This window comes from Tenebrio molitor, chromosome 4 (assembly GCF_963966145.1).
Source record: "Tenebrio molitor chromosome 4, icTenMoli1.1, whole genome shotgun sequence".
NCBI lineage: Eukaryota > Metazoa > Arthropoda > Insecta > Coleoptera > Tenebrionidae > Tenebrio > Tenebrio molitor.
In genome coordinates, this window is record NC_091049.1 from 17,185,491 (window position 1) to 17,329,669 (window position 144,179).

Consider the following 144,179-nt stretch of genomic DNA (forward strand, 5'->3'; position numbering starts at 1 on the left):
CCATATCATAAAGAACAGAATTAGGAGTACCTCTTGGAGGAAATTCCGCAATTAACTTTAACAGAAGATACTTGGCAAACTTCCTCTGAACCGAGTCCAAAGCATCAACACCTCTTCGATAGATCGGCGACCATACAATTGAACAGTACTCCAATTTAGATCTGACCAAGGTAAAATAAAGTGCCCTTAAGCAACTCTCAGACCTGAATCGTTTGCACGATCGAAAGATGAAACCTAAAGTTTTGACTGATGATACCACAATAATATCAATATGTTCATTGAAGGTGAATTGAGCATCAAATGTAACGCCTAAATCCTTGAAAGTGAAACACCTAGTCAATAAAGCATTCCCAATTCTATAATCGAACATAAGCGGCTTGGTCTTACGAGAGAACGAGAGAATGTAGCATTTGTCACGATTCAAGGGGAGACCATTACTGCGACACCAACCATAAAGCACATCAACATTTGATTGCAAACGCATACAGTCAGAAATATCTCTAATAGTAGAATACAGCTTAACATCATCAGCAAACAAAAGCACATTTAAACTAAATATTTCAACGATATCGTTAATAAACAAAAGGAAAAGCAAGGGACCTAAATTAGACCCTTGGGGAACACCTGAATTTACAACTAGCCGAGCAGAATAGAAACCTAAAACATTTACGTAACAAAAACGATCCGATAAATAAGACTCGAATAGATTTAAAAGAGAGTCACTGAATCCGAAGTGTCTGAGTTTATTTAATAAGATGTTATGATCGATGCGATCAAATGCTTTTGAAAAGTCGGTGTAGATGACATCAACCTGAGTATTTTTATCCAACGCAGCTGAAATGAAATGCGAGATGCAAGATAAATTGGTGGACGTAGACCTACCCCTAAAAAATCCATGCTGATGTTCAGAGATAACATTTTGTGCATTAGTATATATATAAGAGTAAATAATAGACTCAAATACCTTGGAAATATGCGGTAGAATGGTGACAGGTCTATAATTTGAGATAATATTTTTCTTACCCGACTTGAATATAGGACATATCTTACCAACCTTCCATAAGCAAGGATAAACTGAGGTTGTTAAAATTAAATTGTATAAAAAATGCAAAGGCGTAACCAGTATTTGAGCACAATCCTTAAGGATAAAACCAGGAAGGGCATCATCACCGCTGGCAGAAGACGGCTTCAGTTTTAAAAGATGCCTTAGGATATCATCAGTAGAAATACTTCGCAAATGAATATAATTGTTGTTACAAGGATTATTAAACTGAAAATCCGTCATTGATGGTGACGAAAAATTCTTTTCGAAGTAGGATAGAAAGGCGTTAGCGATAGTATGCGGGGTGGAGTACTCGACCTCATCTAATTGCATAACTGAAGGAATAGTACTAGATTTTCTTTTATGGTTCACAAATGACCAAAAACAACGAGGGTCGTGAGTTAGTTGCTGTTCAACCGTAGAAATATACTCATGGTATGCCGCATTAATGCTGATGTTAAGATCACGTCTCAAGGTCCTAAATTCAATTAATGTAGAGCGTGACTTAGTTTTTTTGTATCTTTTAAAAACCTTAAACTTGTGTTTTAATTTCCTGATAATGTCGGTTGTATACCAGACCGGATAATGTGAAGAATTCGCTCTGTTCAGCGGTACAAACTGCCGAAACATGTCATATAACTTTTCATAAAATAAACCGACTGCCACATTCACATCGTTCACAGCATGCAGAAAACTCCAGTCACAATTCGCAATACAATCGTAGAGACCCAACAGGTTAGCTTTACGGAAATTAAATCGTTCTTCCCCGCGGCAACTTTTGGAACTTTTGAAAAACTTGCGACAAGGCGACTTCAGAGAACAAATACAAAATAAAGGAGGATGAAGCGCACTCCCAATTAACAGGGGAGCGGAATCGAGCATAACACTGCAATCAAAATTTGATAGTATCAGATCTAAACAACGATTATCGCAATTCGTAATATAATTGAATTGTTTAAGATTTAAAATACTACAAAAATTAAGTAAAAGTTCGTTTTTAGAGTCTATTCTGCAACCATTATTATTGATATAATTAGGCACATTAAAATCACCTATAAACAGTTAGTATTATGTGACATATACCTACTAACTCTATCGAATTTGTACAACGTAAATTTCTAAAGTATCTCTCCTTTAAGAAAGACGGAACTTATCCGCCCGTTGGTGGTGATTATGATTTCTTGTGTTCCAGGTTTAATTTTACCCCCCTCAAAGTTAGACGGGTACTTGATACGGTGACCTTCCTCTTTAAATTATTCCATAATAAAGTAGACTGCTCCACTCTTTTGAATGGTCTGTTCATCAGTGTCCCTCAAATTTCATCAAGATCACATAGATATTTATTTCCACCTTCTAAGTAAATGACACTTTATAGGTATTTGTGGTAACTAAGTAAATGGGTAATTACAGGCAGAGCCCTGTAATATTTAACAGGCACGTAGAAGAGACCTGTAATAGTTATTACAAGTCTCATCAAAAAATAAATAATCAAAACTATGTTTATTACAAACACAAACAAATTTAACTATCAATTGTTGCAATTACATACGTTAATAATGCATTTTGATCCGTTTCGCAAGTATTTTCATATCGCTTCTGGGATCGAATCAGTAGAGAGCCGCACTTAAAGCGTTGGTAATTCCGTGATTATTTTCTTGCATTTCAAGAAAATCGCCTTCAAAGTCTTCATCGGGCATTAAAGCCATTTTTTCTTTTCTTTCTTTTTGCAACAAATTTCACAAAACTTCTGACAGTATTTTTGTTGTTTATCTCAACACCATGACGACGTAGGTATAATTGCCCCACCGCCTTTCATTACAAAATTTTTATAAACATAAATAACAATTAAAAAACGAAATTTAAAGGTTGAAGGTGGAAATAAAAGTTTGTATGCAACTCGCTTAGCAATTAATCTTTACTGGGCTTACTGGCTTATGGGACTCGCTCCTTACATCGCTCGTCCAACAAGTGCCAGCGCGCCCGTAAAGATTAATTTACTAAGCTCGTCACATAAATAACTATTCTATGTTCCTAGAGCTAATACAAATATTCTTAATAATTCTCCTTCGTTCAGGATGTGTTCCATCTTTAACTGTTTTAACGATATCTGTGATCTTCATACTATGCCACTTCCGAGTATATTGGTTGTTATAATGTGTAATTTAGATCGATTGCATCGGCTTGCTTGATGAACACTTCATTCAGTATTATCTCCCGACATGGGACAGTAGTAATAATTGTAGCTGACTGTTACTGAATTCTGTTCATGTTTTTCTTGCTTTAGTCAACTTTTATTTGGACAGTAGTCTGTTAGTTGACTTATTCAAAATATTGTTACACAGTCTAGGACTGGTTTACAAATCTATGAGGGGCGTGATGACCAACTCAATAGACCGGGACCAATGGCTTAACGTGACTTCCGAATCACGAGATAGAATATAGCCTTTTTTTTTCCGCCCTGGGTCGGAATCGAACCCGCGACCCTCGCGTCCCTGAGCCGAAACGGACTCCCTTAGGCTATATTCTGCCTAAATAATAATAATAATAATCTTTGAACACTTAAAATTCGTCATTTTGTCCTGTTTGGGTTCCATCCTTTTGATTTAAGCGTTGGAAAATATATATTTGTCAATTAATGCAATTGATTTTATTTTTAATTTACATTAATTAAGAAATTTATAAAGATTTATCAGTTATAATTTATAATTAACGTTTATAATCAATTTATAATTATTAAGAAATTATTATCTAATTATTTCGATAATAGATTCTTCAGGATTCTTCTTAGATTACTTCCGCACTTGAGCGGTTGCTACATATAAAATAAAAAATAAAATAGATTTGCTAGATTGATTGATTTCTCACCTCAAGTCCAAATAATTAATTAAAACGGCCGCACACTCATCTTTCAAATTTTTGATTGCAAAACTTAAATTGATGTCTTCCTTCTCTCCATTACTGAAAATTATTTTTAATTCGTTATCACACGGCAACTTTTCGTTGAAAATGAATGAACCCACTAATGAGAAATTAAGCTCATCAGTGTTATTATAAAACACAATTACTCCTAAGTCTGGTGGAATTCCTTTTCTGATCTCCATGGTCACATCTTGGAAGCGCGGGCCGGAGCCCTTTTGGAACACTACATTTTTAAATCACACCAATGCTGCCATTGCAATCTTGGCTAATTTATTAATATTTCGTATCCGCTGCGCTTGACGATATTCTTCTAACATTTTTTCCATATCCATTGTATCAACAACAAAAATGAAGACAACTGGCTTTTACCTCGCTTTTTATATTCTTCTTTATCTTACAATTCTGACTACACGAAGACAAAATGTACATACGTTGCCAAGGTCAATGCCACAGAATCGACGGAATAAACGAAACAGCCATTTTGCACATGCGCACAACCACTAAAACCAGTATTAATTTTTCGAGATAGGCAACCAATTTAACACTACTGCTGCATGCAATTTATGTATTTTTCAAAATTCAAAAGATTTATAACTTTCCATAAATAGGTTAGACCTTAACAAGTCTTCAATTATTATTTGTACATTAAATTTCCAATTTGTATGATAAGTAATATGATGGAATAAAAACGATAGATAAATAACTTCTTCAACTATCCCACCTCCACCCGGCGGCACGGCAATTTTGCCGGAGTACATACACTATTACGGATATTACTATCAAGTAATAGTGCAGTGCTTATCAACATAATTACCGGCGTCTTGCCTCCGCATTTTGACTCTGTTGTGTATTATGTTCTGTGTCAATGTTAAGGAACTTCCTCACGATGTGACATGAGTATAATAATATACCTTTTTGAATTTCAACTATCTAAATCCAGAATTTTTAAATTTTTAAAAAGAGATTGCGGTACTATTCCCGTTGCTGAAATTACAAGTGGTAAAATCGAAATTTTTTCTAAACACCAAAGATTTCTCATAGCAACGGACAGCTCTAAATATTTATTAATTTTTGTGTTATATGTCTGTGTTATATTATGTGAATTTGGAACAGCTATATCTAAAAGATATGCTTGCTTTTGTTGTTTATTTAAAATTATAATGTCTGGTCTGTTATGCTTAATATGAATGTCAGTTAAAATTGTTCTATCAAAATATAACTTGTAACTGTCATTTTCCAAACAACTTTCTGTTGTATAACTATAATGTGGTTGTGTATTCTTTAATAAATTGAATTTAACAGCTAAATTCATGTGTATAATTTTAGCGAATATATCGTGTCGTTTTTTATATTCGCTTTGAGCCAAAACGGTGCAAGAAGAAATAATGTGTTCAATTGTTTCCCCTTCAGTTCCGCAAATCCTACATTTATCAATTATCGATTGTAAACAGCATATGTATTTTTTATAATTTCTTGTATTTATAACACGATCTTGTATTGCAAATATAAAACCCTCCGTCTCAGGGTGAATATTTAATTTCTTAAGCCATGCATGAGATGCCTGAATATTAACTTCTGGTTGTTCCAGTTCTTTAAAGTATCTCCCATGTAAAGACTTCTGTTTTATATTTGCTATTGTGTCAGGTATATTTGGCTTAACAATGTCTAATAAAATTTCATAAAATCTCTTAATATCTATAACATATTCTGTTGCGCCCATATTTTGTCTCTGACCAAATTTACCCCATAAGGAATGTAAGCAGATTTTTGCAGCAGCTCTCTTTCCAGGATTATTTTCTATTTTACCCAATTCAATACCTAGATTTTCTTTTACGGCTTTTCTATATTCTTCTTCTGATTCAAAATCATTTCTCCATTCACTTGTCTCTAACTTTATTTTCATAAATGCTTTTACATATCCTTTAAACAAATAACTCGATTTTTTTTCAAAATGCCAAACTTCATCAATAGTTATTATTTTGTATCCTTTTTCAATTTTTACTTCGTTTGTACACCAGGTTCCTCTAATAATTCTTTGAGATTCCGTATGAGTACATTTATCTTTTTGATTATTTAATTTTGCACACAATTGGCATAATGGAAATGTTAGTTTTTCATCGCCAGATTTGGATTTATTTTTAACAGGTAAAACGGGGTGATACAAACCTCTTGGTGGTAAAATTGCACATTTTATTAAACCATACCAATTTAAATTATACATAGGAGGTTTGAATATTTTAGTAGGATGTCCAACTGGATAATCATCATAACATTGTACTGTTGGATATAATCTACAAATATCTATATATTTCATTTTCTTTCCCTTAACTTTCAATTTTGTTGCATTAGTTCTTCCCCCAAAGAATGCATTTCTAGGATTAAGTTCTTCAATTTCTTTATATTTGCTTTTAATTTGTTTCATTTCTTCTTTATATACTTTAGATTTAGCCAATTGCATTCCCACATTTCTATTAAATTATAGCCAGCTTTTTTCATTTGCTCGCTTTTTTCTATTGTTTGTTCATAAAGATCTTCCATAGTTGTTCTTATTATTAATAAAATCTGAACTATAATATTTTGTACAACCATGCCAAAAACTACCGTGATATTGATAGACTGTATTAGTTTTTTCATCAAAGCCATTAACTTTTGATCCACATATTCTCACTTCACCATCGTTTCATGTATGTTTTATATTTGGATTATGAAAACTATTCAACCAAGAAATTGATTGTTGAGAATATTGATCTTTTTTCAGATTATCAACAACTGCAATTGTATCTTTCTTAATATATTTTGATCTATACATATATAGCCATAAAAACACCAGCAATTGTAATGTATCTAAAAGGATCTATATTAGCGATTTCTAGAAATTGTTTCCTTAATTCACGACATCCTCTTCTTAATATATTTACATCAGAATTACAGTATTCATAAAGTTCTTTTTTTAAATCAAACAAATAATTTTCTTTTCTTTTTTGTTTATGCCATTCTAAAAACTCTTGCCTTTCTTTTATTTTCATAGAATTAACACAATAGTATTTTGTATCAGGTATTTTTCCGATTTTCTGTTGTATTGAAAAAAATGTGGAAAATTTTTTAAGTTCTTTTAGACCGAATGTTTCGGGGAAGTTTTTTAAAGGTCCTTGAACAAACTTACTACTATCAATAATTCTTAAATTAATTGATTTTATTTCCATTAACATTATTTTAGGTCCATTATATATGCAGAACGGTTTGATTCCGTTTTCAACGCAATATTTTAGAATAAAGTAAGAATCATAACCTTTTCCATAATGTGCAATAGCTGTGTATCCTTTATGATCTCTAGAAACTAACCATTTACAGAAATCTTCGTTAGTTATAAAGGAATCAACATTCCCGTAAAAATCATGAGCTATAACTAAATTAGGTTCATGAGTCCCCGTTTGCTGCATCGTCTCATAATCAAAGAATAAATATTTTTGTGTGTAAGTGCATTTAGTTGTATTAAATAAACATCCCCAATTAAGACATTGATAACTGTTTTCGTCCTTTCTTGGTATTTTAACACAATTTTTACATTTTTTGCATTGATGAATGTGATATTTTACTCTTTTGTTTGTTTTATCAGGAAAAGTTACTGTACAACCTTTTCTATCACAATTTTTACAATCTTTTACTTTGTATTTTTTATCACCGTCTTTCATTGTTGTTTCACATATTCCACCTTTTTGCCGTTTCCACTGCATATAACATTTATGTTTAATTATTTCAACATCTTTATAACAATTTCTACATTTTTGCCACCCACATCTGTGTTCTTTACTGCTATCTTCTACGATTTTGTTACCTTGTTTAATCATTTGATTAGGTACCCTTTTGGATCATCATCCCCATCTCTGGGCAACGTTTGCCGGTAAACATATTAATCTTGTTGTTTCCTTTTTCAATTGTTTCATTGCCTTCTTCAATCATTTTGTTACCTTCATCAACCATTTTATCACGTCTTTTGAGTATTTTATTACAATTTAAGCATTTGTAAAATTGTTCACAAACTTCAGAATGATTTTGTAAACATTCTTGATTAAAACAGTATCTATTGCATTTTTCACAATATATTCTTTTTGCAGTCTTCTTTGTGATTGATTTGAAACACATTATGCATATTTTATCCTTCGTTTTGCATTTATGTTTATCTTTGTTTTGATATGGTTTATCACATTTTTCACAATAATAAGACTGACCATAGAAAGCTGTCATACTACTGATTGTATCAAAATGAGTTCCATTTTTATATAAATAAACTTTTACATCTTTTTCAGCCCCCGAATATATTATGGAGATAAAGCATTCGGCTGCTACAACTTTTATTTGAATATTTAATACTTTTTCTATATTTGCAATATCATCTAAAGTAAAATAATTTTTATTATATTCTCCAAGTTGATTACATAGCTCTTGAGCTAAAGTTGTTTGTAAATTTCTTCCCATTCTTATACAGGGTGTTTGAAAATTGCTAGTACAAAAAAAAACTGTGGCATCTAGAAGCCCTAAGAAATCCAAAAAACCAATTTTTAATTTTTTTAAACAAAAGGGATAAAGTAACCCCATTCCAGCATATTTTACGCCTCAGGCGGGGCAGTATTTTTTAAACCTTGGTAACCAAGCGTGATAATGAAGGACTATATAACAATATGAAAAATAAATATTTTTTTGCAAGATTTTGGCAACTTACAATGATACTAACAATTTTAACCCAATTTTTAGTAATTTTTATCTCGAAAACTAGAGGACTTTTATTAAAATTTTTTTTTGCCGATGACTTTAAATCACCATCACCAATTACCAGTATTTTTTTGTACTAGCAATTTTCAAACACCCTGTATATCTTATATCATTATGATCATATTCCTTACTAAATACAATATTTGTATGATAAGTTAATCCAACAATAACAGCTCTTGGACAACATAATCTATCTTTATTTTTTATTTGTATTATACTTTTCTTTGTTCGTGAGTCTTCTGCTATATTGAATAATTTTTTCGCATTAGTAGCACCTCTAGGCATATTAACAACTTCTGCATGAAATGTACAACCGTATATATCTAAATCTTGATTTGAAGTTAAGATACTTTGAATTTTGTTTAATAAATTATCTATTTCAGAAGTTCTTGATAACCCTGTGGAAATAGGGGACCAGAGATCATTGTGATTAACTACTATATTTAATAAATCTCCTTCTTTGAAATTTGTTTTCTCTTTTACTATTTTAATCATTTCATTTAAACCCTCTCTAACCCACAATACATTGCAACAAAAAGCCGGACATCGAAGCGGTAAATGTCCGGGTTTTTCTCCTGATGAATTGCGGGTTGCATTTTCTATTCCGTCGGGCTCATTATTCCTCGTAAATCACCCTGTATGTCTGAAAGATCAGACTCGGATGAATCTTCCTCTTTCAATAATATAACTTTATAGTAAACTTTATGTTTCTTCCATTTTTTGGTGTACTCAGCTTTTGTTTCTATTATTTTTATTTTAGGTTTTTTTGAAAACTCTGTAAAATAACTATCTTCGAATGCAAAAGGCTTCATTGCAGAAGGTTGCTCACCAATTTTTTATAATAATTCTGCCTTCTTCATTTTTGAGTAACCTTTGATATTCTTTTCTTTGGCAATTTTTTTTAACTCTTTTATCGATATATTCTGAGTCGACTCGTTTTTTGACATCGATTCCTCTAATAATTCCTCTAATCTTTGCGATCCAATTTCTTTGAGAAGTGTATTTAAATTTTCATTGTTTACATTATTCGAAATTAGATTTACTAGATCTGTTTTTTTACTATTTTGCTTTATCTTTAGGTCTAGTTTTTCAGCAGTTGATTTTAATTTTTTAATATTGAGTCTATTTAATTTATTAAACCAGTCGCCAGCACTGATCTCTTCTTTTAGAATTAATTTTATAAGATCTAATTTAGTCTTTGAGTTATATTGCGAATAGTTTTTTAAGCCTAGCCTTTTTGCAATGGTTTTTATTTTTTTTAAACTTAGTTTATTTAGCACAATCTCATTATCTGATGGTGGTGTTAAAAATATTTTATTCATCAAAGACAATTCATGGTGAGGCTTTAGTAAGTTTTACAATTTCCTCAACACTCATTTTAAGAAGTTCATCTTTCTGTATCTCCATTTATTAGAGAAAAAATTATTCAAAACATTTATGGATCAAATTATCCCTTTTAGGGCCGGTTGCACCAACGCCAGTTAAAGTTAACTGTGGATTAAAATGCTTCGTTACTTTAGTTACCTATTCTTATAACAATGTTTTCGTATATTTTAATCTGTAAAATTTAACTCACGTTGGTGCAACCGGCCCTAAGTCGTTAATATATTTTTCTAATTTTTCATGCCATATATTTTTGAAATGTCTTTTATCTACGATCGCGTAAAAAGTAGGCACTTTTTGCACTAAAAATCGTTGTCAAAGTTGAGGTTTAGAGAAACTGGCGGAATCGTTCTCTAAAAGTTTTAGAGCACGATTTTTCGCTTTTATGGCACCGAACTGTCAAAATACAACAATCGAATTTGTTGGAAACATTGTTTAGGTTGCTAAACGACGTGGTTCTCAAACGACTTTGGTTATCCATGAAATATTGAGCCAATGAATTATTTTATACAAATTTATGTTGAAACCGGTGTGATGATCTCACGATCGTAGATAAAATGTTGTAAGACATACGTGTAAAAAGTTCCTTTGTTGCACTCACATCTTTTAAAATACTCCCTCGTACCTCGGTCGTATTTTAAACCCGTTCGTGCAATAAAGGATAACTTTTTACACTTATATCTTAAATAACTATTTTTATACCGTGTCGGTACATCCATAAAACATATATATTACAAGTAAATTGATCATTTTGTCTTTTTTTACAGCCATAACACACGTATCCAATTCCATATTTCAGATTTTTACTTTTAACAAAATTTTAATGAGATTTTATTGTTTTACAAATGGAACATTTTCTTAATAACGACTCATTATTCGTAGATGCTTGTTCATGATCAATCTGACAATCTTCGGCCTTGCTTCTGGGCTGGCATTGCCAATCTTTATTCTCCATTTATTAGAAAGATATTATTTCATAATAAATGACTCATAATACCAAAAGGGAACAGTCAGCTAAACAAAAGATAAATATAATAATTCACAAAGATTATACGTTAACAGAGTCTAGTATTCCATCAGTTAAGAATTTAAATAATATGCGATCAAGACAATTAGCATTAAATTTTTTAGCACAAAAAGGAGATCCTAGTTCTAAAAAATATTACCTTAAAAGAGTTTGCTAAACAGAATAAAATTGGTGAAAACACAATTAGGAATCAAATAAAATTTCTCACTGGTGAAACAATAATTGAACATAACAAAAAATCAAACAACATAGAACAATATAACAAAAAACAGAAACAAATTAAATCTAAACACAAAGCAAACACATCTCTATCAGATTACAAAGCCGCATTGTGTTTAATAGTTTATCTGTTGGTAACAAAGTTAAAGCATCTAATCAACTGTATATGGAAAACAGAATTTTAAAAGAATTAGGAAATGCTGCGATTTAAACAATAGAAAAAATGGACGAAGAAATTGAGTATAAAGATAATAAAATTAATGTATTGGAACAAGAATTAAAAGAGGTAAATAGTTATGATGAAGAAAAAATAAACGCATTACTGAACAAAAATCCTGTTATTAAATATAACAATAAAGAACGAGCAAAAAGACGTTTAGCAAATACTCTTTCTTTAGTTAATAAATGAATACAGACAAAGTCCTCATGAACACAGCGAATTTATTAATCAAGGCAAACTTAAAGAAAATTACTGCTATAAGTAAATCAGATGATGTTGGCCCAACTAATGGATTATTCTTTATTTTAGAAGGAAACTTGAAGTTATATTTATCCGATGTTGACTTATTTTCAGATTCATCAAAAATTAATAAGTTATATGAGTTATATGACTCTGTTTCATATTTTCTTGATAAAAAACAAAGAGTGTCTCTACAAAGAGATAATATGATTTTCAAGTCTAAAGATTATGAAGATTGTTTTTGTAATATAATTATTTTTGAAGATATTCCAATTGTTTAATTTGATATTTAAATTCGTGCGTAGCATGCAAACCGAAATTTACTCTAATAAATGAAATATATTATTCTTTTCTTATTTCTCACTACTGTAAAAAGTTCAGATGATGTTAATATTACAAGTTATTTAGAACAATTTGGGTATTTAGAGAGTAATGGGTCATTATTAACAGAAACGTCTTTGACTAGTGCTTCGCATACCAATGAAGCATTAATAAGGTTTCAAGAATTCTATAATTTACCAACTGATGGAACATTAAATCAAGAAACACTTGCATTTATCAGTAAACCTAGATGTGGCGTTAAAGATAATCCAACAGCTTATAGAGTTCATTATCAAAAATGAAATAAAACAAATCTTAAATGGTATTTTTTGTTAGCTACAAACGAGATGAAAGAATTAGCACAATGGGAATCTGTTTCAAATTTAAAGTTTAATTACAATAGTGTTAAACCGGACATACTTATTTCATTTTCTAATACGCTGTTTCAACATAATCATAATTCACGGTGTCAAAAAGGAATATGTTCTAGCGGTTTTGATGGAAAAGGTAATGTTTTAGCACATGGATTCTTACCAAATAATAATAATTCATAATAATTCATAATAATGAACGTTTAGGAATTCATTTTGATAAATCAGAAAATTGGTATTTTGGTGAATCAGGCAATACACCTGATGATCAAACTAATTTTTATACAGTATTATTACACGAAATCGGACACACGTTAGGTATTGAACATTCTGCAAATAATAATTCAATTATGTATGCCTATTATAAAGGTGATATTGATAAATTAACTCAAGATGATATGTGGGGAGTTCAATATTTATATGGACGACCTGAACGATTAAAATATGATATGAATTAATAGCAACAATAACAACAACAACAACAACAACAACAGTTACACACGTTTGTTTAAAACTGTTTAAAACACGTTTTAAACATGTTTTTAATCTATGTGTTTTAAAACAAAAAAAAAGACAAGAATTCAACTTTTTTTTGTCACGTTCATTTATTCAGATTATTCACATTTCCAATACAAATTGGGCTTTTTTTGGTATGAGTGGTCGAGTTTAAAACGCTCGTTTCACTCGTGTTTTAAAGGTCCACGAGTACCAAAAAAAACCCAATTTACACACGAACTCGTTAAATAAACTACTATTATACCACTAGAGATAACACGAGAAAATAATAAGAAATCTAAATTTCGGTAATTTCGCAGTTTGCATTGCAATATTAATATAACTGGGCAGTGCGCATGCCCAGTGGTCGAGCGTAAAAGTACAGCAATATAATAAAGATTTCAACCGGTTTAATGCTGTTTTATTCGTGTTTAAAATTGGTTTAAAACATATTTTTTTTAACCAAGTTTAAAACATGTTTTAAACAAAAAAAAACTGTTTAAAATAAAAAAAAAATGTATGTTTTGTTTTAAATAAAAAAAAAACATGTTTTTTGCCAACCATGGTTAAACCTAGTGTCGGCTCCGCAGGCCAGCCTAAAGGCGAAGCCAAAGATACAGTTGGTAATTCGTCTTCGACTCATGAGCCTTTGGTGATTTTATGTGATTTTAATAAATAAATTAATACATTTTTAATTGCAAATCATCATATGTATATTTTTTATAAGAAGTATGTTTGGTTAGTCAATTTAAAAGATATGACTTATGATAAAGAACCGAAATTAATTAAAGATTATTTATATTTTTTGCCAGATGATTTTCAAGAAATTTCACATATTTATCAAAGACCTTCAGGGGATGTTTTAATAGTTGTTAAAAATTTATATTATTTAATTGATTTTCCAAGTTTTAATGTTAAAAATGGCTGATATAATGGTCAATCTATTGAAAATTTAGGAATACCGAAAGGAAAAAGAATTGATGCAATATTTAGAACTTATTCTGGAAAAACATATATATTTTATGATAAAGTCTTACCTATACATTGAGTTTGATGAGTGTTTGTTTAGATCAAAGAAAAATGGCCTAATTTCAGAATTATTTGCTGGAATACCTCCAAATATAAGCAGAGCATTCAGATATAGAAATTTATATTTCTTTAAAGATAAAATGTATTATGAATTTGATGATATTTCTAATACATTAGTTAAATCTGATAAATTTGACTTGACAGTTTTCGGTTTTAAATATGGTCTTATCTATCAAATAATAAAACTAATTAATCGTCTGTGATTCACCTAAAGGCCCATTCACAATGGCGTTAACGTTACGTTGATGTTAAAACGTTAATGTTAACGTTAGATCTAGAAATTCAAAATGACATGTATTTCAGTGTAGACCGTTCACAATGGCGTTATGATGAAAGTTAATGTTACATGATATTGTTAGCGTTAACGTTAGACCCAGAAATATTCTGGATTCTTAACGTTACATTCTAACATTAGCCAACGGAAATAATTAAAAAAAAAATACTAAAATACATGTAATTAGATCTAACGTTAACATTAACGTTTTAACATCGACGTAACGTTAAGGTCATTGTGAAAGGGCTGTTAGGTATGCTACACATTTTCATACTTTCATTAAGGGAAGGAATTTATACTTGAAATATGTATATGTACTCCTATATTTTTTAAATGACCTTAAAGACTTGATCATTTTTTAGAGTGTATACCGTTTGGGTATACACCAAATTTTCCAACTCACATAATTCTTTTAAATAAATTTCATCTTCGGCTTTGCCTCTGGGCTGGCCCTGCCAGTCTTCATCTATTTTTGACATAAGTAGTTCTATAATTATGCTAATCCTCTATTATTACTATAACAGAGTAAAATCTTTGAAAAAAATGTTAATTTTAAAATATACCTTAAAAACGGGGGTGTTTTCACAATTTTTTCTGCTTTTCAGTTTACCCTTGAAAATCGGGGTGTTTTTACGATTTTTTCTGCTTTTCTGTTTACCCTTGAAAATCGGGGTGTTTTCCTTAAAAAGTAGCTGTGCTCACTAGGGGCCTACTTAGTAGTATCTTCATGTCTTTCTTTAATCAGTCATAACTCAAGCGGAACTGAATCATGATAACGAGAAAAGTAGTGACAGTTCCTAAAACACGCAGAATTATGGACCTTTTAATTTAAAAAAATCTTGCAGCAGAAAACATTAGAAAATTATCTACTATCTCTTTGGAAAACTTAAACAACTCTTCTTTAACTTCAGAAGCTGCTTCTTCAAAATTTTTGCGTAACTAAAACCAAATTACACTTGACAATCAGCACAATCGCTCCAGCCTGTAAATTATAGGTATAAATAGGTTCTTGAAAAGAGTCAAGCATAATTACAAAAAATAACACAACCATTGCTATACAGGCTGTTTGATGAAAAACGCCTCAACCCATAACTTTTTTATTTATGACCCGATTTCAATGAACAAAAAAATCGAAAATATGGTTTTTCAAGCGCTACAAAACAGCCATTAAATATATTTTTTTTGTCGTTATTTTCAGTAGCTACCGATAGTCAACTTTTTTTTTAAATGGACATATGTAGTTTTTTAGGCTTAGTCTGGTAAAGTATTTTTTTCTGAATCTAATGATGTATTAAAAGTTATCGTTTGGTCCATTGCTGACTGAAAAAAAATAAAACAATTTTTAATTGTGGTTCAGCTTATTATGAAATTTTCGAGTGTGCCGTGAAAAACAATTGAAATACAAATAGCAACAAATGTCAAGTGTGAGTTTGAAAATTTTCAGGTGCAATCTTGAGGAGTTTTAATATTATTTTCTTAGAAAACATGAATAAAAATAATAATAATAATTATTTTTTCTATTAAATTTTTGTTTATGACTAATTACGATTTTTATTACACTCGAACATAAAATAATAGTCAAATGACTGCTATCCTGCATGACTGACAATGTTATTTTATACTTAAATAAAAAAAGTTTAAAAAAGCAGATCAAAATTTCTAAGCTGACGTTTAGATGACATTCATCGTACTTTGTATTCCGATTGTTTTTCACGGCACTCTTAAAAATGTGTTAATAAGCTGAACCACAAAAAATTGTTTTATTTTTTTTTCAGTTAGCTATGAACCAAATGATAACTTTCAATACATCATTAGATTCAGAAAAAAAAACCTTACCAGACCAAGCCTAAAAAACTACATGTGTCCATTTAAAAAAAAAAGTTGACTATCGTTAGCTATTGAAGATAACGTCAAAAAAATATATATTTAATGGCTGTTTTGTAGCGCTTGAAAAACCATATCTTTGATTTTTTTGTTCATTGAAATCGGGTCATAAATAAAAAGTTATGGGTTGAGGCGTTTTTCATCAAACAGCCTAAAAGTTTTTTCACGAGATTTTTGTCATGTTTGTAGAAGGAGCCTTGTACAAAAACACTGTACGAACTGTTAATAATGTGCAAACAGGTGTATAAGATGAGCAAAGCAATCGGCCAGGCCAAAGTCTCATTGAAAGTTTGGACAGTTCTTTGAGAAAGCTTAGAAAGTAGTCGAGCTTGTTGACAGTCGACAACATATTTTTCACTGAAACATTCGTCACGATCACTTGGTCCAAACTTTTATTTATTTTTTTATATAACGCCAAAATTAGACTGATGATGACAATTAAAAACACATTGTAAGTGAAAAACAAATAAAACTGAAAGTACTGCACATTATATTCCTTCACATTCTGTAACCCATAGATTTCCATCCAAGTCTTGAACGACATTGCGATAATCACAATTCCAACAACTTGTACTACAAAAAAATATAAAAGCTAAATACGACTTCTTCTTTGACTGGTCTAATTTGGAAACAATAATCTTCAGATGGGCCGCTAGTTTTTCCCAGTGCTTGTGTTTCCAGAAGAAAATCATAACTGTGCTATAATTAAACACTAGTAGGTTTACATCTAGCAAAGCACAAACAGCACTTTTTATGTAAATGTTGTCCTTGTAGAAATTTCTGTATGATATTGTTATCCCCAATGCAATCAATTAAATTAATTAATTATCAATCAATTATCAAAGTGATAATTGCCAGAGCGTAGCATTTTTGCAGAAGGCTTGTTTCAGGTTTTCTGTAAGACGGTGTTAGGGCTAGAACTCTTCCGAAATTAAAAAGTTGTTCTAATGATTTTGAAAGCATGCTGCTGGGAATTTGCCCTGATGTATGAATGTTTGCGTTTAAATCGAAAAGCACTTCAAGGAGAAGCAAATGTAATTTAATACTACACACTTGTATTAATAGTATTACAACATTTATAAATGTTATTCTACAAATGTCCATTGATTAACACTTATCGTTAGTGCTAATTCTACATACTATTCTCTTATAAATTCTAAATGCCTGAAACGACCAACTTTCATCTAGAATATTTAACTAGACTGTTTTTATTTTACTGTAATAAATCACAACTTCTATAAATACTATAAAGATAATAGAAAGATCAAACCTAAGTTGTTCTTAAAGTCCAGGAGCAAAATTAAAGAGCAAAATTTCATGTGTTCTTTAAAAAATTCAATTATTAAACACTTTAATTAGTAAGATTCATTTTAAATAAGCTCTTAACGTTAATGTGTATTAAGCTGAATATTTTCCAAAGGTTCGTGTAATTCTCTAATTGAACTGCCGCACATAAATCACTGAAGCGTTGTGAAATCAATGAAATAAGTAGTTATAGTGAATTTAAATCAATCAAAGTCACCTTGAGATAAGTTTTATTTATCTAAATTAAGGTAATTAAGAATCAATAAATTAGAAGCTATATCTTACCTACTTTCAATTAAAAATTAAGTTCCTACGTTTAGGATTTCATCTTGAAAAATATAAACTGTCTATAAAAGAATGTGGGATCGCAGATGGCTCTGGAATCTGAATTTACCACCTTGTTTAAATTCGTGAAATTATCAAATATTCACAAGCTGTCAACACAAAGTCAACTTAACCTCATTTCCGCTTTCGAAGTCCTGCCTTGTTTCTTGGTTCCAGGTCTGTTTTTTCTTAAAAAAAAGCTTTTTCCAAAGCTAGATAATTTCCGGTAGTGTTACCAAGGTTTGATTTTATATTGAAAATCAGCATAATTTTATAACATCACAAATATTGCTAAAATGGTCTTCACACTTGAACAAAATAAGTTCATTATAATGTCTTATTACCGCAACGGTGTTAAGAGAGACGGAGAATGGACCTACATCGTTCAAAATTGCAAAGAAGAATTTTTACCCAACTACCCGGACCAAAATGTTTTAGGAAAGTCCCTCGCAGCGCACATACATCGAATTGTTAATCGTTTTGTTACTACTGGTAGTGTTGAAAAGGGGAAAACGTCAGGGCATCCCAAGATGATTGAAGATGTAGTTGAAAACATACGAGATCAGCAAGCTTATGAGCGAAGAAGGTAGATACGATTCTTTTAGCCAAGGAAGTGTGAAGGCGTGCCAGGAAGACAAAAAAAAAAGAACAGGAAAAGGAAAGACAGGAAGACAAGAAGAGGAGGAGGAGGAGGTATTTGGGACAAGTAAGAAAACCGCAAGATCACCGGAAGTGGAGAAGAAAGCAGGCAGGGAAATGGAAAAGATATTGGAATAGCTGGAGGAAATGAAAGCGGAAATTAGAGAGGAAATAAAGGAGCTACGAAAAGAGAACCAAGAAGTCAGGAGAGAAATAGAACGACTAAGGGAAGAATTTAAGAAGAGAGAAAAGAAATGGGAGGAAGAAAAAAACAATATGTCTGAGAGACTAGCACGGCTGGAAACGAAAATGGAAAATGAAGAAAGGAGAAGAAGAAAAAATTACATATTGATAACGGGATGGAGAGGTGAAAGAAAGAGCAAGCAGCAGATCAGAGCGGACATAGAAAAGCTTATAAAAGAGAACATAGACTGCTACAGGATAAACGAGGATTAAGTACTAGTGAAAATGAAAGAGTGGGGTGGGAAAGAAAAGGTGCTGAAACAGAAAGGAAAACTGAGAGGAAAGAAGGAAACAGAGAAGATATTCATAGACAACGACCTCACAAAACAAGGAAGTAAAAGTGGGATATAAATAACAATAGACGGGGTACCGCGGAAATGGAATGAAGAAGGGGGGAGATTAGACGTTTTTCAGTAGAGGGACAAATATGGGATGGAGAAAACGGAGGCAACAGAAATGGACAAAGGATAAAGAAAAAGGTAGATGGACAAATAAAATGGAAACCGGAAAAGAAGCACTAAGAGGAACACAAGAAAGAAGATACGAACGGGAAGGGAGGAGCAAAAGTACTATATTGGAACGTAGAGGGACTAAGTAAAAAAGGGGAAGAATTTTGGGATTACGTACAACAGTTCGAAATAGTGGGTCTAGTAGAAACTTGGGTTGAGGGACGGAGCTAAAAAAGATGCTACGGAAAGAGTACAAATGGGAAGGCCAATGGGCAAAAAGAGAAAAGAAAAAGGGAAGAGCTGCAGGGGATGAAATTGGGATGAAATTGGGAATTAAAGAAAAGCGACAAGGAAAGGGAGAAGAAGAAGGATGCACGGAAAGAAATGTTCATATAGGCAACGAGTAGTGGAAAATAATAACAGTGTATAGCAAAGAGATGAAGACAACCACAAGACGGGTCGAGGATACAATGAAGAAGGACAAGGAAGAATGCATGCTCGTGGGAGCGGACTTCAACGGAAGAATAGGATCAAGAGGAGCAAGAAATTGGGAAGGGGGGAGGGGGGATGGGAATAGAAAATCAAAAGAAAGGTGGAAAATGCAGAGGGGAAGAGATTGATGGAATGGATCGAAGAAAATGGATGGGAAGTATTGAACGGGAACAAACAAGGGGACGAAGAAGGAGAATGGACCTACGCAGGTAGCAGGGGGGAAATAGTTATAGACTACGCAATAGTGAACGAAGAAGCATGGTGTGAAAAAATTCACAATAGGAGCGAGAGTAGAATCCGACCATCTCCCGCTGGAAATAATTATAGAAGGAACTAATCAGGAAGAAAGGGGAAAAGGACGAACAAAGGAGGAGTAGAAAAAGTTGACAATAAAAGTATGGGATGAATAAGGAGTGGAAGAGTAGACAAGGAGGCTAGAAAAAGCAACATTTGAGGAGCAGAACGTGGAGAAGATGGCAGCAGAGCTGAAGGAAGTGATCGAGAAAGCGACGATGAAAAAGGAGGTGACAGTAAGGGGATCAAAAGGAAGGAAAAATGGGTGGTGGGACAAAGAATGTGAACGATTGAAGAAGGAAGCGGTAAAAGCGTTGAGAGAATGGAGGAGGAACAAGATCGACAGAAGCAGATTTCTAGAAGCGAAAAGAAGATACAGAGAGAGAAGTAGAGAGAAGAAAATCCAGAGGAGGGGAAGGGAGGAGAAAGCGATAAAGGAAATAAGAGCAGAGAGGGAGGTATGGAAATACATAAACTGAGAGAGAAAGGAAAATGAATCAGTGAGCGAGGAAATAACAATGCAAGAATGGGAAGAGTGCTGCTGGAAGGGGGAAACGAAGGAGGAGAGGCAGGAACACAAATGAAGGAGAAACAGACGGCGCCGGAGGAAACAGAAATCACAGCGGAAGAGGTGGAAAGACACATAAGGAAGCTGAAAAAGAGAAAAATACCGGGGAGGGACGGGCTGCAGAATGAAGCGTGGATGTATTGGTCCGAAAGAATGGCTGAACTAATTAACGGAGTATGGAGAGGAGAGGAATTCTCGGTAGACTGGAGTGAGGGTGTAATCTGCCCTATCTATAAAAAAGGAGCGAAAAACAGAGCGAAAAACTACCGAGGAATAACTCTCCTGAACACGGGGTATAAGTTGTATGCGTCAGTCAGTGAAAGGATGAAGAGAAAAATCGAGGAAAAGGGAGTGGTGCCGGACAGCCAAGCTGGATTCAGAAAAGGAAGCGGCACTATGGACAATGTATACATCCTGGACCATTTAGCAATAAGCGAACTGAAGAAAAAGAAGGGAGGATGTGCGCACTGTTCGTAGAATTCAGGGCGGCGTTCGACAAGGTAGACACAGAGAAAATATTTGGGTGTATGAGAGAGAGAGAGGAATAAGCGAATGGCTGGTGCGGAAGGTCGAGGAGAGATACGTGAGAACAAATAGCAAGGTGAAGGTGGAGAGAAAGAGGGTGAATGGTTTGAGACGACAAAGGGAGTGAGACAGGGCCGCCCGCTCAGCCCTCTGCTGTTCACGATATAGGTGGCAGGGTCGTGTGGGCAGGGAGAAAGTTTGGAGCCTGGCATTTGCGGACGACATGGTGATTGTGCCAAAGAGAGATCTGGGAAAGCATGTGACGAAGAAAAAGCAGGAAGTGAATGTTGAGAAGACGAAAATGATGGTATTCAACAAGAGAAAGAGGATGAGTGAGGAGAGCGAGTGGTAGTGGGAAGAAAGCAAGATAGAAAGAGTGAGCGAGTTTAGGTACCTGGGCTACACCTTCAACGAGAGAGCCACGGACAAGGCACACGTGAGAGGGGTAGTGAGAAAGGCGAGCAAGGTAGTTAGATGCGTTTGGGGAATAGGAGAGAGAAAGTGGGGAGGTGAGTTAGGGAGGAGAATGATGATGTTCGAGAGCATAGTAGAGAGCGTGCTGATGAACGGAGTATAGATCTGGGGATGGAAGGAACAGGAGGAGGTGGAGAGAGTGCAAGTGAAATATTTGAGATGGGTGCTAGGAGTGGACAGAGACAGTAAAGCACCTATTTTGTCAAGCAGGCAACCAGTAAAATCAATTTGTTCTGAGAGTTGCATATCATACTAACATTATTCGATTTCTAGTGAAAGAGTCCGCAAACTTTCAACGCCTACTAGACACTGTATAAAACGAACGCGATGCGCACCGCAATAAATTTGATACAGACTTTTCCCTTCTAACCCAACCAAACGCAGAATACAATCACGAAATTTTTCTTTCAAACAATCATTGTTTGAAAAAATAGAGCAATTGTTTTTTGTAACTGGATTTAAAGACAGAACCGGACAGATAGATAGAATATTTCAAAAATGTATTTAAATATGAAATAGCAGACAGATATAGATATCAGACAATTATAAACATATATATGTGTTAGCATCACCCTCGCTTCGCCCCGACGCGCGACGTAGTGGGCTGACCGACCTTCCCCGTCCTAACATCCGAGGACTACCGACGGCCCAGCCCGAGCGCCAATCGGGAGACCGCGCGAAAAATCGGGGAAGAACGACATTATTCCTGCGAGTACCAATGTGAACTATTTATTGTTAGTAACACCTCCTGTTCAAAGAAGCAGAATAAAGTGTTAAGTGAAGTCAAAGTTAAATTAATTCTTAACATATGTATGTATACTCGTACTATGGCGGCCACAAAATTTTGGCCGTCACTTTCTTGACATTCAAGAAAACTGTAAATAAACCTTTAGGAATCGTAACTCTACTTTCGATTCTTGTCATTTTGACAATCAATTTAAACTGTTTGAAGCTCAGATATTCCAAAAATCCGACATGAATGAACAAAATTAGAGCAATCATACATAGATAAGCTGAAGTAAACGTTCTGTGTAGTAGAAATGACAAAATAATTTTGAGTTTTGAAATTTACCACCCAAAAAATAACGTTCATAATCAAGACGGTAATCATGATGACAATAAAGTACGGATTACAATTTTTTTTTTTTTGAATTGATAGACAATGACGGCCAAAATTTTTTGGCCGCCATAGTACATATACCGAGTGACTATAAATGATTGAAGGAAAATAGTGGATTGGCAACACTGATGCAGTTGGTAGTGCAAGTCTTCTCGTGCATCATCTGTCAATTATTTCTATTTAGGTTAGGTTAAGTCACGAAGTACATTGTCGATTTAGATTTTTTTGACGTTTGTTTTAATTTTAAAAATTGCGTGTGTCATGTCAACGATGTTGCCAACTAAAGATTTCAAATGTGTTACCAACATAACAAAATAATTTTCAATCATTTATAGTCACTCGGTACATTTTACCACAATCATGCAATAAAATCTCATTGCGTGTTGTAAGCCCCTAACATTAATTATTAAAGAAAACTACTTTTAACAGCTGCTGTGAAATTGTGTCGTCAGTCGACACACACTCAGCAAAATGAGTTTCAGACTGTTGTCATTTTTTTCAAGTTGGGCAAAATTTTTGCACTCACTCCACCTTCAACAGTAATTACAACTCCTACATTGGGACAAAAGTTGTACACAATTCTGTTCTTTGCGGTGCTGACTACATTAGTAGTAATGTCGTTCATTAGCAAAGATTTTTACAAACAGTACATTCACATAAAAGTTGTTTTGTGTTTTATGGATGATCTATCTTTATACGTGTTAAACTGTTACTCTATTATTGTCTTAGGTCTCTTTCGTAGGACGCAGTGGAAACTTTTTATTTATTGCGTTATAGAGGATTAAAATACATTCTGCTAACTTACATCAAGAGTAAAAATGAAAATTCACATTTTCCGATACTTTTTATGAAAAATATTGAATACACAATGTGCTCGCTTAAGAAAACTGTGGATCTTTACAACGACATGTTTGCCTGGCCCACGTTTTTTATTATTTCTTTTACAATATTGGAAATTCTCAATATGATTGATTATTCAATGTTTTACAACCAACAGATGGAACTGCTCGACAACATTGTGCTATATATGACTCTTTTGATTTGGATTTTAGTAACATTAAAAAAACTTCTTTAACTATTTACTATTATTGACAGTTTTAGGTTGAAACAATTACCATGATTCTGTTTTACGATTCTGTTCAAAAAGAAGCTCGAGAAATTGTATCTCTAAGTCACGATTTGAGATGGGTGTCGAAAACATTTCCAATTTTGGATGATTTGAAGTTTGAAGGATTCACTAACTTGCTCGAGAAAAATGTACCAAAATTTACAGCTGCAAGTTTCTTTGAAGTAGAAAGGGGAACCATTCTCAATCTGCTAGGAACTGTTATTACTTTTCTTATTGTAATGATTCAGTTTGGAAACAACTAAAATAAAACTTTGGTGTAAAAGTTAATGCAGCATTATTTAGCATATGTTAAAAGAATACGCTACAGAAATAATTGATACAAATAAATATTGTTATAAAATGATAAAGTACAGTATCTAAAAAAAAACAGTTTTTTCATTTTTTAATAGAACGAACTACGGAGTGATCAAGAATGACTGAGTCTGTTGGTAACAATGAAATTTGGCAAATTTAAAATTTACCAACGAAGGTTAATTTTTGTAATAGTATAAACATAACCTGCATTACCAAGAATGTTTTTAATGTCATCTCAAGTTAAAAAATCCAGTCAATGCGTGGTCAGTGCCAGTTACTAGACAAAAATCACCAGTATTTTCAATTGTTTCATTGCCAACAGACTCAGTCATTGTTGATCACGCTGTATAACCATTCACTCAATTGCTGTCTCTACCGGATAAATATACACTGAATTCACAAAAAAATAGTATATTATATATTGAGGGAGAGAAATGCATGATTTTTCCTAAGGTGCAGAGGGCGAAGCCCGAGGGCTACAAAGCACCGAGGGAAAAATGAGCATTCTCTCCAGAAGTATATATACTATTTTTTTCACGGTAGGGAGTAGAAACAGAATAAAAATCTCAAATTTTAAGAATAAAAAAATGATGACAAATGAGTTGTCATCTTTCGATGAATTTAATGGAATTAGTAGTTGCCTTGACAACACAATTAGATTTTTGTCACAACAGTCAAAAAAAAATGAAAACTCCCATTAGATTTTTGTCACAACTGTCAAAAAAATGAAAACTCCCTAGGGAGCATATTTGCTCCCTAGGGAGAAAATGCTCTACTTCTGTCACGATGTTGACATCCGAAAAGTTGATTTCTACTCCCGATCGTGAAAAAACAAGTTAGCCTTATATCTTCAAATGATATTTTATGTCGAGTCGGAATTTAAAAAATTGCCTGAATCACTGCAATAGGGTATTGACAATAAAGAAAAAGCAAAACAAAAATTTGAAGAAATCACAGGTCTACATGTTAGTTCGTGCAGTTTATTTGTAGACAATGAAAAAAAAAATTGGGAGCATCTCCAGATGGATTGGTTGATTTGGATTCAATTGTTGAAGTCAAATGTCCATTTGCTGCTCGAAACACCGACATCAAATAGCTGGCGGCGAAACGGCTGCGGCGAACTGGCCCAGTGGAGAAACGGTCGGTGGCGAAACGGCTGCAGCGAAATGGCTACATACAATTTTGAATTACTCAGTTTCTCATCTCATTCCCTTTCGTCAGCGGGGACCTACAAAGAAAGACTTACTAAATAACTCGTTCGTTTCATCATTTTAGTTTGTGAGTCCCATGAATTGTGATATAAATGCTTTTTTCTACTAGAGTTTGGAAAACTTCAACATTGTAATACTAATTTAAGTTAGGAAAAGTGAAAAATTTTCTACTATGGGCGGAAATAATATTTCAACACTAAAAGTTCAATTTTGGTCGTCTCCTGGGATACGTAACGTAAAAACTGGTATTTAATTGAGACAAAAGCTTAAACGCCTTCACAATTTTTTATTAATAAATTGTTTCTCTATGGTAACGAAAGCAGAACAATTTTGATTTCGCTTTTTAATTTAGAAATAATTAATAGTATATTAAAAATATCCAAATTTTATGTATTTTCCAAACTCCAGTAGAAAAAATCATGTGTGCAATTCGTAGGAAAAGTGTTTTTTCCGTACTCAACGCGTTTTTAATCTCGACTTCGTCTCGATTAAAAATCCCGCATCTCGTAAGGAAAAAAATCACTTTTCCTAACTTATTGCACAAATAGCTATTTTAAGTTTCAAATATCTGATTTGGCGATATACTGATGGGATAGAGATTGAGCGTCCTTCATCTTCCTTTCACTCATATCCAAAAGCCCGTATTCTGAACAAAAATACATCGAACACCTAAAGAGATCGATTGTGGTACTTCTTTAATTTTATTTTAGTGTTTGTATCTTCGCTCTGTTGATGACAGCTTTGCTGTAGAAACGCGCGTTCACTAATAAAGTGTATTGGGTTTAAGGGAATCAATAGTGTTAAAGTTTGACTAAAACTTACATTATACTTTTATGTTCAGGACAGCAAACTTTCACTTCTATTCGCTCTCTTTCTTCTTACTATTGACAATGCGGTTTCCTTGTTTTAAAGCATATTTCCTAGAGGCTAGAGGTTACTTCGCATTGGCGTACATTTTATAAAATATGATATACATGGGTGTATTTTTAAAATGTTTCGAAGTTTTACCTACAAGTTGGTGGGACAGCGTAGAAGACGAAAAGAAATAAAAAAAAATTGTACCTCAAAAATTTTATTTTTTGACAGGCTTTTTTAAATATTTTTTCCGAGTTCTACATGAAGCCAGTAGCTCGTTGTTAAAATTATGCTGGTTAATTCTGGGACACCTGTATATAGATAATTTCATATTTGGTGGCGGAAACAAAAGATTAAGAAATGTCACAAAACTGTATTGTCAGTGTCAAATTTCTCAAAGACGTTCGTGATTTAGACAGAAATACAGCAGATTGACAATAAGAAAGTTATTCATGGTCAAACTAGAGAAATAGTTTGTAATACGTTTAAGTATATGAGAATAACTTTTCATTTTGAACCACTGATAAAATAAAAAAATTGGGATGGAGCCGAGTCGAAGACCCGGCCTAGTAACTTACCCGACATCAATTTAAACCAATCTGAATTGACCCGAGATACCTACGTTGTCCGTGTTAACCCACATAAGTCGTCTTCTAATTCTCGCAAATAGTAAAATATCATTTCCAACATAAAAAAACATGCCTTTTCAACTGGTAATGTCAAATTTCCATGTCACCTCATTATTTTTTCGAGCAACCCCCACCCTCTTCCACCCCTCGTAGTCGGATTGACACCAAACTCTATTCGGTGGTCACTATTACAGAGTTATTTCCAATGGCAAGATCCGAGATTATTTTGTTAAAGTTTCAGCAGTTATCGCCGTCGATCTATGAAGACGTAAATAACTTTATAAGTCCGCCATATTGGAAAAATCCGCAAATGGTAAACATCGTTTCCGACATAAAAACACATGCCCTTTCAAACGGTAAAGTCAAATTTCCATGTTCCCTTATTATTTTTTCTAGCCAACTCGGTCCCAAAAAGATCGTGAATATGATATTATGTATATGACAATACAATTTTTTCTACTTCGGTGTCACAATGAGCATTTTGTGACACCGAAAACAGTTTCACAAAGATCAATTTTATAGCATCGTTTCTAGTAATTATTGAATTTAGGGTTGGTATTGAAAGTAAATTTTAGTGTTAAATGTGATGTCATTTGAACTTTAATCCATGTTTTGGATTAAAATAAACTATTAAGGGGGTAACAACATCTGGGAGACCATTTAAAATTTAATTTTCAATGAAATGACATTGCTTCGTCAATACCAACCCAATTCCATTAAAATAAAAGTCACTAGATAATTATTTTATATCTAAAAAAATTAAATTAATGAAGCCGAAGTAGAAAAAATAGCATGTTACACTAGTTGCACAAGACATGTTGTCGAACTCGTTCCTTTAGAACACTCCTCACTGCGTTCGTCGTGTTCTAAACCCTCTCGTTCGACAATAGTGTCTTGTGCAACTCGTATAACAATATACTATTGTGACATTTCTCAGTCTTTTATTTCCGCCACTAAATATGAAAATACCTCTACATGTATCAGGTTCAGGGGCAGTTGAACATCAGTACAAAAGAATGGTGTTATTTTGTTGTATGGACAAAAATAGTACAGGGTTATTCTAAATGATTGTAGTCGAAGTAGGCCATGCCCATGTTATTACATTTTTGCCGCCTTCATGTGAACTGTCAGTTTTGTCGCTGCCACTGTCATTTTTTAGGTGAAAAGTGCGGTGATGAGGTTTTTATTTATTTTTGTTAAATTAACCATTGAATCCAGAAATATTGAGTTGCTTTGCAATCAATTTTAAAAATATTGAGTTGTTTTGCACCCAATTTTGATGATTGATAAAATGTGGAGCGGCAACCATAAATTTCACGCCTACTTCAACTACAATCATTTAGAATAACCCTGTATATTGTGTTATTAGTATTAAAAGTGATACTTTTACTGACGAGCAATTGTTTACATAGCGAGGCGAAGCGACGCGTAGCCGAGCCACTGCAATAATTGCAAGTCAAAAAAGTCACTTTTAATACGAATGACACATATAGTCCAATTTTTACCCTTTTGAGGTGACGTCACGATTTCCTTCCTCGCTTTCTCTTTATTGAAACGACAGAAACAGAAAAAAACAAAAAAAAAGGCACGTTTATTTATTGATGGTCACTTTGAGGTTATTTTATGCTCCTGTCAATTTGACAATTTTTAATTTCTTTCACTTATTACATTGATTACAAACATAACCTTTCGAAGCAATTGTCAACAAATTTGACACATTTATAGTTATTTATGATCAATTCAAATTTGTTTCTGATCCTAGCTCAAACATACGTAAAGTTACTAGATAATGACGTCATCGCAAAAGGGTAAAAAATGGACTATACAATTTTTTCTCCAACCAAGTAAAGGACAAATCGGGTTTGATTAATTTTTTACAAAGTTGTTCGAACTGTACTTTTCATATTAATATTGAAACATTTCGACTTCTTTTACTTTTCCTCGATGTTTTTTTTTTCTCCCTCATTTGGTGTTTGGTTGCCGCATTCCCTTGGATGAAATTTTGCGGAAAAATACGAAACAAAAATAATGAGAAAAGAAATATTTATGGATCCGACGTTGTGTTTTATTTTTCATTTTGTTTAATTAGGTTCTAACGAGAGGCCGTACCTTCGGAAGATTTTTCAAAAATAGAATTAAAACGATTGAGCACACTTCACTTAAATTTTATTTAACAAATAATCGAGTGTGGTGGTGTTTGGTCCCAACAAACAGTGTGAATAAATCAGTGAGTTTAATAAAGACGCGAATTGAGATTTGACTCATGAATAAATGACTAAGCTGGGCAAAACAGAAGTTTCTGGCGCGAACAGCATTATGGAAGTTTGAGATGCGAACTATGTGATCTGATGTAGATTTAAATTACCCCAATTAAATTGAACCCGACGCGCTGCCCTGGAAACCTTCAGTCAAAGCCTGGTCTACTCCGGTGATTGAAAATAAAAGGGAAAAAGTTTCTAACAGACTTATAGGGTACCTCTCTTCACGTGTCAGCTGGCCTAGTTTGGGCACTGTCCCGTTTACGGGTGACACGGCTGTTTGTGCACTTATGCCGGACCACAGCTAATTGAGTGCGACGGACATTGGTGGTAGCTTCCCCGACGGTGAAGGCCCCCAAGTAATGAATAATTAATGAAGCTATTTTATAATAAGTTGTAATAGATCGCCTTGGCGAGAACACGTTTCCCCAATCGGTAAATGCAAGAAGATCACATACTTCGCGATAAAGAATTTAATTCAAGATTCTAAAGAGTCACGTGGCCGTCAAATGCTCAAAGGAAATAATATAATCTTTACTTTAGAACGCTGTTTGACTAATTAAATCGCGGTTACTATGGCGGACAATAAATTTAGGCCAGCAAATTTCTGACATTTCAGAAAAGTCAATGCAAGCGACCATTTATTGTCATTATGACTGATGTGTCAGTTTGTCAAACTGAAGGTTTTCAAGCTGTTTGGCGTTTCCTTCGCCTTTTTCGTAACTTACAGATCATGACGCACTAGCATAACTGATTTGTAGTAGCACTTCTCTCTGGTGCACGCTTCTTTTCCCAATTTTAATTTTGATTATCGCTGTCACGATGACAAGAATGACAAAAATCGAAAATGGGGTTAGTTGAACATAATGCCAGCTTCACATTTTGATGTCAACTCAATGACAGGCCGGCCTAAATTTATTGTCCGCCATAGTACAAATAATGTACAAGAATTAGAAAATTAATTTACCTTGTAAATGTTAAGCACGTGGTCAAAAAATGGATGCTGGAAGTACTGAACGTACCTCCGGCTACTTTGGAGATCAAACCCCGAGTAAATCAAAAAAGCCCTGTTTCCCGTCCCGCCTTTTGAAACCGGTCCTGCTCAAATTTGCGCTGATTTGTTAAAAATTAGAATTGACAAACAAAAATCAAATGAGCATGGACGTTAATCAAAAATACTGTCAGAGTTGTCATCTAATTAGTCGGAATGGCTTTATCATTACGAAAATAATGAGCTCACAGATATGTTGCTGTATGTATGGGCAACGTTATCACGTTATCAGAATGCAGCTGTGGCGTCCAGAGAGTACGCAGAGCGATTTGCAGAAAGACACCATCCTGGGCCACGTCAGTTATTAATCTACAGCGTGATCAACAATGACTGAGTCTGTTGGCAATGAAACAATTGAAAATACTGGTGATTTTTGTCTAGTAATTGGCACTGACCATGCACTGACCGGAGTTTTTAACTTGAGATGACATTAAAAACATTCTTGGTTATGCAGGTTATGTTTATACTATTACAAAAATCAACCTTCGTTGGTAAATTTTAAATTTGCCAAATTTCATTGTTACCAACAGATTCAGTCATTCTTGATCACCCCGTAGTACAGCGGAGAAATAGACAGGACCGGACTCTAAATTTTAGAAAACAATAAAAATATACAATCAATTATCTCCGTTAATACAAACATTTTACTAAGAAGATTTAGGCTAAAATTCTTAAGAATAATGTATAGTATCTCGTGTTACAAGGAACACCTCAACTTCGAAAACATAATTTTATTTTGCCAACATAATTCAACAGGTGGTGGAAATTTAGAATTGAAACAAACTTTACACAAATATTATTTGTACAAAGGTTAGGTTTAAAACGACCTTTTCGATTTACAGCCTACGAAACGTGTGTTTCTGGGCATACACACCTCAATCCTACCATCATAATACGATTTAAACGTTGATTAATCAATAAAATATAGTAATAACGTAAATTTGGTAAAAAAAATAACAGCTTGACTTTTTTCAAAAATAGAACAATTTCTGTGCAGATTTGATCGCTCTCATGATTAAAACAAACTGGACATGGTACCAGTTATATGTATAGTCTTCCAAGAATCCCAGTGTTAAATTTCACTTTGACTACGATAATGAGAACACTATTATTTGACACATCTTAGTGAGAAAGCCACAGTTCATCCCAATAGAGACTACTTCGTACTTACGCGAAGGCGGTTTATTTGTAAATGTTTTTGTCCTTGTTCAAAACTACCGAACAATTTATTTTTCTAACAAATCTATACCTGATTTATTAATAATTATGAACTGATGAACAATTGTGAAAACAACATTTGAAATTGGATTATCCTGTTGAATAGGTACTCCAGGCCAAAGATGGACCTGTTTATCTGCTTCTTTGTTAAGTTATCTAACTTTTAACAATCGCAAGAGGCAATATAACTTTGGTATTCTTGAACGACTATATACAAGATTAGTCAAAACAATGCAATGGGCGGTTTATTTCCGTAAATATAAACTTTATAACAAACTGTCTTTAATAAAAGTTTTTTTTACTAATTATTCTCTATTGCTTAGCCTACTCGTTATTTTTGTATATCAATGCATTTCCATGGAAACGTATTTTTTTTCAAATTGCAAACAAGTGATTTTTTTGCTGATTTTTATTCCTCTTTTTTTTCATGAAATGACTTGATATTCTTTTCCAATGCTTTAATAACAAAATTTGAGAGAAAATGCTCATAATACTTTATGCACTCAAATAATATTTAACTCAATGTTGAAACTGAAGACCCCCTGCAGCTTGACAATAACGCAACGAATTTTGTAGCCAGTTAGGTGTGGTATTTCTTCAATTTCATGCCTGATTCTGGTTTCCAGGTCTTGCAAATTTTGTGGTTTCTCTTTGTAAATTTTATTTATTAAATGACCCCAGAGGAAAAAACCTAGGGACTCAAATCAGGCGACCTGGCAGGTCATTCAATAGATCCCCGACGTCTTATCCAACGCCCTGGAAAGATGTTATTCAGCAACAGGCTAACATCAACTCCATAATGTGGTGGAGCGCCGTCTTGCTGAAACCAAACATTGCGGTTTGGCATCCCTTGTCGATCTTCATCCGGAAATAAATGTGCAATGTCAGGTATTATGTGATCACACAATAGGTTTAAGTATCTATCTGGTGTCAAATTTCCATCTATTATGTGGTGCCCAATAATACCAGCCCAGACATTAAGTTTTGTGGAAGCTGTGTATAGTGTTCAATAATCCAATGAGGATTTTCACTGGACCAGTAGCGACAGCTTACAAACCCATTTACACAAAAGGTGGCTTCATCAGCAAATAAAATGTGGTTTAGACAATTTGGATTATTATTGGTCATTTCCGTCATTATTGCACAAAACTGCATTCTTCTGTCAGGGTCATCTTCGTTTAGCTTATTGAGAAGGTGCATCTTGTAGGGTTTGTATTTGTTCTGTTTTAATATTGACTGATATCATTATCCAAAGCAAGTTGCGTGGTTGACGTAATTGGATTATCTATAACACTGAGTAATACATCAACATATTGATCTTAATTTGTGACTAATTTTGGACATCCAGATCTTGGGATATCTTTTACATTTCCAGTTTCTCTAAATTTTCTAATCAATTTAGGCTCTGTGGATGTCTCTCGGGATGAACGTTATTAAATAAATGACAAAAATCTTGATATGAATGTTGTCGATCTCCATAAACAACCATAATTAGGATTTCAATTCTTTCAGTTTCACTGAGTTTCACCGTGTTCACAAATTAAAATGAAACGATTCTTATTAAATTGAGTTGTTAACTTATTGAAAGGTACTTCACAATGACATAAAAAATAACATTAAGAAAACACTATAATTTTTTGTAGAATTATCTTCACATAAATAAAACAGGAATATTAAAAACTGCAGAATCTGATTTGATAACATATTTTGCCGTTTATTGGAAATTATGATTTTACACAAAGTTACGTTTCCATGGAAAAGAGTTGACATACAAAAAAAAAGAGTAGGCTAAGAATTGGAGCATAATCATTAATCAGTAAAAAACTTTTGTTAAAAACATTTTGTTATAAATTTCATATTTACGGAAATAAACGGTCCATTCCATACTTTTCACTAAGCCTGCATATTCGACATATTCGTTACAGAGATATCGCTTTCTATTTAGCAAGTACTGTAACTTTGGAAAATTAAACACAAACGAAAGATACAAATTGTTATCTAAGAAACTTACCGAATCGTACCCATTTGACAAATATTTCTCTAAAAGTTCGACGATTCGCTTCCTTCCGAAATTTGCTTTTTTCTTACAATCCCGTATAAACTTGGTCATTTTCAATAATAAATCGGTCCGAAGCTGTTGATTTTCGACTGCAAAGTACAAAGGGTATTCTTCGTTGTTGACATCGATCTTATCCAGATCTAGTCCATCTTCTAGAAACAATTTTACAGCAAAACAATTGCCATTGTAAACAGCGTACTGAAGAGACGTTACATAGTCAGTAGAGATCAACTGATCGTGTGCTGTAGCATCAAACAGTATCTTCACCACGTGATGTAATCCAGGACATGTTACAGCATAATCTAGAGCAGTTTTTTTGTTTTTATCTCTCTTGTTGACGTCAACACCGTGACTTAATAACAACTGAATCACCTCAACATCAGGGGAGAGTTCTTTTTCGAAAGCTGCATGCAACGCAGTCCTCCCGAAATCACAAACAGCATTAACGTCAGCACCGTGATCAAGTAGCACTCTTATGCAATTGTAATTTCTTCTGAAAACGGCATAGTCAAGTATACTTCGGTTTTGTGAATCTTCAGCGTTTACACTCGCACCATTTTCTAGCAAAAAAAATATTATTTTTTCATATGAAATGTCAGAAAGTATCGTCTGGTACAAAATACTTTTTTCATAGTTGTGTGTGGCATTAACGTCTCCCCCAGATCGAGTGGATTCTTTTAACAAATCAAAATCATATTTGCAAGCATAATGTAAGGCAGTACGTCCAGAAAAATCTTTATCATTCACGTAAGCGCGTGCATTGATCAACAAGCTCACCATTTCTTCATTTGGCTTATCTGGTCTGAATATTGTATGTAATAAGTTTACTTTCTTCTCAGTGACAACTTTTACGTCAAGACCATGATTAAGCAACATTACCAAAGCATCGTAGTGTCCTTTTTTGCAACAAAGATTTAATGGAGTTCTTCCTTTGTCATCTCTGGCTTTCGCATTTATCCCTTTATCTATCAAGAGTTTTACTATTCTCATATTTACATTAGAATTTTCGAGAGCATAATGTAGTGCGTTCTGTCCAACTTTGTCAGTTAAATTGATATTTGCTCCTTGTTCTAGTAAGACTTTAACGATCACATCGTCATCAAGTTGAGAAGCCAAATGCAAAGCGGTTCTCTTCCAGCCACATTGTCCGTCTACATCTAAACCGCATTTTATTAAGGTTGTTATCACTTTTATGCTTTCGTCCATTAAACTTTCTTCAGATCGGTTATTCTTTCTAATTTTTTTAACAGCCACGTGCAACAATGTCAAATTGGATTTTCCAAATTTCACTGATAGAGCTTTTGAGTCTTTTCTAAAGGCAGCAAGTAATAAATTTGGATAACTCATCTGTGACGAATAATAGGCAAGTGTGATAGTGTTATAGCGTTCGAACAAACTTTCAAGGCTTATCGAATCTCCATATGTTTCTAAAATTTTTTCTACAGCGAACAAGTTATGGAGTCGAATGGCGTAGTCAAGACAGTTCCATTCAAAGACGTTGTCCTTTTCAAATACATCGCAATCTGACAACATTTTGAATATTTCTCTGTACTGTGTAGAGACTCCTTCGATGTAATTTTCAGCATAATATTTCTTGGAAATACGTTTTTTTTTGTAAAGGTTAGAAAAAGTTTTTACTTTTTTCAACATAGGAGGATGTTTGACGCCATAAGTGCACAACAATTCAAGTGGACTTCGACCACCTTCATCTTTCTCTTTCCTCTTATCTAAATGCTTTAAAACTAAATCTGTATGCTTATATATTACAGCCAAATGAATTGTACTCTTTTCCGCCAACATAATATCGAATATGAACTTCAGATTTTGATTTTCTTTGATAAACAAGTCATCTTTCAACAGCGAAACCTTGTTCAGATTGTTCTTCAACCACGCACAAGCAAAATATTCTGCGAAAGTCTGGTGGTCGAAGATGGCTTCATTATCATCGGTGATTTCTTTGACTATTCCAAACGGATCTCCAGTTTTTAATTTTTTCAAGAACTTTTGACTCCTTCCAAATTCAATTTTTAACTTATCGAAAGTTGTGGCGTTCAGACAAGACTTCAATGCTGGCAATTCGTATCGTTCGAGATACTCATCAAAGTCAAACCCCAGCTGGTCCCCGTATTCCTGCATTCCTAATTTTCTATGTTGATGCTTTTTCTTTCCTTGGAAAAATATTTTATACATTTTGGTCAACACAAAAATTTCTTGGTCGGGTTCTTTCCATAAATTTTTGTCGTCTTGAAAATTTTCTGTAACCATGAACAACTGTAAAGGGACTTCTAACAAGTGTCGACTGTTAACGATATCCACGTTTGCGTATATTTTATTGGTAATAAGTTCAACTTCATCTTTTTTGTACATACCCTGTAGACGCTTGTGGATGTATGCCCTCTGTTGCTCTTCTGTCAATTCTTCAATTTTTATGGGAAATATATTAAGGTTTTGCGACACCATTTCCTCCAAATTTTCACGTGAAGTAATCCACACGCGAAAACCCAACGAAGAGATGTGCTTAATAAAATCCAAAGCGATCGGAATACAGTCACTATCTATTTCGTCCAATCCGTCGAAGAAAAAAAAAATTTTTTTATTTTGTAAAAATATCGAAAGAATCTTAAGCACTAATGTATCTTTTTCTTCTTGAAAAAAATTGAGCAATCTTTCATCGTGCGTACATCCCTTCTTAAAAACTGTTTTGTGATTGATCAAATTTACACGGACACTCCAGTGACTGGAGGGACAGATACTGCTCAAGCGAGACACCAGCGTACTCTTACCCATTCCGGGTGGTGAGCAAATGACATTTAGCGGATGATCGAGATATGTGAAAATTTCCGTTTCAGCGACACTTGCCCTTTCAGATTTCATTGCGTCCAACGAAAATCTGTTTTCTTTACTTAAAACTGAAGTACAACTTTTGTCGTCGAAAACTTGGAGTAAATGAACGTTCCTCTCCGTCTGTTCACAAATTTCATTGAATCGAACCAGAGGCCATTCATTACTAGTCAGCAAAACATCTAGTTCTCTTAATTTCTTTTTCTCTTCGAGTTTCAAGTACTGATCAAGCTCCATCACGTGCAAATCCAACTGTCGAATTGCTTCATTCCACCGTTGAAAGACGTTGCAAATGATTAGGAGAGAATTTGTTTTCTTAAAAAACTCTAACATTTTGTTTATATCTAAACTAATTGTAGAAACCCTTCTGGGAATATAACTTTCAAATGCATTCTCCTGCTTTCTACCGATTTGAATAACTTCTTGTGTCATTTTAATAAGTTCTGTAGTTTCAATAGTCCGGCCATTTTCTTGATCAAAGTTGAGTAACTGGTCCAAAAAAATTGATTTTCGACCTTGAAGAGACACCTCAAAATGTTTAATGATATTTGCGTAGACATCTTCATTTGGTAAATCGGAAAGATGTTGGAAAATTTTCCACCCCGGAAACATTGTTTTTGTTGCGTTTGCCAATAATACCACTTTTTTCTTTTCAACTTTCTCGAGCAGTCTGATAGCGTGTTTAACTTGTTTTTCATGACATTCTTCCGCTTTAATAATCAAGGGAACTTTGTTTAAATGCCACAACACTTTACTTCTTTCCCTTGGAGATAAATCCTTAATCCTCTTAGGACGCAATCCATATTTGAGCGATGTCAAACTGATTTCATCATCGCTTGCTGTCTCGTTCCAGATGTTAGTGATAACCTCTTCGTTCGAATCTCTAACAATCGTCATGTCAAATTTCATAATTGCTTCTCGAAGAAGTGCGGATTTTTCGTTGCACTTTCTGTCCGATATCGTTTGTATAAAAGGAGTAAGCGTTAACTCAGTCAATTTTGCAATTACATCATATTTAGTCAGGATAAAGTTACCAGACCACCACGTTTCCATGAACTGGATAAAACTTGAAGAGTATGTAGCATCGTTAATTCCACACTTTTCTATCAATATATCGTTGATTATCGACTGTGCTCCTGTCGTGTTAGTCTGATGGGCAAAGAAATAAAAACGTTTCAAAGAATCATCAAGACCTTCAAGTAACCCACTACTCTGTTTTAACTCAAACTGAAAAACTTTTGTGCTCTCCTTATGATCGCTGATTCCTTCTCTGTTCCATAGCAGAAGTTTCTCAGGGTCCAAGTCTTTCAGTTCCTTCACAACAACCTCTTCATTTTTCTTGTCTTTATTTTGAAGACATATTTCTGAATCATTCTTGATACATGTCGAGGAATTCGTGTATAAAATAAAACTGGCATTTTCAGTGTCTTTAAATTTTCGAATGGAATTTATATACTTCAGTACGCTGAAGTCGCCACATTCCGCCGCAAGCTTATTGTTGGTAACAATTTTCATTTTACTCTCAGAATGTTTCAATTGCAAGAGAAACATTTGCGATTGTCCATCCATAAAAGATACTTTTAGCGCCACGTCATCGAAGTCTCCACAAAGTTTACAGTTGGTTTTCATTACGAAATCAGCCACAATATCACTAGTGCTGAATTTCAAAGCGAAAATAGCACACATCAGTTTTTCATAATCCTTGCCGAAATCTGTGGTTCCAGGTCTTTTTTTGTAAGTATCAAATCGGAGCTGAGTTGAAGAATCAATGGACTTCTCCTTGGCTGCAAACTGAAGATTAAATAAAAATGATACAGTTTTAAAATAAGTTACATAATTAAATTTACCAAATTCAATTGAACTGAATTCCAAGTTGGGATCTATTCGTATCGTTAATTAATTAATAATTTCTGTTAAGATCGAGGTAGAGCACTTAAGACTCCTTGTTACCATCACTTGTCACCTATATTGTAAAATAACTGTTTAAACAGGAAATTACCCATTTTTTAATTTGAAGGAAGGTTCATACTACAATTTGTTCATATTGGCTAACTGCATGAGGCTAGGTCCTGATTTTTTAAAAAGGCTATTTTATTCGTTGTGCCACCCGGGACTGGCATTTTACTTTAGTTTAAAACGATTTTTTTGATATAAGCTAAAATCTACTCTATGCAAGGCATGTAAAAAAGTTCGTATCGTTTCTTATCATATGTAATTTCATGAGAATTTGCAGAATTATCGAAAATGAGACACACTTTTGACGGAAACGAGATCGTGTTGTCTAATGAAACGCGAGGGTTGTTACGTCTGGCAACACAATTGAGTTTCCGACAAAGTGTCGAATTGTAGATAATTTTACAAAAATACTAATGTAATTCGAATGATTATTTCCCGAATAAACTCTGAAACATTATTGATATTAAATTCTTCGTATTCTTTGGCATAAAGCTTCATCGATATGATAACGAACTAAAACCATGGCCAACTGTATTAAAACGCTAAGCGCTTATTATGGCCGTCCCACTCGATGATTTATCCGTAAGAAAAATTGTTCTTGACATTTAAAAAAATCGTACGTACAATAGAGACTTCAAGTGACGATTATTTGAACTAAAGGTCAAGGACAACGAATGACAAACGTCTTTTTTTCTGTTATTGGTTATGTCCATGTCAAAATTTATAAGTAAATAAATTAACTGCAAGTGTTAACTGCATGCGGTAACAAAATAATAAAAATAGTAAAAGTGTAAAATAACTGTAGTGATGGATAAATGACCGGTCATTTATTTTTGGTCAAAGTTGACCGGTCCTTAACCGGTCAATTACCAGTCATTATTGGTCAAAAAGTAGGAACTAGTTAAACATCACAATGTGATTCTTTCAATGTCAAGGATTATTTTAATACCAAATAATGGTTCTTAATTCCATTTTTTATAAGATTTATTGATCGATAAATTATTGTTCTAAAATTGTATAACTGAGGTTAAGTTTGAAAAGTAGGTAAGTATTTTATGAAAATAAAAATATATTGTATGCTATGTTAAGAAGACACAAAAACGATTGAAAAAAAAAACAATTCTTCCTAATAGATAAAAAGCTTAATCGTTTTCCACAATGATCTCTATTAAAGTTTTAGATGTTTCATTGTCATAATTTACTTATTTATTGTCATAATCGATTTCTTCATTGTCAGCAGCTACGTAAATGAAATTAGACAACCCAACATAACCTCATCTCATCAGTCAAACAGTCGTCATATCCTATAATCTTCAACATTATAAGCGGGAAATTTAAATTTTAAAAATGACTGGTCAAATACGTCAAGTCATTGACAATTATTGACCGGTCAAATGGGTCATTGACTAAGTCAATTACCGGACCTCACAACACTAAAAATAAGAAACATACATATAATAGGTAAGGTGTTATGAAGTCAATAGCTTTAAAAACCAAAAAAAAAAACGAACTTCAATTGCTTTAAAATATTAGACATAACCTCAAATTGTTTTGAATTTAGTATTTTCTGAATACAATGTGTTGTTGGATAATGTGATTCGTGTCAGCATTAGAATAAGTGAGCACATCAAAAAGATTGTCACCTGTGAAAAAAGTTCAACAAGAAAATGGTAAATTTCCTAGAATGGAATAAAATTTTCATGGTTGCAGAGGATAACCCAAATGGACTTAATATGTAAATACAAAGATTCGCTGACCCAGCTAGCAAATAAGTTACCAGGGGGCAACAAGTCATTTACCAAAAAGAAACATTAAGTTCAAAGGAAAATGCATAAGGGAGGAAATGAGGAACTGACACAGGATGAGATCCTAAATTTGTAATAAAAGCTTTTTTCTAATTTTGACATATAAAGTGACACTTTTCAAAATTAATTGAAGTTGGGAAACGTCACACTTTTCGTAACTGGTTACGAAAAGTAAAATCTTTCCTAACTGGTTAGGAAAAATTTATTGTATCATCAATTTGACACTGTCATATTTTTTGTTTTTAAGCAAAATAGCCGTGCCTATTTACCTACTTGATGTTTTAACACAATAATAATTTATTATTAATGAAATTCATTACTTCGTTTAACGTTTGAAGAAACTTTTTTTTGTCAAAATTAGAAAAAATTTTGTATGTAACACTTTAGGAAATGCAATTTTGTGTAACTCGTGTGATTTTGCGGGATCTCGCTGCGCTCGTCCTGCAAATATTCCACAAAATAACGCATTTCCTAACTGGTTACATAAATAGCTATTAAAATGTATCGATACGTTTATTAGTAAAAGCAAAACGCGGTACTCTGTATAGCAATCAAAGTGCTGTAGTGTTGTGAAAACAAGTATCCTTTTTTTGAACATCCAGTGTTTAAGAAATAAAATTCAGGAGCTTGAGGTTATATTAGAAATCAATAAATTTGATATTTTATGTTTCGAAGAACACTGGCTGGTTGAGTCTGAGGCAAATTGTTTTAGAGTGGGTAGTTATTCAACAGCTGAATACTTTGCTAGAAAAAATCACATCCATGGAGAACTAATAGAATTTGTTGACTCCAGTTTTGAATATATACCTCTCCCTACTGTTAAAGATTTATCCATAGAAATAGACTGTGAATTAGGAGGTAAATGTACTCCTTCAATCTGAAACCATTGGTGAAAGACCTTGCACAGCCAACAAAATGCTTTGCTTTGTTATCCACGGGTTATCAACTAGATACACAATTCCTGCAAGGTACTTTTTCCATTCAACGGCACAATTTTTACAGATTTTTGTTTCATTGTTCTTTGGCTTGTTACCGACAATCATGCATTTAGTCGAGTCAATGAAGGTTTTTACTTCTTAACCCTCAGAAACAGCTCCGATTTTGATGATTTTTTTTTTTAATGTGTGTATTTATATATTATTTGAAATCAGAAACATTTTGTTTGGGGCACGTAAATATTTATATTGTTTAAACAATAATTTGCTATTTATGGAAAAAAATCCGTTTTCACGATATTTATTTCAAAGATTTTTTTTATATGGAAACTGAAGTATGAAGAGTAGTTGTTAAGTTAAAATTTCTAGTAAAAAAAAAACAATTTTTACAACAAAAAACATAAAAAAATGCAACATAAAACCAAATTCAGAGAACATTTTTTACCCATTCGTGTCTTTCTGAACTGCTTAAACAATGACATAGTTGAATCAAACAGTGTAGTTGTTTTTAAAAATAAATTACAAAAATATCCTCTGGAAATTCATAGCCATAATTACAATTAAGTAGTGCTTATAGGCGACCCGGCCGCTACTCGAACGGAGCAAACAGTGAAATACATCTGTTGGAAATCCTAAACTAAAGCTTGCTAAGTTAATTTCTGGGAATAAAACAGGCTAATGCCTCTATTCCTCCAATTAATAATAATAATGATTATTATTATAATTCCTCCAATTATAAAAGAAAATTTAGAAAAGCAATTTTATTTAAGAATTAAATCTATTTTAAAATCAAAATTAAACGGTAATAATTTAATTAAAGCAGTTAATACATATGCTGTTCCATTACTGACCTATTCTTTCGGTGTTATAAAATGGTCCAAAACTAATTTACAGAACATAAACATTAAAACTAGAGTTCTTTTTACCAAATTTAGTAAACACCATCCTAAATCTGCTATTGAAAGATTTAATTTACCACGCGAAAACGGTGGTAGGGGTTTTTCAAATCTAGAAATACTGCTAAAAAATCAAATTGCTTCACTAAAAAATTATTTCCTCAATAGAGCTCGTGATAACACCTTTTTTAATGCTTTGGTTTCAGCCGATAAAGGCTACACACCTTTAAATTTAAGGGATAATATAATTTCAGATATTGTTAAGCCAAATATACCTGACACTATAGTAAATATAAAACAGAAGTCTTTACGTGGGAGATACTTTAAAGAACTGGAACAACCAGAAGTTAATATTCAGGCCTCTCACGCATGGCTTAAGAATTCAAATATTCACCCTGAGACGGAGGGTTTTATATTTGCAATACAAGATCGTGTTATAAATACAAGAAATTATAAAAAACACATATGCGGTTTACAATTGATAATTGATAAATGTAGGATTTGCGGAAGTGAAGGGGAAACCATTGAACACATCATTTCTTCTTGCACCGTTTTGGCTCAAAGCGAATATAAAAAACGTCACGATATATTCGCTAAAATTATACACATGAATTTAGCTGTTAAATTCAATTTATTAAAGAATACACAACCACATTATAGTTATACACCAGAAAGTTGTTTGGAAAATGACAGTTACAAGTTTTGATAGAACAATTTTAACTGACATTCATATTAAGCATAACAGACCAGACATTATAATTTTAAATAAACAACAAAAGCAAGCATATCTTTTAGATATAGCTGTTCCAAATTCACATAATATAACACAGACATATAACACAAAAATTAATAAATATTTAGAGCTCTCCGTTGCTATGAGAAATCTTTGGTGTTTAGAAAAAATTTCAGCAACGGGAATAGTACCGCAATCTCTTTTTAAAAATTTAAAAATTCTGGATTTAGATAACACATTGGTAATTGAAATTCAAAAAGGTATATTATTATACTCATGTCACATCGTGAGTAAGTTCCTTAACATTGACACAGAACATAATACACAACAAAGTCAAAATGCGGAGGCGAGACGCCGGTAATTATGTTGATAAGCACTGCACTATTACTTGATAGTAATATCCGTAATAGTGTATGTACTCCGGCAAAATTGCCGTGCCGCCGGGTGGAGGTGGGATACGAATATGTAATTTCAGCAACGGGAATAGTACCGCAATCTCTTTTTAAAAATTAAAAAATTTTGGACTTAGAGAACACATTGGTGGTTGAAATTCAAAAAGGTATATTATTATACTCATGTCATATCGTGAAGAAATTCCTTAACATTGACACAGAAAATAAAACACAAAAAAGTCAAAATGTGGAGGCGAGACGCCGGTAATTATATTGATTAGCACTGCACTATTACTTGATAGTATTATCCGTAATAGTGTATGTACTCCGGCAAAATTGCCGTGCCGCCGGGTGGTGGAGGGTTAAGATGTAATAATAATAATAATGTTGAAAATGTTGTTACACAGTCTAGGACTGGTTTACAAATCTATGAGGGGCGTGATGACCAACTCAATAGACCGGGACCAATGGCTTAACGTGACTTCCGAATCACGAGATAGAATATAGCCTTTTTTTACATAATAATAATAATAATAAACAACGGAAAATTGAAAACAAACTATTTAGAAATAATGAGAAGTTGTTTTACAAAAATTTAGCAGATAATAAAACTCAAAATAATAATGGTATACCAAATATAAATGAAATTAAAGAATTCTGGTCAAACATATGGTCAAATGAAGTTCAATTTAATAATCAGGCAGAATGGATTCCTAATTTAGAAAATGAGATACCAGATAGTAATAATCCACATCATATTCAAATTAGCCTTGAAATTTTAGTTAAAAATATTAATAGTTCACATAATTGGAAATCTCCTGGAGGTGACCAAATTCATAACTTTTGGTTAAAAAAATTTACTTGTATTCATAAATGCTTGATCACTTTAACGGATTTATTAGGGAACCTAACACATTTCCAGAGTTTTTGGCCCATGGTATAACATATATGAAACCAAAAGATTCCGATACTAAAAATCCATCAAAATATAGGCCAATCACATGTCTGCCTACAATTTATAAAATTATGACATCTTGCATTAAAGTAATAATTTACGACCATTGTCAAAAATTAAATATACTTAATGAAGAACAAAAAGGTTGTGTTAAGGAGTGTTTTGGTTGCAAAGAACAACTTATAATAGATACGGTAATAATGGAACAAGCTAGAAAAAATAATAGAAATATTTATACCGCATTCATAGACTACAAAAAAGCCTATGATTCAGTACCACATTCATGGTTAATTAAAATTCTTAAAATTTATAAAATTAATTTGGATTTGATTAACTTTTTATCACATGTAATGACATTTTGGAGAACTACTTTAAATTTATCAATAAACAATAATAAATTAAAATCCGAGCCTATTCAAATTAAACGGGGAATTTATCAAGGAGATTCTTTAAGTCCTTTATGGTTTTGTCTAGCCATTAATCCTTTGACAAATCTATTAAATAGCACTGGATACGGTTTTAATATTAGACATAATAATACCACACTATCAAAATTAAATCACCTTCTTTATATGGATGACATAAAACTTTATGCATCTAAAAAGAATCACATTTTATCTTTATTAACAATAACTGAAAATTTCTCAAATGATATTGGCATGAGTTTTGGTATTGTGTGGTAAGTGTAAAACGCAATCAATATGTCGCGGTCATTACGAAAATTTAGAATATATAACTAAAGAAGGAGAAATCATTAAAAATTTAAATAAAGGAGAATTTTATAAATATTTAGGTATTAATCAATCAAATCATATTCAACATTCAATTATAAAAGAAAATTTAGAAAAACAATTTTATTTAAGAATTAAATCTATTTTAAAATCAAAATTAAACGGTAATAATTTAATTAAAGCAGTTAATACATATGCTGTTCCATTGTTGACCTATTCTTTTGGTATTATAAAATGGTCCAAAACTAATTTACAGAATATAAATATTCAAACTAGAGTTCTCTTTACAAAATTTTGTAAACATCACCCCAAATCTGCTATTGAAGAATTTACCACGCGAAAATGGTGGTAGGGGTTTTTCAAATCTAGAAATTCTACAACATAATCAAATTGCTTCACTAAAAAATTATTTTCTCAATAGAGCTCGTGATAACACTTTTTTTAATGCTTTGGTTTCAGCGGATAAAGGTTACACACCTTTAAATTTAAGTGATAATATAATTTCAGATATTGTTGAGCCAAATATACCTTACACTATAGCAAATATAAAACAAAAGTCTTTACATGGGAGATATTTTAAAGAGCTAGAACAGCCAGAAATTAATATTCAAGCTTCTCATGCATGGCTTAAAAAATCAAATATTCATCCTGAGACTGAGGGTTTTATATTTGCAATACAAGATCGTGTTATAAACACAAGAAATTATAAAAAACACATATGCGGTTTACAATCGATCATTGATAAATGTAGGATTTGCGGAACTGAAGGGGAAACCATTGAACATATCATTTCTTCTTGCACCGTTTTGGCTCAAAGCGAATATAAAAAACGTCATGATATATTCGCAAAAATTATACACATGAATTTAGCAGTTAAATTCAATTTATTAAAGGATACACAACCACATTACATTTATAAACCAGAAAGTTGTTTAGAAAATGACAATTACAAATTATATTTTGATCGGACAGTTTTAACTGACATTCACATTCAGCATAACAGACCAGACATTATTATTTTAAATAAACAACAAAAGCAAGCATATCTTTTAGATATAGCTGTTCCAAATTCACACAATATAACACAGACATATAATACAAAAATTAATAAATATTTAGAACTCTCCGTTGCTATGAGAAATCTTTGGTGTTTAGAAAAAATTTCGATTTTACCATTTATAATTTCAGCAACAGGAATAGTACCCCAATCTCTTTTTAAAAATTTAAAAATTTTGGACTTAGAGAACACATTGGTGGTTGAAATTCAAAAAGGTATATTATTATACTCATTGACACAGAACATAAAACACAAAAAAGTCAAAATGTGGAGGCGAGACGCCGGTAATTATGTTGTTAAGCACTGCACTATTACTTGATAGTATTATCCGTAATAGTGTATGTACTCCGGCAAAATTGCCGTGCCGCCGGGTGGAGGTGGGATACGATAATTATTATTAATTGGAGGAATAGAGGCATTAGCCTGTTTTATTCCCAGAAATTAACTTAGCAAGCTTTAGTGTAGGATTTCCAACAGATGTATTTCACTGTTTGCTCCGTTCGTGTCGCGGCCGGGCCGCCTATAAGCACTACTTAATTGTAATTATGGCTATGAATTTCCAGAGGATATTTTTGTAATTTATTTTTAAAAACAACTACACTGTTTGATTCAACTATGTCATTGTTTAAGCTGTTCAGAAAGACACGAATGGGTAAAAAATGTTCTCTGCATTTGGTTTTATGTTGCATTTTTATTATGTTTTTTGTTGTAAAAATTGTTTTTTTTTACTAGAAATTTTAACTTAACAACTACTCTTTATACTTCAGTTTCCATATAAAAAAATCTTTGAAATAAATATCGTGGAAAACGGAATTTTTTCCATAAATAGCAAATTATTGTTTAAACAATATAAATATTTACGTGCCCCAACCAAAATGTCTCTGATTTCAAATAATATATAAATACACACATTTAAAAAAAAAATCATCAAAATCGGAGCTGTTTCTGAGGATTAAGAAGTTTCGGCGATTTTTCGGCTTTATTGACTCGACTAATTAAATGTAGCTTAATTTAAAAATCTTTGCAGCGGAATGTTAAAAAATCATATTGACCATCCATTCCTAACCTTTTTTCCCACTATTTCTATTTTAAGTTTTGATTAATGTCGTTGTGACAATTTCGTTTTCAAATCAGTTCCTAATGTTAATTTAGGGGGCGCCACTGTACGTACACTCCACGGCCTACTCGACGGGAATACTTTTTCAAACCAAGTGGGATGACCATAATAAACGCCTAGCGTTTTGATACAGTTGGCCATGCTAAAACCAAAGCGTGATATTTTTGACATTAAAAAAAAATTGTAAAGCGTTGTCATGGTACGAGAACAGGCATACTTAAAGCGGTAAGTACCTCTTTTCCGGTTTTGTTAGCAACTAATGTTGATTTCATTGGAGAACGTGATCAAAATGACGTGACTCCATTGGCCTATTTGAAATAATAATAATAATAATAATAATAATAGACTTTATTTCCCACCAAAAAAATTAAAAAAAAAAACAAAAAAACAAAGATGATACATAACAAAATAGAAAAATATCCTATTAAATGGTAGGAATAAGGAGGCGGAGTCTAGCTATAGCTACTCCACTCAACCTCCATTATAAAAAGAAAAGGAAAAATAGACTATATACCTAATTATACTATCTACTAAGGGGGTCATTCACGAAACTCGGTAAGGCTCGATAAGGCGTTGCAAATTTAAAACCATGACAACCGACATTGTTGAAGCATTGTATTTGGCGTTTCGTTAACGATTTGCAAATTTGCAAAGTTTCGTGAATCTCCCCCTAAGTTATTTGAAATAAATAATATTAAGAAAAAAAAAAGAAACTGCAACTTAAATTCAGATAACAATTAAAAAAAGAAGGCCACTACATATGGATAATAAGATTAAACAGATAAATGTACATTACTGATTATCTAGTAAATGGGCCTTATATTGTCTCTTGAATTTCTTTTGATCCAGAGATCTCAGATCTCTGGGAACATCGTTGTATAACAATATGGCGTTGTAGCTGAAAGACCTCTCAAACATGGTTGTCGAATGAATCGGAATTGTTAGGGCAGATTTGCGTCTAATATTGACACTATGTACTTCAAAACGTCTGATGAAATTGTAAGACACAGGCAACTGGTTTGCTGGAGTTGATAAAATTTTATGAGCGATAATACATAAGTGTAGTTTCCTACGTTCATACATATTTAACCACTGTAGACCACGCAAGTGTGGTGTTATATGTTCAAATTTACGGACACCACAAATATACCGGCAGCATGCATTTTGAATACGTTGTACTCGAAGTTTATCTGAAATGTCTAGACATGGGCCATATACATAGTCACAATAATTGAAATGTGACAGAACCAGTGACTCGCACAGTTGCTTTTTCAATTTTTGACACAATATGTCTCTGGCAGCATATAATAGTTTTAAACTAGAAAAAGCTTTTTTAATTAAATTATTTACATGTTCCTTAAATCTGAGCGTTCGGTCAAACACAAGACCTAGGTTTTTTGCGGATTCAACAATCGGTACTTCTATGTTTCCAATGTTAATTTTAACCAAAGTTTTTAAAAAATTGTAATCTTTGTTTTTACAGAACAGAAGAATCTTACATTTAGCTGGATTCAGAGTCAAATTATGTTGAGCGGAAAGATTGAAGATTCTATTAAGTTCCTCATTGATGACTTGAATGTTTAGATCAAATTGTGACCTGTGAAAGGATTTATAAAGTTGAGTATCATCGGCAAACGCTTGTATTTTACACGAATTCACTTGTGTGAGAATATCGGCGGTGTATAAGATAAAAAGCAAGGGTCCTAAGATAGACCCTTGTGGAACGCCCGACGAAATTAACGCTGGCGAAGACTCCTCACAATCAAAACGTACTTTTAGGTACCTATCAGATAGGTATGATACCATCATTTGGACTGCAGTCGGCGCAAAGCCATAGTATTTTAATTTTGCATACAACAAGTCATGACTAATGGTGTCAAAGGCCTTTGAATAGTCTAAAAGTACTAAAATGGAAATCATGTTTTTATCAAGAGAAAAAATAATGTCGTCCAAAGTGGCAGCGAGGGCAAATCCTGTATTAAATCCCGGCCTGAAACCATTTTGTGTTCCAGGTATTAAGTGATGCTCGTCCACATAGCGACTGATCTGTCGTAGTAGAATTTTTTCAAAAATCTTCGATAGAGTGGGCAAAATACTTATCATTCGAATGTCAGAGTATTTTTGTGGTTTGGGACATTTAGGAATTGGACAGCCAATTGCAATTTTCCAAATGTCTGGAAAGGAACTGTTCTGGATGCAGAAATTTATTAAGTGGAGAATATATTTGTCAATATGAGGACTACACAACTTTAGCATTTTTAAGTTGACTGCATCGTGTCCAGTAGCATTTGACTTTAAGTAATTTAGTGTGTCATGAATTTCCTGTTCTGTACACATTGAAAATTCAAAATTAGTAGCATTTCCAGAATGACTATTCTTATATTCTTCAATCTTCCCATCACATGTACCAGTTTGACATTGAACCGAATTAATGAAATGTGATCGCAATTCCTCCACATCTTTCAGATCATGCGGTAACACTGAAGGTGAATTTGAATTGTAAATATTGAGTTGTTTCAGAAATTTATGTAACTTGTGTGATTCATTGGAGTCACATAGCAATTGAATATATTCTTGTTTGGCCAACCTAACAGATTTAACAACCCTATTCCGCAAAACTTTGTAATTCAGCCAGCTATTATTAGTAGGTGATTTTTTAAATGTTTGTAAGGCTTTATCTCGTTGTTTCATTAAGGCTTTGAGCTCTTCTGTTAGCCAAGACGCCTTTGGTTTAGTTATCCTAATTGTTCTTAGTGGGGCATGTATATCGAATAATGAGATGATCATATAATTGAGTATTTTAACTTTGTCATTTACATTTTTTGCATATAAAAATTCCCGCCAGTCTAGATTCATCAAATCAGTTAGGAAATTGCTATAGTTAAAGTAACGATAAGACCGACTGGTTGTAAATCTCAGTGGAGTACGGTGCAACTCCTAAGTGGTTTCGCACATTACCATCGCATGATCAGAAATATTGTGGGTATGTATAATCTTCGTAGATGTCACGAAATTTATATTAGATACCAGTATGAGGTCGATCAAAGTTTGACTGTTTTCTGTAATTCTTGTTGGTTCATTTATAAGTTGAAGAAAATTATATCCGTCAAATAACCTTTCAAGTAAATTAGGAGACTTGGAGAAATCTACATTGAAGTCACCGAGGCATATCACTTCATCGAACGCAGGAAACACATTCAGCATTAAGCTTTCCAGATTGTCGCAAAAATTAATCAGGTTATAGCTCGGTGGTCGATAAAAAGAAGCAATCAAAACTCTAGCCCTGGCCAGATTCAAGATATTCTTATTGTTGAGTTAACGTACATACCAAATGAGGGTAATAATTTGGTAAATTAATTTCATTTTCCCAATAACTGTCATGTAAATCAGTTTTACAGTCATAGCAACATGGCGTGTTAGTTGACAATAACATTCATTTGTATTGTTGCCGTTGACGCCGGAACTTAATATTTTTTACGAAAGTTCTAGGAAAATAATAATTTTGCCAACGAAGATTCAAAAGTTTATTTGAAATAGAACAAATTTATACAATAAACACATTATGATTTTTTATTTTTTTAATTAATTGCGATGACAGGTGACAAACCAAAACGATTTCTTAATAAATTTAGGTAGGTAAATTTCGAGGTGGCAGCGGAAAAAATATTATAAGATAACATGGAATGTATCGAGTATAACATTTCTCGGTAGGCCTACGGCTTGGTTTGTACATGCCCACCTCGAATATTATCAAGTCTTTACATTCATTGTTACTTAAATAGCTAATCGGTGCGATTCTGATTTTCGTCTAATTCAGGATTGCTAAGTAACAACATTGCTATCTCTGCAATGTTGTAACAATCTCGATAACCATTTTATGATTTTCACCTATTCCGTAGCATTATAAAACGCCTTAAATTAGTATTGGCCGGTGTAGAAGTCTCGGGAAATTCTACAAACGCTTGCGGGATTGTATCATCGTCATCGCCACTCGACCACCGGGAGTTAGCATTGAGACATCAAAACAAAAAAAGTTAACGACGACGACGTCTCGTACCGACGTGGCGAGCCCACCTTCCGTGACATTTTGAGTCGCTCATTTCGTTTCGGTTGATTGCGATTAACAAGTTCAAAATTTTCGTTCACACTGTGCCAGCCACGGGGCGGCTGGAAGAAAACGTTTTCGCCCCACAATTTTAGGCTAAGACGGCCTCACGTCTTTGGATCGTCTGGCTGCGATTCATCTTTTTCTCGTACCTCATTTCCTTCTTCTTCTTCTTCTTTTTCTCTCGCTCAATCTTTCTCAGCTACGGGTGACATTACGGTAATGTGGTTCCTCACTTTCACTTTCGTCACTTGCCGGGACGTTATCGTCTTCCTTTCCAGACTACATCCTTTCTGTCTGTCTCCTCCCTTTTTCTCGACCCTGTGAAAACCAGCGATTACCGCCTGACGCAACAAACGCGCGGACTTACCGACACTTTACCGAAAATCATCTGCAATTTTCCCCGTTGGTGGAAACCGAAAAGGTAAACAAACCGGCGCCATAATAATTCTTTTGAGAAGTCAGAGCGCACGACATATGTCTATTAACTACTATATGGGTAACATCGTATCTTTACTTTGCTCGAGAGTGAAGCAAACATTGCCATGGGTGGGAGCAGTATAGCAAAATCTTCTCAACTACTTTGTTAAGAGCAAGTATAATGTGCGCATGGCAGGAATTTAAATATAGGATGTTGCTGCTGCGCGCTGCGGATTGTGGGAAAAACAGCTCCACCCTCCACCAATCAGTTGCTCCAGAAAACGAGCCTGCGCATAAGTGGACTGCGTTTTGTATCTCGAGATCTTTGCTTCACTCTCGTATCCACGTTACCTATATAGTAGTTAATAGATATATGGCGCACGAGCGGTACAGCGGAAGCGCCTTCAATCGATGCGCTGTACATTCGAAAATCGGAATGTCTTATTGGGAAGGGTAATAAGTGCCGATTGTTTCGCGCCACGCAGAAATGCAAGGTAAGGGGGTTGCGAAAAAACGAACCAAGCGGAAACGAGTCTTTTGGTCGGTGACCACGGAGCGGGCCAGCCGTACCGTCCATCCCGGTGTCGCAAATTTTTTGAAACCGTCGTTAGGTCGCCCCTTTCACCCAAAGAGGTAATTATCGAATCATTGCATTTCTCGTTGCTAATGAGATTACCGATTACCATCTCCGAAGGGAATACCGTTTCGCCATCCTCGATCGGAGGTTATCTTCAGGTCGCCCCTTGCAAGCAGAAAGATAAGGGGTTTTCTCGTTTTTCGATAAGGAACTTCTCCCGTTTTTACGTGCTTTCTATCGCTCGTTCTGGAATTTGCGAAGCAACCGGACTCTCCAGTTCTGCCGTTTTCGCCGATGCAATCAGTATCGCTAGTATTTCGCATCATTTTCCGACGACGACCGATCACGAAACCGCCCAAGGACACGCGAGGACGCCGCCAAGAGTTGACACCTCCCCAAGGGTTCACGACAGAAAGATAAGTCTGTATCTTTACCGTTGACGCAGTGACGCCGCTAAGGACTCGCTAAATTCCACATTCTCCGAATCAATTCTCATTTTCTTTTAAATTCAATGCAACGTCGGTTCACGACACGATATTATAATTTTAAGTTTCGCCAATTTGCTCATCAATTAATGATCACACCCAGGATAATAGTATGTTATACGCCAAGGTAGAGAAGACATTTTTTTAAGCCGAGGTGGTTTATTCAGTGGCGGCTCGTGAGGGGCGGCTCTGGGGCGGCGCCCTCCCAGAAATTTATAAAGGAAATAAGGAAAATATATTCTTTTAAATGTGTTAATTTTTTTATTAAAGATTGATTGATTTATTTATTTTATGTCAATAATATCAATCGTATGCAAAGGTGGTAAATAGCAACCTAACTCTGTCCGCGGACGGTCCGCGGTAAGTTTCATATTATTCATTCTCCTCTTTGGGGAGGGCGGCCAGCTCTGGAGCTCTCGATCGCGTATCCTGTATCAATGGAATGCAGCGTCGAGTTGCGTTGCCATGACAACGTCACGTTTCACGAGGCTGTTTGTGGCAAGCAAAGTCGGCGCCCAACGTTCATAGGATCGTTGCAAACGAGATTTTGACGCGTGTTGGCAGTATTTACACTCTTTTAACGTTCACAAAATGAAAGTGTGATTTAAAAAAACCGAAGTTTGGTTGAATTTATCTAAAAAATAGCGGTCGACCAGTGCCGAATTTAAATATTATTTATGAACAGAAGCAATACAAAAACAAAGCTGCATTTACCCGCCGGTTTAATAAGAGTGTTTATAAAAAACGCAGTGAATATGTGGTTTTGAAGAAACAAAGACCTTTTTCTGTTTTGTGTGCCTACTCTTTGGTGGAGACAATAAGTGGACTGAAGAAGGTGTGTGTGTGATTTAAAACATCCACGGCGCGCTTGATTTCATTAATAAACATTGTAACGTAATAAAAATGTTGTTTATTTTCTTGAATTTTTATTGGACAAAAATCCACTTGTTGGACATCATTGAAGTCAGAAAAAAATTCTCTACCAGAATAAAAATAAATAAATATATGTTTCTATTTAAAAAAAACAAAGTGACACTTAATTGACATAACAATTAATGTTGAAAAAAATAAAATATTAAGACGTTTTGTAGTGTTTTTATAACCATTGTATTGTTTTTTTTTTAATTATTAAAATCGGACAATAAATAACGGAAGCTACGGTTTGTGGCGTTTTTTAGGAAACAGCCTGAATATGTACAGTCACGGCCACGGAATTTCGTCAGTCGCTGTTATTCAACTGACATTAGCTGTAACACAGGTTTTATATGCACACCCCACATTTGAATTTTTGACATCCATGTCATGTCATGGATGTCATGTGGCATTTTGATTTTTATTGTGCGTGACAGAATATCTGTCACAAAAACTTTGAATGTCAGTCATAGTGACAATAAAGTTTAGGCTACACAAGTTTTTTCGAATTGACAGTAAAGTAACGAAATTCCGTAGCCGTAACTGTACATGTGACAGAGCCCTCCCTCGTCAACGAGTCACGAGCCGCCACTGAGTTTATTTATTTATTCAAATCGGATAAAAAATAAGCAAGATACAGCATCAAAGGTTTTTCGTCAGTCACCCTGTATATTGTCATAAATTGATGATGACTCTTTTTCAATTTTCTTAGTTTGACGTTATACATATATTTATTTATTCATTAAAGAGCTTTGTCTAATTTCCAATTTAAATTTTGTCTTTTATTATTGTGTCGAGATCTTGGAGCCCTTGTTCCGGCAACTGAACGACTCTCCTTAGATTATTTAGTTGACTGGCTCCCATTACTGAACCCACCCTTGAGCCCCTAACAAAAAACTGAGCCCGGTCATGTGACTGTCCCATTGAGGGTCACAATTCTTAATTCTACCTACAAATTTGAGCAATGATTGGTTATTGCCGAGGTCCATCGTGAATATCGTTATTTAACAAGCGTCCCGCATGCGCAGTGCTAATGGGCATTGCCCAAGTCAAACGTCAAACCCGCGTTAATTAATTTAAAAATGGATTCTTGCCGTAACTTCTGTTAACAAAGGAGCAAGAAGAGTCCAGACGTTGGAGAAGGAGCATATTTTAATAATTTTTAACTATACAACGTGTCTCAGAAATAAGTACATTAATTTTAACCAGTGACAGTTCTCGTCAAGAACAACAAAATTTTTATGTATAATTTCATTTAATTTCAGTATTCGTGGGCCGAGGTGTAGTTTTTAGTTAGTTTTATCCGACTCCACAAGGCAGGTGTTTACGTGTTGATTCTGTAATTTAAGCTAAAATTTTGTGAAAACGAGAGTTTATTTTCGAGTAGTGAATACATAGATATTGTGTTAGTGAATGGTGAAGCTTCGGGAGTGCTCCTCGAGTCTAGAGAATTTCCGTGCCACTTCTTGTGGGGGTACATGAAGGACTTGGTATAGTCAATCCCAATTGACACAATTGAAGTTTTAAGAAAACTGGTGGAAAATGCTGCCACAACAATTCGCAATAACAGAGGAATGTTGGAAAGAGTGGAAGAATTATTTTGTCGGCGCCTTCATTATTGTACCTTATGACAATAACGGCGGTCACTTTGAACACTTCTTGTAATGGTTAGTGATTACTGATTAGTGATTACTCTAATTACTTCATGAGAATTTTTACGGAATAATACACTAATTTCAGGATACATGTTGTCATCATTTGGGCATGGGCGATTCATTAGGGTCCGTTTAAAATATTTATTATTAAAGTTGTTTTCATTTAATATCTACCGTATGATTCTGTTTTTTCTCTTCCACCCTTATCATTATAGGTTACAGCAACGGGCGCACCAATTAGCCGCAAGAAACAAGTGAAAGTTTTTTTGCATTTGTTTTTTGTTCTTCGCTTATCGGCAACGGCGAAGCAAGTAATCCCCATAGGCGGGTAACGAAATTTGTGCCAAATCTTTCAATAACTTTAATTGGATAACTATAAGGTTTAGGAAAAAAATATATTTAAATAAATTGTTGCTATTAACGAGTTCTATTACCAGTTAAAATTTATGTACTTATTTCTGAGACACGTTGTATATTCTATATTCTAATCTCAATCTACCCCTGAAAGCACAACAGAACTTCCTAATAGCAAAAAAGTACATACTGTTCAATTATTAAACCTATAGTCTTTGCCAAAACCAAATAACCACCAACACTGCATTCTACTCAAAAAATCAACCGGCAGCGTTGTGTACTCAGATTTGATTGGTCTAGCATCCTAGTAATATCAAAATTGCTATTATACACCAACTTAATTCAACAGGTGTTTGGCACGGCCAATATGTACCTATGTATGTATTACACTTACTGATTCTCAACATTTTCCACGTAATTTTGAAAATGCAAAAGGAAATTTGTTGCAACCATGTCCATCTTTCAAGCTAGCAAGAGGATTTGTCACACGTTTGTATAACAATCTTCATAATCATGATTGTTAGAAAAATGGTTATGATTTAGCAAACAAGAATAGCATTTTTTGACAAGACTTTATATAACCAGAAAATGTTTACATAACCATTTCTGATCTTGCTAAGTGATAACCATGTTGAATTAGAATCCCACTGATTGTTACGAGTACACTGCCTCGCAATCTGAATCTACACCTGAAATATAAATTGTTATCTTACAGGTGGAGTTTTTGAGCTACCTTAAACCATTGTTTTCGGTGACAGAAGTCAAATTTTAATCACAAGTAAGGTAAAGTACTCACTAGTGAGTAAATTTGACAGCTGCCATTTAACTTGACATAAAGTACTCACAAGTTACTAAATTTGACAGCTGTCATTTTACTTGTATGAAACTTAATTTCTTGGATTTTTTTCAATAGTTGCACCTGTAAGATAAAACGTCGTATATCACACCTGATCGAAATGCCATTATGAAACTCGTGAGAAGTGTCCCACTCGTGCGCAAGCGCACTCGTCGGTCAAAATTCTCACTCTTGTATAATGATGCATTTCTATCACTTATAATATAATATACTATTATTTTGTCTCCACTTTTTCAGAAAAATGTAATTCGTCGATCCGGAAATATTTTTGTGTAAATTTCTAGATTGCCGCAGCACCATAACACCTGCCCTCATGTGAGCCTTTCAATGAAACATTAATTCGTTTTCTGATTACAAATTTATTTTCTACAGAAGTGAGCGATTCTGCTACATTATTATCAACATCGAGCAATAAACTTGATCACAAGTTAGCCACTCGGTAAAGACACAGAGAAAATGGCTCATAAAATTCATACAATTTAAAGACTCATCATAAACAATTTCGTTATTTTATTTTTCACTTTAGTATAATCGCATGATAACTCCTAGGATACGAAATATGTAAACATGTCCATAACAACCGGGGAATAATAACAGGGCGTATTAAGAATAAGCGGGCGTAATGAATTCATAACGCCCTCATCAATTCATAATTGGAAAGACGCCAATTTTTTTTTTTTTAAACACGTATAGTGAAAAATAAAATCTTGTATGCATCACGGCGTCACCGAATGATTACGCCCTTGGTGCATAAATAGCTATTATTCGTTTCCTTTACAGACATAAATAACACAATTCAAATGATTCTCAAATATATGCTTGGTCCATTTAAAATGTCCCTTCTCAAATTATTGTCAACGGCCTTACAAACATTATCAACTTTGTAAAATTTTGTAACACTGCTATCGTAAATTTTAAAATATTATTCCACAAGAAATTTTTAACGTTAATGTAAATTCTGAATGTTTTTGCAATTTTTCTGATTTTATTGCAAAAATTACGCAAGACGTGATTGGACGTGGTTTCGAACGGAGAGCGGACACACAGCCAGGCTCTCCGATAAGATACCTCGAATACGAGGTTTATTTTATTAGGACCGAACAGGCCGATGGACTTATAAATAATAGATTGTTTTACAAGTAAAGAAAAGTGAAGGTTTACTAGCGAGTGAAAAATGTGTAATTCACGAGCGATAGCGAGTGGATTACATTTTCACAGTTTTGTTACGAGTTAAATATGCTACTTTTTTGTGTACTCAATGGAAAAGTTTGAATGAAAAACTTATTTTTTTTTTACAAATCTTTCTTTAATAAAAGTTGCGTTTTTGCAAACATGAGTAGTTACGTAAACAAACAAAATTATTGTGAAAAATGTGAATCTGTCAGATGAAACTTTGCTCGAAGATTCTCCTGAAATATTAGCAGCAGCACAGCGGCTTCAAATTTATCACCTACGATGTCGAGGGACAAGTATGTCAAATGTTACGAGCTGTTTTTCAGTTGGACAGTTCAAAAAAGCTTGAAATATTGTGAAATATTATGTTGGAAAAGGTATTTTTGTTGCTGATTCAAAACAAAATTCTAACTTCAAAGAGGATTTGTAGCGGCCTAAATCAAGAGAATATTTCCTCAACTTCAAGTGTCAACACTTCACGAAGGGCTTCCATTCCATTGATACTTCACGTGAATTTTTGTTTCACAATTTAATCAACTGTGCCGTTATCATTAAGTGCGAAAATGAACCCATTCAAATTTGTTACTGCGTTGCTAATGAGTAAAGTGTTGCTAACGAGTAAAGTGGCACTTTTCTTTATTGATTTCTACCTAGTAAAATTACTGTTTTTCATTGACTAAACAAAAAAACGTGTTTATCTTCAAGCGGTCGAAAATCGCACCTTTGTGTATCTCTATAAAAACGGTTGAAGTGGCGGCTTCTTTTTTGTAAACGGACTTGAAACACTTCAAATCCGAGAAGTTGAAATGTACACAGGCGGCTCGACTGAGTCATTTGAATCATTTCCCACGACTTATTTATCACACGAAATATTTAATAATAATTACACGAAATATTTAATAATAATTACACGAAATATTTACTAATGAAATTATCCCTTTAAAAAAAAGACTCTAAAAAAGCGAAATTACGAAATTATTACCCAATATTTAACCGGTACCACTGTGGTGTAACACGAGTCAGCCATGTGCATGGATGACAGATGTCAAAATCAAAAATAGCAAGATGGCTGTTCAACGTTAAAAAGTAAACTTTACTAATATTATTGAACCTTCCAGTACCAATAATATTGCAACAAGAGAATTAGAAATTACTTTGAAAATTGTAAGTTTGAAAATTACCATTTTACTGTAGCAAAAGAAAATAAATGAGTTCATGTTCGATTTTCTTTTTGTGATCCGCTTGAAGATAAAATAATATACAGGGTGCGTCTACTAAAACTTTATATCCGAATATCTTTTTTAATTATCAATTAAGGTAAACAATATTTAGCAATATTATACTTCTCAATGACCTCTTGACATGTGCTTAACAAAAGTTAACGAAACCTGCAAGGATACAGAGTTATTTGAAAAATAACCGCAGTAAAATTTTTTTTTTTTGGCTTTTTCTCAGATTACGGAGTATAACATATTCAGCTGTGGCCTCTGTATCTCCCTGTATTGTTTTTATTACACTTTTACTGATGACTAAGCAATAAATTAGTGTTAAAAAGAACTAATTTTCCAGCTGTGTTCAAAACAGAGCTTATACGTAAAAAGTTGTTACGAATTTGTTTCACAGTTGACTCATTTTTCAGCAAATAATTTAGATACGTCAATTTGACGGGGTATTGTTATCTTATTTAAAATTCTTTTACTACTGAACTATTCGGTAAAATACAATAAAAATTCAAATAAGTATGTATGTACAAACTCCGGTGTAGGTACGTCTGCATCCTAGGGATCAGTCTACTCTGGAAAAATTTACTAAACTATTTTAAAGTAAGTTTTCAATAAAACGAATTCAAATGTTATTAATTTTATTTTTTAAACAATGGATCATGGGGTACCCGGTAGCCGATACCCTCCTTATTTTTTTGTTTTTTTTTATAAAAGTGGCTATTATGGAAGTGGGTGCGTCAAGCTTAAAGAGGGGGTGAAGGTGAATAAATAATTTAAGCACATACTAAAAAAATAATAACAATTAAAATATCTGTAACACAATTAGCAGCACAGAAAATTTAAAAAATGTCCTCAAAATAAATTATGTATGTAGATGCTCAAAATTTATTTTGACCATTAACTTCCACACACCTTTCAATTCTGGAATAAAAACTCCTCAGTGAAGTTCCTGTTGCAGGATCATTTCATATGGATGAAATTTCAAAGACTTTTAAAGTTCTAATAATCGTGCTTTGTGAGACATTCAGTGTAGCCGCTACTGCTCTTGTGCTTGTGTGTGGATTTTCAGTTACCTAATCAACAACGGCATTTTGAAAGTTAATATTTTTGGGGAGTGCATCCCTTACTCGTGGCAATTCTTTAACACTGCCAGTATCTTCAAACAGCTTTACAATTTATCTGATATTCATTTCGGAAAATTGATCATTTTCTTGACGGGCCTGAAGAATTCTTGCTGCGGCTCGATAGCACCGGTGACACTCTCCATACGTAAAAACAATATTAATTTTCTCTTGCTGTGAGAACGACATCTTGTATAAAAGATTATTTCAAAGATTTCACGAACTTTTTTACTTTGACGTTGTCAAATAATAAATTAATTATGTTTTTTTTTGTAAATCAGTAAGCCTTGAAGTATTTTTTTACGTAAATACACACTGGTGAATGAAGTCTGGAAATTGTCTTTATTTAACATTAATTTATTCGTCAATAATAAGCACTAGGATAATTATTAGGCAGAAAATCTACACAGAAACATTTTTTATGCATGTTAAAAGTTATATTGTTAGAAAATGGTGAAAATAATTTTTTTTCATTAATTTTTTTCTTGAATATTCCTCTTCTGTCCAGATCCTTGTTAATTTTTGTAGTGCCTATGTAAAGAGGGCAATGCAGCCTTTATTAAGACTAAATATCATTGAGCAGTCATTTAAAATAACGAAGATATTCAAATATAAAGTTTAAGCAGACGCACCCTGTACAACATTCAGAGTAGAAGGTCTATTTGTGTCGCCTAGTCGCCGACCTTGACATCGTCTCGGTCTTCCATCTATGTGCTTAGCACAAAAAGACTAATTTCTACTCTTCATGATATAATCTACTGGTTTAAGTGAAAGTAATTTTTAACCGATATAAAATTTAAATACTTATAAAAAGTTAACAGCAAGAGATTGAAAAATCACATAACTATAATACGGGGTGCGTGCACAGAACGAGACGACATGTCGGATTCGGAAAAGTAGCCTTTGCACGCTTTACAAAAAAGAGAAAGAGAAGAATGCAACGAGGGATTTGGAATAAGCAATAAGGTAAGAAGAACATCAAGTAGAAGAAAGAAGAAAAAAGTCCAGCACTTAGAAAAATATGAAAAGAAAATGGATTACAAGAGAGAATGAATGACTAAATTTAAAAAGGAGATGAAAGAAGTGAACAATGACATGAAGGAGATTAAACTCTACGAACTGCAAATGATCCTGATCCAAGGGAATTCAAACAAATCATGGGAAATTTCATGGAGGAGCACATTCAGATTACGATCAAAAACGCGTGCAGGCTAGGGGAAAATACGTGCTTAATAGATCTTGATAATAAGGTATAAATGATGAAAAACATGGAAAATTACTTGCATATCAATAATGATCTGACCATCAAGGAAAGAGACATGCAAAAAACGATCAGACTAATAGTTAAGGAAGAAAAATGAAAGAAAAAACGGTAAAAATGGGATATAATAAGATATCCATCGAATGTGAGGAATGGAAATGGGACAAGGATGATGATTGATGAAAAACTAGAAAAACCAAATAACCAAAAATAGTGCTACGCCTAACAAGTACGACGATACAGCAATCGAAAAGCACATGACAAACGGAAGAAAACTGGCTATGAAAAAGAACGGGAGTGAAGGAAGAGAATTAAGAAAAGAGCGGTGAAAGGGAACCAATAAAAATAGAGGAAAAGAATGAAAATAGAAAATGTAAAATCGGAACATAGAATATCCAAAGAAAGAGAACTAGAAATGGAATTGGAAAAGTACACTCGAGCTATACTTGGCTTTACAAACACAAAAAAGAAAGGCACAAGGAGTCTATAGACAGAAAATAAGCACTTACTGATACAGTGTGATAACAAAAAAACGCCCCAGCTTATATTTTTCTTATTTGAAATCCGATTTCAACGAACGATACATCAAATTAAAGGCTTTTAAACGTACTATAAACTGAATATAAAATATTACATTTAGCGACCCTATTTTGCAAGGCTCAAGGGTCGACTTTATTTTCTCAAATGACAACATATAATTTTTTTGGGACGCTATAATATTTAAATGTTATTCTAATTTCTCATTCTATTAGAAGTAAGTAGAACTTTATTCGTAACAGGCCATGAATTACTTATTAATACATTCTTGTAGCCATGGAAACAATATTTATTCATTAATACAGGGTCATTATAAATGATTGTCCCGTCGCAGTTGGCGTTGGTGACAAGGTTTAATGTGCCACAAGCCTTATAAAATGAGTGAGACTAGTATCGCCGATAGGTGGCGCTCCTGGCGGTAGTGGAAATCAAGTTTACTAGTTTGGCTAACGTTGCGAGGCTGCAGCACATCCAAAATTTGTGTGGGTTTTCAACGCCAACTGCGATGAGACAATCATTTATAATGACCCTATACAAACAATAACAATAAAAAAAAATTAACGCAACTGTTCAAATTGAGCACCATTTTCTTCGAGACAGTGTTGTCATCCACGTATCATACTTGGTGTGGCATTCAGAAGGATTTCAGGTGGCGTTTCTCTACATGCAGTAATTTGTATTATTATCGAAATGTGCTTGTAACACATCCATAATTTCGTTACTACTCATTTTATTTCACAACACGAAATTGGACAAAAAAATAAAGTTTATTTTCAAAATAAATTTTTATGTTTTCTGTTTCCATGGCTACAAGAATGTCTTAAATAATTCATGGCTTGTTACAAATAAAGTTCTACTTATTCCTAATAATAATTTGTAATTGACTTTTATTTATTTCTTATGTTAGAAAATATTAAAATATATAGGATGTGCTGATCCAAATGTACCAAAAAAATTGTGACCCAAAATGGGCCAGGGACAGCACCGGGCTCTCAGGAAGTTTTCGGGGCAAAGGGCAACTTTTCGGGAGCTGGTGTTTAACTTGTCCAGTTGCCGGGACAAGTGCTCAACTTTCTTATTCGCCGGAAAAATAATCACAAGATTTTTGAGATAAAATAAGTTGGTTTATTCTCATTCAATTCCAGCAAGCAAGATTTAATCTGGTTCCGCGTGTTGTGTACTGGTTCACAAGATTGCGCAAATGGTTCCTTCGTAAATTGATAAATAAAATAATTAAATTATGGAACCAGTGCACATAGATGGTCTTATTATACTTTGGTCTTTTCCAGAAAAGCTTTTCCTCACAGTGACCGGAAACTTAATCTATTTTCTGAATTGACTTAAAATTAATACAGTGGATTTTCCGAGCAAAACAAAAAAAGGTTTTTTTATAATGGACTTTCCGAACTTAAAATTTTTTTCTTCAACACAATTAATTGAATGTGAGAAATGAAACTGAATTCAATGAAGGTGTCAGGTAATGACTTGGACTATAAAAAAAGGAAAATTAATGTTATTTTAAAAATGTTAAAGTCGGAAAGATTCCGATAATGTTGATATTTTGATTTGAATATTTCTGAATGTAAAGAAAATGACAATCACTATGCAAAACTGTGAAATGTGAAATTGCAAATAAATTTTACATAAAATTTGTGAAGTTTCAATAATTACTAAATGTACAAAAATCGATACGTTGAGAAGCGGGAAATTCGAGGCGTAAACAATGGCGTTATTAAAAATTGCGACTTATCTTGTCTTCAAGTCGAATCTGTCGATTCCTCGAATGGGGGTGTCCTAATAGTGTGGCGGTAGCGGCTACGTGCTCCGAAGCGATGTCACAGCGTGACCCAAAATAACCCAACTTGCCTTATACAAATGTTAATGGTTTACAAGAAACCACTTTGTTTGGGAAACGCTGAAAATTTTCAAATTTGGCGGGCAGTTTTGACGAACGACCAACCTAAAATGTTAAGTGTTTCTGTCGTTTGAGGTTATGTTTGGTTTTTATCGCTACAGTTTTTTGAATTTATTATTATTATTATTATTATTGAAAGAAAATAAAGGCAGAGGTTTATAAAACCTATTATGCCTAGCAACGGGAGACAGTGTGACAGCTAGAAAAATTGTTTTATAAAGTGTTCGATAGGTAAACTTTCAGTGGCGTAGGTCTATTTATCTGGGGAATACATCTAGTTTATTTTTAAAAAAGTTTACTGTTGGTCGAATTCACTATTTCAGTTGATAGTCCATTCCAGTGATCAAAGACTCTGTTAGGTAAGAAGTTTTCGCGAATTTTCGTTTTAAAGTCTTTTTTCAACCTCATCTCGATTTAAAGTAAAAATCGGAGACAAATCAAAATTGAAGTATCCTCTAATTGCACGAAACGTGACAATTAGGTCGCCCCTGAGTCGTCTATCCTCAAACGTGCTCAGTCCAAACTGCTCAAGTCTCTCTTCGTATGAGGGTCTCACAGCACCATAGGAAAAGACGTGTAGCACTCCTTTGAACCGACTCTAGCATATTTCGGTCTCTTATCAGTTCACATGACCAAACGGGACCGCATACTCCAAAATGGGTCGGACAAGTGTTTTGTACAAGGTAATCGAGGTTTCGAAGCTAATGCCCTTAAATGTCTTTCTTAGAAGAAATAAAGTGGTATTACACTTTTTGCACACTCTTGAAATATGTGCTGACCAGGTCAGATTTTGTGTGATCGTTATACCAAGGTCGACATGTGATTCAACGTGCGAAAGATCTATAATATATGACATGTGAGGGTTATTTTTTCCTAGGTGTAAAACTACGCACTTGTTCAAATTTAGAGGAAGAGACCAGTCTACACTGTACTTGTATATTTTTTCAAGGTCCTGCTGTAAAACGTGTCGATAGGTTATTGGATTATTAAAGAGCTTAAGATCGTCCGCAAAAGAAGCATTCGGTGAACAAACCACACTTGGCAGGTCGTAAACGTAAATGTTAAAAAGAAGTGGTCCAAGCACCGAGCCCTGCGGAACACCACTAGTTACAGGAAGAGGTTGAGAGAACTCGTTCCCAACACGCACAAAGGATTTTCTATCCTTCAGAAAATCAGCTATCCATAACTTGATATTTACTTGACACCAATTTGATCTACTTTATATAAAAGTTTTTTATGTGAGACACGATCAAAAGCTTTGGCGAAGTCTAAATACACCACATCAACAGAAACACCTTCGTCTATAGATTTGGTCCAAGAATTTACACATGAAAGTAAATTTGTAAGGACCGAACGACCTCTTATGAAACCATGTTGCTGACTCGGAAGAATGTTCCGTTCCACTACATATTTGGATAGATCTTCACTGATAATAGTTTCCATTACTTTGCAAACCACTGAGGTTAAACTGATGGGTCTATAATTTTCTGCACAGAATTTGTCTCCTTTTTTAAAAATGGGCGTTACTGAAGCAATTTTCCAAGCAGACGGAAGTATGTGCTTTTCAAAAGATGTCTGCATAATAAGTCGTAGCGACTGGCACAGATAATCGACACAATTTTTTAATAGTAATGTTGTTACACCGTCTGGTCCAGGTGATGATGTTGATTTTAAACTACAGATGCAGTTTTTAATTTTTTCCTCAGTAAATTGTACATTCTCTATGACACTCGAGATTTGCGGAAGCATAGCTTCAGGCTGACTATTCACCCGATACCCATGAGGGTCAGTTGTAAACACCCCGGCAAAGTATTTTGCAAAAATATTCGCTGTTTTGTTATCATCAAAACATAGCGATCCATCATCGTTGCGTAACTGCGGCACTGAAACCTTAGTATTCAATGACCGTCTGATGTATTTGTAAACTTTTTTGGGATCGGTAAAAAGATTTTCTTCGTATGCTTCCCTTGCCTTATGTAGATTCGCCGAAACGGTATTGGAAAAGTGTCGGTGTATGTCGTAGTCCTGTTGCGCGTGTGATTTTTTAAATTTGTTCCATAACCGTCTTTTATACTTGATTAATTGTAGGAGATCATCGTTAATCTAGGGCTTTGATGAGTTAAACGTAGTATATTTCGTATGGGTGTTGTTCTTAATCTCTGGATTTAAGAATATAAGAAACTTATTCCACATTTCGTTTGGATCATCGCTTGAGAAGAAGTCGCTGGTCCATTGCACTGATTCCAAATCGTTTTTTAATTTATTGTAATTAACATGTTTTACTAGTTTAGTTACTTTTTTTGGAATTTCAGATACTAATAGTGGATTGTTGACAGCAGGGTTATATGGTCAGATTTACCAATAGGTGAAAGATAATCGACTTGACTTACTAATGCGGGATCATTTACCAGGATTAGATAAATCTAACGTTGATGGGTTTTAATTTTGCCTAAAGCGCGTAGGTTCGGAAACTATTTGACATAAACTTGAGTTAATAAGGGTTTCAACAAAATGATAGGCAGCTGAATTATCAGCATACTTTTTAATATTTAAGTAGTCTGTTGAGGACCAGTCTATCATTGGTAGGTTAAAGTCGCCTGCAATGAATAAATTAGCAGCAGTTGCTGACAATTCGGATAGTTTATGAAATAGTATCATATCATCTTGCAGCAGGGCCCTAGAGGGTGGTCTATATACGCAGGCGATTGTAAAAGACAGTGTAGAGGAAGCGAGTTCAAGTATCGTAATCTCAGAAGTACTACATGGAAACGTTATGGGTTTAGGTTTGAACTCATTTACAATGTTGGTTTCTATGTATATGGATGGACCGCCACCAGCTCTTCCATCACTATGCTGGGAATGCTATTGCTGAGAGATGTTTCAGTTATTAATAAAAAAGCCGGTTTGTGAAGTTGAACGAATAGTATTAAATCATCAATCTTTGCCATTAACGAAGCTAGGTTTGTGTACATTAGGGACCATTCTGCTACTGCAGTTTCTACTTTTTTGACTCGATAATAGAAGGAATTCCTTTCACATATTTAATAATTATGTTATCTTCCCCGTTATCACGTCTAAGTTGCAATTCGGTACGTAAATTCTTTAGGTATTCCAGTTGTTTCGGGGTCTTGTCATCTGAGATTGAGATTGAACGAGGCAGGTCAGAGTTAATAAGCTTATTTTTGTTTCTCAGTATTTCCTTAGCGATCAGATCATTAGATAAACTGACTTTAAGAGGACGCGTGTTAGGTGAGTTTGGTTTGCCGATACGAATAATTTTCTGGGGAATGGCTTCCGGAGTAATAGCGCTGATAATTTTTCGGGTCTCAGCTGCGTCTTTGGTTTGACGTTGTTCAGTGGTGCCGCTCCATTCCGGAACACCGTAGATAATTACATTTTTAGAACGTATCATTCGTTCGACGGCCTCACTTGTGACTTCTTCAAATTGAAGAGACGATAGGTTCACATTTTGCAACTCACTAATTTTTTCTTCTATTTTTTGCTCAATGCTAGCAATAATATCAATATCTCTTTTAAATGTTTGTAATAATTCATGGATGCTCAATGTTTGTTCAGCTTTGGACGTGCATTTGCTGCAGTAAATTTTTACATTACGGATCTTTTTTCTTGTTATGCGGTCCTCGGATGTGAGACCTGTGCAAGATACATGTAAACAATTATTGCATCCGTCGCAGTTTATTGAAGGAAAACCACCAATAGGCTTGTCGCAGTTAGCGCAAGCGCTCATTTTGACCTTTGCAGCGGGAGAGCTCCCAAAAAATCAACTGATAGGAATAATCAAATCACCTTACCTTGCTTGTCGATATTGAGCCCGAACCACGTGGGAAAAAAAAAGAAAGAAAAACAATCTTACGCCAGACTGATATTTCAAAACGGCCGTTACACCATCCTGGAGCACGAATCAACTTTATCTCTCTATTACAAGGTCAAACATTTTTCGCCACTATTAACTACTTGAAATCACTTATTTAAACGAGATGATAGCCGCACACTCCGCACACCTATTCGACGAATGTCACCGTGAATTTTGGATAAAATTTGTAAAGTGATGATAAAATAGTGGCTACAACTTATTCAGAAAACAACAAAGTGAAAGGACTGTAATTGTGAGTAGAAGTGTAAAATGAAACATCAAAGAAGTTGCTCAAAATGCCTGCCTTTGTTTACAATGCAAGCTTCAGTACGACGTGTCGAAGAAAGCCACATTCGATTTAGAATGCCTCTGATGTCTTCACGAATTTCCTCACTCCTGAGTGGCGTTTTGAACGTAATGAGACGGAGGTAAAACATAGGGATCTACAAGGTGATTTTCAACAATCCCAACCCAGCGGTCGAAATTCGACCGTTTCTATTAAATTTTTAAGTTTGAACGTTACTGAGGTCTCTTTTTTTTATCAAAGAGTATACCTCTATAATTATCGCATATAATTTTTTTGAATTTTGTTCTATTACGTCAGTTGCGAGCGTTTACAAATACGTCATTAATCATTATGCACTAATTTTCGAGTTATTTGAAAAATACGAACGATAGGGGAAATGAGGTATAGTTTGGCCATGCCATATTTAAAAAACAATAACGCGTTTTTTGGCATTTCCTTAGGTTTTTTATTGCTATGCTGGCCAGGTTTCGCCAAAGCTACACAGTTAATTTGCCTATCTTTTTCAAATTATATAAAATTGAAATAAAAAATTAATATAAAAAAATGAAAAATGAAATACAGAACACGTGTTTGGTATTTTTTGTACCTATATTTTTTATTGAAACAAAAAACCGGGCGGTTAAAAAAATAACATGTTGTCCGTTGAACTTAAAATAAAATTTCATCGTTTGCTAAATGCCCTTGGCCGTTATATTCGGAAATATAAAATCTCAAACCATTGAATGATCGAACTCTACTTGCTGCGACGTACAACTGAAAACTGGTTGCCTCAATAAAATTGCAATTTTTTCGAATGTTTTGCTTTTGAGACTTATTTATTGTCGTCACAAATGCAGCTATAATTGGAAATTGACTTCTTTGAAAATTAAATGGTAAAATAGTACCTGAATATGTTAAATTTATACGTGGAATCAAAATTCTCTTATTTCTTCGCAATCAATAGCCTTGCGATGCATAAACTTGATGCGTATTCTTGGTCCATAGACTAATGCAACGGTCGAAAAACGGTGTTTTTAAACATCCATATCTTTAAAACCACAACAGATGAAGCCGAGGTCCTTTTTTTATTTGAAAGATACGTCTTTCCTCTAGGGCCCCATACTTTTCTTTCTTCGATTTCTTTATAAATAACAATAAAATAAATTGCAATTTGAGGACTATCCAGGAAGCTGAAACACTAAAACCTAATTCGAAATTAACAAAAAAAAAAGTATGGGGCCCTCGGAAATTGAATTTTAAAGTGTTTGGTGCCATCACCGTGCTTCCAAAAAAATCACAGATCTTATTATACATAAACATACGTACGTACAATTTTACCACTAAATTCACATTTGAACATTTATTTGGGAGACGAAAATATCTAAAAGCTTAGTAATGAGATTTGCTGATTAACTACACCTTCTGGCAGGTACTTACGCATTTCAGGTAAAAGTAGGCCAATTAAAAAGCCGTTTATTTCATTTCAAACATTTCAAATAATGCAACCCAAACTACACGAATTGTGAAATTTTCATCAGGTAAACCCTACCCTTAAATCAATTACAAATCATCCACTCCGCATTCGCTCCAAATTCACTCCGCATTTACTCCGCTAATTTTTTACAGTGTATGAACGTAAACAATGAATGTTTTGATATTTGCAACACACAGGTGTCCCCGAAAAAGAAGATGAGTCCATAACTCCTTTATTTATCGGAAGATTTTAATTATTTATGCACCAAATAAAATGGCTCTAAATAGGCTACAAAAAGCCTTAATAAATTCACATATAGGTCCAAGGGCTTCAGCTAAACTGTCAAAATATTTTTTTTTAAATGCGAACACATAATTTTTTAACACTTCTGATAGAATTTTTTATTCTAAAAAGAACAGTGTATCACAAGTTTACACTTACCTACCCAAAATACAAAAAAAAAGTTAAAAAATGCTACCATCGTCGATGCTTAAACTGCGCTCTGTACGTGCAATCCCAAATGTTATTACATATTTGTCATTTGTTTTTCCAACTAATTTAATTTGGTTAATTTATTACATTGTAACGCAATGAATTTTGATAGCTTCTCGTTCTCGTCATTTGTTTCAAAATTAAGTGTTTTTTTTTTCTTATATGAGGTTACACGTGTCATACATTGGTATTTTCAGAATAAAAATCTAAAAATCAGAATTACTAAAAAAAAGTATATGTCCGTATTTAAAAAAAAATTTTTTGACAGTTTAACTTTGAAGCACTTCGGGTTTTACGTGAATTTTGTACGCCATTTTATAGCTTATTCACAACCATTTAATTTGGTGTATAGGTAATTAAAATCCTCCGATAAATAAAGGATCTATGGATTTGTCTCTTTTTTGGGGAGCCCTGTATATTATACATAAATTTTATCTTTCTGCACTCCTTCTCCACATAAACTTTAACTATGCCAAATCTCACAACGCTCCGTGCGCGCAATTTGCTTAAAAAGGGGTACAAAGGTTTTCCTTCACGTATTTACGAGTACCTATACAATACAGTGTGGAAACTACTTATGGAATAAATTCACTAATTTTAAAACTAATGACATTTGTTGAAAACGCTTAAAGAGGTCAATTTTTATTTCTCATAGTGCTTATTTTAAGTTGCGTCATTTGTTCATGACGTCATTCATTTTTGAGCTATGACGTCATCATCAATTTTTTGAAATGACAACCAACACTTTTTTCTTCCCTTTCCCATAGCCCTTCTTACTAGCTAAACAACGAATGAAAAAAATTGGTACCTTACATAAGAATTTTTTGAGAAAATGACAAATTTTATTTCAAAAATTTTATTTAATTTTAAACGTAAAAATTCTTTTGTATGGGTTTATTTAAAACAGAAGATTTATTTTAATAAACCAAACAATTTAGAAGATTTAAGACAGAGAATTCGCGCTGAAATGGAGCAAATAAGCCCTGACATTATTGAGCGCTGTGTACAAAGTGTCGGTGAGTGCCAAATGGTTGGCGGGGGACAATTTCAACATTCACATTAAATTTTATTGTTAATCTTAGATGTCTGTTTGTTATTGTTTCAGCTCAATTAAAATTTTTACATCAAAAATTAAATAAAATTTTTGAAGTAAAATTTGTCATTTTCTCAAAAAAATTGTTACGTAAAGTACCAATTTTTTTCATTCAACGTTTAGGTAGAGGAAAGATCTATCAGAGAGAGAAGAAAAAAAATGAATAACATCATGAACAAATGAAGCAAGTTAAAATAAGCATTCTGAGAAATAAAAATTGACTTTTTCAGCGTTTTTGACAAATGTCATTAGTTTTGAAATTACTGATTTTATTCCATAAGTGGTTTCCACACTGTATAGATGAGAGCTGGAAATGACGCTCTTGAATTTCGTGAGGAATGTCTTCTTTTGCAACTAAAATGCGATCTTCTCGAAACGCCCGAAATCGCGAAGATCCTATGGAACGTTTACAAAGGTTCGTGTATTGCGAAATATCCTTTGAAGCAACTTTTCACCGTAGATTTGCCGTGCTTGCTCTGAATGTTCGCTACAGATCAAAGACCATATCGTCGTCTACACTAGCAAAGCACGTAACTCCAAAATGCAAAATTTTACAGGAGCAACAATAAACTGTATCAGAAACAAAATTGCATTCTGCTAACCGGCGAGTTCAGCTGGATACAAGAAACCGAATGTAACCGAATTGTATCCAGGTGAACTCGCCGGTTAGCAGAATGCAATTTTGTTTCTGGTACAGTTTATTGTTGCTCCTGTAAAATTTTGCATTTTGGAGTTACGTGCTTTGCTAGTGTAGACGACGATATCGGTTTTCTTCAGGTTGGTGAAAGACATTTGTGATTGAAATTGAGGTTAAGATTGATGTTCTTGCCAAATGACTTAATTTTGAATTAAATGACAAGAAAAAAAAACTGCTATAATTTATTTTTGACCCATTTTTCTATAAAATTCAGTGGCTTTCAAACTTTTTTTGAAAAACTTTAAGCCCCTTTTTCTCGAAAAATATCAACATTTGTATAAGACATCATTGGCTCAAACGTTAACTTTTGTGAAGTTCTATCACAGGTTAAAATATTTGCACAACATTCAATGTCACTCTGTATTTGTGTCTAAATTACTGCGTAATGATATCGATGCTGCTCCAATATTTAGTAGACTGTCATTCAATGTTAAGGTTCGGGCTGCAGCATTATGTAACAGAAAGATTTTTTACGCTCCGCCTGTGCACACTAACGTAGGTCTGTTCTCACCGATCAACAAATTATCTTCGGCAGCTAATTCCGTAAATGCAGACATATTTAGCGATAGTTACACCAAAATCCGTAACAGTCTTTTAAACACTGCTAAATACTCGAATTGAGACTGGAGTAATTTTAGCTGCTGAGGTGTGTGGCTGATTTGCGGTTAGTGTATTCAGGGTGTAAATACGGAGCTGTAAATGATTGAACGAAATAAAGTTGTACATGCTTGTCAAAACATCACCCTTTAAGTGGGATTTTTCCTGTTGTGTGGTCCTGCGCAAGGTCGTCCATCTGACTTAGCCAACTGCGTAAGTTGGCTCTGCCCAAAAAAATAATAAACCAGAAAGTTGTTTGGAAAATGACAGTTACAAATTATATTTTGATCGTACAGTTTTAACTGACATTCATATTCAGCATAACAGACCAGACATTATTATTTTAAATAAACAACAAAAGCAAGCATATCTTTTAGATATAGCTGTTCCAAATTCACACAATATAACACAGACATATAACACAAAAATTAATGAATATTTAGAATCCTCCGTTGCTATGAGAAAGTTTTGGTGTTTAAAAAAAAATTCGATTTTACCACTTATAATTTCAGCACCGGGAATAGTACCGCAATCTCTTTTTAAAAATTTAAAAATTTTGGACTTAGAGAACACATTGGTAGTTGAAATTCAAAAAGGTATATTATTATACTCATGTCATATCGTAAGGAAATTCCGTAACTTTGACACAGAACATAATAAAACAAAACAAAGTCAAAATGTGGAGGCGAGACGCCGGTAATTATGTTGATAAGCTATTACTTGATAATATTATCCGTAATAGTGTATGTACTCCGGCAAAATTGCCGTGCCGCCGGGAGGTGGAGGGTTAAGACTAATAATAATAAAATCCCCATTTACAAAGCACAAAATACCGGGAAACTTGATTGCTTGATTTTTGAAGTGTACGCGATTTTTCTGCACAGCAGTGTACGAGTACATTCTGCTAGTAACGACATAACATGACATTGCTGTCATCTCCTCGTGTTATGTGTGATATATCGCAATTGGAAAAATATTTTGCTACCAAGCAACGTTAAGAATCACCTCAGGAATGATAATGGAAATTATTAACGCAAAAGGAATTTTTTAAATGTTATCATTACGGAGGAAATTCATATTTTCTGAAAAATTTTTAAGTGGGGACTGCCATTGTTTCAATAAGAGCGTGATTAAGTGCTGTGGTGGCTTGATTTTGTTTCTGTTAGTACAGCATATTTGTTGGCCACAATTTTTTTGAATGCTCGTTACACCTCAATATTATTCACCCAAATTTTAAGATGACATAAATTTATATACTCGTATATCTTACCTTAGAAATTCCTATCTGCGTTCTATCATTAGTACTCTTCCTCGGTAAGTTTAGAGCTTCCTCGTTATGCTCATAATTTGTATTATTGCAGGGGGAATCTGGTTGGTTCACTTGTTTAGTACGTTTTTTCTGCAACTTAATTTGTACGTCCACCTTCAACTTCTCTTTGTTGTTACAGCAATCTTCCACTTCATTAGAAATTTCTGTATGGTTATCTTTATTTTCCATGTTTGCGGTTCTGTATTATTAATAACTTTCACCAAATGCTGATTTTGTGTTTCTATCTGCAAGCTGATGAAAAAAATGTTATTCAAAATTCAAATACTTTATTAACTAATCAACTAATAAATGACAATTTTCCTAATTACCAATTGTTTCTTTTTTCTGTTTGAACCAAAAAAATGAGAACCAGTTCTATGCAATTTGTTAATTCTTATACATTTTTGGGACACCTGAATAATAAAATCGTAACAGTTATACCGGGACATTTTTTTAAATCCGAACATATTCCCTATGTTCAGTTTTAAAAAGCACAGATCAATGCATTGAGAGTATTTGCAATGCAATCAATGTATACTCGACGCATCCGTGGTTGTTAAATTTTGAAATAATTTTAAAAATTGTTCTGAGTGATGGAATTGGCCTATCCGGATAAGTGACTGAAAAAACGTCATGCACATTTCTTATGCTCCGATTGGCATGCATTATGTGTAATTTTATTTATTTTATTACAATAATAATTCAAACATCTTGTAATTTTTTTAAATTGTCAAGTATACTTCGTCCAGAGAGAGATTGGGAAATTTTAAATTGTAGGCTTGTATCCCAACACTACAGAATGCACTACAATATATTAATTAGAGCATAATTTCAGGGCAAAAATGTTACTGCTTGAAGGATATATTTCAAATTTTATGTGCCCCAGGTACATTTTTCTCTACGTAGTGATTTTTATGTCAACCAATCTCTAGCTGGATAAACTATAGCTATTTTGATGTTACGTTGGTTACCTGATTAAGTGATTACATACATCATTGATCTGTGTTTTTTAACGTTATTTACCTATCAAGGGAGTAAAGTATAGTGGACCCAGAACTCGTTTTATGATAGGCAATAACGTATCGGTACATTTCCGTGACATTTCTAGAATTCAAAGTAAAGATAAAGAAGGCCAGATAGAATTTATTATTCCTGACAAGATTATGGGCCAGGCCGTGAACCATTTGTATTTTCACAAGGTACCAAATAATAATCAACATAATTCAACCAAATTAATTTCCTGTCCTAACTAGAACATTTTGTCGGGTCATTTTAATAATTCAGTGTTTATTTAAACAGTGAATAATTCTGACAAATTAGTTTGAAAAACACTTACATGCTACTTCAAGACGTTGAATCAATGCAGATTTCGGGCGAAATTATGCTCATAACAATATTGAACCGTTTTGAATTTGAATATTGAATTCGAACTGATTCTACTTTGTAGAACCTACATATTATAAACAAGATATGATATCTTTCGATATGAACGACGTAGTTGTTATACCTACTTTGATGTTACGACGATTACAAAACGATAAAAAAGTAATATTTATAATTACATCAATTTTAGGATGTGAAAGTAAGTTTTTACCTACCCATAGACGCTATAAAGACAGAAAGCACAGTGAGGATGGCGTCTTGTCAGTTTGCAGATTGTTTGAGCTCAGCCAATCTGCGAAAAGCCTAATGTAGACATTCTGCAGATCGTCTATACATTTCACTGATTAACTGATTCTACACGTTGGCAGTAAGATACAAGGTATCACGTCATTTCGGCGCGGATGAATCGGCGCACGTCGTTTCGGCGCTGACATATCGGGGCTACGTCAATTCGGCGCAAAGACAAATCGGCGCAACGACAACACACACACAACACACTACGTGTTAAGGTAGCGCCATTACATTCCTTCCATCATATTGACAATTTTCCTCCACCATCAAATTGACAATAATATTTTATTAAAGTGCGTTTATTGGATAACAGGATTCATTACCCACGAGCCGTTGAATAATAACTTCAAAACTCACCGCAAACATAGCAACTAGTACCGTACAATCAACAATCAAAGCAAAGAAGCCCTTGAAATTTTGAACGTATGTCCATATCTGAAGTTCAGACGTTCAGATTGCTCTGGAATGTATGGAAGTATTTTTGGTTGCATATACTATCGCGGGCAAAGAATAATAGTAGTATGTTACTATAGACACCCCCAAAACTCAAATTTTGATTAACTTTTGGAAGTGTCTATAGTAACATAGTGTACCAATCAAGGTGGTTAACATTTTAACTTTCTTGGTAAGTACAATTAGGTACGGCCACGGAATTTTGTCCGTCACTTGTCATTCCATTGACCTTATGTATTCGTAACCTCACTTTTTGCTATTACAAGACTTGTAACTTGTAAACGCGCTTCCACATTTTGTGCACTCTGCTGATATTTGATATTTTGATTATTCGACATTAGCGCCGATTTGTCGTTGCGCCGATTTGTCGTTGCGCCGATTTGTCTTTGCGCCGATTTGTTGTAGCGCCGATTTGTTGTAGCGCCGAATCGTCATACGCTGAATTGTAGGGGCGCTGATTTGGCAGCGCCGATTTGTCGTGGAACCAAGATACAAACAGGGTGTATGTTGACAATAACATTGATTTATATTGTTGCACTTGACGCCCAAACTTAATATTTTCACGAAAGTTCTACGGAAATAATAATTTTAACAACCAAGTTGAAGGCTGAAATATTTATTTGAAATAGAACAAATTAATAAACACATTATTGTGTTTCATAAAAATTGAAAACTACTGTGCAACCTGAAAACGAAGGATTTGTCACAGGATTCTGGACCTTGAATACTCGCACCATAGGCTTGCCGGTAATTTTAGTTGTTGTGATCGTCCCAGGATGTAGGCAAGCCTTACCTTTTCCGTAACAGTGGACACATTTTTCCTGCCGCACTAATTTTTAAATGATTCGTACGTGCACTCGTATCGGTTTCGCTATTTTTCCGGCAGCGCACTTGTGGAGGCCATATTTGCGGCTTCTTCAATTTCATCTACCTCAATATTTATTAATTGCAATTGTCTGTGTAACATGGTAAAACTCAGACGACACGATTCTCACGAAATGGTATTAAAATCAAAATTAGTTTCGATGACAGGTGAGAAAACAAAACTATTTCTTAATAAATTGCCACGATAATTTTTTTCTTTTGGGTCGGCTGCTGGCAATAGTCTTGGGGCGGGGTCAAAGGGGAAAGTTAACTCGACCCAAAACAATAAAGAGAAAGGGCGCCAGGATCCTCCGGCAGCGCTGAGACGGGAGTACCCGGATCCGGTGATACTCCTAAGCCGATACCCGCAATGAAACAAAGTGCTTCGGTTAACACGTTTAATTAAAATTAATTCTGTGATACAGGTGATAAACTTGAAAAATTAAATGAAAAATTGTTTTATGTCCCCTTCAAAGATGTAAGGGGAAGGTGATATGTACAAATAAATGACGATTAAATTAATTTAAATATGTATCATGATACGTACAAAAATTAAGAAAAATGAGGTCCGGTCCGGTAATATAAGAAGAGTAATTTGAAACTAAACTAAACTGACTTCCGAGTCAGTCACCGACGAGACTTGTACAAGTTTTCGGTGCGACCGCATAAAAAAAAATGGTATTCAACCCACGACACAAACGCAAATAATTATTACCGGGGGCGGATTTACAAAATAAAATGTAATGATTTCTGAAATTGAATGACACAACACAAAAAAAACTGCCACTGAAGGTGGCGAAAACACAAGAGAGAGAGTGAAAGTTGCCGCCGTAAAAACTTATCTTCCCGCGAAAGAACGGAGGCCGCGGCGGAGGCAGATAACTCACACCTCAGGGCCGACAAGATGGAGGAGAATCGGATTGCTCTGACCTGGAACTAGCGGGGTTCGTGGCGTCCTGAGGGTGTAGATCTTCTCAACCCTGGTGCTGCTGTTCTCCGGAGGGGTGAAGGGGTGCTCCAGATTGTGGCCCTTTTCGCCGGAACAACGAAGCAACGGGAAGAAAGAGTACGGCAAACGTGACGAGAGAGAAGGTAGAAAGAGAAGGAAAAAAAAAGACCCTTTTGTGAAAAAGGAGACGCAAATTAGTACCGAACAGGGTTGAAAAACGTGACTTACTCAGTTGGCGTGAGGTCTTTTTTTGGGGGATGTGCAAGGTCGTGACTCCCAGAGATCCCGAATTTCCGCACAAGTTGGGGTTCCAAGGTACACAAACGGCAACTACGGCAACGGAACGGAGAACCACTCAACTTTTGGGTCGGGGTACAGGAGACTTCGCCCAGATACCGAAATCGGTGACGTCCAAGCGACAATGGCGGCGAAGTGCACCCAGTGACGATACTTGCACGAGAAAGAGGAAAAATCGCGTCGAACCGAGTATTTATCAACTACCCCAAAAAAGCCTAGCCAGTTTTGACGTAGGAAAACCGACCTTAACTGCCGACAAAAGGAAAAATGGAGAACCGGCAGGTGCGTTCTATAATTTTCGACGCGCAGAAGTGAAACTGAGTAGTCCAGGAAAAAGGAAACGAGGGTAGGGAAAGTGAAGAGAATTTATAATTTATAATTTATGGAGTCCAAAAAGGGAAAAGGGACGTTCAAGCGACTTGCCCAAGCTCCGATAAACTCTAGGTCGTGAAGAGAGAAGAAGATAGGAAAGAATGAAATTTTTTCTGGCGCAAAGCCAAGGTTCGCGACCTGACAAACCCGACGGTATGTAGCTACCGTCCCGCTGAAATTTTAAGGGAAAAAGCACCATTTCGGCCGTCTCATCGGCCGGGGCCAAACGTGAAAGAAAAAGAAAACCGGAGAAAAAAAAAACTCAAAGGGAAGACTAGGTAGAAAGAGGAATCAATGATAACGATAAATGAACGGGATGATGGGGGATAGGGAAGGAATAGGGACACGAACAAAACGGTCGCGGTAATTTGCGGTTACTCTCGGCCTAATTGTGAGTGAGCGTTTGCCGAGTTGGTTATTTTAGAGGTTACTTTCTAGGTGTTCGAATCGGCGCAAACAAGTTCCTCCAAATGCAGGTACCAGGGTGGATATCAGATCAGGTAGCGAAATGTAGAAGACTATCAGGGACGGGTTAATTACTAGTGATGGATAAATGACCGGTCATTTATTTTTGGTCAAAGTTGACCGGTCCTAGTTAACTAGTTAAACATCACAAAATGATTCTTTGAATGTCAAGGATTATTTTAATACCAAATAATGGTTCTTAATTCCATTTTTGATAAGATTTATTGATCGATAAATTATTGTTCTAAAATTGTGTAAGTGAGGTTAAGTTTGAATTGTTTGAAGTTATACTTTGTTTTTTCTTTAACATATTTGCTTGAATTTGAACTTTTTGTTAATTTAAAACGCTTTAAAACTTTCAACACAACTGTGTGTGTGTGTGTATTTTCAGTTTTTTAGTTTCTTTAAAATACAACATTCGTTTAGAATTTAAAAAAGTAGGTAAGTATTTTCTGAAAATAGAAATATATTGTATGCCATGTTAAGAAGACACAAAAACGATTGAAAAACAAAAACCACTTCTTCCTAATAGATAAAAAGCTTAATAATCGTTTTCCACAATGATCTTTATTAAAGTTTTAGATGTTTCATTGTCATACTTTACTTATTTATTGTCATAATCGATTTCTTCATTGTCAGCAGCTGCGTAAATGAAATCAGACAACCCAACATCACCTCATCTCATCAGTCAAACAGTCATCATATCCTATAATCTTCAACATTATAAGCGCGAAATTTAAATTTTAAAAATGACTGGCCAAATTCGTCAAGTTATTGACAATTATTGACCGGTCAAAGGGGTCATTGACTTAGTCAATTACCGGACTTCACAACACTATTAATTACACAAAACTGATACGGGAAAGCAGGTACTCTTTAAAGTATTTATTCTTTCTCAAAATGAAACACTTAGTACAAAATGTTCAAACATGTTTATTAAAATCAACAAATTAAATTTTATTATAATACGAAACTTTCACATAACTAAAAATGTCAAGAACATAATTGTTGTTTTTACTAATCAAATTTTCTAAATGTTTTTTCTGTTGATTTACGTCTTTTCTTAGTTTTTTACTAACAGTGTTTGCGCTTTTTATTTTGCTATAAATGAACGTTTGAAACCTCAAGAGAACATCAACAAATATAAATATGAAGGAATGGTTACTGTAAAATTGACTCTTAAAATGGGAATGAAAAGATTCACTCGCATTTGTTGTACATGTTGTGCTAGTAGCTAGTTGATTAACAGGTGGCTAATGGTCAGCCCGGATGGACCGCCAGTCTCTAATCCAATTACAGGTACTTGGAGGAATTCGTTTGCCGATAACGGTCAAAAAAGTAGAGACCTGCAAAAATTTGAAAGCGTGGAGGAACTCATTTGCGACCGTTCGAGTAACGATGGTACATCCCCAAGCATTAGTGGAACCCTTGGGCCTTCCACTCCGGCCAAACCCGCAAAAATCGGTCAGCAAATGGAACCGAATTTTCGAATCGTGACAAAATGTAAATAAATTTCGAGCTGGCAGCGGAAATAGTAGGTATATTAAGTATAAAGAACGGTAATGACAATGTACCGATCGAAGACAATTGTTTGGAGGAGGAGCTTGCGACGACTCCAAAATTGTCTGAGATCGGCACATTGTCATTATCATTAACGTTCGTGATGCTTATGAGATTTTTTGCACGATTGAATATTTATTACAAAACACTGACATCTAAACTCGGTACAGGTTGCAACGACATACTTGTCATTTGCAACAGCATTTTTTTCATATTTCTGAACCAAATAAAGGCACAAAGGGACCAGAAAATCATAGTTTGGGTCAGTGGCGGCTCGTGACCAAATTGAAAGGGAGGGCACACTTGGATCAATTCGGATTGTACCCAATACTTTTTTATTGCTGTTTATATCCATGTCAGTGTCAGTGAACACGGTGTTTTTAGATTGATCTATGTGTAATTTTAAAATATCGTCAACTTCGGCAATTAAATTTATCAATCCTCGAAAAATGCTTGGGTTATTACTCTCAACTCCTTCATCATGTCCACGTAATGCTAACTCAAATGCCCCGCAAAATTTTATCGCGTCAATAAGTTTTCTTAAAATATATCGATTTTGTTTCACTTTTTCATTATGTTTTTGAATTTCAAGGCGATATACCCCACTCAGCTGGTTACGGAGGTCCGTGTTGCCCAAAATTCCAAACTCGACTGAATAAAATAAATGTTTTTGGCTTATTGCATGCTTTTTAAGTTTTTGGCCGAAATGTTTTAAATCTGTAACACCGGTCTGAACCCAGGCAAGATCGCAATCAGCGGATCCCATTACCAAACACACGAAACAATAAAATGAGTTACTTACATCGCAAACACATAACCAACTAGCATTATTGTACTCGTACATACCTCTGTTAAAATTTCTTACCACAATTTTACCCTTGATCAAATTTTGTTTACAAATTTTCAGGTTTGGACGAGGTGGACCTAACCGTCCGCTCTTCAAATCCAAGTCCAACGGCGGTTTTTAAATTTTTAATTGATTGAACGGAATTCATGATAATATTCTTAAATAGCACGACTGAAACCTAATGTTACTATTAATGCAGAATGCTAGTAAAAACTACACTTGAAAGCGAAAATAAAAGCATTAAACACACGTTTGATTAAGAATTAGACGACAAGTGTTGCGAACTTGCAAATCAGTTGAAATCTCGTTAATCTTGTTAAAATTTGAAATTCATAACTTCGGATGCAATCGAGCTAAAAACAATTCAACGTTCGATGAAGTCCGGTAAATTATGTGTTGTTATTCGCTGTGGGCAAAGTCGCCTTTGCCCACAGAGATGGGCATCGGCGTCATAGGGATTTTTTAACATGATGTTCTCGGAGAACTTGTAGAAGCGTCGTACGTCGTAGGGGAAAATAAACGAAGCGGGGCAAGCTAGTATACTGTTTTCAATTTGCTTGTAGGTCGTAAAATTTTATGGTACTTTAAGTTAAAGATCTTGCGGGGCTTATAAATCCTAGTTTACCACTACCAGGTAATATTTTAAGGAGGGTTGTATTGTACATTTTGTATATTTGCATTGTACGGCAAACGGCACGCGCCACTTCCCAACCTTTTCAAACCCAACCATTGTGCCCGTTAATCGCTCATAATATGCAATAAAATTTTACGACCTACAACCAAATTGAGAATACAATACTTGCCTACGCCGCGAGGCGCTTTTGTAACGCAAGATCCAAATGACGCTGAGCGGCGCGCAAAATACAAAATGCACCCATTCCCATTGACACATTACAAAGGCGATTCGAACTTATTACAATTTAAATATTTGAATAGACTATACATATAACGATTTTTATATTTATTGTTATCCTTATTTTACAATTTGTTTTGGGGGGGCATTGCCCATCTGCCCGTCCTGTACCAGCCGCCACTGGTTTGGGTTGAATATTTTCCATATAAGTACAGTTTTTAAGTAATTTCAAATGACTAATGCCATAAAAGTGCTGTTGCAAATGACAAGTGTGTCTTTGCAACCTGTACCGAGTTTAGAATAAGCCCAATGCGATACGTGTTTATACCCTTCACATCGTGTAGCCACAATGTCAATTTTTGTATCGCGTTTCTAAGGCAATCTGCAAACAACTACCGCCATTGCAGTTTTTGTGCCAAATATCGCCAGTTGTGTTGAAAAACAAGCAGTAAAATGAGTGATATTAGTGATTCCGAAAACGAAGTGGATGTAGTAGAAGAAACTTTGAATGTGGGGTGCGTCACAAATAAAGAATTTTTGAAAATAACGACCTCAACGTGTAATTAAGAAGACAAGGAAAATTTATGGTATGAAAATTTTGAATATACTAATGTCGCGGCAAGTTCTCTAATGTTATTTTATTACAGCGGCAAGGAAAGCCGATTACAAGAGCCGTACCTATGAGTTTCCAGAAAGTGCTAACATCTTGTCTTCAACTTCTGTCTACATAAATGATGAATTTTCGAAACCAACAACCTCAATGTGTAATCAAGAAGACAAGGAAAATGCGGGGTATGAAAATTTTGACAATGCTGATGTCGCGGCAAGTTTGCTAATGCTATTTCATTACATTACAGCGGCAAGGAAAGCCGACTACAAGAGCTTTATGAGTTTCCAGAAAGTGCCCCCACATCTTGTCTTCAACTTCTGTCTACATAAAAATTATTATAATAATCGATTAATTTTGAATAAATTTTACTTACCGTTCTAGAACACCAAAAATTACTTACCGTCGAGTTTATCGTTAGCAACGAGTAAACAGAGCTTACCGTCTTGGAAACAGACGTGGTAAACAAGCAAATAGAGGACAATCGCGCAAAAAATATTATAAGATAAGACGGAATGTATCGACTATAAAATTTCTCGGTAGGCAACGCTTGTACGCATAGGCTTGTACATGTCTACCTCGAATGTTATCAAATTTTTACATTCCTTATTTATTACTTAAATACCTATTATTTTAAAGCAATTTAAATCCTCTTTAAAAAAATACCATAATTTTACTATTGTCTAGATTACCTGAGTAGATAAGAGAGGCCGATCCTGGCTCACAAAAGCGCCTGAAAATTTGAATTGGTCAGTGTCCTTGAAAAGTAGTGGCCGATCCTGGCTCACTCGATTGTATCGATGTTTGGATTGTGTATTGACCTGAAAAAGTGGGGGCCGATTCTAGCTCACTACTTCTTGAGTGGTAAAGTGAACGGTTGTTCGATTTTGGATTAACAGCAACAACACCAACAGCAACGATTGCCTCATAAAATTGTGTGTGTGTGTGATGAACAGTGTCGGGACGAAATAGTACCGCACAAGTCGACCAGTACAACTTTGCGTAATACCCCACTCACATATAAACACGATTCAGCTGGTTCGTTTTCAATAACAGGGAACCAGCTGAATCGTGTTTATCTGCGAGCGAGGTATTACGCAAAGTTGTACTGGTCGACTTGTCCGGTACTATTTCGTCCGGACACTGGTGATGAAAGATTTCTTCTCATAAAATTGTGTGATCAACGATCGGGAGATTTTTTATTGTGTTATGTGTTTTAAAAAATTTGTTATGTGACGCCTTATAAAATAATGGATTAACAGCAGCAACACCAACAGCAAAGATGGCCTCATAAAATTATGTGTGTGTGTGATTGAAAATGGTTTCTTATAAAATTGTGTGATGAACAATCGGGAGATTTCTTGTTGCGTTATGTGTTTTAAAATTTGTTATGTGACGCCTTATAAAATAAAGTTCGATTTTGGATTAACAGCAGCAACACCAACAGCAAAAATGGCCTCATAAAATTATGTGTGTGTGTGATTGAAAATGGTTTCTTATAAAATTGTGTGATGAACAATCGGGAGATTTCTTGTTGCGTTATGTGTTTTAAAATTTGTTATGTGACGCCTTATAAAATAAAGTTCGATTTTGGATTAACAGCAGCAACACCAACAGCAAAGATGGCCTCATAAAATTGTGTGTGTGTGTGATTGAAAATGGTTTCTCATAAAATTGTGTGATGAACAATCGAGAGATTTCTTGTTGCGTTATGTGACGCCTTGTAAAATGAAGTTAAATTTTGGATTAACAGCAGCACCAACAACAGCAACGATGGTCTCATAAAATTGTGTGTGAGGGGAATTTTCTTGTCATAAAATTGTGTGTTGAACGATCGGGGGATTTCTTGTTCCATCATAATTGGAAGTGTCAAAAAGGATAAAAATTTTCTTTAATATCATCATAAAAATTGTCACATAACGTTTCTATAATTAAACTGTCTGTATCCGTATATAAAAGATTAACTTTGTCTTCATATTTTCGTTTCAAGAAAGTGTAAAAAAAATCGTAAATAATAGTTTTTATTCAAATCTAAAATTGTGAAACCGACATAAAGGGGTTTGTCGTATAACACGTATTCCTTATTCATCTGTATTGCAACAAAATTTTTGTTAAAATAGAACAATTTTTGAAATTTGGTCTTGCAATATAATTTTCCGCCCCCGGTTTTCTACCATTACTATGCCATGATGTAACTAATTTTACGTTTACTCTTTTATCCACTGATTCCATTGTTTTTCCGAAAACGCTGTTATTCATTAATTTAAAAACATCGCGCTCTAAAGCGTTTGTAGATTTATTACGCATCTTTCTATTTAAATCGACATAGGATTGTAGTCACGGTGCTTGATTAAACTTAAGAACGCGATGAATTTTTGTCAACTTTAATCCGTGCTGAAGTGCTTGTTTTAAGTTTCTGTAATGTAAAATGTAATGTCTTTTATGATGTATCGTTGCACAGAGTTTTTGTGTTTTACCGGTAGGTGGTATGCAACAATATAGATTTAAAATGATTAGATTTATTTACAAAAATTAATACATAATCACTGTACTATTCTATGCTAACTTAAAATTTATGGTCTGTAATTAGATATACCTATTATAAATTAAAATTTAATTTTTTGCTTATATCCATACAACTTGATATGTTGGATTGGGAGAGTAGGATAAAATTAAATCAGAATTTGTATGTAAATTTCTATTATAATAAGTGTGTTTACAATCTAGACATTATGCAATGTATGGTGCGATTAATAAAGTGACTCTAGAAAATTATAGTCTATTTTTAAAGCCTAAACCTTCAAATAATGTATAATAAATCGTTCAGTTGATGACGAACAATTTTCATTTCGGAAAGAACAATTGTATGAGTACACAGTTGAGATCACAATAAACCAATTAATTAATCAATTGAGAATAAAATGAAGAAAAAAGTGCGATTTTTGCAAGATTATTACTGTATTCTATTTAAACGATAAAGAAGAAGAATGTTGCAAATATGACTAGGAAATTTATGCAAGAAATAGAATGTGGTTGCAGTGTTGCAAAGATACAAGTAATTTTAAATCCGGTTTTAGAAACAAAATTATTTGAGATAAAAATGAATAATCTTGTAATGATCTGGACATTACTGTTTATCCGCCATTTTGAAAACAAAATAAACAACCCCTGAAATGTAAACAAACCCCAAAAGTAACAAACAATAAAAAGGTGAACAAGTTAAAAACAAAAACTAAGCAAAAATGAGGCAAGTGGTGATCGTCGAAAAATGTTAGGACCTACGTTGTGTTTTTTTTTTGACAAGACTTCGAAGGTGGATCAGATTCTTGGTACAAACGGTAAGGCTTCCAATTCGGGGAGTGTCGATAGAAATGAAACAACTAGGTGTGGAGGACGCCAAACTTTTATTTCATTTAATTATTTTGATCTGCAATAACTTTGAATTTTGAAGCGAGCAACGCAAGATGGCAACAAAACAAAATAAAATATATACACTAATAAACAGCATTAAACGATGCAACACAAAATACATAATTTACCAAAATCGAAATAGCAAACGATGAATTTTTAAAGAAATAAAGACAAACAAGAAATTAGACACAATGCCAAATCTCACGTTGCGCTCGCATACGCCAAACGAACCGACAAAGTGGATTTTTGAATTAAGGTGAATGAACGAATTTTTCCCGACAAAATACAAAAATAAACAAATTATAAAACGCGGTTATTGCAAATCGGGACCGATAAAACCCCCGTAAACGGTATCCCAAAGGCGGAATCTTTTCAAACTTCATAACGAATTTTTCTTAAACACTAATTACAATAAAATATTTCATTTCGGTACAGTTGAGATACGGGGACGCGCGATTTCGTCACGAGCCGTTTAAATGGAGAGACAACAACTACAGAGTACATGTGTGGCCATTCCTACAACCTTTAACGCATGCGACACCCCCGCGTCCTATTTCTACATCCGCATGCCGGCCGGAAGGGAGATGAAGGAACACACAACTTCCATGTGTGTACGTGAATCTCACGCGTAGGTTCGGAGGGGACGGGACAAAAAGAAAAGAAATTACGCTGAGCGAACGAAACTACATCGTGCAGTGATCTATATAGTCCCAATCACCAATCAATGCCTATCGAAGTGCGGAACATTTATTACAACCCGTGACGAAACGAACGCTGATGTCGCTCTAAACTGCTTTCCCAATTACATGACACAAACTTTTCTTCCGATACGAACAAATTACGATTTTAACAAATTTGTGAATTTAGCATGTAAGAATTTAATATTTACAATGTTTTTCTGCATGCAAAACATACCTCTCACCACAAAACACAGTCCTGGCTCGAACAAAGATTAGTGGAACACGTGAGACAAAAAGGGACAAAAGTGGCGCCAAATGGGACAGCGTCAATATCACTGATTTGCACCAAATCTCACGGGAAAACACTCCGTCTGTTAATTTGCGAATAAAAAACGTTTAATTCAACAGCGGATGGCCAGGGGAATTAGAAAAAAAAGAAAACGTGACTTCTTTTTTTTTAACAGAACACTACACGAACAAAACACGTCTTATCTCCGGCGAGGGTGGAAAGAAAGAGGCCGCTTTCTCCTCCCACCATCCCTTAAGTCACTTCTTGACCATGGCCTACTGGATTCCATTTTTTGGTAAACAAACCAAGGCCTACTTGGTAGCCGTGAAGTGGAATTTTGAATCTGGGCACTACAATCTACAAACGCAGTAGTTGTAACATCACGTTGTTAAGTATTTTTGTCAATAATAATAAAAGATATGGGTTGAGTTGCGTAAGATGTTGCACTCACAAAAATTTGAAATTAAACAATATATGTAGATTTAAAATGATTAGATTTATTTACAAAAATTAATACATAACCACTGTACTATTCTATGCTAACTTAAAATTTAAGGTCTGTAATTAGATATACCTATTCTAAATTAAAATTTAAATCATTTGTATCACTGGCACTGTCCGATTCACTCAGAACGTTTACCTTCGGTTTAGTCACTTTCTTTAAACTTAAGTTATATTTAGACATTTTAAAAAATTTGAATCTAACTGTAGATCTATCTATTCTAAATTAAAATTTAATTTTTTGCTTATATCCATACAACTTTTTATTTGAGTCAATTTTTTTTTCTTCCGCGTCCAATCTAATATTTTTTTTGTACATTTAATGTTTTCTTTTTCAACTTTCTCTCTCTTACGCAAACGACTTATATAATATTTTTTTAACTGTCCCTTCCATATGTTAGTCATCATCCCCACACTATCATCATTCGTATCACTAGCACTGTCCGATTCACTGTCCGTATCTCTATCCTGGAACTCCATAAGCTTTTTCCAACACTTCCCCATTCCAGGGCCTGCATGGGCTGGTGTGGGTGGAGACACTATCTTTGGAGTCGCATCCAAATCGGGGATTACATTTTCAGCTGATGCGATCATCTCATTTTCAGCTGATGAGATCATCTCAAAGTAATCCCCAACGGACAACTGAAAATTTCATAAAAAATATTATCAAATTTACTTAAGAAAGTTAAAATCAAACTTACCGCTTCATTTAGGACTGGCAGTAATGGACAGGCCATAATCTTGGAGGAGGTGGAGGCGGAATCTGATGTGGAAGGCTATAGATAATTATGATAAAATATTTTCTATTACAAAAATGAAAAAAATATATAAACAAGTCTTACCTCAGGAATAAACTTTACGTCACTCAGAACGTTTATCTTCGGTTTAGTCACTTTCTTTAAACTTAAGTTATATTTAGACATTTTAAAAAATTTGAGTCTGACTGAAACTATTAAACGTTGACAGAGACTAAAGACTAAAGTGAAAAACAAATGGAAAGCTTAAGTAAGAAAAATAATGCATTCGTTGCAAAAGAAACCTTTCCTTCATGCAGCTGGGGAGAAGTCTACCCACTCCGATATTTGCAAATTTGCAGAATTTTATCATCCACAGGAACGCACATTAAATAATGTGGGAAGGCGAATGTTCTGTACGCCAGTATTTTTCCAGACTGTTTTATCCCTGAGAACCGCAATGTTGCAATTATATATTATTTAAAAGAAAAGCGCGTTCAAAAACAAAACTTGGGAAGGAATAAGGTGAATGTTTCTGCGTTCGTGCTGTAACGCTTTATTTCTTCTCTCTCTTTTCTTAATTCATTTTTTAACCTCCATCGAAACTTTATTTTCCAAATTCATGGTTTTATATAATATACTTTTTTCGAAGCGCTTTCAAAGCGAACGTTTTATTTTTAACCGTTGAATACAAAGCGATTTCAAACCGTTTGTAAAGCGAGATTAAGCGTATATACCAGCCAACTGTTTGCCACAAACCGATTTCAAACCGTGTGCAAAGCGATCCCAAAGCGATTTATTAGTTAAGCGTTGAATACAAAGCGATTTCAAACCGTTTGTAAAACGATATTAAGCGTATACATCTCTTAACTGTTTGCGACGCTTATTGTATTGAAAAGTTGTTTTGCGTTCAAATATTGATAAACGCATGCTCAGCCATATCAGTACAAACAAACTTTCGAGGTATGTATTTCCATAAAGGAGAAGTATAATTTAAACACTCACATATAGAGGCACCACCGAGATTTCCTTTTGTTTATTGTGCTCTTGATTATTATTAGTGTAAAGATGGATTTTACCTTAGAAGTTGAACTTGCAGCACAAGAGGCTGTAGAAACCGTTTACAAAAATTTCTTTCAAAGTGCCACTTCTCGCACTGAACCAAACAGTGTCAATAGTGATCTTGCATTTTTATTGATAAGGTTCGGATTTTATGTAAAAAACATCTTTTTTGTTATTAGGAATATCAAGCCTATATTTTGAATATATCCATTCTACACTGAAATAATGAGATTAACAATTAAAAAAAAATACATATTTTGCATAAAATATGGTTTTAGTACATATTTTTAGTTTTTGTGGATAAAGCGAATATTTTCTTCTTTTCCGACATAAAATCGTATATTTTTGACAAATTCTTTAGTTTATTACTTTATTACGGTCGCCGATAGTGTTCACTGGAATTTTTCCCACTGACAAGATAAGAAATGCAACTTATTTTAGTTTCTATGAATTCTGTCGATTTACAAGAAGAATTATGTTTTACAAGCCGACGGTCCATTGTAGGTAAACGAGCTACTTTACCTGCAGTTGTGTCGGATTTAGAGTAAAAGCCTTTGAACCCTTTTAACCACCTTTACTTACTTGTTATCGGCCGGAATTTCTTTCTTGTTTACATTTGTCTAACGGTATTTTATTTTTATACCTGTTCCAAAAATTACGTACCTTCATACCTACTGTTTAAAAGGTTTTGAGATTTTTCAAACAATGTATGGTTTTTTAAGTAGGTTAATTAAAAAATTAGAGACAATCAATTTCTGTTGTAAGACATTGCGAAAATTTATTGAAAAATGTTCCAGGCAGAGTTGGTAAAATCATTCTAGATAAATTTAGTAGTGTTTTAGCGAAGGGAATATCAAATATTTTATCATTAGATGCCACTGATAAAGATAACAATGATTTAGATCCGGAACATATTTCGTCATTAAAATACGCACCAATCACTTCAGTCGACGTTGAAAGAACATTTTCATCATATAAAAATATATTAAGCGATAGAATGCAAAAATTGAGTGTTAAAAATTTAGAAAAACATCTAATTATCAACTGGTATAATAATAAGTTAAGCAAATCTGATTGGAACTGAACACAAATTTTCTAATAAATTTTTCCTAACCAGTTAGTCATATTTTTTGTTTTTAAGCAAAATAACCGTGCCTACTTACCTACTTGATATTTTAACACAATAATAATTTATTATTCATTACTTCGTTTAACGTTTGAAGAAACATTTCTTTTGTCAAAATTAGAAAAAATCTTGTATGTAACACGTCAGGAAATGCAATTTTGTGTAACTCGTGTGATTTTGCGGGATCTCGCTGCGCTCGTCCCGCAAATATTCCACTCGTTACACAAAATAACGCATTTCCTAACTGGTTACATAAATAGCTATTGTTGTTTTACTACTTTTTCCTTTATTTCCAATTACAGAAGTACCATTGAAATAAATTACATTAAATACATAAATGGTAGAGAGGAAGCATATATTTGACATATTTCTAGGAAAAACCTGACATAGTTATGTGAATATTTGAAGCATTGTTTGTGCATAAAAATCCGAACTTTATTTATTGAACAAGAAAGATTTCATTATATCAAGTGAAATTGTATTATATGCCGCACCTTATGGGAAAAAAATTGGTCTTTTCACAATGTGCCGCTTGTTAAACCGAAAAATAAATGTAGATAATTATCTCAATAAGATCGTTGATATATGCGTAAAGGCAAATTGTGAAATGTTAAGTTTAAACGAACTAGATAAACTTTTAATTGCTCATAATTTAGAACGTTATATTTCTCACAAACTATATGTTATAAAATTACTATCTGGATTTAATCTTGTCGACGCATATCGTTTGGAGTACCCGGTGAAAAATATTTTGAAGAATAACAAGGACATCAACGCATGCATCGATGAATTCATCTGTCGAGCAGCGCACCTGGCGGACAGTCAAAACCTGGAAACGTTTACCCAAGCTGTATTGTTGAATAATACTTCATATAAATTCAAGCCTTTAGAAAACCAAACGCATGCTGTCATAATGACCTGGTTGACGAAGAACATCTCTAAAGGAAAAAATGATTCTGCAGCTATGCTGGGTTGGACACAAGAACCGTACACAATAAGGATTGCCAGATCGCCCGAATCTATCCGCCAGTACCGCTCGGGCTGTGACGTCACTGTGATACCTCAACCATTCCGATATATAAGTTCGTGAATCCGCAGCGCAGAATCAGGCCGTCATATTGTTTATTACATTATCATTGGCTATTTTTAAATTAAATTTAAATACTCTAGACCAATTTACAGAAGCGAAATTAAGTTAATCGTAATCAAATGTGAAATTAATTGAAGACGTGATCAGATCTAACCAATCGAAGTTTCGGATTCATGGGTTTTTTGCGCATTAATTTAATTCGAATTAAATATTTAATTCTTTTTCTATAAACTGGCCATAAGTAATCTATTCATAGAAATAAGATAACATGCTTAAAATTAAAGCAACTGTAATTTTTTCAGTAATTTGATACAATATTACTAGTATGTAAGTACCTACATACTTATTAATTCTGTGGGTTTAAATCACTTAGTTATTTTGCTTAGCTTTCGTCTCTTTGTTCTAGATAAGTCTGTTTCCGTACTTTTTCTTTTCATCGTTTTAGCATGTTTAGCTTTCAAATTATTAAAGTTCACCCGAATTATTGTCCTTAGTTTGCTAAAATCTTGTACCATATTAAACGGAATATTATTTTCTTTTTTGAAGATTTTTACAGCCAGATGTCTTACAATTCCGGGTCCTTTGCGAAATGATTCGCCGTGATGAGTCTGAAAATAGTAGTTCCATTTTTTAATTTTTTTCAGCCAATGATCAGGTGGTTTTATTAGTCCTCCGTATGAAAGTTGTTGCACCCATGAAGGTGCTTTGTCCGCTTTTAATTTGTGGGTGAACTGTCCTAAATTAGGTATTTTATCTTTATATTTCTTGGCCATATAACCCGCAATGTACTCTAAGGCATCGTCTGTGATTTCTTGAGACGTTGGACTGAAATCAGGAGTTGTCATTGACTCATTTGAGGAATTTGAAGAGGAGAACGATGAAAAACTTTTCAATTCAGTAGATTCGCTGGCTTCTTCAAAAATTACATTAATTTTCGCCGTTTCCAAAACTTTTGGAACTATACAGGGTGGTCCCGATATAACCTGCCAAAAAAATTCTGGGTCATTAGAAGGATCTAACAAGTCCAAAAAAACCCTTTTCCTTAGGTCCAAAATCAAGGGGATAAATTAACCCCTATTCACACCCATTCGACGCTGCTGACCACAAAAATACGTATCTATTCAGGAATTAATTGTTGGTGTTTGTAAGGATGACTGTATCTAAGCAACATAGGTACCTGAATCGTTTATGACAAATCTCAAATCTGACAAACTAAATCAAATTAATGACATTTATTGAAAACGCTGTACACTGTGTGCGTTAATTCACCAGCTTATTTAGGTACAAAAGCTGATTTTGCAGACTGAGATGAATGAGTAATAAATAAAGTGATGTTCCTCAATGTGTAAATAAATGTAGAGGTAGTGTGTGCAAAATTGTGGAAGAACTGTGTAAAAAGAGTATCGTCTTAATTGTGGTTAAATAGCCAAAATAATGTATGTATTGAATAAATTTATTTACACTTTACATATTCTTACTTTCAACTCTAACTGAGAATATCTACTAACTAATGAAAGGTAAACTAGACTAGAAAAATTATTTTATAATAAATGTTCTGTGTGCCTTCCGTTGGCTTTTAAGCACATTTGAGTACTCCGGTACCAATTTTCATAAACAGAATTCAGCATTTCTGGGTTTTTACGAATCTGGTTCGTGGCGTCTGTTACGCGTTTCTGCAGTTGGTCTTTTGTATTTATTTCAACTTCGTATACCAAATCTTTCGTGTGTCCCAAAAAATTGAAATTCAGAGGGGTTAAATGGAGGATCTCGGGGACGCCATCGTATTGGAATCAGTCAGAACCAACCTCACATAAATGCAAATGTAGCTTCACAAAAGTACAACGGGACGGAAGGACTCCTTCAGAAAAACGTTCGCCGTATGGTCGCCTTGCCGGTCTTGAATTACCACGTGTTTCGCCATAGAGTAAATGCAAATCGGCGTATTCTTGTTTTGTGAATTTCACAACTTTTTGAAGGATTCGCAAATTTAAAATTAAACTTGGCAGATGTCATAGGTGTTACAGGTACCGTTGCTAAAGAAATTGCAGCCAAGTAACCAGAATTACCTTTTTAAAACTGATTAACTCATTAGCGTACAGCAAATTTTGACCAAATTTTCAATTATTTTTATCTCGAAAACGAAAAGACTTTTATTAGAAACAATTTTTGTGTATGAGTTCTATTCATCGTCACCTATTACAGGATTTCTTCTGGCAGGTTATATCGGGACCACCCTGTATATTCATCTGTAGTCTTGGATTCAGTATTGACCTTTGAACCAAGAATACCAGGATTTTTGCCAAGCATTATCATCCGAATTCGGTATATAGCTGCTAGGGGGCTCGGATGTTCATCAGGTCCTCCTCTGCTCCTAATTTGGAAAAAGAAATTTTCCAAGCTATCTTGATTCAATCTGTGTGTGCATATGTACTTTATATCTAATTTTGATTTCATGTCATAAAATAAGTTTTTGAGAGATTTCATTGAAATAATCATTCCCTTTTGGAATGTTTGAAGAGCATTCTTTCCAATAGCTCTGATACTTGAAATCCTTTGAATCATGTTGTCCAGGTGTTTTTCTTGATTTTCCAAAGATACTCCATAAGCATTTTTAGTTGGAACTTTTCCTTTAGCACAGTTACTGTTAAATATATCGAACCACAAATTGATATCACTGATAAAATTTCCCAACGTCTCTGCCATTTGCTTATCAGTTCCTGGTTTATAACGTAAAAGACATGTTGAAACAGTATTTGACAAAAGCTGGGCTGCTAGCCTAACATTTTGACGTTGACTTTTTTGACAATCCAAATCTTTCTGACTAACTTTCCAATTAGGTCTAACTTCGGTATCTGTTATTGACACTAATGCCTGCAAAGGAGTTTTATTTATTACCGATCCATCCTCTAATACAAATCCCACGTCGAGAAGCCAATTACGAATTAATTTGAGTAAGTGTGGAGCATCTGCAAACATGTAGATGTTGTTTTTTGTTATAGGATGTTCAAATGAAGTGTTATCTGCATTAATTCCTAATTCCTTCCATAATCCTATATTACTTGCTCCACAATCGCTTACGCAAGCCACAACGTTATAGGAAATTCTGTGCAGTTCATTGACAATAGTAAGTAATATCTCCTTAGTTATTTTTTGGTCAAAAGCTATATACAATGGTTGCTTCCACTGAGCAAATAGACCTCTGGCCATTACAACTTGCATTTGGTTGTGAGGCCCTAACACTTCATCTTTAGATGTATCGTATTCCTGGACTGACTTCACTTTGACTTCATCAAACTGAATAACAACAGTTTTTTCAAATTCTGAGAACGACTCTCCGACAAGACTTAACATTAGCAAAACATCTTTCAAAATTCCTTGACTGACATCAATTTGAGAAGCCCATTTTCTTAAAGACGATAATGAGGGTAAGGGATAGTGAAGTTTATTTCTCAGATAGAGATAACATTTCTTACTATAATATCTCAATGTAAATGCTACAGCTTGCTCTTCTCGCGTCCAATTAATTCGCTTTTTCTTTTTAGACAACAAAGCTATTTGATTGTCAGTGAGCACTTTTTTTAAGAGAATTAGAGACTTTTCTGAATTTTTTGATTTTGGACTTCTGCAGCTCTTAGTTTTATAATATTTCAATTGATCTCTGAGTCCTTTAAGTTTTTTTCCAAAAGTTTTTTTCATTTCAATATGCTCTGATTTCAAATCATTAAATTTTTTCAGTAGTTGATCGTACTTTTCATTTTCTGATTTAGCTAGTGAAGTTGTAGCAGGGCACTCTAGAGGTGAGTTATCATTATCTAATCTCAAATTGGTCTCATTATTGCAGTCAGTTATGATGAGCTTCTCTACTTCTTGATGTCTTTGTCTTTTGAGAAGTCTTCTAAAGCGATCAGAATCGGTATTTGAAGTTGTGATAGAAGCGCTTTTGCTTGGCAGCCCCACTGTTGGAACTGCTGTTTTTTTTAATTTTTTTCTTAAAGGTAACCCTAAAATTAAAAAAAAACATTCAAATAAGTATACTAATTTCAAGTACAATGAAAGTCTGTATTATTTAAATATAGGTTTAAATGTGCTTTTATATTTGGCTCAAACAAAGATAAAATTATTATTTTTTTCCCTAGCAATTCATTCTGTAAGTCCCGTTCGTAATCTGTTTCGACAAAATGTTTCGAACAAATCCTACTCGTTTCTGGATTCAATTTATCTTCTCTCTTGCACCTGTTAATCCATTCATTTCTCATTGTTTGAGACACCATATCTTTAGGTTTTGGAAAAGAGTGAAAAATTATATCTTGTCCCTCTTGTCCAGTACCTTTTTTTGTTTTATGGTTATTTTTGCAACCAAAGACTGCGCATCTTACTCCCGGCATTATGATTTATGACCCACTTCTGTAGGTAATATTTAATAACAACGTGGGAATACATAAATTTATACTTTTCTTACCTTATCCGCTGTATGTATATACCTAAGTGTAGTATTAAATTATAAAGTACAAACTAAAAGTATCTTCAAGATCTTATAAACACAACATACGTCTTCTTTGCACTAAACTACTCACTAATAAAAAATGCTCTACGATTAATTAAATAAAACGAAACTCTGTCAACACAGGAAGTAACACCCAATAAAAAAACACGCGACAATATAGCGATCTTGACGACAGTCACTTCTTTATTAGTGCAACAAACGTGAAGATTGTGGAGAATATAACGCTCTCCCGAATGTGAACAAAGCATCGAGGTATCATGGTGACGTCACAGCCAGTCATCCGCTGGCGAATGTTGGAACATAGGGAACTGGCTATCCTTCTTAGTTTACGGTTCTTGGGTTGGACATGCAGTCCGGATTCTGCGAAGTGGCCTTCGACCGATTTGAAAGATTATGAAGAAACAGTATCTTTATTGAACATGTTATCTTGAGGTTTTTGTGTGAAAAATAAAACTGTTTAAATATATTTGATTGTGTTTTATTCATAAAATAAGTATTACATTATTCTTAAAGATAGAATACACTTAAATAAGTAAATTACATTAATGTACAGTATTTATTGAACTGAAGAAACAATATTTCAGTGAGATTCTTCCTGTTGGGTGCTCCCACCCAAGGTTGTCTATCTGACTCAGCCACCTGCTTAAGCTGGCTCTGTGAAAATCAATAATAATAAGACATATATTTTTAATCTTACAAAGAACTCTATCGAACTTTATGTTTCGAATTGATATTCTTTCTTTTCTCAAAGCGCTTCCGAAGCGAACGTTTTATTTTTAACCGTTGAATACAAAGCGATTTCAAACCGTTTGTAAAGCGATATTAAGCGGATAGATCAGTTAACTATTTGCGACGCTTATCGTATTGAAAAGTTGTTGTATAATTCTGAAACTAAATCTCTTTTAACCGAAGTTTGCTTTGATGGAACCATTCTGATGTCTTATTCGATTATGTTAGCTTCACGCAACTCCTCAATAACAGAAACAATTTCGTTAGAGTGACCTGTATAACCTGCTGACTGAGATGCAATTAATAATCTCAATCTATTAACTAACTCATTTGGATCATCCCAATATACGTAGTCAATTGGATTATTAGTTAATTCTTTAAACATCCCTTTCCCCAATGTTTTCTTTTTTGTTGTTTTTGGTGTTTCATAAGATGCTTTCTGTTCAAAATATAAAGGAGCGATTATTGATTTATATTTATATGATCTTGTTCCCTGTATTTGTCCACCAGGATGAAAGTTTTGTCTGCGGGCATTACTATTGTCTAAAATTGTCTTATAGGTATGTAAATCTTCTTGAGTATAATTTTTTGGGTTGTTTTTAAACAATAGTTGATATAGTCCCGGGGTGGTTTTGTAGAATGCATCATTGACCGTTATATCAGATCCTACAAATTTTACTTCTGAAGCTCCGACAAAAAACCTCTCTTGAATAGCATCATGCCTTATTCCTGTTCTATGATCAAATTGTCTTTTTCTATCTCGAATCATAGCGTCAATATACTGTCTCGGTACTTCATCAAAAGTTTGTAAATATTGCTCATAAGCATCAGTGTCAAGCATTTTTCCTTGCGTTCTTCTATTTTCTTCCACTGATTCATTCATTAAATCATCTAATGTGTAATCCACTCTCTTGGAAGGTTCTGAAATTAACGTTTCTTCTTCGTAATGTAAAGCATTAGCAGGATTATTTTCTTCAAAATCTGACGTCATTATTTCCTTTTCTTTTAATATAGAATTTTTTTTCCTTAGCGTAGAAACCTTAGCAGACAAAGTATTTTCCATTATTTGTGGTGAAGTTTCATCCAAAAGAGAACCGATGGGTAATATTTCTTGTTTCATTAGATTCTGATTTTTTTTATAATGATCATAGTTTTTGTTGATATTAATATAAAAATTAAGATCTGTGTTTTGCAATTGATCAGAGATTGTCTTTAGACGCTTAGTGATAGGATAAAATGCATCTTCTTGCCTTATTTCACCCTGTTTCAGTAAATCCATTTTACGCTTTGCTTCTTCTCCTTTCTTAATTAATTTTTTAGCCAATTCTACCGAACTTGATAATTCATTTTCCGAATTCATAGTATAAGTAGTAATGGTATTTCAAAGCGCTCCCAAAACGATTTATTAGTTAACCGTTGAATACAAAGCGATTTCAAACCGTTTGTAAAGCGATATTAAGCGTTTGTATCGGTCAACCGTTGACATCAAACTGATTTGAAACCGTTGTGCAAAGCGATCTAAGTAGGTACTATTCGAATATCAATATCTAAGTAAGTATATTATACCATGAATTTGGAAAATAAAGTTTCGATGGAGGTTAAAAAATGAATTAAGAAAAGAGAGAGAAGAAATAAAGCGTTACAGCACGAACGCAGAAACAAGTTTTGTTTTTGAACGCGCTTTTCTTTTAAATAATACGGTGCGATCAATTAAAAAATAAATCGAGTCGGCGTGTTACCTATGGCAACCCATGCTATAGCATAGGCTCCAAAGCAAACTCGATTTATTTTTTAAATGATCGCTCGGTATATAATTGCAACATTGCGGTTCTCACGGATAAAACAGTCTGGAAAAATACTGGCGTACAGAACATTCGCCTTCCCACATTATTTAATGTGCGTTCCTGTGGATGATAAAATTCTGCAAATTTGCAAATATCGGAGTGGGTAGACTTCTCCCCAGCTGCATGAAGGAAAGGTTTCTTTTGCAACGAATGCATTATTTTTCTTACTTACGCTTTCCATTTGTTTTTGTGAGTGCAACATCTTACGCAACTCAACCCATATCTTTTGTTATTATTGACAAAAATACTTAACAACGTGATGTTACAACTACTGCATTTGTAGATTATTCATTTTTATCTCAAATAATTTTGTTTCTAAAACCGGATTTAAAATTACTTGTATCTTTGCAATTCTCCTTCCAAACCACATTCTATTTCTTGCATAAATTTCCCAGTCATATTTGCAACATTCTTCTTCTTTATCGTTTAAATAGAATACAGTAATAACCTTGCAAAAATCGCACTTTTTTCTAGATTTTATTCTCAATTGATTAATTAATTGGTTTATTGTGATCTCAACTGTGTACTCATACAATTGTTCTTTCCGAAATGAAAATTGTTCGCCATCAACTGAACGATTTATTATACATTATTTGAAGGTTTAGGCTTTAAAAATAGACTATAATTTTTTAGAGTCACTTTATTAATCACACCATACATTGCATAATGTCTAGATTGTAAACACTGTAATGATTTGAATACATTACTTTTTCCGCCAAATATTCGAACCTGCGCAAAACGGTAACAAATGTGGTCGTGATCGTCATCGAATCGGAGGAGCCCTACGTTGTGTCTTTCTTTTGGCGGAAAAAGGGTTCGGAATGCAAACGATGAGGGTTCCAGTTGGAAGAGTGCCGCAAATAAAACACACATGTGAGGGACGCCAAACTTTTATTTCATTTAATTATGTGATCCGCAATAACTTTGAATTTTTGAAGCGAGCAACGCAAGATGGCAACCAAACAAAATAAAAGATATACACAAATAAACAGCATTAAACGATGCAACACAAAATACATAATTTACCAAAATCGAAATAGCAAACGGAGAATTTTTTAAAGAAATAAAGACAAACAAGAAATCAGACACAATGCCAAATCTCACGTTGCACTCGCATACGCCAAACGAACCGACAAAGTGGATTTTTGAATTAAGGTGAATGAACGAATTTTTCCCGACAAAACACAAAAATAAACAAATTATAAAACGCGGTTATTGCAAAACGGGACCGATAAAACCCTCGTAAACGGTATCCCAAAGGCGGAATCTTTTCAAACTTCATAACAAATTTTTCTTAAACACTAACTACAATAAAATATTTCATTCCGGTACAGTTGAGATACGGGGACGCGCGATTTCGTCACGAGCCGTTTAAATGGAGAGACAACAACTACAGAGTACATGCGTGAACATTCCTACAACCTCTAACGCATGCGACACCCCCGCGCCCTATTTCTACATCCGCATGCCGGTCGGAAGGGAGATGACGGGACACACAACTTCCATGTGTGTACGTGAATCTCACGCGTAGGTTCGGAGGGGACGAGGACAAAAGCAAGGAAATTACGCTGAGCGAACGAAACTACAACGTGCAGTGATCTATATATTCCCAATCACCAATCAATGCCTATCGAAGTGCGGAACATTTATTACAAGCCGTGACGAAACGAACGCTGATGTCGCTCTAAACTGCTTTTCCAATTACATGACACAAACTTTTCTTCCGATACGAACAAATAACGATTTTAACACATTTGTGAATTTAGCATGTCAGAATTTAATATTATTACAATGTTTTTCTACATGCAAAACATACCTATCACCACAAAACACAGTCCTGGCTCCAACAAAGGTTAGTGGAACACGTGAGACAAAAGGGGAAAAAAAGTGGCGCCAAATGGGACAGCGTCAATATCACTAGTTTACACCAAATCTCACGGGAAAACACTCCGTCTGTTAATTTGCAACTGAAAAAAACGTTTAATTCAACAGCGGATGGCAGTGGGAATTAACAAAAAAACGATTTTCTTTTCTTTAACAGAACACTCTGCATGCACAAAACACGTCTTGCCTCCAGCGAGGGTGGAAAGAAAGAGGGCGCTTTCTCCTCCCACCATTCCTTAAGTCACTTCTTGACCATGGCCTACTGGAGTCCATTTTTGGTAAACAAACCAAGGCCTACTTGGTAGCCCTGAAGTGGAATTTTGAATCTGGGCACTACAACACACTTATTATAGTAGAAATTTACATACAAATTCTGATTTAATTTTTTCCTACTCTCCCAATCCAACATATCAAGTTATATGGATATAAGCAAAAAATTAAATTTTAATTTATAATAGGTATATCTAATTAAATTACAGACCATAAATTTTAAGTTAGCATAGAATAGTACAGTGATTATGTATTAATTTTTGTAAATAAATCTAATCATTTTAAATCTATATTGTTGCATACCACCTACCGGTAAAACACAAAAACTGCAACGATACATCATAAAAGACATTACATTTTACATTACAGAAACTTAAAACAAGCACTTCAGCACGGATTAAAGTTGACAAAAATTCATCGCGTTCTAAAGTTTAGTCAAGCACCGTGACTATAATCCTAGATCGATTTAAATAGAAAGATGCGTAATAAATCTACAAACGCTTTAGAACGCGATGTTTTTAAATTAATGAATAACAGCGTTTTCGGAAAAACAATGGAATCAGTGGATAAAAGAGTAAACGTAAAATTAGTTACATCATGGCATAGTAATGGTAGAAAATCGGGGGCGGAAAATTATATTGCAAGACCAAATTTCAAAAATTGTTCTATTTTCAACAAAAATTTTGTTGCAATACAGATGAATAAGGAATACGTGTTATACGACAAACCCCTTTATGTCGGTTTCACAATTTTAGATTTGAGTAAAAACTATTATTTACGATTTTTTTTACACTTTCTTGAAACGAAAATATGAAGACAAAGTTAATCTTTTATATACGGATACAGACAGTTTAATTATAGAAACGTTATGTGACAATTTTTATGATGATATTAAAGAAAATTTTTATCCTTTTTGACACTTCCAATTATGATGGAACAAGAAATCCCCCGATCGTTCAACACACAATTTTAGGACAAGAAATTTCCCATCACACACAATTTTATGAGACCATCGTTGCTGTTGTTGGTGCTGCTGTTAATTCAAAATTTAACTTCATTTTACAAGGCGTCACATAACGCAACAAGAAATCTCTCGATTGTTCATCACACAATTTTATGAGAAACCATTTTCAATCACACACACACACAATTTTATGAGGCCATCTTTGCTGTTGGTGTTGCTACTGCTAATCCAAAATCGAACTTTATTTTATAAGGCCTCACATAACAAATTTTAAAACATACTTACATAATACAATAAAAAATCTCCCGATCGTTGATCACACAATTTTATGAGAAGAAATCTTTCATCACACACACAATTTTATGAGGCCATCTTTGCTGTTGGTGTTGTTACTGCTAATCCAAAATCGAACTTTATTTTATAAAGCGTCACATAACAAATTTTTTAAAACACATAACACAATAAAATCTCTCCCGATCATTGATCACACAATTTTATGAGGCAATCGTTGCTGTTGGTGTTGCTGCTGTTAATCCAAAATCGAACTTCATCGCAACAGAAAAGTAAACTTTTACGGAAATAATAATTGCAATACTGACGTCAAGATCGAGCACCGCTTCGAAACGACATTTCAACTACATCTCCGACGAATGAATTGAAATCTGCAACCGCTTCGATTCGAATTAACCTTGACAGCGAACAACCGTTCACTTTACCACTCAAGAAGTAGTGAGCTAGAATCGGCCCCCACTTTTTCAGGTCAATACACAATCCAAACATTGATACAATCGAGTGAGCAGGATCGGCCACTACTTTTCAAGGACACTGACCAATTCAAATTTTCGCGCGCTTTTGTGAGCCAGGATCGGCCTCTCTTATCTACTGGGAGGTGAGTTAGGGAGGAGAATGATGATGTTCGAGAGCATAGTAGAGAGCGTGCTGATGAACGGAGTATAGATCTGGGGATGGAAGGAATAGGAGGAGGTGGAGAGAGTGCAAGTGAAATATTTGAGATGGGTGCTAGGAGTGGACAGAGACAGTAAAGCACCTATTTTGTCAAGCAGGCAACCAGTAAAATCAATTTGTTCTGAGAGTTGCATATCATACTAACATTATTCGATTTCTAGTGAAAGAGTCCGCGCAAACTTTCAAAGCCAACTAGGATCCCACATTCATTTATAGACACTCTGTATAAAACGAACGCGATGCGCACCGCAATAAATTTGATACAGACTTTTCGCTTCTGACCCAACCAAACGCAGAATACAATCACGAATTTTTTCTTTCAAACAACCATTGTTTGAAAAAACAGAGCAATTGTTTCTTGTAACTGGATTTAAAGACAGAACCGGACAGATAGATAGAATATTTCAAAAATGTATTTAAATATTGAAATAGCAGACAGATATAGATATCAGACAATTATAAACATTTATATGTATGTATACTCGTACATATACATTTTACCACAATCATGCAATAAAATCTCATTGCGTGTTGTAAGCCCCTAATATTAATTATTAAAGAAAACTACTTTTAACAGCTGCTGTGAAATTTTGTCGTCAGTCGACACACACTCAGCAAAATGAGTTTCAGACTGTTGTCATTTATTTTTAAGTTGGGCAAAATTTTTGCACTCACTCCACCTTCAACAGTAATTACACCTCCTACATTGGGACAAAAGTTGTACACAATTCTGTTCTTTGCTGTGCTGACTACATCAGTAGTAATGTCGTTCATTAGCAAAGATTTTTACAAACAGTACATTCACATAAAAGTTGTTTTGTGTTTTATGGATGATCTATCTTTATACGTGTTAAACTGTTACTCTATTATTGTCTTAGGTCTCTTTCGCAGGACGCAGTGGAAACTTTTGCTTGAAAATCTCAAATCAACCACTTATCTGATTCAAGTAAAGAGCCGAAAAACGGTCCACATACCGTATTACTTTGGATTTATTTTCATCACTCTGTTTTATTGCGTATCATCAGGTTATGTCATATACACTGGAGTAAAAATTGATGGAATGTTGTATTTGAAACAAGATTTAATCAATCATGTACAAATGTACATGGGTCTTTATAACAAATTTCTTTATTGCGTTATTAGCAACATGCTGTTGTCGCGTTATAGAGGATTAAAATACATTCTGCTAACTTACATCAAGAGTAAAAATGAAAATTCACAATTTCCGACGCTTTTTATGAAAAATATTGAATACACAATGTGCTCGCTTAAGAAAACTGTAGATCTTTACAACGACATGTTTGCCTGGCCCACGTTTTTTATTATTTCTTTTACAATATTGGAAATTCTCAATATGATTGATTATTCAATGTTTTACAACCAACAGATGGAACTGCTCGACAACATTGTGCTATATATGACTCTTTTGATTTGGATTTTTGTAACATTAAAAAAAACTTCTTTAACTATTTACTGTTATTGACAGTTTTAGGTTGAAACAATTACCATGATTCTGTTTTACGATTCTGTTCAAAAAGAAGCTCGAGAAATTGTATCTCTAAGTCACGATTTGAGATGGGTGTCGAAAACATTTCCAATTTTGGATGATTTGAAGTTTGAAGGATTCACTAACTTGCTCGAGAAAAATGTACCAAAATTTACAGCTGCAAGTTTCTTTGAAGTAGAAAGGGGAACCATTCTCAATCTACTAGGAACTGTTATTACTTTTCTTATTGTAATGATTCAGTTTGGAAACAACTAAAATAAAACTTTGGTGTAAAAGTTAATGCAGCATTATTTAGCATAATGTTAAGAATACGCTACAGAAATAATTGATACAAATAAATATTGTTATAAAATGATAATATTTTGCATGTTGTAATGAAAATGGCACTTTTTTACGCCAAAAATCGTAGTGAAAGTTGCACTTTTTTACACGAAAAATCGTAGTAAAAGTTGTACTTTTTTGCATCATTTTATTCCATTTCCTTGGAGATAATTGTCAAAGCATACCTATTTTTTTGTTGTAATTTTTCATAAATAAATTTTCGACTAAATGTCTCAACTTACATCGATATATAAATAGTGTGTACAACACGTTATGAAAGTTCCTTTTTTCACTTCTTTGCTTGATTAACTAGGGCTATGTCCCTATTACTCAAACATCCATAAATTATTCGGTCAGAAGACCAATTATTATTTGTTAATAATTGGTCTTCTGACCTCATTTATGGATGTTTTCGTTCATTAGCAAAAAAATTTCCGATAAAAAATTTTGCACTTGGGATATAATAATTAATAAGTGACTATTTCATTCCTAGTTGTTTTAACCAATCATATTCCGTCACTCAACAATGAATACAAAATTTCAACTGGAAAAATTAATCTAAACAAAGTTTTGCCAGACACTATGGTCCATTGAAATCGCGAAGCTAGAGGGTTTTCAAATGGCAAAATTTTTGTCATAGCAGCAGGTTTGATATGACAATCAAATAAAATATCAAAAATGTTTCTAAAATGACCGAACAGAAACGTTTTTAGTCATGAAATAGTCCTTTGAATACCATTCGTGGTAAAATTTTGTCTGGGAACATTTTACGATTGATTTAGTCGAGTTTGTTGCCATTTATCTCGTGACATTGGGCAAAAATCACTCGACTGCGACTCGTGGATTTTTTAACAATGCCACTCGATAAATTGCTATGCAACAAACTCTCGTACAATCTGAAAAATGTTCCGACAAAATTTCACCACTTATGATATTATGTATATGACAATAAAATTTTGGACATTTCTCAGTCTTTTATTTCCGGCACCAAATATGAAAATACCTCTACAGTTGAACATCAGCAAAAAAGAATTGTGTTATTTTGTTGTATGAACAAAAAAAAGGTATTTGCTACGAAAAAATATTTACAGATCGTGAATTTTGGCATGAAAAAAGGAAAAAATTGTGCTTATTTAACACTTGTGCTTTATTACCGGAAAAAAAGAACAGAGAATGGCGTAATATTAAAATGGGTTATATAATAATCTGATGAAGCTTTTCCTGATGGAGCAGCAGTATTACTGACTGCTGCTAATAAAGCTCAAATCGGTTGTTACAAATTTGGAATAAAAATGCAAATACGTATTATATTCCCTAATTTCTTAGCAGGAGGCCGATGTAATTTGTACTCTTCTATAATCACCTTTCTGTAAGCTGTTAGCTCAGATAGCATGTAGGGTTGGTTGTCTACAACGTGAAATTTTAAGGTTAAGAAATTACTTCATTTTTTTCGTTTTTTTCAACTAATATTCAAGTCGGAAATACCATCTTTCGTCTGCGTCACATTCACAACAATATCTAGTGAATGACGTGAGATATTTTCGATATCTCTTTTCATTTTGCCTACACAGCTTCTGAGCAGACCATTCTATTTGTGGTTTTTTAACAAATTCGTCAAAACAAAATGATATTTTTCTCTTCATAGTTCACTAATAGAAATGTTTTTAATTTATATACAAAAGAGAGGAAACGTTCATCTCGTACCGTTTTCTCAAAAAACGTGATCTAAAAATCCACTTTTTCGATCGTTTCAAACTCAGGTAAACGCGAGGCTTAAGATTCTGTTCAATGTGTGTTACCAACTGAAAAATGTTGCTAGATTTCGGATGTATTAATGGTTTATTAACGCATTCATTTTGAATGCTTTGTTAAAACAGCAAATTAGAAAAAAGTTTTTGCGGACTCACCTGCCATTGCGGACTCATCTGCTTTTACAGACAGGCTATCGCCTCATCGGAAACAGCAACAACAATTCGTTCGCAAAAACTATATTTTAGCTATAGGCCATACCAAAACCAAATAACCACCACCTGTTGAATTAAGTTGGTGAAAACAAAATTACACTAAGGGCCGGTTGTACCAAATTACACTGAACTTCGGTTCAATTGAATTACAGTTTATTACTGAACCGGGTTTATTTAATAGACGCGTTGTACATCTCTTGTTCACAGTAAGATCACTTGAGCGACCGTTTTCGTCAAAATTAGTTATGTTGGTAGAATCAGACCCAGGTTACTCGCGTAAAACAGTTTAAATTTGTCATTGCCGACAACTGTGACATTTGTCTGTGAATGTGTTTTATGGCGATTTTTCACAATGAGTACTAATAAAAGGTCCACCAATTTTTCTACCATTGAAGAAAAACATTTACTGGGCTTGGTATTTAAATTTAAAGATAAAATAGAAAATAAAAAAACGGATACAGATGCAAATCAATTGAAGAAGGATGCATGGAAAGCAATTGAACAGGAATTTAATATTGTTGGATTTGAAAATTATCGAAGTGCATTGATTCTTAAAAGAAAATATGAAAATCTAAAAAAAAGAACAAAGTCAAAATTTGCAGACGAGAAAAAGTACACTTTGGGCACAGGAGGAGGACCGGCCAAAAAAACAAATAGTACAATTACAGATACTGAAGAAATAATCAAAGAAATAATTGGAGACCAATTAACAGGACGCACTTCCAGATATGACAGCGACACGTTAGGTAGGTACTCAGTGTCTATCTAAACTTTGAGGTCTTCTTTTACAATATTTATTTTGGCTTCCAGAAGAAGATTTGGTTATTGAAAGTTCTATTGCTAATCTATCGTCCGAGATTGATGCAACACTTCCATTATTTCAAGAATATGAAGCATTAAACGACAGAACAGATTGTCATGATCATGATGATATAGGAAAATCATCATCGACACAACGTAAAAGAATATTACCGAACACGTTTACTTTATTATTTTATTATTTATTACTTTTTTATATACTGTAGAGTCCGATTCTATACATCATAAAAATTATTTGAACAATAATTCAGAAGTTGCTGGTGACTGGAGATCGTATTCTGCAGATAAATTGAGAACACCAAAATCTGCTCCACTAAAACGAAAGGTAACTAAGGATGGATCTTTAAGCAAAAGACTCTGCAACTGGGCTCAAAGTAAATCTGAAATGGAAGATTTAAGAAGAACACATATCATCAATGAGCAGGAACTTCGCTTAAAGCACATGCAAGAAATACATGCACTTACAATTGCACAGATGAAAGAGAAACATGAGCTTTATGTAGAAGAATGCAAACTGAAAATGAAAATTCTTGAGGCAGAGCATTTAAATAAAATAAAAACTTCAACGCAGAACGCAGGTTATTCAAACCCCAAAAATTGTTCATAGTTAATTTTGTTATTAAATTTCGTTCATAAATACAATTGCCTAATATTTAAACATTTGTTAGTTTATTTAATTAATATTATTAATCGCTACCTCATTATTCATCAGTACTCAAGTGTAGAAAAATAATGAATCAATATATTTCTAACTTCATTATTTCGGTTGTCATTTAAGTTATTGTTTTCCACAAGATTTTCGTTTACATTTGAATTCTTAAAAATATTACAGTCATGAGCAGACCCAGGCCAACGACAGACTAAATCCAGAATTTTTAAATTAGCATCACATATACCTTGCACATTAAACGAAAAATAACCCTTCCGGTTACGATATATTTCGGTATCATTGCCTCCTGGGGATTGGATTTTAACGTGTGTACAATCCACAGCTCCCACGCATCTAGGAAATTTGCTAATGTTAAAAAAACTATGTTTAATTTTATTTTTTGCTTGTTCGTTATCCGGCATATTTATAAATTCTGCACGGCGTCTTGCTATTGCGTTAATGACTTTGGGAATCGCTCGGCTTACTGTGGCTTTATCAACGCCATTACTGTCTCCAATTAGTTGTCTCATTGCTCCAGTTGCCAAATATCGAAGTGTTATAAACACCATGTCTGACGGTGAAAGGGCGTGATTTTTATCCGTTTTTGAGGAAATTTCATCATGAATTTCCTCAATGATAAATCTTACCACATCTTTGGGTACTCTAAATCGATTTCTAAAATCGCAGTCATTCCATTTATCAAAATTATTTGGGCGTACCCTGAAAGTTTGAGCCAATCTTGGATTTCTAATCTAAAATGAAATGTTATATTGACGTTATTTTTCTATACGACATGTTTACGATTTCAACAAGCTCTAGAAAATCTTCATCTTCATCATATTCTGGTATCCACTCCATGTTATTACTTTAACGTATAAATTGTGACCTATCAAATAAATGTCAAAATGATACTGATCCATCCTTGATCGATAGATATCAGTCGATCACTGAAAACCAAGTTCAATGCTTAGACAACCCTCAGTCACCGTTCGTACAACAAAATGATCTAACTTTAATCTAGACTGGGAGATAAACTGAAGTTAAACCAATTTGGTACAACCGGCCCTCAGTGTACTAATGGCAATTTTTATATTACTAGGATGGTGGACGAATCAAATCTAAGTACACAACGTTGCCGGGTGATTTTCTGCGTAGAATGCAGTGTTGGTGGTTATTTGGTTTTGGCACGACCTATAACTACTTGTAACAAAAATAACTATTTTCGTCTAGAAAAATTGGTATTCCATTCGTCTAAATCGTTTGGAAAATAGCATTTCCTTGCCTAGGCAAGAAAATCGAAACAGGAATTTTTAATGAAAGATTTTAGGTTGGCACCACAAAATGTCAATGTCACGTGGAATTTTTGTACAATTTTTGAAGTGTGAAATATTGATGCTGGGTTAATTTGTATCCTTTATCGCAAGTTGTATGTACAGGGTGATTCAAGTTTTACCGCCCGCACGATTAACCCTATTAAAAAATTAGTAAAAATTACGAAACTTTAGGGTTACATTCCCTTCATATAAGGCTTCAAACGTGTGCAATCAATTTTCCGGTATTTTTTATCAAAAAAAAATTTTTTTGTACTCATAGCCTTGAAAACAACGATCCAACATCCAACGCTCGCTCCGAAACGAGTGCTTCCCGGTCAACTCGAATGTAAAAATTGCAAAAAACACTGGCCCTTTGAGGCATTCAAAAAAAAATCTGTCTTGATAATAATAAAATTTAGTTCATAAAATACAACTTCCCTGGGTTATCCTCCATTAAAAAATTACGGAAAGATTTATAATCATTGAAAATTGTTCCTACAAAATTCACAAACTATTGCAAAAATTGAAATATCAAGTGAAGCAATTGTTTCCAATAATCAAATATACTGCCTACTTGGTTTTATGTTCGTTTATGTTTAATGTATTAAAACAAAAAAAATTTAATTTAATTTTCGTACAAAAAATATTGTACGAACCACTTGCGTGAAGACATCTTCCGTTCATTCGCGCATTAATTAAAGGCACTCGCTCCTTCGTCGCTCGTGCTTTAAAAAATGCGCTCATGCGGGAACATCGTCTTCCCGCACTTGGTTCGTAAATAACTATTCCGTGCACACTCATAGTTAACAATTACCTAATTCAAAGAACATATTTATGAAATTCGCATCAAAAGAAAATGATTAGTATTTGAATTATTCCAATTTTAATATTAACACCGAAAAATGATCAAGATTTGCAACTCCAGTGTCATAAATAAATACCGCATTGTTGGGAAACATCTGTTGAGAACTTTTCCAGTAATTCTTTAGTCAACCTTTATTGTGGAAGTGACCGCCCAATTTAATAATAAATCATAGCTAAATTTTGCACTTTAATATCGAATTCCATTTATTTCAAGATAACCGGTGATGCTTTCATGCTTTCAATGACATCAAATTTTTACTAAATATTTGGAAGGACTCAGTGAAAAATTATATAAATTAATCTATCGGTTATTGAATTCAAACGAAATATTTACTCGTTTCATTAAAAAATTTGAAATTTTTACAGAATGTTCTACAGCGTTACACAATCATTCCTGAATTTTTTGAGAATTCGATTAGAAGTGTGTGTTTTCGCTCGGGCAGTAAAACTTAAATCACCCTGTACATTGTGTATAGCAGTAGAGGCCAAAGGGATATCAAAGGGGTTAGGAATGACAGAAAGGATGACGACGGTTTTGAATATTTGAGGAATTGGTTGATTTTTGTCGTGACAGTCGCTTCTTGGATTCTTTATGTTGCCAATGGAAGAAAAATAAATTCCCTATCCGGTAATATTTTAACAAAAATTATTATATTTCGCTTTAAATAAATTGTCGAATGAAAAAGTTTTGTGTATTACACGGCTAGAAAATGTTTTGCAAGTGCTCGCACTTGTGGCGCCTCGGCTGACGCCTCTGCTTCACAAACCGTGCTTGCACTTGCAAAATGGCATTTTCTAACCTTGTGATACAAATAACTATTTCATTATTGTACAAGTTATCTTCCATTTTTATTAATTTATGAAGTAGATTTTTGTTTAAGGCAATTTCATGTTGTTTTTGTACAATCGTATTATAAGAAAAACGATTCTGTCGATTTTATAAACATTAGTACATGATGTGTCATTTAGAATTTAACTGTTATAATAGTGTTCGACATTTTTATGTATTCAGATTATCAGAAAGATAAGACCGTCGCGTTTAAAAATAAAAACGCCAATCTAGAACAAACGATAATAAATTATTACAAGCAAAATGTTTGATTCTTTTATTCTTGCAGACAAAGACCAAAACTGCCAACCATACAGAGCAGAAAGTAATACAAAGTAATTTTAAAGACAATATGAATGCTACACTAACCGATATAAGAACTTCAATAAAACACTAAAATAATAGAAAAGCCAAGTTCTAATTTCGAAAATATTTTTAATGGCTTAGACATAGAATTTTTATTATATTAAAATACTTCATATCTACACCTTAGTGTACAGTCATGTTCAAATAAATCTGGGACAATTTCAGTTGTTCATATAAATTTCGGATAACTTCTTTTTGGGTTTTAAATGTCACTTCAAGCAGTTAATTAATTAACATTTTATTAAAAAAAATATTTTGGCCAAAATTAACAATTCAATAGTTGTTATTTTATTATCATTCGACATTTTGCGGTAAAATTGCTTTGAAAAGTATTATCACTTATCAACTTTGAGAAATAAATGAAATCTGCTATTTTTTCTGGCAGCAAAAATTCATAGAAATATTGTCCAATGTTCAGTCCACATTGCCCTCGTAAAATAAAATTTTCCCAGATTTATCTGAACATGACTGTATATTCCAATATCAGAATACCATACCCTAAAATAAAACGTGAAAAGTAAAATTTTACGTACTGATATACTCGTAATTTGGCCACTCTATAATCATACTAATTCCATTACGTTTCGTTTCAATTAATTACATCATTTATTAAAAATATCATTTGCATAAAAACAGTTCCCTAGCGTTATTACCTAAAGTGTTAAACCTAAAAATTTTTCTGAACAGTACATTTTCTGCGTTACTGTGATCTGATTATGAGTTCCAAATTTTTAGATTTATCTTTAAAAGTAGGCGGATTCTTTGCTATCACGCCAATTTCAACAGAATCCAAAAATGTTGGAAGATCTCACGTACGAGTAGTTCACTCAATGTTAATGTTAATAATTATTTTAATAGCGGTTGTAGCGTCAAGGTTTTTGAGTTGTGCATTGTGTGGTACTTCTAGTATAAAAGTGATATTATTGGCGTTCATGGATGTGTGTTTGTGTGCTTTCAATTGCAATATCGTTCTAAACGCATTGCTGAAAAAACAAAAGTGGAACCAGTTAATGGACAATCTCAGAACATTAGACTATAATTGCACAAGTGGAAGTAATCCAGAAAGATCAGCTTATGTAAAATTCACAATTGTGCAAGTAGTTTTTTGGAGCAACAACATTTATATTCAGTCCTACCTAATTTATAAATTTGGATTGTACAGTTTGTTCGTAAATTTTTCACCATTTACGTTCCAAGCTTACATGTATTTTACTCATACGTCATGTATTTACGCAATTTTGGAGATGATAAAGTTAAGATATAAAAATTTGCAAAATAAAATTTTAGCTAATGGGACTTCTCAACAATTGGGCCAAATAGAAAATGATGCTTTTGTGTTAAGTGAAAGTGTTGATCTTTTAAATGATATCTTCGGATGGCCTGTAGTGTTTCAAGTATCTTACACAACACTCACTATAGTTAATTGTCTACATAATCACATCGACTTTACTGATCAATTCTACGAGAACATACAACTGGAAATTGTTGCTCTTCTAATTAATTTGATGGTGTCGGTAAGATATTTATATTTTTGTTTATATCTTTTCTGATGAACGGTATTATTTTTAATAATATGTTTTCCACACTTTCAGGTACCTACGTTTACCTTAATCGTGGAGTGTGATGCTGTAGTGAAAGAAGCGGAGAAAATTGTTGTCCTACTTCATAAATCAAGTTTAATTGGTAGGGATGTAGAAGAACACAAGCAGATACGAGACTGTGGTAATTTCTTGCAAAACTATCTTCCTAGATTTAGCGCCGCGGGATTTTTCGCGATCAGTAGGGCAACAATTCTAGGCATTTTTGGTACTGTCATGACGTTTTTAATTGTTTTATTAGAATTTTACGGAGAGAACACAAACAAGTTTGATTCACATGGTAAGAATGATTCTCTGCTTACGGTAACACCTTAATCAGTTTCTTGCAAACAATTTACTTTATCGCTATAAAATCGTAGATTTTGGCTCCAAACGGAAGTAATATACAAAGTGTATTAAAATGGCGCATAATATTTATCACTAGAATCTACGTTGAACACCAAACAAAAAATTCTAATTCAAATTTGGTCTCAAACGATTATTTTTAAAATTATTATTATTATCAAAAATGACATTAATGACAATTCTTGTTACTTTCTGACTTTACCTAAGTTCAAAAAATCACTATAGCTTAATTGCGATATTGTAATAGATACAAAACTTATAAACAGCATTTAAAAAAATTAAATTAAGTGCAAACAAATCAAAATGATAAAATTACTGTTGGAATATTTATTTTACTTGTCGAAAACAAGTTATTGATGTTATTTTTCCATTACAATCGAAGCAAATTTCCTGTTTGACTGTTAATTACTCCATGAGCGGAGGCTTAACAGTAAATTGGTACTAGTGTTTTTTGCTTCTATTTCGTCATGTGAATATTATACGGAATTTTTAGTACAGCCTGTATAATCAAGCAAAAATACTGTATTTCACTGTAAAAAACTTTAAATTATGTGAATTATTAATAAAACAATATTTTACGAACCGTTGTTTATATGTATGTAAATTTTCTTGTTGAGTATTTAAAATTGAGTAGCTTATTACCATAATATAAAAGAGTTCTTTAAAGGCTTTTATCGGCACCTTTAATGAAAACGGTAATTTTACGTACTCACAAGCGGACGAAAAGTAACTTTTCTTCGGACGCTGATCGTGGCGCCATCTGTTGGTCTGTTTAGTGAGTTAACAATGAAACCGACAAAACCGATAATTGTCCTGTCACTATAAATTATGTAAAAAGCTTTGATGAGGAGAAAAAGAAGCAGCAGAATGGAGGGCTGGAAAGGACAAGCCATAAGCCTACTTGGCTCGCAGAGCTGATTTAATATATTATTATATCGTGTATTGTAATTCCCTTAACTGCATACTCTTCTCTTACACCTTATACACAGGGAAAATAATAAGACATGAGAAAGAAAAATAAATCAACTATTTTTTTTCACTTAGAGTACACAAATTAATATTATTTCCAATAATTTTTCTACAAATATTTTTAAGATTGGTTTGTTGTCGATCAATCGATCATAGTCAAATGTTAAACTGACATTTTCGACTGGTTTATGCCTACGTATAGTAGCGACCGGGGAAATGGAAATCTGGGTTCTTGACTTAAATAACTTGGACTGTATTTAAATAAAACTGTACAGGTTACCATTAATAAGATTTACGACAGAGTTTACCTCATTAGGTCAGCTACAGTTGAGAAAAAGAGAAAAAAACAGAACAAAATGAGAGCAATCTACCTTGAAATTCTCCAAAATGTTTGTTCTGGGAGTACTGCCCAAAAAAAATTAGCAATCACTTGGAAGATTTACTTTTGTTTATATTTGTTGTGTATATTGGACTTTCTTTTAATTTATTATTTTAGTATGTTGATATCAGAATTCCTATTTAACGGATATTTAAATCATGAAATTCAATAATCTCAGTACTGTTACGATTTAAATTTCGCGGTAAATCGTAAATGCTAGAAGGTTCGCGAACGTTCCAGAACGGGCTCTCGGACCCCGACTTCCGGTGCCGCCCGCGACAAATTTGCGAGAGGAGGAGAAAAGATATAAAAGGTGGAACGGACGCCATTTTAGAGGTTCTCGACTAGTTCTCGGTAGAGGTTGTAACCTAAAAAAAAATCGGTCTTCCTTTCGGCAGCTGTTCGCCGACGAGCTCGGTGGTCTAGCTAAGGGGATAACAAATACAGTTGGGCGCCACCACAGTCAAAAGAAAATAGGAACGACTTCCTGACTGGGAAGAAAGTCTAAAAGAATCGAATAATAAATAATATATTACAAAAAAAAATAATTTAAACTCATAACACAAAAAATTAATTAACACGAAATTAATACTAACAAATCCGGTTAAAGGATGTATAGGTACCAAAGGTTTGGCTGACAAAATTTAACTTAATTTATAAACGATCAAACGAAAACTAAACTATAAACCTTATTTAAATTCAACGGCAAACGTGAACAGGAACAGAACAGGAACGGAACAGGAACAGAACAGGAACGGAACAGTCACGGAACAGGAACGGAACAGGAACGGAACAAATTGAAGTTTTCCGCTCAATTTATCAAAAACCCTGGATAAATAATTTAATGAACGTAAAGAAAAAACTACTTAAATTATCTTTTACTTCAATTGGGGTTTGGTGCACACAATTATTTATATTTGTTCGGTACGATATTTGTCTTGTCAAATTAATGTTTTGTTTTTTTTTAAACGAAAATCGCAACTAAGAATACTGTTGTTTTTTTTTTAAACCCACTTCAGAGGCGACAAAATTAATTGTCATTAGCAAACTTGAACATGTAACAAACTAGATGTTACAAGGTTTACGACCGAATCCGTGCGTGTGTGTTTGTGCTCAAAGGGGGAGATTAGGGGCTGGGAAATCGTCCAGGAGGAGCTCCAACCGTACGTTGCGGCGGATTTAGGCTTCCTTCACGAGGGTCAACGACCCTACGCGTTAGCGGATCATTTTCGCCACCCTGTTGGGCCGGCGTCATCCCCCAGGATCCCACCAGAGAGCAGGACCTCACACCGGACTGTCCCTGGCCGAGGAACCCGAGTCCAGGAGCAACTCTTATGTGGCAAGGTCCTTCAGCGTCTTTCTTTTTCTGTCCGCCATTTTGGCCATTTCTTTTACATGGTTTCGCGCTATCAGACCTGAAGTGACCTCGCCAGAAACAACGCGCCAGCTGGCACTCGGAAAGTTTTTATTTCACTCATTATCTTTTTTTTTACACCGGGGCTAACTCTCACTTATTTTCGTTTATTCCTAGGAAGGGTCGAGGGGAGGAAGGACCCCGAGGACTTTCCGAGGATACGGACGGCGTGATAGACCAGCGGCGCAAGAGGGACTCGGAGGACCTTCCTCCAGCTCACTTTTCCTGGACTCTCCAATTTAATTCCAAGCCTCAGACCCGGTGTAAGGGATGTTTCATTTTTAACTTCATTTAATTTTTTAAACTTTGAGAACAGCCTGGTAGAACCGGCACTTTTTGTGAATTTAGCTAGTCGTTTAAGCTCCTTCTGCGTTTCAATTTTGGATTACTTCTTGGCTCATCACCTTTTTCATTTCATTTTGAACCTTTTCAATTGTTAAATTTTACCGTAAGTGCTTATTCACAATGGACATAGGACATAAGAAATACATAAGAGATACCTACGAATAATTTGTAAATTTGGGCAATTGGAAAATAATGTATGTGTCCAGATAACTCGAATATGATTCTTCATGCCTTTTTGTACACAACAATAATGTTCACTGCGGTCACTTCTCATAAGTTACGTAAAAATTAATAATATATCCACTGCATGTATCATGAATTTCTTATGCCTTATGTCAAGCTTATGTCCATTGTGAATAAACACTAAGAGTCAATACTTTAACTTTGTATTCAGTGTATCATTTTGAGTTTAAGTTCTATTATCTCCTTTTAATAGACTACAGTGTATCGCCCGCAGTGGCATCTAGGTTGGTGTTATTTTATTTAATGTGTCACACTGTAAGTCGAGGATTAAACTTAGTAAATAATATCTGTATTTTTATCTAACACCTGGTATACCACCGTGTTCGTAAGTCAGCATTTGTTTTCTTCAACCATCTTGCTCTCGAGACGTTAGTGTGTGTGTGTGCCGGACTAGGAGACAATCAGTCGCAAGAAAGCGTTATTTAAATTTTCCCCGGGGTAGTTTGGAAATTTAATTTTTCACCAGTGCAGGTAGAAATAATAACCTATCATTATCTTATTACAGAGATTATTTTTTCAACAGTCTTGTCAGCTAATCGTAATGAGAAAAAATTTCAGATGGACCAATAGCAGCAAAAGTACACTGACTATTTGCTAGTAGCTAATTACCGCGATAATTTTTTCGTTGTTAAGGTAGTGCAGCCATTTGTCTCAATATAAACATTAAAAATTCAGCACCGTCGCCATTATACAATACCATTTAGATTTCGATTTTGAGATTTGACATTGTTTAAAAAATAATACGCCGAATTACATTCGTGATGGTAATTTTTTTGACTATTCAATTCACCTGTTATTTTTCAAATATTAACCAATAAAAGAGCAGACATGTACTTTCGTAGCCTAGCAACAGAAAATTCCAGCGAATATTCCACTCGTGAAAATATAACTGACTATTCCACTAGTGGTCGAGGTGAATATTTTAAACAAACCTTGATTATTATTTTTATTCAAAGAAATTATTACTTTCTTACGAAGTTAACTGAACAATGAAATCATGTGTAACGCAGATTTGCGAACTAGCTTTGAAAATTTTTATTTTAATCATTGATTTGGTTCATTGAATAGTCTGTTGAATACAACTCGTAGTCAAAGATAGTAGAATATTTTTCCGATGGTATCACTTATGGTCATTACGCTTTTGAACACCATTCGTGCTACGCACTCATGGTGTTCATAAAGCGAATGACCATTCGTGATACCACCACAAAAATATTCGACAATCTTTGACTACTCGTGGTATTATAACTGATAATTTTAACTAGATTAGCACTTATCTTTCTTGCTATTGAGAAATCCCACTCGTGGACTTCGTCCACTCGTGAGATTTCTATAGCAACAAAGATTCGTGCATCTAGTTAAAATTATCAAAAAATTACCATCACTTGTGTAATTACTGTTGATTATTTGTGGTGGAATTCTCAGTCAATGTCTCAGGAACCATCACTCCAAAGTTACATAGTTCATGGTCATAAATCATAACTTAATAATCTATTTAAATTTGTCAAAAAAGTTGAGGTTGCTATTAATAAAATGGCAATGACGTTATTTGGTGGAAACGGAAGAAGTCCGAAAAATTAGTATAGTTTTAAAATGTTTCTTTTATAAAAATAAAAGTGATCTGTTCGAGTTTTTCTCGAAAACCTCAAATGGAAATAAAATATTTCCATTATTTAGAACTTTTGGCCCGTGCTGGATAATTTCTATAACCAGCATTGCCAAAGACACTTTTGCTTCCATTAAATGGCATTTAATTTTGTTTATTCATTTACTGGATCTTCAGTCAGATAATGTTAATCCTTAGCAAAAGTTCTATCCTTTTATTTTATTGGAATTTTACAGGGTTAGAGGAAGAGGTTTTCGAGATATCCTGGCAACTTGTTAAATCCCACTATCATGTCGGTCGATTTTACACATTTGTAAAGTGCATATGCTTCAGAATTTAGCGATGTGGCACATGCATATTTTATTTTTCCTCAAATTGCACACGTACAATCTCAACTAATTATCAAGTAATTGTCATTATCTCCATAAAAAAATTTGTTTCACAGTCACGGGTTTACAAATCTATGAGGGGCATGATGACTAACTCAATAGACCGGGACCAATGGCTTAACGTGACTTCCGAATCACGAGATAAAATATAGGCTTTTTTTCCGCCCTGGGTCGGAATCGAACCCGCGATCCTCGCGTCCCTGAGCCTAAACGGACTTCCTTAGTCTATATTATATAGAGTGGTCCTGATATACCCTGCCAAAAAAATTCGGGGTCATTAGACGGATCTAACAAGTCTAAAAAACCTTTTTTCATTAGGTCCAAAATAATGGGGGTAAATTAACCCCTATCCACACCCATTCGACGCTGCTGACCACAAAATTACGTACCTACTCAGGAATTAATTGTTGGTGTTTGTAAGGATGACAGTATCTAAGCAACATAGGTACCTGAATCGTTTATGACAAATCTCAAATCTGACAAACTAAATCAAATTAATGATATTTATTAAAAACGCTGTAGGTACACTGTGTGCGTTAATTCACCAGCTTATTTAGGTACTAAAGCTGATTTTGTAGACTGAGCTGAATGAGTAATAAATAAAGTGGTGTTCCTCAATGTGTAAATAAATGTAGAGGTAGTGTGTGCAAAATTGTGGAAGAACTGTGTAATAAGAGTATCGTCTTAATTGTGGTTAAATAACCAAAATAATGTATTGAATAAATTTATTTACACTTTACATATTCGTACTTTCAACGCTAACTGAGAATATCTACTAACTAATGAAAGGTAAACTAGACTAGAAAAATTATTTTTTGTGCGATTCTACTCTATTTGCTTGTTTACCACGTCTGTTTCCAAGACGGTTCTGTTTACTCGTTGATAAGGGTAAACTCGACGGTAAGTAATTTTTGGTGTTCTAGAACGGTAAGTGACGGAATCGTGCCATAAAACTTTCAAACTGTCAGAATACAACAATACAATTTGTTGGAAACATTATTTAGAAGTAGGTTGCTAAACGACGTGGTTCTCAAACGACTTTGGTTATTCATAAAATATTGAATCAATAATAATAATTTTATATAAATTTATGTTGAAACCGGTGCGATGATCTAACGATCGAAGATAAAATGTTGTAAGACATACGTGTAAAAAGTTCCTTTGTTGCATTCACATCCTTTAAAATACTCCCTCGTACCTCGGTCGTATTTTAAACCGGTTTGTGCAATAAAGGATAACTTTTTACATTTATATCTTAAATAACTATTTATTAGTGATAGAACGTCGTAGGAAATATCAAAACTCATGTCTTGTTTTAGATAGAATTACATAATTTACATCATACTAAAATATTCTTGCTGGAAAATTAGCACTGTTATCAATTGAGAATCACTACCAAAGAATTTAATTCATCTAATCGAAACTGCCGAATAATTTTGTATGTTTTATTTTAATTTTATATTTTGTTTACAAATTTAGGCCACTCACATATTTATTTAAATTTTTAGGTATTGTTCTTACAATTACTTAGCACACCATAAGTTTATAGTATGAAGTAATGTGTAAATAAAATAATCATTGTCTCACTCCTTTCCAAATTGGATCATGATAATAAGAAAAGTGCTAACAGTTCCCAGGATACTTAAAATCGTAGATCTATCAATATAGAAAAAATTCGCTGCAGTCAATTTGGGCAAATTTCTCTGAATAAAATTTGAAAATTCCTGCATTTTATAATTTTCCCCAATTGTACTGTCATTAAAGAACAGTCTTAGATCGTAAGTGAGAGACGCCAGCTCGTCTGCTTCTTGGCAAACTGAGTCACACATCAGAATCAACACTACAGTTCCAAGCTGAAAGTATGTTTTCATTAAATAATATACAAGATAAATCTGCTAAATTATTACAAAAGTCCAGCCCACAATTGCGACGCTAAAAAATATCATATGAATTAGGGGCAACACGTCGCTGTGAAAAATCGCATCGTCAATCGTATTCAGTATTTCGATTGCCGTATAAGAAATGATGAGAAACATAGGCCAGCCGAACATCTCGTTATATGTATCAACACTTTTTTTCAGGAGACACATTGTATATTCAGTTTTTTTGATGAGGTTCAAAGGGATCTCTGCAGACCTGTATACCTTCGTTAATTGGGAATTTTGTTGCATATAGGTCTCCAAAAGAAACTTCAAGCCCTTGTACCTGGCCAACAACATGTTGCACAGGACACAAAGAAGGAATGTGTAGAAAAACTGCGTGTAAAGTTGCACCGTTTTGACAACGTTTCTTGCGAAACAATCAAAGCCGTCAATCTGAAACCAGACGAAGGCTACATAGCTCGCTTGGACCAGATGTATGAAATTTGCTGCCAGAAATCCAAGATAATAAGGTGCTGTGTTTTTATCGTTGATAAGTTTAGTCAAGTAGCCAGTCCTCTCAAAATTATTAAATAAACTTTTCCACAAGTAGCGCTTACGTAGACCAAGAATGATCGTGGCATAAAAAAATAATCCATTTAGTGTAAAATCGTTCAAAAAGCACACAACTATTTTAATGTGGATGTGCTGTCGATAAAAGTTCTTCTTGATAGCTGAAAAGATTACACCGGATGTCACTAATGCACATACTGCTAAAATATACAATTTTCGGCCAAATGTATTACCCTTTACTTCAATAGATGGTGGGGTTAAAGCTAGAATTTGACCTAATTTACAAATAAGTCCCAACAGTTTAAAGCTCATTGTGATACTAGTGGTATTTCGTGCGGAACTTATTAATTATTTAATTTTTGCAGTATGTAGAATCACGCTAATGATAAAAAACAGAAATAAAAGCCGACGGAGTTAGTTTTACGTACAGGTTTTTAAAAGAGCTCATTTACGTATTGTGACATATTTTAGGACAGCTGGTTGCAAAAAAAAACGGGAACTGTCAGAATAAAATTGACACATTTTTACAATTTTTCCATAGTGTGAAACCTTCTTACGACAGATAGGTTGGAATTAACGTCAAAATTCAACGACATTTTTTAAAATTATTTGATAGGTATTGTCAAGTAGACAATTAATTGACAAACTTTAGGAACATTTCGTTGCCCGATTTTTTTGCAACCAACTGTAATAAGAATAAGTTTTGAGTTAAACTGTTTATTTGTAGATAAAATAAATTATTGCGTGGCAGATTGTGATCAGTTTACATAGCAATATATTAAATGCTAAGAATTATATCAGTCAATATCAGAACACACAGTATTACAAGAGATTTTACCAAACAATTTCAACCATTTTTACGGCTGTTAAACATTTTTTGCCCTACCCACCTATTTTTATTATAGATTACAGCAGTACTAGGAGCTGTTGTGAGCAGGAAATAAGTTTATAATAATCAATGCTGAAGAGAGATATTTTCACACATTTGTACTAATTAAAAAGAATTAAGTATCAAAGAAATTTACTAATTTTAAACAAATACAAAAATGATTTAATGGAAAGTACTGAAACGTTTCGACTTCCTTGACTTTTCTTCGATGATTTTTTTTCTCCCTCATTTGGTGTATTGTTGGTTGCCGCATTCCCTCGGATGAAATTTTTGGGAACAATACGAAACAAAAATAATGAGAAAGAAATATTTATGGATCCTACGTTGTGTTTTATTTTTCATTTTCTTTAATTAGGTTCTAACGAGAGGCCGTATCTTCGGAAGGTTTTTCCAAATAGAATTATAACGATTGAGCACACTTCACCTAAATTTTATTTAACAAATAATCGAGTGTGGTGGGGTTTGGTCCCAACAAGTTATAGAAATAAATAAATGAACTTAATAACAGAAGTTGGTGGAAATTTGGCCCAATGAAATTTGACCCGCGGCCCACGAATTGAGATCTCACTCATGAATAAATGACTAGGCTGGGCAAATACAGCAGTTTCTGGCGCGAACAGCATATGAGAGTTTGAGATGCGAACTATGTGATCCGATGTAGATTTAAATTACCCCAATTAAATTGAACCCGACGCGCTGCCATGGAAACCTTCAGTCAAAGCCTGGTCTACTCCGGTGATTGAAAATAAAAGGGAAAAAGGTTCAGACTTATAGGGTACTTCTATTCACGTGTCAGTTGGCTTAGTTTGGTTACTGTTTACGGGTGACACGGCGGTTTGTGCACTTATGCCGGACCACAACTAATTGAGTGCGACGGACACTGGCTGTAGCTTCCCCGACGTTGTAGGATCCCAAGTAGTAATAATAATTAATGAAGCTATTTTATAATAAGTTGTAACAGATCGCCTTGGCGAGAACAAGTTTCTCCAATCGGTAAATGCAAGAAGATCACATACTTCGCGCTAAAGAATTTAATTCAAGATTCTAAAGTCACGTGGTCGTCAAATGCTCAAAGAAAAAAATATAATTTTTTCTTTAGAAGGATAGGGAACTAAATGCTGTTTTAATCGCGACTACAAATAATGTACAAGAATTAGAGAAATAATTTACCTTGTAAATGTTAAGCAGGTGGTCACAAAATGGCTGCTGGAAGTACTGAACGTACCTCCGGCTACTTTGGAGATCAAACCCCGAGTGAATCAAAAAAGCCTTGTTTCCCGTTCCGCATTTGGCTTTATCATTTCTGGCGCACCCCACTTTCGCAACCCCTACTTGACCAAAGTGACCAATCAGCTCGGTTTTACTTTACGCCGACCGCGACACCCTTTCGATATCTCTAGAACTTTTGAAATAACAGTTTCTGTTTTCCACCATAATTTTAAATTTAAATGACTTTTGTTAGGACCAGACCGAATGTACATAATTTGTTGTTGAACTAGAACTCTGAAAAAGAATACTAAATTACTGACTCTATACAATAATAAACTTCAACATCAAGAAACAAACACAATTAAAAATGGAACAAACAGAATTAAACAGGAACACTGAATTACTGACTCTATACAATAATAAAAATCAGCATCAAGAAGTAAACAGAATTAAAATTAAACAAACAGATTTAAAATGAAACAAACAAAATTAAAATGAAACAAATTAACATTATTTTGAAACCTAAATTGGGCTTGAAACGCTGTTACGCAAGTGCCATGTCATGCAGCTAAATTCCGTGGATCTGCTACTTCTAAAAATTGTTTTTACATTGGTCTCATTCCCCAAAACTAATTAATTCTTAATTTTCATTCTCTCTCTCACTCACACCTCTGATTTCTACGACTACCTGGCTTTACCGTTACCCTGTTGTCTGTGTTTTCTACCGACTCCCTTTCTACTTTGCTTTGTTAATTTTCTAAATACAAGTGCAAACGATTCTAGTTATTTTCTACGATAAAGCGCTCTGTTTCTAATTTGCAATTCTCGCCCTTTAATTACAAATATGCCACAAATTTGAGAATGCTACTAAAAAAGGTAAATTAACCAAATGAACGTTGATTTTGTGGTTCCCTCAATTTGAAACCTGCTAACATCAAATTCATTAATTCAATTATTTCCTGATTTTAACTAGACTCCCCAAACTGTCGAACGAGTCAATTTTGCAATGTTTCTTTTCCCATGAAAACTGTTATCTTTGTGTTGTGTTCGGACCGGGCGCGTACCTGCATTTTCAAAGAAAGGTTGGCAGATTTCACTCTGCATCAATAAAATTTACAACTGACCAGCATTTCCGTCGCAAATGAACGGTATGTAAAACATTTCGTTGAAATTATTTTAAAAATTAAAAGTCTTATTTTATCGAACCTATTCAGACCGTTAAAATATTAATAAGGCAGAAAAAATACACTGCTTCCAGAAATTAACGCATCACTAACATTTTCTGTAATAATCGAATAGTTTACAGAAATTTCCAAACATGGATGCTATGAATTGTTAAAAAAAGTAGGTGCCTACGTGTAAAAACTAAACTACTCGCAGGTAGCTTGTTTTTGCTTATTTATTGTTGTCCTTTTTGATCGAACTGTATCATAATTTGTATTGTCTTGTTAGCGATTTGTAAAAAATCACAAGTTTTGGTCACAATGAACTGAGTTTCTCGCAATTTGAGCCGTGATGAGTGCGTTGAAGTGGCTACATTAGCGGGCGAAAGATATTCCCATCCTGCGTTAGCGTAAAGGTTTGATATTTCGCAATCTACCATTTCTCGGGTCATGCAACGTTACAGGGAGACTGGAGACCATGTTAGGCGTCCTGGACAAGGAAGACATCGGGCCACAACACCATTGCTAGCTGTCAGGGAACGCTTCACCAATACCCTACGTCTGCAAATGCAGAGCCCGAGGAACTAACGTTCGAATTGACCTCGAAATCATTCGCTGACGTCTTCTAGAAGACCAGATGCCCTGCTACTGGACCCTTATTAACAACAGCTCATCGGCAAGCACGTCTGCAGTTTACCGAAAACCATGCCAGATGGTAATGAATGCTTGGAGTCATCTGACAGACGTGTAATAGTAATTCGACGGCCAAATGAACGCTATACCCAATGCAACATTTTTGGAAGGTAGCCTTACGGAGGTGGCTCGGTTATGGTTTGGGGTGGTGTATGTTCTACGGCTCGTACCGACTTGCATATTTTTTCCAAAGGGACAATATATGTAATAGATATCCTGGAACAATATGTGGTACCATTTGCTCCATTTATAGGGGATAATTTTATCTTCAAGCATGATAATGCAAGACCACACAGTGTCCGAACATCTGGACGAAGTCGGTATTGCTTCTATGCAATGGCCAACAAGGAGTCAGGACATTAATCCGATAGAAAATGTATGAAACATGATCGGGAGACGAGCCCGGGCTTTTCAGCTACCTCCAGCTACGCTGGGTGAATTTGGTGAGCAGATAACCGCCATTTGGGACAGTCAGGACCAAGATGTCCTGTTCTCTATTAACAGCATAAGTAGACGGTGTGAAGCCGACATTCATGTTAGAGGTGGAAATACCCTTTACTGAGCCATTTTCTTTAGTTTATTTTGTAGAGGCAGTTGTGAATTTTTTTTTTTTTAATTATTGAATAAATTTTAATTTTTTTATTAAACTCTTATTGCAATTTAAAATACTCCCGAATAAGAACTGATTTGTTGTGATTTATTTACAACTATCAACTATTTTCACTGATGCGTTAATTTCTGGGAGCAGTGTATATCAGAGATGCGTGCAATGTTAAAAAAATCACCTTCAAATGAATCAGTTTATAAGTTGTACAACATTGTTGAATGTATCTTCATGTATTTCACTAATCAGTCATAACTCAAACGGAACTGAATCATGATAACGAGAAATGTAGTGACAGTTCCTAAAACACTCAGAATTATGGACCTTTTAATCTCAAAAAATCTCGCAGCAGAAAATATCGGTAAATTATCTACTATCGTGTTGGAAAACTCGAACAACTCTTCTTTTACTTCAGAGGATGCTTCCCCAAAATTTTTGCGCAGCTTATAGGAGAGTGCCAAAATCTTTTCTGCTTCCATCAAAACCAAATCACACTTAACAATCAGCACAATCGTTCCAGTCTGTAAATTTTAGGTATAAATAGGTTTTTGAAAAGATTCAAGCATAATTACAAAAAATAACACAACCAGTGCTATATCGGCTAAAAGTTTTTTCACGAGATTTTTGTCATGTTTGTAGAAGGAGCCTTGTACAAAAACACTGTACGAGTTGTTAAGAATGTGCAGACAGGTGTATGAGATGAGCAAAGCAATCGGCCAGGCAAAAATCTCGTTGAAAGTTTGGACAGTTTCTTTGAGAAAACTTAGAAAGTAGTCGAGCTTGTTGACAGTCGACAACATATTTTCCACTGAAATATTCGCCATCATCACTTGACCCAAACTTTTATTTATTTTTTCATATAACGCCAAAATTAGACTGATGATGACAATCAAGAAGACATTGTAAGTGAAGAACAAATAAAACTGAAAGTACTGCACATTATATTCCTTCACATACTGTAACCCATAGATTTCCATCCAAGTCTTGAACGACATTGCGATAATCACAATTCCAACAACTTGTACCACAAAAAATATAAAAGCCATATGCGACTTCTTCTTTGACTGGTCTAATTTAGAAACAATAATCTTCAGATGGACCACTAGTTTCTTCCAGTGTTTGTGTTTCCAGAAGAAAACCACAACTGTGCTATAATTAAACATTAGCAGGTTCACATCCAGCAAAGCACAAACGGCACTTTTTATGTAAATGTTGTCCTTGTAGAAATTTCTGTATGATATTGTTATCCCCAATGCAATTGTAATCAAGGTGATAATTGCCAGAGCGTAGCATTTTTGCAGAAGGCTTGTTTCAGGTTTTCTGTAAGACGGTGTTAGGGCTAGAACTCTTCCGAAATTAAAAAGTAGTTCTAATGATTTTGAAAGCATGCTGCTGGGAATTTGCCCTGATGTATGAATGTTTGCGTTTAAATCGAAAAGCACTTCAAGCAGAAGCAAATGTAATTTAATATTACACACTTGTATTAATAGCCTACAACATTTATAAATGTTATTCTACAAATGTCTATTGATTAACACTTATCGTTAGTGCTAATTTTACTATTCCCTTATTAAATTCTAAATGCCTAGAACGACCAACTTTCATCTAGAATATTTAACTAGACCGTTTTTATACTGTTTTGATTTTGCTGTAATAAATCACATTCTATAAATAATATAAAGATAATACATAGAAATATTACAAATGTTGTTCTTAAAGTCCAGAATCAAATTAAAGAGGAAAATTTCATGTGTTCTCTAAAAAATTCAATTATTAAGCATTTTAATTTGTAACATTCATTTTAATAAATAAGCTCTTAACGTTAATATACACTGTAACCTTTCGACTTCCTTGACTTTTCCTCGATGATTTTTTTTTCTCCCTCATTTGGTGTATTGTTGGTTGCCGCATTCCCTCGGATGTTATTTTTGCAGAAAAATACGAAACAAAAATAATGAGAAAGAAATATTTAGGGATCCTACGTTGTGTTTTATTTTTCATTTTGTTTAATTAGGTTCTAACGAGAGGCCGTACCGTCGGAAGGTTTTTCCAAATAGAATTAAAACGATTGAGCACACTTCACTCAAATTTTATTTAACAAATAATCGAGTGTGGTGGTGTTTGGTCCCAACAAATTATAGAAATAAATAAATGAATTTAATAACAGAAGTTGGTGGAAATTTGACCCAATGAAATTTGACTCTCGGCCCACGAATTGAGATCTGACTCATGAATAAATGACTAAGCTGGGCAAATATATGAGTTTATGGCGCGAACAGCATTATACGAGTTTGAGATGCGAACTATGTGATCCGATTTAGATTTGACTTGTTTCCCCAATTAAATCTAACCCGACGCGATGCCCTGGAACCTCTCAGTCTAGCCTGGTCTAATAAAGGGTAAAATAAAAGGGAAAAAGGTTCTAACAGACTTACAAGGGTACCTCTCTTCACGTGTCAGCTGTACCTAAAGGGTCACTATCCATTTAAATTTGGCGATGGCTCTTTGTGCTCTACGCCGGACCAACAGCTAATTGAGAACGATGGACACTGGCGGTAGCTTCCCTCGACCGAGAGAAAGTCCCAAAGCGACGAATAATGAATTAAGATGTCCCCCTTTTTTTTTAACAATAATTTAAACTTGTCGAGAGCACGTTTCCCCAATCGGTAAATGCAAGAAGATCACATACTTCGCGATAAAGAAATTAATACAAGATTCTAAAGAGTCACGTGGTCATCCGATACTCACGAAAATAATATAATCTTTACTTTAGAACGATAAAGAACTAAATGCTGGTTGACTAATTAAATCACGACTACAAATAATGTACCAGAATTAGAGAAATAATTTACCTTGTAAATGTTAAGCACGTGGTCACAAAATGGCTGCTGGAAGTACTGAACGTACCTCCGGCTACTTTGGAGATCAAACCCCGAGTGAATCAAAAAAGCCCTCTTTCCCGTTCCGCAATTGATTTTATCATTTCTGGCGCACCCCACTTTCGCAACCCCTACTTGACCAAAATGACCAATCAGCTCGGTTCTACTTTCATAGATATATAAGGGGAAGATACAGCCATTCCATATAAACGTATTTCGTTGCTTGGGAAAACATATCATCGATTCCGGTACTATCCTCCATTTTTTTCTAGCACACAATGTAATGTATTCTTGTCTTGTTTCCATACATCTGCACTTGAATAGAGAAGTACCTCGTATTCATCTAGTTGACTGATAATTGAGAAACGTCATCGTGACAAATTAATTGTGAATTATTTTTTGCTTTAAAGATGAAGACCTGTATTATATGTTCCACTCCTTACAATTCTTCAAATAAAGAAATATCCTTTCATGGATATACAATATACCTAACTCATGGAGAACGCTAGGAATTATATATTTGTTAATTACATGCGTGCGACTGAAATAAAAACAAAAGATACGTCTTGTCCCCAGTACTTCACCTATTGCTGTATCTTCTCCTTATATATCTATGTCTACTTTACGCCGATCGCGACGCCTTTTCGAAATCTCTAGAACTTTTGAAATTACAGTTTCCGTTTTTCCACCATTATTTTAAATGTTTAAATTTAGACTTTTGTTAGGACCAGACCAAATGTACAAATTTGTTCTTGAATTAGAAGCCTGAAAAAGAACACTAAATTACTGACTCTATACAATAATAAAAATCAGCATCAAGAATTAAACAGAATTTAAATGAAACAAACATAATTAAAATGCAACAACATAATTAAAATAAAACAAACACAATTAAAATGAAACAAACATAATTAAAATGCAACAACTTAACCTTATTTTGAAACCTAAATTGGGCTTGAAACGCTATTACGTAACTGCTACTTCTAAAAATTGTTCTACATTGGTTTGATTCCCCAAAACCGTTCTAATTAATAATTACTTCGTAAATTTCATTCTCTCTCTCTCACTCACACGTCTGATTTCTACGATTACCTGGCTTTACCGTTACCCGGTCCTCTGTGTTTTCTACCGACTCCCTTTCTACTTTGCTTTGTTACTTTTCTAACTAAAAGTGCAAACGATTCTAGTTCTTTTCTACGATAAAGCGCTCTGTTTTTAATTTGCAATTCTCGCCCTTTAATTACAAATATGCCACAAATTTGAGAATGCTAAAAAAAGTAAATTAACCTAATGAACATTAATTTTGTTGTTCTCTCAATTTGAAACCTGGTAACATCAAATTCATTAATTCAATTATCCCCTGATTTTAACTGGACCACCCAAATTGTCGAACATGTAATTACAGTAAATTTATTGCAACGCTTCTTTTCCCCTGAACACTTGTTCCCCTTGGGCTATGTTTTGCCCCGGACGCGTACCTGCATTTTCAAAGAAAGGTTGGCAGATTTCACTTGAGGAGTGTGGTGCCACTCTTGTGAACAAAGCAACAATAAAATTTACAACTGACCAGCATTTCCGTCGCAAATGAACGGTATTTAAAATATTTCGTTGAAATTATTTTAAAATTAAAATTCTTAATTTATCGAACCTATTCGGACCGTTACAACACTGACCGGCAAAAAAACCGGCCACCCTGAACTTTTTTTTAAAGTGTGGTAAAATCGTAGATTCTGATGGGCTAATAGAGGGTTAACCATATTATTTTTTGTTACCAATGTTTTAAGATGTTAAATATACTCTAACACCCTTTGGTTTTTATTTCAGTGGCCAAGATTATCCTTCAACATTAGAATGTTCCCACTGCAAATTTTTTAGCAGTTTACTACATACTTCGTTTGTTAACAATTGTTGAAACTAAAAATCAAATAGGTTTATGTCAAATGTTTTGGAAGTAAGTTTGACGTGTTCTAAGAGTTCTACGAACAACAATGGTGTTTTTAATGACTTTTGTTACTTTTTCAAATTAAATTTATTTTCTTGTGTCTAACTTATTTTTTATTGGGTAAGTTGAGCATCCTGAATCAATAATGAATGGTTTTTTAAATTAATACTAATTTCTAATTAAAGTAATGAGTATGTAAGCATTGATTAACGATTAAAAAGAAAACAGTATGGGTGGCCGGTTTTTTTTGCCGGTCACTGTATAATGTATTAAGCTGAATATTTTCCTAAGGTTCGTGTAATTCTCTAATTGAACTGCCGCACATAAATCACTGACGCATTGTGAAATCAATGAAATAAGTAAGTATAGTTAGAGTGGATTTAAATCAACTTAAGTTGACTTGAAATAATTAAATTAAGATAAATAAGAATCAATAAATTAGAAGAAATCAGTCAAATAATAATTATATCTTACCTACTATAAAATAAAAATTAACTTCATAGGTTTAGGATTTCATCTTGAAAAATACAGACTGTCTAGAAAAAAATGTAGGATCGCAGATGGCTCTGGAATCTGAATTTGCCACCTCGTTTAAATTCGTGAAATACTAATCGCAAACTGTCAAATATTCACAACACAAAGTCAACTTAACTTCATTTCCGGTTTCGAAGTCTTGCTTTGTTGTTTCTTGCGTTCCAGGATTGTTTTTCTTAAAAAAAAAGCTTTTTTATACAACTGACATTAAAAGTGACGTTTTTAGTGGAAGCTAATTTGATTAAAAATTGCTCTTTATAACTTACTGTGTTAAAAGTATTTTTAACACTAGTAAAAAAAAACTTTTAACACTAGTTATTTTTTATTTATTTATAAATGTTAAAGTGGCTTTATTTGTGTAATAGTCACTGCAAATACATTTATTTTATACCGCGTGTCCCGAAAATGGGGCACTCACTTACTACCTCATCGAGGATGTAAATATACATGAAAAAAATATGGAAAACATTTTTCAGACAAAAAAATCAATTATTGAAAAAATAATAGTACAATGTAAACAAAGATATACTCGTACATCATTACCTTGCAGTGTTGCCTTAGTGGATTTAAGATATTTTTTACGATTTCCTAAACTTCTAAATTCTCTATTATGCAGGATCGGATATTGGTAGTGAGTGATCTTGTACTTTGTGATAATATATACGATTAGAGGTAGTTTTCATGACAATTTAATACATTTATTTCGAAATAATTGACCTGTTAAGTGCCACTTTCAAAGACCGCCAAATCAGCAAATAAGTCCAATAGAAATTTTTTAACATTTTTCTCACGTTTACGGTAATCTCTTCTACACCGTAGTGCATCGGAAGTGCGCCATTTTCGGGACATTCTGTATATGTTATTATAATTCAACTTTTGACTTCATATTTACACATGTTTCGAGATGTTTTATATTTGATATACATCACACTCATTTATGGAGACCGGTACTATTTGACAGTACTGTTTTGTTCCCTTTTTATGTGTTCTAATATTGGAATATTATATTGATATTGATATGAGAGTAGTACTTTTTTGCATCATTTATCGAAGCACACCTACTTTTTTTTAATTTTTCATAAATCGTTTTAGGCCAAATTTCAACTTAAAACGATATGCAAAAAATTGCATGTGCAACCCGTTATGAAAGTCTCTTTTTTTCACTCATTTTCTTGATTAACTCGGGCTACGCCTCGTAATTAAATTCATGAAAAAAGTATGACTTTCATGACTAGTTGTACAAATAACTATTTTCGGCCTGCGTCTGGAAAATGGCTTTTCCCTGCCTAGGCGAAAATCGAAACAGGAATTTTTAATGATAGATTTTAGATTGGCAGCACAAAATGTTAATGTCATGAGGAATTTTTGTACAATTTTTTAAGTGTGAAATATTGATTTCTGGCAAATTCGTATCCTTTATCGCAAGCTGCACGTTGTGTATATAGCAGCGGAGACCGAGGTGGTTATCAAGCGACAGCTTAGGAATAACAGAGAGGACGACTATGGTATTGAATATTTGAAGAATTTATTGGCTTTTGACAGTCGCTTCTTGGATCCTTTATGTTGCCAATGAAAGAAAAATAAATTTCCTATCCGGTAATTTTTTAAGAAAAATTATTATTTTTTGCGTTAAATAAATTGTCGGCCGAAAAAATTTTGTGAATTACACGGCTAGAAAATGTTTTGCAAGTGCTTGCACCACAAACCGTTGCACTTGCAAAATGGCATTTTCTAGCCTTGTGATAACTAGGGCCCGGATTTTAGGCAATTAAAAAGTCGGAAATAGGTGCCTAAAATAGTCCCTTAAACTACTGCAAATAGTCCCTTAAAAACTGAAAATAAGCCATACTAGGTCCTTAAAGTTGTGGTTAATTAAATTAAAAAATGTGTTTTTAAAGTTTTAAGTAGGTACACACAACAAGATATTTACTAATTATTTTTTATTAATTAATATACAATACTACAAGTTTGTTAGTTATTTACATTGTTACGTATTTACATTGCATACAAGATATTGCTCTAAATTTTCTACTTTAAAACATTGTCGGTTATCCACCAAAATGGACTTATATTTTGAAAAACTTCTTTCTACCTCGCAAGAGGTAATGGGCGCAAATTTGTAATAAATTTCTTCCATTTTGGTGTCATGTTCCGGCACATCTTCACCTCTAAAAATTCTTGCCAATTCTAGAAGAAATTTGTATCCAGGATTTTTTTCAGTAACATCTTCAAGTTTTTTTAATGCTACTGCTGCTACAGGGCCTGGAGATTTTTTTAGGGAGGTAAATACGTTTTCAACAATTTTGATTGAATCGGTTAAAGGTAACCCATTTTTTTCCAATTGAGTAATACTTTCGCAGATTATTTTAAAATTACTGCGAACATAAATTAATTGGTTTTTTATTCCGGGTTTCTTCATTATAGACTGTGCTTTTTGAATAGCAACAGCAGAACTTCCATCAAAGGACATGACAACCTGTGAGTAGTTAAAAACAGTTTAACAATCAATTAATTTGCTTATCTTTTATATACTTACTTTTTTAATGGAATCAAAGTGTTCGCTGTAAAACATAGCAGCCTGAAGCCATGTTCCCCATCGTGTTAAAATTGGCTGTGGAGGCAGTGGCATTTCTTTTAGTTTTTCTTTGTACATTTCAACTCTCAAAGGTGCCTTAACGAAAATTTTTTTCACGTTCGAAATTAAATTATCCACATCTTCATATTGATAGCGAATTTTTTCAGCCACTAGATTTAAAGCATGCGCTAAGCATGTGACATGCACAATTTTTGGATAAAACACCTTAAGGTGTCTACCAGATTTTATCATATATGGTGCTCCATCCGTTACAAACAAAAGAAACTTTTCAGCAACAACTCTGGTACTCCACAAGATTTCTACGCATAGAAATTTTAAATCAAAATAAATTTAAAAAAGTGAAAAACCCTTACCTAAAGATTGATTTACGAATCTAGCTATTGTCTCATGATTTGTTCTTTCTAATTGTTTAGACGCCAAAAGATAAGATTTTCCAGGTTCATCTTCTGAAAGTTTCCCAACCAGACAATTCGCCACATATCGCCCAAGTGCATCTGTTGTTTCGTCAACTGAAACCCATATGTTAAAAGGATCCAGCTCATTCCGAATGCGGTCAATAGTCTAAAAGTGAAAATAATTTTAAATTAAATATTAAAAGATAGTATGTTCATACATCTTTGTAGCATTTTGGTAAATAATTTTTCCGTAAAGTAGACTCATCCGGAATTTTTCTACCACAATATTTTGTCAGAAAATTCTGAAACGCAGGATTTTGTAGTTTGTGCCATGGTATATTGGCAGCTAAAAAGACGTTACAAAGTTCCATATTGAATGTACTATTTGCCGATTCCTCCAAGTTCTGTGTCAGCAACGTTTGCCGAAGCGGTGTCATAATGTTCTCTTTATGGATGGCCGTTTGCTCATGCTGTTGCAAGTGACATTTTTTTTCGCATATAAACTACAAAAAATAAAATTTTCAAATAAGTAAAAAATATAAAATGACATATTTTTAATTATGCTTAACTTACCAGTTTACCACAAGCTTTACGAAACATTTCTCGGGTTGATTTTATTTCATATAAATCTTTCTTGCTTGTCCACTGTAATATTTTTTCGCGTAAACTAATTTTTTGTTTCGGCATTATGTTCACTTTAAACAGGTTCACAAGAAACACGACCACTGCACGGAGATAAAGTAAACGAGAAATGACAAATTTGTAATGCTTATATTTACGTCTCCCACCAAATTTCAGAGGAGATGGTTAATTTTATATTTCTTAAATTTTTAGAAAATGACACCCTTAAGGTTTCTCTTATTGTTTCACTTCGGGATTTTAATTTTCGTTTTTATGGCAAGGACCATTTTATAAACGTTAAAGCTTCTAACAATACCTAAGTATCAGAAAACATTAGACCGCGTATACCTGCACCCCTTCGAACAGAGGCAAACAGATAAACTCTGTAATTTATGCCAGTCCAGTCTAATGGTTTGTGGTACTTAGGTATTGTCGGAGTATTTACCGCTGACATCATGGTCCCAACCGTAAAAGCGAAAAAGTAATTCCTGTATTGTACTGCACTTTGTACATTTCAGTAATTACATCTCCTTAAATTTTAAAATCATAAAGCATTGTAAATTTTATTGAGGTACCACTTTTACATTTTCAATACCGTAAACTTCCCAGAATTCGAAAATTGGGAAAAAACCGCAAAAATGAAATTGATTTTTGGTCATTTTAGGCATGTTCAGGCAGTTAAAAGGTAAAATAGGTATTTAAAGGGCATTTTAGGCCGAATAGGCAGAATCAAATATGGCTCTAATTACTCTAATTAAGCCAGAAATCATTTATAGACAAGTTTCATACATGTGCCTTAAAAAATAAAAATAGTCCATTTTGCCTAAAATCCGGGCCCTAGTGATAACTATTCTCATAGACAGTTTAATGTGGCTTGTACTAATGTAAATGATAGTGACCATCTATTTTAGCTGGTTCCATGGCCGAAAAACCGAAAATGTGATTTACAAAGAAACTTTTACATGAAAGTAGTGGAAAACGCATTATACAGTTAATATCACACGAGTTTCCTCTAATATGCTTTAGCCCACGTGTTATGTACAAAATTTTATCTAAGACCACCCCAAATTAAAAAAATAAATCTTATCTATTGATTTTCCCCAGTGAAATAAAAGAGTTTTACCGCACTCAGTGGGATACGAATTTACTTATCCCACTGAGTGAGGTAATGAAACTCATTTGGTAATGAAAATGCGTGAGGTAATGAAGTTCTTATCCCATTCAAAATTAGTGGGATAAGTATCATTTATCCCACGGGATTAGATAAATTTTATTTATTTCATTATAATTCATAAAAATAATTGAATAATGGAGGTCAGTTAACTTGATTTTTTTCATTAAATGAATGACAATAAAAATTATTTTGATAAAACATATTTTCTGTTTTTCTCGGAAATTTTGTTATCAAAGGGTATACTTAGTTGTTTTATACCATTACTATCAGAAAAAAGAAACTCTAACAGAATCAATAAAAAAATTATCGGTTACCATTTGAAAAATAAAAGTTGCCCATAAATAGGTAGATGGTATAAAAATTATATGATCATTCAGGTTTGTAGTGTTTTTAGAGCCATTTCGTTTCCTGTATATTTTTTTTTTCATTTGGGTTATCAATAGCAAAGTTATAGCCTGGGCCGGTTTTTAAGACAATCTGTATTTAATATTTGTGATTAATTAATAATTGCGGTAACCCTGACTTCGCGTACATAAATTTCTTACTGCTCTAAATACTTATCTATGAAAACACATTGTTTTTTAAGTAGGTATCTTTTCTACTAACAATAAAAGTGGTTTTCAAGGAATAATAACAATAAATATGTGAACGTGATACATATTAATAAGGGAACTGATTAACTTTTTTTAGTGCTTGCAATTTACCTACTGCCTAACAGTATTACATTACATTTTGGGATTTTTCAAACAAAATTTACAATACAAATTATTTATAGCAGAATTTTTTTACTATTCTCGTGTTATTATAATATATTTGATTTCACTTTAAGAAATTTACCTGTACATCTGCCTACACTCCACGCAGATAATAATGTAACAAAATTTCGCCTAGCAACTCCAGGGCTAGGCAAACTGATCATTTTAGGTTGCTGATTAGCTGATTAAGTTTTTCAGATTATATTTGTGTATTAGAAAACATCTTGTGTTTTGTAGTGGGTACGAGTCATTACTGTATCATCCCTAAGGGATCGAATAATAAATGGTTTAACTACTTTAACTATTTCTAATACCTTTGAAAATACAGGTGGAACAAAATGATTGTCATCTAGTTAGCTTTGGAATTTTTGCACATGTAAATTTTTCTGCACCGCTCTACTGTTTTTGAAGTACCCGGATTGAGTTTACAAGAGGGAAAAAAATATTTTTGATTTTACGTAAAAACTTCAGAGGAATAACATTTTTTGCTTCATGTGAAACCCCCATTTCTGTTATTAAAAAGTCTTTTTCAACACAGAGGAAGACTTAACATTAAAATCAAAGAAAATGCAGAAAAAATATTATCTTTTTTTTTTTAATCAAATGATAATTGAATTTAAAACTGTTCTATTAACTATGCGCCGTTTTCTGTATATAATTCAACCTTGTATCGAAGTTTCTGAACACCCATGCCTGATACATAACTGTTGGGAAATTTTTCATTAAATTTTGTAATTATGTGACCAAAACCGGCCCAACATTGGATTAAATAAATTCTTGGTTCTAAAGATAACATTTTGAAACAGTAATAAGTTGTTTGTCAAAAAACCAGGCCAAACAAAAAATGTTATTACTCTGAAGTTTTGACGTAAAATCAAAAATAAAAATTCTTCTTGTAAACTCAATCTGGGGACATACTGTATAGCTATGTTGTTCTGTCATTCAAATACGAGTATATACGATGCCAGACAACAATTTCATTATTGAGACGTGTTCCCGATTTGGACGCATTGTAAATAGGGATTGGCAATATTCTATATTTGAATCCAAAGCACAATTTCGACTTTGATTTCCGAACAACATTGTTGAAGAAACTGCATTTCACCATCACGTTCGCCAAATTATCAAGAGATTTCGCACAACGGGAAGTGTGATAAAGAGGAAATGCAGTGGAAGGTCCCAAATTGATCAAAATGTCGTCGATCAAGTGGAACAGCTTGTTGCAGAAAATCATCGTTTCTCGACACGTCGTATGTCTCCTCAAATAAATGTATTCCACACCAACGTTAGAAGGATTCTGAGCCGTAGTTTACACATGCATCCACAAAAAGTGGTCCAAGAAATCTTGCCGAGAGATTACAACAGTCGAATGCAGTATTGCAACTTTTTTTCAACAAAACTTAAACAACGACGACGTTCTCGATGTAAGTTTCTTTACAGACGAATCTTGGTTCAATTTTAAGTGATTATGTCAACAAACAAAATTACCTAACATAGTCTGTTGTCAATCCCCGCAATTTGCTTGAGATTCCTTTACATCCTGTGAAGATGGGAATATGGTTAGCTGTATCTCGCCGTAGAATCATAGGACCAACATTCTTCCACGATACAATCAATGGTCAACGTTATAGGAAACAATTGTTGGCCCAATTTTAAGACCAGGTGCATCCAGATGAATTTGAAAATTACTTTTAGCATGACGGAGCAACAGTTCATACTAGTCGAGAAAATTTGGGATCTCTTGAAAAGTTTTTCCCTAGTTGAGTTGTAAGTATGGAAACTTGGCCAGCAAGATCATTAGACTTCACCCCGTTAGACTTTTCCATATTTGGCTTTCTTAAAACTAAGTTCTTCAAAGAAAAGATCAACAATTTGCAAGAACTGATGGCACGAATCACATTGAAATGTAACGAAATAAAACCTGATATACGAGTATTGCAGCATGTTTATAATAATGAAACGTTGTGTAGTTTTATGTATGCAGAAAACTTGCTGTGACTTGCTTTTGTTGGCTTCCTTTTCAATTTCAATTGCATTCAGATCATCCCTTCGCAATACAAATCACATTTGAAATTTTGATGTATATTTTGATAGTAGGTTACTGCCTTTTTTTTGTAGAGCGTCACTTCGTATTTTTACGCAAAGGTGGCTAGATGAAAATAATTTATTTTCAGCCTATATGATGTTGATTGACTGATCAGTTGAGAATGCCAGTATTATTTGGGATCCAGGTTATCAGAGATATGTGGATTAAGTTGAAAGTATTCAGCGTCGTTTTCTCAAATTTTTAGCATTTAAGACTGATGGTGTCTATCCTGAAAGAGGTTATCCTCAACAAAATTTACTCAAAAGGTTTGGCTTTCTTGAATGAATTGAAAATAAAATTTTACCAAAAACAAATTGACTCTCCTGACTAATTAAGTCAGGTGTCTAACAATGGAACTCGTCAGTCGAGAACTTTTTACATGTCTATGCCTAGAACGAATGTTTTGAAGTTATTCACCTTTGCACCAAATGTGCACTTATTATAATGAGTCGCAAAACAATAACGATATTTTCAACAACTGTAAGTGTGCCATGAACATCGAAACTGACATTTATGCAAGTTTGCTTTACGAGTATATGCAAAGACGTTATAAAATTTTCCTGTCCCGTAATTGGATTCGTTGTGTGGGGCAGTGTGCATAAGGCAGAATATAGCCTAAGGGAGTCCGTTTCGGCTCAGGGACGCGAGGGTCGCGGGTTCGATTCCGACCCAGGGCAAAAAAAAGGCTATATTCTGTCTCGTGATTCGGAAGTCACGTTAAGCCATTGGTCCCGGTCTATTGAGTTGGTCATCATGCCCCTCATAGATTTGTAAAACCAGTCCTAGACTGTGTAACAAATTTTATTATTATGAGATTTTATGTTGCCCATGAACTTTTTTGATATGACTTGTTGCTTGGCAACAATTTAATAAAAACGAATTAACAAATGTGCTTTATCAAACATTAACCTATTTAAATTTTATTTGCCATGCACTTACAGGTACAATTATGGCCAAAAAAAATGGAAACACCTTCGTTTATCTAGTAGTTAGTTTTTATGAGTTTTTAGCATTGTACTTTACGTCAAAGTGACATCAAATAATGTCACACAAACAGTGGCGTTTTATTATGAAAACCATAAAATTTAAAATGTATTTTATCTTACAGGTGGAGTTTTTGAGCAACCTTAGACCATTGTTTTCGGTGACCGAAGTCAAATTTTAATCACAAGTGAGATAAAGTACTTACTAGTGAGTAAATTTGACAGCTCCCATTTAACTTGACATAAAATACTCACAAGTGACTAAATTTGACAGCTGTCATTTTACTTGAATGAAACTTCATTTCTTGGATTTTTTGCAATAGTTGCACCTGTAAGATAAAACGTCGTATATCACACGTGATCGAAATGCCATTATGAAACTCGTGAGAAGTGTCCCACTCGTTTAATTCAATTTAAGTCACTTTGACAAGAACCTCAATTTAAATCACAAATGGCTTTCACCAATCTGGAGCAAACCGATATGGTTTTGATCTATGGCGAAACCCGTGGACATTAAGAGCTAGCACGGCAAATCTACGGTGAAGGGTTTCCACAAAGGATACTTCCTAATGCACGAAACTTTGTTTCTCAGTTTGTAAGCGCAAAACGCCGCGAATATTAGGAACTAATGCATTTTTAATCAATTCCAAGCAGTTAGAACAATGGAACAAGTATACTGTTACAATATTTATTTATGATGGATTAGCGAATATATGTTAAAATCTTATTCAAACTTAAAAATATTGTACAAAACCTTAATTCATTGCACATGTTTAGCACATGGGTTTAATCGTGTTGCTGAAACCATTAGATCACAGTTTCCTTTGATAAATACAGGCAGGAAAATCTCCACTCAGAGTTCGAATGTTTCGGGAAAGAATCCTAGATATATCTTAGATATATATCCTAGATATTCCTCCTGAACCTATTGTAACGAGATGGGGAACCTGGCTAGATGCTGCTTGCTATTATGTTGAGAACTTAGATTCATTCAAAAAAATTGTGTTAGAGTTCCCTGAATCCGCCTCCGAAGCGATTAAAGATTATCAAAATGTTTTGAAAAATAAAACACTTGAACAAAGTTTAGCCTTCATAAAGGCAAACTATTATTTTGTCAGTAAAGCCATAAAGAAGCTTGAAGCTAAAGAACTTACTGTGGTAGAAGCTATAAAAGTAGTTGAAAACTATAATAGTAACGCATCAAAAGTAGAAGGAAGTTGGAGAGACTGTTTCCAAGAAATTAAACGATGTTTTGAATAAAAATAAAGGATTTATGGAGTTTTATTACAAATATCTGAAATTTTAAAAGGGAATATAATTGAAGAATTTTTGTAAATTTAAATATGCTCCAATTACTAGTGTAGAAGTAGAACGAAGTTTTTCTCAATTTAAAAATATGTTGAGTGACAGAAAAATGGGGTTTACTATTGAAAATATGGAAAATCATTTAATAATTAGTTCTTTCAGAAACAAAGAGTAATTTAATTGTGAGTTAATAGGCGCTTTTTTCGACACTGTCAGAATTTGAAAATTTTGTCCTGTGTGAACGGATTTTGATAAATGTCACAACTTGTCAAAATGAAACGTCAAGCTAATTTTAAAGATTTTAGCGATTTGGAGCTTTAAATGGGCTCGTCGAACAAAAAAACTTTGTATTCAACTCGTTCGTGTGTAAATTGGGCTTTTTTGACATGAGTGGCCTAGTTTAAAACGCGACTGAAACGGACTTGTTAAATAATAGTATATTATATCATAAAGAGTAGAAGTGAGTTTTTTTGTGCCGAGTCTAGAGAAAATTCGGACATGAACTCATTTATTCTTTTCCTCCAGTTACATTAATATTACAATTTTCAAATTTTAAGGCAACAGTACCTAATTCCTAGTTCCCTTGTAATATTATTGATACTTACTTGAAATTTTCATAATATTAGTAAAGTCTACTACCTAAATTATCCGATGTACTTTCAATAAATTTCCAGGTAAAACTTTCTCAAAATGGAGAATGATCGCGATTTGTAATTTTTAGTATCACGAACTTTTACTAAAATAGCAGAACCCAAATCTTTGATATCTCCCTCCCATTGTCAAATTCGTGATTTTGTCGCATCGACAAGCTCTATCACACATAGCATTTATGCACAATAATAATTTATAATTTTTCCTCTAAGGAACTCAGAAATTGTACCTATGTAGGTAGCCAGATAATTTTCATCACAGTATTATGTAGAAATCGCACACTTTTCGCCCGGGACTCTAGTCTGCATTTGCAACGACACAAACGCAAAAAACTATTCGAGATTACTGGGGTTGGATTTACAAAATAAAATTCTAAACTTATAAAATTAACAAAAGGTAAATAGCCGACATAAAAGGAACTGTCACTGAAGGTGGCGAAAATACAAAACATGAGGAAAATAGAGTCGTCACAAAAAGTTATCTTCTCGCGAAAGAACGGAGGCTGCGACGGAGGGAGATAACTCGCACTTCAGGGTAGACTAGATGGAAGACGTTTTTGAAGTGAAAACTTCTTTAGGCGCACCACATACATTTTACTCCCGGGCAGTGAAGTAGTTTCATGCGACACGGTAAAATCGTTCGCAGCACAAGCTAAAGTCGTTCGCTTGTCGTTCGTTTGTCGGGGTACGGGAGACTTCGCCCAGATCTCGAAAACACTGACGTCCAAATGACAATGGCGGCGAAGTGCACCCAGTCACGATACTTGCATGAGAAAGAGGAAAAATCACGTCGAACCGAGTTTTTATCACCTACCCCAAAAAAGTCTACCCAGTCTTGGTGAAGAAAAACAGACCTTAATGACTGCCGACAGAAGGAAAAATCGAGAATCGGCAGGTGCGTTCTAGAATTTTCGACGCGCAGAAGTGAAACTGTGTAGTCAAGAAAAAAAGCAAGGGTCGGGAAAGCAAAGGGAATTTATCGGGTTGGAGTCCAAAAGGGAAAAGGTACGTTCAAGCGACTTGCCCAAACTCCGATAAATTCTAGGCCGTGAAGAAAGAAGAAGATAGGAAAGAACGAAATTTTTCTGACGTAGGGCCAAGGTTCGCGACCTGACAAACCCGACGGTATGTAGCTACCGTCCCGCTGAAATTGCGAGGATCAAAGCACCATTTTAGCCGCCTCATCGGCTGGGGCCAACCATGAAATACAAAGGAAGAAATTTGAAGAAGCAACAAGAAAAAAACTCAAAGAGAAAACAGAAAGAGGGAATGATAAAGTTCCAAATATCAAACTTATGTTAATATTCTCGATCAGATGTTTCAATGAGAAATGAAATAATCGAACTGCGATATTCTCTGCTGCCATAGGTGTTTTTATTTTATTTTAATTAAGTTTTAATTTTTTTCTAAGATTCTGTCGAACAAACCACTAAACCTATTTTACCATTTAATTCTAAAAAAAAATTACTTTTTAATGATGCCCCATTTAACCCATGTTCTCATTTAAAAAAAATCAAGTTGGCTTTCTGTTTTGAAAACTTATGGATATTTTGTTTTTTGTTTTTAATTTGATAAGTAGCTTTTAATGGGTCAAGTGCATTTAAAATTTCAGGGTTCTAGCTTAAACCCTTTTAGCAGGACGGAGCCGGTTTTAACTTAGCTTTATTTAATTATAACTTATTAGTGTTAAGCCAGTAACTTGTAGTAGTAATCTAAGTGTGAATTTTTTTTTCTCATAATGAAAGAACTGTTAAAAACCAAATTCTTACATTTGCGAAGAAATAAACATTAAAAATGAAAAATGAAAATTTGCAAGATATACGTGATTTTTCAAAACTAAAATTATGTTAGAAATTAGCCTTTAACCAAGCAGGGCTGAATCCCAGAAAACAAAAATTTAAATCGAGAATTTTTTATCTTTTACAAGAGTCGTTTCACCTATCCGGGGACACACTGTAGACCTCGATTTTACAGCTGTTCCTGAAATGCGCGGCAAAATTTTAACCACGAGCTACTAGGCTTCATGTAGAACTTGGAAAAAATATTTAAAAAATTCTATGTACGAGGTTGTGGAACAACGTAAAGACCTAAAGCAATTAAAAAAAATTGTAGCTGAAAAATTAAATGTCATTTTATTTTTTGACATTTAAAATGTTTCTTACCAACCAGTCAGCATTATTGGACGAAAATTTAAATCTCGCAGAAGCCTACATGACGTTAACCTTCGGAATATTTATAACTTGCCAATGCCGAAATATTATACTGCAATTTTCAAACCATCATTTACTTATCACGTCCTCAGATTATTCAACATCGTAGAATTATTCAGAACTTGCAAAATAGTAAACAGCTTCCGTGCAAAAGCAAAACAATTCTTTCTTCTGAATGATATTTGATTTCTTTCTTTTATTTTTATAATTATTTCTTGTTACAATAACTTCTCTAGTTCATATTGTTTTAGGTGTCTTCTTTTACATTAAGTATTATTTTTGTTTATTGACTTTTTTGTTAAGTCTGTACTCCAAGATTATTTTCTTTGTTTGTATTACACATAGAATTTTTTATTTTTCTTCTTTTGTGGTTATCTCACTTTATTTATTCCCCTATTATTTTTGTTTCTTTTAATTTTTTTTGTATTTGAGGTTAAGTAGAATAGCTGTGGCTAGACTTCGCCTCATCTTTGCACTTTGTTTTTTTTCTCTTTTTTTTTCTTAATAAAGTCCTTATTATTAAAAAAGTGAAAATGAAAATGGCAGCAACGCAATAGGTGACTAAAAACTACCGGATGTAGTTGTCATGGTTACATTATTTTTCTTTCAGTCGTTGGTCAAGACGCCTAATAACATAATATTCACACTGGGATCCCTTTCGTGAATCTAAATACCGTGTTATTTTCTGCGGTACCAAAAGCTAAATACATATTACAATATTCATCTGCGGTAAAACTCATTTTAAAAACATTTTCAGAACTCTCACAATTTAATTGACATTTATTTAATAAAAGTGTTTTTTTCTCTGCTATGATATGTTAGCGATGTTGCCGCGTTTGCAAACAATTCCCCCACATCGAAATTCATCATATTTAACACTGATGAAGAAACGGATTTCAAATGTATTCGTGAAAGAAAT

At 34.0% G+C, this 144,179-nt stretch overlaps 1 protein-coding gene and 4 long non-coding RNA genes across 8 annotated transcripts in view; all 5 read right to left on the reverse strand.

Moving 5' to 3' along the window:
• Positions 1 to 24,073: 24,073 nt before the first annotated feature.
• On the reverse strand, positions 24,074 to 75,001 carry LOC138128958 (uncharacterized). 4 transcript variants are annotated; one of them, XR_011158972.1, is made up of 5 exons: positions 74,824 to 75,001; positions 73,187 to 73,477; positions 33,344 to 38,023; positions 26,799 to 27,063; positions 24,074 to 25,338 (listed from the first exon to the last, which is right to left on the reverse strand). XR_011158972.1 is itself a non-coding variant. In XM_069045195.1 (4 exons), the coding sequence occupies exons 2-4, from the start codon at positions 73,412 to 73,414 to the stop codon at positions 25,315 to 25,317; spliced, it is 4,932 nt and encodes a 1,643-aa protein (XP_068901296.1). In that variant the 5' UTR covers positions 73,415 to 73,477; positions 74,824 to 74,999; the 3' UTR covers positions 24,074 to 25,314. The 4 variants fall into 4 exon arrangements, 3 of the variants coding, with proteins under 3 accessions (XP_068901296.1, XP_068901297.1, XP_068901298.1); XM_069045195.1 differs by lacking the exon at positions 26,799 to 27,063 and having other exon boundaries at positions 74,824 to 74,999; XM_069045196.1 differs by lacking the exons at positions 26,799 to 27,063; positions 74,824 to 75,001 and adding an exon at positions 74,562 to 74,705.
• Positions 75,002 to 87,076: 12,075 nt separating this feature from the next.
• Positions 87,077 to 88,973, reverse strand: LOC138130021 (uncharacterized). The gene is made up of 3 exons (XR_011159462.1): positions 87,890 to 88,973; positions 87,749 to 87,823; positions 87,077 to 87,689 (listed from the first exon to the last, which is right to left on the reverse strand). It is a non-coding gene; the product is annotated as an uncharacterized lncRNA (long non-coding RNA).
• Positions 88,974 to 94,385: 5,412 nt separating this feature from the next.
• On the reverse strand, positions 94,386 to 95,900 carry LOC138129054 (uncharacterized). Its single transcript, XR_011159050.1, has 2 exons — positions 95,519 to 95,900; positions 94,386 to 95,463 (listed from the first exon to the last, which is right to left on the reverse strand). It is a non-coding gene; the product is annotated as an uncharacterized lncRNA (long non-coding RNA).
• A 36,330-nt stretch (positions 95,901 to 132,230) lies between these two features.
• LOC138129213 (uncharacterized) lies at positions 132,231 to 136,661 on the reverse strand. Its single transcript, XR_011159158.1, has 3 exons — positions 133,695 to 136,661; positions 133,435 to 133,642; positions 132,231 to 133,380 (listed from the first exon to the last, which is right to left on the reverse strand). It is a non-coding gene; the product is annotated as an uncharacterized lncRNA (long non-coding RNA).
• Positions 136,662 to 143,618: 6,957 nt separating this feature from the next.
• LOC138129545 (uncharacterized) overlaps positions 143,619 to 144,179 on the reverse strand; it is a 2,604-nt gene continuing 2,043 nt past the window's right edge. Inside the window, exon 3 of the long non-coding RNA XR_011159244.1 lies at positions 143,619 to 144,179. This exon is cut by the window's right edge and continues 642 nt beyond it. This is a non-coding gene — a long non-coding RNA (uncharacterized lncRNA).

Bases quoted from the DNA above. Each gene is read 5' to 3' on its own strand.
- LOC138128958 (XM_069045195.1), bottom strand. From the start codon at position 73,414: ATGGAAAATAAAGATAACCATACAGAAATTTCTAATGAAGTGGAAGAT. The intron at 38,024-73,186 runs GTAAGATATACG...TTTAATCTTCAG, and splicing joins CGCAGATAGGAATTTCTAAG to TTTGCAGCCAAGGAGAAGTC. The intron at 25,339-33,343 runs GTAAGTTTCTTA...CTTTCTTTGTAG, and splicing joins TGTCAAATGGGTACGATTCG to GTCCCCGCTGACGAAAGGGA.